This window comes from Rhinopithecus roxellana, chromosome 11 (assembly GCF_007565055.1).
Source record: "Rhinopithecus roxellana isolate Shanxi Qingling chromosome 11, ASM756505v1, whole genome shotgun sequence".
NCBI lineage: Eukaryota > Metazoa > Chordata > Mammalia > Primates > Cercopithecidae > Rhinopithecus > Rhinopithecus roxellana.
The window spans coordinates 63,466,174-63,610,352 of record NC_044559.1 but is presented as its reverse complement, the minus strand read 5'-3'; the positions used below and the strand labels follow the sequence as shown (position 1 = coordinate 63,610,352).

General features: G+C 39.2%; 2 protein-coding genes and 1 long non-coding RNA gene across 4 annotated transcripts; 1 reads left to right on the top strand and 2 right to left on the bottom strand.

Annotated features, from left to right (window-relative positions):
* The first annotated feature begins 35,709 nt into the window (after nucleotides 1-35,709).
* Nucleotides 35,710-53,226, top strand: ACTA2 (actin alpha 2, smooth muscle). Its single transcript, XM_010379608.2, has 9 exons — nucleotides 35,710-35,989; nucleotides 39,742-39,893; nucleotides 41,300-41,428; nucleotides 44,411-44,521; nucleotides 46,429-46,513; nucleotides 46,906-47,067; nucleotides 48,609-48,800; nucleotides 50,046-50,227; nucleotides 52,934-53,226. The coding sequence occupies exons 2-9, from the start codon at nucleotides 39,765-39,767 to the stop codon at nucleotides 53,075-53,077; spliced, it is 1,134 nt and encodes a 377-aa protein (XP_010377910.1). The 5' UTR covers nucleotides 35,710-35,989; nucleotides 39,742-39,764; the 3' UTR covers nucleotides 53,078-53,226.
* A 4,806-nt stretch (nucleotides 53,227-58,032) lies between these two features.
* Nucleotides 58,033-63,513, bottom strand: LOC115900432. The gene is made up of 2 exons (XR_004060102.1): nucleotides 63,457-63,513; nucleotides 58,033-61,755 (listed from the first exon to the last, which is right to left on the bottom strand). It is a non-coding gene; the product is annotated as an uncharacterized LOC115900432 (long non-coding RNA).
* A 1,485-nt stretch (nucleotides 63,514-64,998) lies between these two features.
* STAMBPL1 (STAM binding protein like 1) lies at nucleotides 64,999-109,389 on the bottom strand. Of its 2 annotated transcripts, none has more exons than XM_010379609.2 (11): nucleotides 108,946-109,389; nucleotides 87,720-87,802; nucleotides 83,432-83,649; nucleotides 80,366-80,441; nucleotides 77,799-77,894; nucleotides 75,378-75,735; nucleotides 74,176-74,300; nucleotides 71,980-72,117; nucleotides 67,397-67,509; nucleotides 66,355-66,454; nucleotides 64,999-65,318 (listed from the first exon to the last, which is right to left on the bottom strand). In XM_010379609.2, the coding sequence occupies exons 2-11, from the start codon at nucleotides 87,747-87,749 to the stop codon at nucleotides 65,262-65,264; spliced, it is 1,311 nt and encodes a 436-aa protein (XP_010377911.2). In that variant the 5' UTR covers nucleotides 87,750-87,802; nucleotides 108,946-109,389; the 3' UTR covers nucleotides 64,999-65,261. The 2 variants fall into 2 exon arrangements, with proteins under 2 accessions (XP_010377911.2, XP_010377912.2); XM_010379610.2 differs by having other exon boundaries at nucleotides 75,582-75,735.
* Nucleotides 109,390-144,179: the final 34,790 nt, after the last annotated feature.

Genomic DNA, 144,179 nt, shown 5'->3' with positions numbered 1-144,179 from the left:
AAACACAAGAAGTCAAGAAAGGCCTGGCTCAGACAGCATGGACCACGTCAGTCTTTTGAAGTTCCCTTAGTATATTAAAGCAAACAAAAATCAACACAATATTGAACCAGTTTGCAAACACTGTGGGATATCTTGTGTTTTCATAGAGCAAATAGATGCATTTAATACTTAGAACTTAAATGCAGAATCACATTTGGTGCTAGTGTCGTTTGCCACTTGACATATGACACTAGTGTGCTACTATCATTTAAGGCCCTTCATGGATGTGAGGTGTAACCCATTCCTACTCACTCTTTATAGATTCTGACCTACACAGGCAGAAAAGTAGTGTGGGAGAGACCTCTGGGACCATAAGATCAACACCTACCACTTTAGACTCTTCTCTACAACAGCCCTAGGAGACTATGCCAGCCTTAGCTTGACTCTTTCCAGCACTGGCTCCTACTATTACTCAAGGCAATTTATTACATATCAGAACACTTTGCAGTGGTTAGAAATTCTCCCGATGTTATAACTTCCTATAGTTTGACAAGTGTTTGCTCAACATCCACTATACAAAGAACACTACTTATAAACAGAACTGGAATAGCTCTGTGTAAAAGGAATGATGGTAACCCTCCTGTCACCTGACGTAGGAAGAGGAATTTTACCGTCTGAAAACTCCTCACAAACTCTACACAAACCTGCCTCTAAAGAGTTTTTTGTCCAGGCAACAAGGATATCTAGGCAGCCTGACTCTCTGATCACAGTAAACTGAGGGAGAAATTGAGGCCTTTACCAGGCTTTGCACTGAGGAAAGACACTAAGCAGGCATTCCTCTACCTGGCTTTGAAATCCTCTTAGAATTTCCAAGTCATTCAATGGGTTTATCAAAGTTCGTCCTGAAATTTCCTCAAATTTATTTTTATTTAAGTCAAATAAATCAAATAAATGTTGAGAAGAATGGTTTAAAGGGACAGTTATTTAAAAATAAACAAAAATAAGACATCAGTAATATCTAATGTTTACATGATGTCCAGAACATTTGTGTGTGTGTGTGGTTTTTGTTTGTTTGTTTTGGCATACCTGTTAACTTATCTGAACCTTACAACTCCCCATAAAGTAGATACTGTTACCATCCTATTTTATAGAAAAGAAACTGTTTTATAGAAAAGAAACTGTTACCATCCTATTTTATAGAAAAGAAACTTGGAATGACTTGCCCAAAGTCACACAGTTACTAGGCAACAGAGGTGAACTTCCAAAGCCTGTGCTGAATCCACTTCCTCTTCAATTACCTCAGTGGCCTTATCTTCAAGATGTAAACTCCCTAAGTAAGTACAAAGCCTTCTTGCTTTGTTGTTCTGTTGAACACATGGTTTCCGGTTGATTAACACCATACTCTTGTCATATTATTTTCTTAAATTCCGGGTCATATTGACCAAGATCATAATACAGTGAGCTAAGGGAACTCTTTCTTGCACTGAGTAAGTCTGTTAAGTAAGAATTTTTGCTGTTAATATTCACTCCTCTATCTAAGAATCATAGCTCACATAGCCATGCAAATTGGATTGAAATAAAGATAATCTAATTAAGATAGTGTGGCCATAACTCCACACTCTAACTCAGTGCATTTCAAACCTCAATATGGATATAAACTACCTGTCAATATTATTGAGATTAATATTCTGATTTGGTAGGTCTAAGAAGCGTGAGGTTATGAATTTCTCACCAGCTCCCGTGTAATGTTGATGCCACCTTCTGGAAAGGACACATGAGGTAGCAAGAGTCTTTGCTCAGGGAAACCACCCATCAGTTCAGTTGTTTACCTCAAACAGACAAGGACAAACCAACCCCACTTTTACCACTTCGGCCAGTTGTATTATTATTACAGCACTTCTTTAGTGGTAGTAGATGGGAAATGGAGGGAAATCAACAAATTCAGTAATCTCATTATAAACATATTTGTATCCAGTTTCAATTTAGCTTCATATTATACTACTTAGGCCGAATTTTTTCTTAGCAGAAACAAGTCTTACTTGACCACATAAATACATTTTCCTATCAAGAAAAAGAAAAAAAAAAAAAAAACTTAGTTCATTTTCAAAGACACTGAGCTTTTATTTCTGTGAACAGCAAGAAAACTGGCTAGAAGCCTGCTGAATTCCTCAGCCAATCAGGATAATGTGACCATAAATGTCCATGAATTTCCCCCCTCAGTGAATCTGTGCCTTTTTTATTTCTGTCGTGGGACATGTATCTTACAGTTCTGTATCACATATTCTGCCTTTTATGTCTTACTTTCCTCTTTTCAAAAAAAAAAAAAAAATTAAGCTCGGTAAGATCTCTCAACAAATAATCCATTGTCTTTTATGTTAAAAGCTGTTAACTTCATACACATACAACTTTTAATTGCTTCTTAATGATAATACCTCTCCATTTAGATCACTTAACATGAGCCGGGTACCATTTAGTTGGTTTTATAAATATGATTTCATTCAATGCTCATAAAAATCTTGGGAGGTAGGTCTTCATATTGTGTGCATGATATAGGTGAAACAATCATGGGCCCAAGTGCTTAAGGATCTTGCAGTAGTCACCCAACTAGTAAGCAATAGAACTGGGATTTGAACCAAAGCAATTGCTTCTCGCATATAACATACTGCCTTCTTGAACCAACACATACCAGTTAATCGAGCATTCACTATGTGTTAGACCCTTTTATATATATTAACTTATCTAATTCTCATACCCACACCTATAGGGAAAGAATAACTTTCCTGATTCACATAAAGAGGTAACTCGATCAAGTCCATGTGTCAAGTAAAGGTATCAAGATTTGCTTGACTCTAAAGCCTGGGCTCTTTGCACAGTATCATGATAATTCCTATCTTTTTAGTGAATGGGACGGTTTGCCTCATTGCTGTTTTTCATAGAAAGCCCATTTGAAACCTTTACATACCCAGCACAGACTGAAACACGTAGTTTCTGGGACTGGGACTAAATTACTTTGCCCAACTTTTTATCCACCGTTTCCCCCATCCAGCCTCTCTCTCACTACCCACAGTGTTCCCTTCCCAGGACATGATGCATCTCCCACCCTGCCCACCCCACTGCCTGTGGCACTGTTAACAAAGCAGCTGTTGGATTGAATTGGGAACTGTCCCCCTTTTGACCTTGGTTCTTCACCTGTCCTAGGATCACACCTCTTCAATTTGCCTTCCTTTCCATGGATACTAGTCTAGACCTCACCCAAAATGAAATTTACTATCAACTTTTCCTGGTGTGAATACAGTTAAAAAGTATAAATAACAACAATGGAAGATAAAGCAATGGTCAGTTCTAAAAAAAAAATAGAAAAAAAAAGAAAAAAAGGCATTTCTCTCTTAACCCGATGGTTAATACGTAGCTAATATTTATCAAGGGTTTAACTGCACTGGAAAAGTGCTTTATGCATACAATGTCTCATCTGATTCTCACATAATCTTAACATCTAATGTTATCCTCATTTTACATATTAAGAAACATAGGTTGGGTGAGTTTAAGTAATTGGCACACAGCTAGTACGTGGCAGAGCTTGGGTTAAGACACAGGTCTGGAGGCTCCAAACCGAACACCCTGTGGTCTGGCCCCGCTCTCTCTTGGATGTTGCTGGGCCTGCACTTTGCTTGTGCTGACTTCCTCGCAGCTGGCCTCCCCATGCCCTGTTCCTACTCTGTCATTCAAACATCCCCTCTGGAAGGACCCTCTTCCTCCATAGTCCAAATCCCACTTTTCGTATTAGGCAAAACCAAAGCCTCCTCTGACTCACTTTGTCCCTTTGTGACCTTTCCAAATTTAGAACTTTCTCAGCACTTTTGAGGAGGGAGTGAAACTGATTTGGCATTTGGAGTCTGGGAAAATTATCTCTCTCTTTTTAAATTTCACATCAGATAAATCCAGATGCATTTGGAATTGAGCTATCCCATTCTTTCTTATCATTGCATTGTAACTGTACTTGACTTTATATGGCTTGGGTCTCATTCCTAATCAGAATGCAACTTGCTCCAGATGGGGGACATATTGGCCACTTTCTTTGAATGGAGGCTTTGAGCTTAAGTCTAAGATCCCAACAGTTTTCCTTAACTAAACAAATACTTATGAGTACCTACTTTGTACCATGGACTGTGTTAGGCATCAGGGAAGAGCAGTAGGCAGGATAAGAACATTCCTTGCCTTCCTGGACTCTACAGATTACTGGGAATGACAAATTAGAGTAATTATAAGCATCAGCCCTGGCCTCTCTTTGCCTGTGAAATGCATCTCTCTTTTGACTCACCAGACACCACAGTTCTGCCTCTCATTTATCCCTGGCTGTTGCTTCTCTGCCACCTTCACTGTGGTTATGTTCAGTGTCCTGATGCTTCCTAAAGTGCTCTCCTCAGTCCTCAGGTCTCCTAGCTTCAAAGATGGCCTGAAGTGCCAACCATCACCTCTTCCCAGATGCTCTTCAAATCTATACCTCATGCCCTGACTTCTTAGTTTTACATTTAAAGGGCATTATGTTTAATTCCTGCTCATGTTCCACTCACCACCTTGAATTCTTATCATACCTAAAACTCAACTATTTCATTTCTATCCAGACCAGAAGGGTGAGAAAAGTAGAAGAGGTGAACAAAACTTAAAAATTAATAAATGAAATAAAATTTCAAGTGGAAAAAAGTCCACTTTATCTTTCGGCTCATCTGGCCATCTTCTGAAACTACAGACTTTGCAAATTAGCTTTGCCTTTTTCTGCATCTGTCAAGCTCCATAAATAGCTTGGAAGTGCTTTGAATGTAAGAACTATATCTTCTATTACTCCATTTTGCCAGGATCTACCCCAAAGCCTTTGTAGGCGCTTTACATGTGTGAGGAGGTGTGTGGTGAGGACACAGGCACTAGAAATGACTTTTGCTCTTGCTCTCTGAATCCTCCTGGCATTTGATTAGAGTCAGGACTAAACACATGGCTAGCAAATTATACAGTCAAGCACATGTAACCTTTTCTGATTGAATTGAGTTTGGATTTTGTCCTGATTTTTGATAGAAGGATCAAAACCATAGCATCTATGCTGTCCTCACCCCATCTCTCAGGATGTATAGACTTGTTAAGGAAAAACAATGTCATCAATAACAATTAAAGAGAGGGAGAGTGAGAGAGAACAGCCCTAGTTTGAGACTTTCACATTCTCTTTCCCCATACTTCATGAGGATTATTGCTGCCTACGCTTATTACTGTTTAAAATCATCCCAAGATGAGTAGCCTGCATTTTAAGGGTTCTCGACAATTATTTGGCCAGACTCTCATCTTTCCTGAATGCTGGCGTCTTCTCCTTGTGAACATCTCTCTTTGAAGGCAGCAAGAATCTGGTCTGTGGTAAGTCACAAGCCTTCCCTTCCTAGGAGCCAAGGCTGGCAAGGCACCGTGCTGCAGAGCCAGGAAACTCGCTGACCCCATTTTTTTTTTTTTTACTGCATTTTTATCTTAGCGCTCACTTTCTTCCCTCCCTTATCTTTTCTCCCCAGACTCCTACACTTACACACAACATCATAACCCATTAAAACTTAAAGCTTAGTAGAAGCTAAAGAATCTATGCTTTTAATTGTACTTAATTTTTATCCATTTTTTCAGTGTTTCAGGCAGTGGACAGTGTTTCTAAACATAAAAAGTTTTTCTGAGCTTTCAGTTTTCTGGTTTGTAAAACAAATGTTAACAGAATAAACTTTATATGCTTATTAGGAGGATTAAAGGAGGTAATTCATAGAAAAGATGCTATGTAGTGCCAGAAACAGTAAATTCTCAATGAATATTAATTCCTATTAGTAATAATAATAGAGAAGAGGTCAAATTCAAGGACAGAAAAAATAAGAAAGGTTGCTTCTAATAGCTTCAGGTATTATAGAAGGCTTTTTGGAGAAATTACTGTTAGACATGGAACAATTTAGCATGAATTTGTAGAAGAGAGGACTCATTTTAATAAACTCCCCCTCTCAGGGTGACCCAGACACCTAGACATCTTCGGTTCCCTGAAGTAGAATGAGTTGGAGCTCTAGTGTAAATGAACTGAGCCTGGCCCATGACTAGACCCATTTCTCAGCGTGAGCCTGGCTGGTTGTCACTTCTTCCTATTGAGATTGGCTTTCAATAGAACAGAATCTTTTCTCTCTCTTACCATTTTCTGACAGGTCAGAGCAGGGGTGATGAAAGCCTGAGCAGATTAGCAGAGTACAACAAATTTACTCACAGTTATGTTTCCTCAACTTCACCCACTTATGTGAAAAGAACAGTCAAGAGTTTATTTTAGATTTTTTAACAATTCAGTCCACACAAGCGTTAATTCATTAGATGTCAAAAGAGCAGAAAATAAGCTTCTCCTTTGGGATATGTAGGTATACATTTTACTTCTAATCTAAAGGAACCTGGGGAATGTGGGCAAAAATTACCTCCACCAGATATAAGGATCTCAAGCACAATGCAACTTCTCTATAAACATCAGCATTAGTTTGAACCTCTAAGAAGTTCTAATAATATTTAATGAAAGAATTATTTTATTCAATTTTCAAACTTCAAGTCTACCCAACACCTGGAACTTTACATTTGGTTTTATTTAGTAAAAATATTTTCAAGAAATTCTGTTCAACACTTTATTTCTATCATAGCTTCTTAATTATGAATACAATTGTGTTAATTTAAAATTATGATCAGTCTCAATACTTGTTGTATATTTTAATATAACACAATATCACTGAATTACTGCTCATAATGTTCAGAGTACGTTAGAGATATATTAGTCATTTTCAATTTAGTGGAGAGGAAGTGGGTTTTTGCTGTAAAACTACAAAATTTTAGGGTCAAAACACTTGAATTAGTTCAGTACAATGGAAGGACTATTCAAATGTAATTAATGTACTGATTTTCTCCATTCTGAGTGATCCTCATAATGAACTAATATATTTTCCTTGACCATATCAATCCTTTTGTTAGAGACTAAATAGTTTCCCCTTATTTACTCTGACATTTGTGATAATATCGATATATTAATTATATGTTATCCATTACACCAAGCTTATCCAACCCATGGCCCGTGGGCCACAGGCAGCCCAGGATGGCTTTGAATACAGCCCAACACAAATTCGCAAACTTTCTTAAAACATTATGAGATTTTTGGCGATTTTTTTTTTTTTTAAGCTCATCAGCTGTAGTTAGTGTTAGTGTATTTTATATGTGGCCCAAGACAATTCTTAGTCTTCCAATGTGGTCCAGGGAAGCTAAAAGATTGGACACCCCTGTATTACACATTATATTATCACTATAATTAATTGATAATAGAAATTATGGTTGGGTCTTAATCTGGATGGGGCATAAGATTCAGTGGCTGGGTCATTTGACCTTACCTCAAACTTGAGAGAGATATCAGATTTTGGTGACAATTAATTTGTCAGTCAAATGAAGAGGAATAAAATGAGGTTTCTATTAATCTCACTGCATAGCATTATGGTATAACACAATGAGAGTAGTACTATATACTAACAGTACATGAGAAACTCCCCAAATCTAAGTGTAGAGGGACAGATTCAATGGAGATGAGCCTCAGAAGCTCAAGTCACCAAGGCATCTCTGCTCTGTCACGTATCTCCTAGTTTGTGGCCTTTAATTCTCTAATATTTATTAAGAGGCCACTATGTGCCAGGCACTGTTTTATGACCTGGAGGTGCAGCATTGACCAACATTGAAAAAAAAAAAATCCTACTCTCTTGGAACTTATGATCCAGTGGAAAAGTAGTCAGGGCCCCATTTTCCTAAGCCTAGAGCCCACACATTTATTTGCTAATAGCTCCCTTTGCTCTCAGTGCCCCTTCCTATACCCTCTCTCCTGCTCCACCTGATTCTTTACATATTGGAGCACTCGGAAAGCAGGAATGACAGGAAAATTTTTATTATGTCTAGTCTGTAATAAGAAGACAAACACTTTCAGTACTTTCAGTTTTTAAAAAGTATGACAGTACTATTGTCCTTCTCAACTAATTTTTCTGCATGGAGCTAATACCTCATTCAAATGCACATGCTGCTCTGTACACGGTTTCTTCCACCTCTAATTTATCTCCTTCCTTTTGTACAAATTTAGCAATCTTTTCTTCACAAACCTAAAAATAGCCAAGTGTTCAAAGATTTGGAAAATGTAGAGGCAGTGTCATTGTCTGCTCTTGCTTGAGAGTTTTTATTTTTTTAATCGTTGACAGCATTCTGGTTTCACTTTCACTTCAGTTGGTAATTAATGTGATACTAAAACAATCTGTAGTAACAGTTAAATGCATGGAGCATGAACTACATGCTAGAAATTAGAGTAAACCATTTGCATCATCTAACTGAATTCCCGAAATAACCTTATTATTTTCCTCACTTTAAAGATGGCTTTTGAGAGGTGAAGTAAATGGCCCAGAGTCACAAAGTCAGCAAGTGGCTGATCTGTATAGTATCACAGTGATCTAGGATTTAGGAGTTAGAGCTCTATGTAGTACTATAATGATCTCAGTTCATCTAACTGCAGGGCCACATTCCACATATTTTTTGGGCCCACAACATCAGAGCATTAATCAGGTTCCCAAAAATGCTTCGTAATTAATGTGAAAGAGATTTATTTTACCACACAAAGTCTTAAGTGAACTATGCCAAAGTCAATGATCTGGTGGAACTCACAGAAATGTTTTCATTACTTAATAACCAGTAATTAGCCAGGCATGGTGGCTCATGCCTATAATCTCAGCACTTTGGGAAACTGAGATGGGAGGATAGCTTGAGGCCAGGAGTTCAATATCAGCCTTGGCAATATAGTCCAGGCTGTTACTATCAAAATAAATTTTAATCTTGTTTCTATTAAAATAAATAAATAAACAAATAAATAAATAGCTGATCTCACTGGCTACAAGATGAATTCATTTTTTAAAAGACCACCAACTTAGATCAATATCCCTGATGAACATCGACGTAAAAATCCTCAATAAAATACTGGCAAACTGAATCCAGCACCACATCAAAAAGCTTATCCACCATGATCAAGTGGGCTTCATCCCTGGGATGCAAGGCTGGTTCAACATATGCAAATCAATAAATGTAATCCAGCATATAAACAGAACCAAAGACAAAAACCACGTGATTATCTCAATAGATGCAGAAAAGGCCTTTGACAAAATTCAACATCCCTTCATGCTAAAAACGCTCAAGAAATTCGGTATTGATGGAACATATCTCAAAATAATAAGAGCTATTTATGACAAACCCACAGCCAATATCATACTGAATGGGCAAAAACTGGAAGCATTCCCTCTGAAAACTGGCACAAGACAGGGATGCCTTCTCTCACCACTCCTATTCAACATAGTGTTGGAAGTTCTGGCCAGGGCAATCAGGCAAGAGAAAGAAATGAAGAATATTCAGTTAGGAAAAGAAGAAGTCAAATTGTCCCTGTTTGCAGATGACATGATTGTGTATTTAGAAAACCCCATTGTCTCAGCCCAAAATCTCCTTAAGCTGATAAGCAGCTTCAGCAAAGTCTCAGGATACAAAATTAATGTGCAAAAATCACAAGCATTCTTATACACCAGTAACAGAAAAACAGAACGCCAAATCATGAATGAACTCCCATTCACAATAGCTTCAAAGAGAATAAAATACCTAGAAATCCAACTTACAAGGGATGTAAAGGACCTCCTCAAGGAGAACTACAAACCACTGCTCAGTGAAATAAAAGAGGACACAAACAAATGGAAGAACATACCATGCTCATGGATAGCAAGAATCAATATCATGAAAATGGCCATACTGCCCAAGGTAATTTATAGATTCAATGCCATCCCCATTAAGCAACCAATGACTTTCTTCACAGAATTGGGAAAAACGGCTTTAAAGTTCGTATGGAACCAAAAAGACACCGCATTGCCAAAACAATCCTAAACCAAAAGAACAAAGCTGGAGGCATCATGCTACTTGACTTCAAACTACACTACAAGGCTACAGTAACCAAAACAGCATGGTACTGGTACCAAAACAGAGATATAGACCAATGGAACAGAACAGAGCCCTCAGAAATAATACCACACATCTACAACCATCTGATCTTTGACAAACCTGACAAAAACAAGAAATGGGGAAAGGATTCCCTATTTAATAAATGGTGCTGGGAAAATTGGCTAGCCATAAGTAGAAAACTGAAACTGGATCCTTTCCTTACTCCTTATATGAAAATTAATTCAAGATGGATTAGAGACTTAAATGTTAGACATAAAACCATAAAAACCCTAGAAAAAAACCTAGGTAATACCATTCAGGACATAGGCATGGGCAAGGACTTCATATCTCAAACACCAAAAGCAACAGCAACAAAAGCCAAAATTGACAAATGGGATCTAATTAAACTAAAGAATTTCTGCACAGCAAAAGAAACTACCATCAGAGTGAACAGGCAACCTACAGAATGGGAGAAAATGTTTGCAAACTACTCATCTGACAAAGGGCTAATATCCAGAACCTATAAAGAACTCAAACAAATTTACAAGAAAAAAACAAACAACCCCATCAAAAAGTGGGCAAAGGATATGAGCAGACACTTCTCAAAAGAAGACATTCATACAGCCAACAGACACATGAAAAAATGCTCATCATCACTGGCCATCAGAGAAATGCAAATCAAAACCACAATGAGATACCATCTCATACCAATTAGAATGGCAATCATTAAAAAATCAGGAAACAATAGGTGCTGGAGAGGATGTCAAGAAACAGGAACACTTTTACACTGTTGGTGGGACTGTAAACTAGTCCAACCATTGTGGAAAACAGTGTGGCGATTCCTCAAGGATCTAGAACTAGAAATACCATTTGACCCAGCCATTCCATTACTGGGGATATATCCAAAGGAGTATAAGTCATGCTGCTATAAAGACACATGCACACGTATGTTTATTGCAGCACTATTCACAATAGCAAAGACTTGGAATCAACCCAAATGTCCATCAGTGACAGACTGGATTAAGAAAATGTGGCACATATACACCATGGAATACTATGCAGCCATAAAAAAGGATGAGTTCATGTCCTTTGTAGGGACATGGATGCAGCTGGAAACCATCATTCTCAGCAAACTATCGCAAGAACAGAAAACCAAACACCGCATGTTCTCACTCATAGGTGGAAATTGAACAATGAGATCACTTGGACACAGGAAGGGGAACATCACACACCGGGTCCTATTGGGGGGGGGAGGGTTAGCATTAGGAGATATACCTAATGTAAATGATGAGTTAATGGGTGCAGCACACCAACATGGCGCATGTATACATATGTAACAAACCTGCACGTTGTGCACATGTACCCTAGAACTTAAAGTATAATAAAAAGAAAAAGACCACCAACATTTAATAAATTGCATTCTGTGGCAATTGCTTTTTCATATTTTCCAACTAATTGGGTAGGAATTTAGTTTCAATATCACTTTTAATAAATAAAGTACCAATTTAAAGTGCAAAATCTTTCAACATCTATTTTGGGGAAAATATCAAGAACATTTTTCTGTTTGCCATTGGTTCACTAAATTGAGTCCTTGAGAACCTGATTTTTTTTTTTTTTTTTTTTTCACCAAAGAGTCAAGCCAAATGAAATTCCATCAGCTTTAGTCAGGGTATATTTCTGGGTTCTCTCCATGTCTAGCTTAGTCCTAGTTTTAAAATTTAAGAATTTAAAGCTCTGGAGATATGTATTTATGTAAATACACAGAACAGGGGCAAGGCACAGAGGCTCATGTCTGTAATCCTAGCACATTGAGAGGCCCAGGCAGGTGGATCACCAGAAGTCAGGAGTTCGAGACCAGCCTGGCCAACAGGGTAAAATCCCATCTCTACTAAAAATACAAAAATTAGCTGGGCGTGGTGGTGCATGCCTGTAGTCCCAGCTACTCAGGAGGCTGAGGCACGAGAATCACTTGAACCTGGGAGGTGAAGCTTGCAGTGAGCTGAGATTGTGCCACTGCACTCCAGCCTGGGCAACACAGTGAGACACTGTCTCAAAACAAAAACAAAAACAAAAACACACAAGACATAGAGGTAAATATTTATGTACATAAATATATATACCTGTTAATATTTGGCCTGGCAAAAACTAGTTGGCTAAATTATTTTTTGGGAAAAGGCTTTGGTTCAGTAGCAGAAATGAATATGGGTGTTATTCAAATGTCTGTAAATTAATGAGGGCCCTTTGGGGTTAGTTCAGCTTAAGCATTTTGAATCTGAAGAATGAATGGTCTATGTTAAAGACGCTTTTGGGGAATGGGGAGTGGTGGCAAGCACAACATTGCATCCCAAACAAAGCCAAGGTGACAGGGCACCTGGCCTCACATCCATGAGTACTTGAGAAATTGATAATCAAGATGAAACAATGTGTTTTTCTTTAGAAAGGAAAGGCAGAGATAATGGCTAACAAGAAAGAGTGTGTTTCATTGGGAACTCTATGAAAGGATTTCACAATTGTTCCCCTGGCAACTCTGGGATTACCTAATCACCTTCTCCATTCCACTTCTTGTCTCTCTCAGAGCTGTTCAGATGGTGATGATGACCTAGAGATCCCCAAGAGTGTGAATACATTTGGTCCATAGCCAATTTTCAGGGGCTCCATCTTCAAAGCAGTGCCAAAAATTATCCCAACAAGGAATTTCTGACTCTATGGGTCACACAGAAGAAAGGGAGGGTGGGAGGTTTGGGAGGCAAAGCCCAGGAAAAATTAAAATAGGAAAATAAAACATAGAAGTTAAAATTATTTTTTGAAAGACTAAGTACTTACAAGGTTAGCTTTTAAAATAAAATGACTACAAACTCCATATGGTTTCAATTTTGCTTTAGTATTCTGCAATGCTTCTTTTCAATAGATTGACCCAACATATAAACACATACAGATACACAAACACAATCTTTGTATTTGCCATCTAAAACACCTAGTATCCTACAGAATTACCTGTAAGAGTCTCAGTTAAGTAGACACTGGAAAAACAATCAGAATCAGATTAAAAGATAAATGGGGTCTCACTTTGATAGCACATATTGTTAACTAGAAACAACGCAGAGAATATTAAAGTAAAAATCATCCCATTGTATGAGGCTTATAATAAACATTACAATGGGATGAACAGGGATAAAATCGATTTATACATTTGTATGGTTACAGTAATTTCTGTGAAGTAGATGGTGAGTATTTAAGGATGTATATTGTAATCCCTAGAGCAACTTTGTAAAAATAATGCCAAAAGATACAGTTAAAAAGCTAATAGATAAATTACAGTGAAATTTAGAAAAAAATTTAAACAGTATAAAAGAAGGTAGGAGAGAAGAAAGAGAACAACAAAAAAGGCAACAAATAAAAACAGATCAAAGAACAGTAAATCTAAATCAAACTATATCAAATATTACATTAAATATTAACAGACTAAAAGATCATTTCTTTCCTAAACTCCCTGTTCTCAAAACTCCTGTGACATCAATTACTATTACAAATAACAGTTACCAATCCCTTAATTTCCTGCTGCCTGAAGAGCAGACAATAGCTGAATTGACACTCCTCTCTCCTTAATCGTTAGCAATGAAGGACTTTGTTTCATTTCATTTTAAATGACCAGTTAATAAGTAGTCCCTGGCTGGGCACGGTGGCTCACACCTGCAATCTCAGCACTTGGGGAGAATGAGGCCGGTGGATCACAAGGTCAAGAGATCAAGACTATCCTGGCCAACATGGTGAAACCCTGTCTCTACTAAAAATACAAAAATTAACTGGGCGTGGAGGGGCAAGCCTGTAGTCCCAGCTCCTCAGGAGGCTGCAGCAGGAGAATTGCTTGAACCCAGGAGGCAGAGGTTGCAGTGAGCTGAGATCATGCGACTGCACTCCAGCCTAGTGACAGAGCAAGACTCCATCTAGAAAAAATAAATAAATAAAAAGGAGTCCCCTTGGACAGCAGCCTTCTAGTGCTTCAGAAACTATAAATTTGGCTTACATAAACTGTTAGGCAAACTGTAGCTCTGCTCACCATCAGAGCATCACCCTCTGAACACCAATTCCTGGCTGCTTTCTAGGGGGAAAATATGCAGGAGGGACAAAAAGAGGGATATTGCACAAATTACTAAAGCCATTACATGCCATGACTCCTATTTGTACTATAGTCTTACTTTTACAAATGTCCTATTAATTACAAAAAGATAGCAATGAAAAAGAGCAGCAAAAGAACTCTTAAAGTGGTTGGCATTATGACTTTTATTATAAGAAAAAAAGGCAAAATCCAAACCATCTAAAAAATAGGAAGGAGTTAGTCAAATGACAAAATCTGGATCTAAACCTGTATCAGATGGGATTTGAGGAAATATGTCTGCCACTCATTCTTAGCTTATTCTGTTTACCCAAACACTCAGATCCTAACTTGAATTTAAATGGGCCAAAGACTGCAACAGAATCAGATGGCTCCATGCCATTGACACCCTTTACAAAACATATTGTATGAAGTTTTCTCATTTTGCGCTTGTGTTTGTCCTTAGCTGTACTTATTGTATCAGGTTAACTCTTTGAGGATGGAAAACAGATACATCACCTGTTACTTCACACACTTGGAGATGAGATAACCATTCAAGTAGCAGAAGTTGTGAACTTTAGGAAAAGTGAGGTCAAGAAAAATATCTGTCTTTTCCAGCTCAGGTGCTCGGCACAAACCTTTTCTGCCCAATTCTACAGCTGGCTAAGCATTGCTTGAAAATCAGACTCCATTATTCGGGAAAATGTCTATTATTTGTGCCCTCTACAGATCATGACAGGAGAAGACAAGGTTTGTCTTTACGTTTTAGTATTATTTTATTTATTGCCTTTGGGCAGAGGAATCCGAATGCCAAACATGAACTCTGATATTCTTTTTGTCAGTTTTTGGATGCATAAATATTAAATGGGGGATTTTAATGCTATGCAAACTGTCTAATTTATGTACTATCTAAAACGCAATTTTAGTATCCTAGTCTAATGTCCTTCTTCCTACCTCCTAACATTCACTACCCCTCTGAGTTGTGAGTAGCTAGAATCAGACCTATTCAGACAGTCTCAGCACTGCTAACTGCAGGGGCCTAAGCTCCTATGAAGCTGGATAAAAGTGAAATCGAAGTCAGAAAAGGGCACAGCAATTTGCTGCATTCAAAAGGAACTCAGTGAAGAGGACAGACAATCAGGTCAATAAGACTTGACTGGAATTTCTGGGTGTTTCTGGAAGGTGGAATACAAGGCAGAGATTGAAGAGATGTTTCTTGGGATGGAAACATCCCAAAACCTACTTAAACAGGGTAGTGACTTTGCCTATGAGTAGAAAAAAGTTGGTAGGTGCCTTGATCCAGGTACAGCAAAACCTTTCTTTAGGTATCATATCCTGAATTTTAACATTAAGTATAAGGGATTTATGGACTGCTTGAATATTAGAAACATTGTTCTATCTCTATAAACCCATCTAAATTCATTTTTCTTTCCAGTTATCAGTGTGATTACATCTGAGGTCTGCCACGAGCATATTTTTTCCAAAAAGTGTTTATTTTATGAAGAGTTAGAGGCATTCATTCATTATTCATTCATTCAACATAAAGGCCTTGGCAGAGTTTACAATTGAACAACATCCTCTCAAGAGATATTTACTGAGACCCTCCTATCCCCTAGGCACTGTGCTAGATACGGGGAAACAGTGGTGAACAATCAGAGTCCCTGCCCTAGGCTGGTGAGGAAGATGTATACGAATGAAATACTTGTATCAAATGTATTACTACAACCTACAATAAGTACTATGAAGGAAAGATAGAGTGCTATTAATGTATATGAAAAGATAGTTGGGAGGATGGTATGGTGGTCACAGAAGGCTTCTTTCCTTGAGAAACTGGTTATCCCAGAGAGCCAGAAACAATTTGAGTAGGAGTAAATCAGCCAAAAAACAGTGGTGCTTTTTTGGTTGATGCTGTGAACATAAAACTGATTTAAAAAAATAGTCTGTTTGAAAAATGATCATGACAGATGGAGCCTAAAGCTCTGAAATTCTCCTTTGCACAACAGAGACTATGCCAATGGGGGCACGCTTTCTTTGGATTTATAGGCTTTTTCAAATGGAGACATCAAAAGCAGAGCGACCATTCAGCCTTACAAGCATGAATTTGGGCACAGCTGATGCCCTAAGGCATAGCAGAATGTGAAAATACTCACTTCTTCCAAAGATTTTTTTTTTTTTATGGAAAAAATTGATACTAAAGACCTTTTTCGGGAAATGAAAGAAATGGCAAGGTAATTTGGACATTACAAAAATCTATGCTGATCCTATAGAAATAATAATGTGCTCCAATTTCCCCCATTCTAAGTGCTTAGGATTAAACTTCTTGCCTCAATATAATCAATAATAATCAAGATCCTACTTATAAAAGTATTATAAAATAATACTTGTCTTAAATATTATTTAATGAGAGAGAGAGGGGAAAAAAAAAACCCACAAAGTTGTAATACAACCCAGACAACAGCTTTCTAAACCCTTCCTTCTTATTTACGAGGATCTTCTACCTAAACACATTTTTCTTCTCTGTGTAGTATTGCGGGGCAGGGGATGGGGAGGAGACATCAAATAATGTAATGTTTTATGAATACCAAACCTACACAAAGTTCTGAAAGACAGAAACTTTTCCAAGTCTAGGAGATCCTCCACATCTACTTTCCAAGAAGAAGGCTTTAAAAGGGGTAAGTAATGTATAAGAGACCTGCATAATCTCCTTAACATGCACACATTATGTTACTAGAAAAGAGAACAGAAATGCCTATATCAACAGCTGCCCAGAACATTTTTAGCAGAGCCTCATTCCAGGCCAGCCAGCGAGAATTAAGGCGGAAAAGTCTTTCAGTGATTCAGAAGCTGCCTTCCCTTATAAAGTCAAGGTTCTCTGGAGTGGTATTTTGACTACTTTTGGAGGAGGGATTGCCTACATCCACTTCTCTAAAGAAGCCAGAATTTTCTCTTCCTCTCTACCAAAAAAGTACTCTACCGACAAATATGTGTGCAAAATGCAGGCTGTGCCTGCATTCTTTCAGGTCAGCAGAGCGCCTGTGTTACCAACATTCACAGCTGGTTTTGGGATAAAGTTATTGTTGTCATGGATTCAGGAAAACAAACATGGTTTTAATTGTTCCATTATGAGTTTTAAACCCAAGATGATCAAAAACCCTGCATATAGATTTGTCCATCTCCTGTTGCCGAAAGGAATCACCTGTATTACATATCCTGGCTACAAAATAAGAACATTCATTAAATGCGTAGCTAGGACCACTCCAAACATAATTAGGTGTCTGGTTAGTTAAATGCTCTGGATAAATGAGGATGTCTATACCTAACATTTATGAGTTACCAGTTTTTAAGTATTTAAATCCAAATTAAATATGCAAAATACAAGTTAAATACAAATAACTGCAAACACAGAAACTACTGAATTGAATAGTTTATTTCTGCAGAAATGTCAAGACCATGACAACACACCTTAAGGTCACAAGCAGAAGACTCCAATTTCTGTTATATGCTACAGAAAAAAAAAAAGGAGTTTTATCTGGTTACTATAAGCTTGATTTCTGGATAAGACATGAACGTTCAGTATGATAATCATACTAACAAACTCTTGAGATATCATTCATGTAAAATTCAAATTCATATTTATTTCAAGTAGTTTCTCCAGAGGAAGAAAGGGAACAGCTTTGCCAACCATTTTCCTGTTTTAAATTTAGTGATGATTGAAATGAGTTCAGGTGTGTGAGCCATCATTGCTTCTGAACCTACTGATGTAATTCACAGAGATTCAGCCCATCTTCCTTGTATTGGCCTTTACCAGATAGGGCTTACAGTAACAAAATCATGAAACAAAATATTCTGTTTTATATGTTCATCTTCTGTCTTTGAAAGTTCAAGAAACAAGTGCTCTGATACCTGATTTGGTTAGTGTTTGAAGGTTGCTAAGCTGTGTTTCACTTAATAATTTGGGCTTAGGTAATGTGGATTGTCATAAAATGCACGTAAGCGTGAGACAGTGCTGAGTCATAGAATATTGAAAGCCACTAGAATTCAGTATTCCACTGTATTTTCTCATCTGTCCTCATCACCACCTGATGAAGCAGGTGTTACATCCTTACCATTTTATAGTTGAAAAAACCGAGGTGAGATGATAGATGATTTGCCAAGGGACTCAAAATAAATTGTTGAAAACTGGGATCTGAATCCAACCTACCTCCAGAGTCCATACTCTCGCCCCTACCTGACGATGCCTTTTATCACAGATAATGAATCTCGTCCTATTCCAGCTATCTCAAATTCCAATCAGGTTTAAAGAAGTAGGAGCTCTTCAGTATAAAATTACCCTATAGGGTCTCAATTTTGTTGGAAAAGGAAGTGAATGCTTTGAATTCCAAGTTGCAGCTTTTAAAATTCTTGACGCGTCCAAAGATATCTCGAGGGTCTCTTCCTGTTCACTTTCTTTTCTAGGGGCTAAAGTATGTCTGATGCTAAAATAAGTGTTGTGTAAACTCCCAGGCTGATCTTGGCACACAGCCTGCCCTCTCAGCGCTGTTCAAGCCATGTTGTTCTTTATGGGATCTTCTCACTCAAGCCTCAGGATCTCCTAACGGTATCCTAAGTTTCCAGTGCTTCCCATGTCACTCTGGACAACAAGGATTTAAACACCACCTGACACCTAATATTTGCCCTAATTAATCCAAATTTGAGTGACAAATGATAATCTAATTGGCACTTTATAGTTTTCAAAATATTTGAGCAGGTTATGTCTTTGACCTGCTCAGGAGCCCTGAAAAGTGGTGGCTGGCAAGTGCCATTGTCATTCTGCAGATGAGGAAACTGATATGCAGGTGATTGGCCAAACACAGACAGTCAGTAGGTGAGGAGGCCCTGGTTCCCGGGACACAATTTTAGGCACCCTATCTAAGTCATGCTTTCCTTTTGTGAACCTATCAACCCCTTCTGCTTATTACCTCACAGACACCACAGATAAACAGAAGAGTTTATACTGCCTATTTATATTTTCAAATTCAGTATTCAATCAGAAATTATTAGAGGTAGACAGGATATTAAAATAATAGGCCCACACACTTATAGATTACAAAACGAGGGCCAAAGGGCTTAGTGAACTCTTCAAAGCTACACAGTCAGAGGCAGGGCCTAAAATAGAATGGAGACCTACAGTCCTGTCCAATCCCCTTCCCCGTCTATAAATCTGCTCTCCATTCTTTTCTCTGAGGATATAAGCCTGGGATCCTATAATCTAACAAGAAAAAGCTATGATAATATTGATGAAGATCATTCCTCACTAGCGTTCTGTACTTTCAACAGTTCAATATCACACTCCCTTGTTACCCGCTGTCCAAGGTGCTTCTGTGTGGCTCTTGTTTAAATGCAGATCTCTTTATTTCTTTCTTTTGCCTGATTGCCCTGGCCAGAACTTCCAACACTATGTTGAATAGGAGTGGTGAAAGAGGGCATTCCTGTCTTGTACCAGTTTTCAAAGGAAATGCTCCCAGCTTTTGCCCTTTCAGTATGATATTGGCTATGGGTTTGTCATAAATAGCTCTTATTATTGTGAGATACGCCCCATCAATACCTAATTTATTGAGAGTTTTTAGCATAAAGGGGTATTGAATTTTGTCAAAGGCCTTTTCTACATCCATTGAGATAACCATGTGGCTTTTGTCTTTGGCTCTGTTTATATGCTGGATTATGTTTATTGATTTGCATATGTTGAACCAGCCTTGCATCCCAGGGATGAAGCCCACTTGATCATGGTGGATAAGCTTTTTGATGTGGTGCTGGATTCAGTTTGCCAGTATTTTATTGAGGATTTTTGCATCAATGTTCATCAGGGATATTGGTCTAACATTCTCTTTTTTTTGTTGTGTCTCTGCCAGGCTTTGGTATCAGGATGATGCTGGTCTCATAAAACGAGTTAGGGAGGATTCCCTCTTGATTGGAATAGTTTAAGAAGGAATGGTACCAGCTCCTCCTTTTACCTCCGTAGAATTTGGCTGTAAATCCGTCTCGTCCTGGACTTTAGGAAAACAGGAAGTCAAATTGTCCCTGTTGGCAGATGACACGATTGTATATTTAGAAAACCCCATCGTCTCAGCCCAAAATCTCCTTAAGCTAATAAGCAACTTCAGCAAAGTCTCAGGATACAAAATCAATGTGCAAAAATCACAAGTATTCTTATACACCAATAACAGACAAACAGAGAGCCAAATTGTGAGTGAACTCCCATTCACAATTGCTTCAAAGAGAATAAAATACCGAGGAATCCAACTTTCAAGGAATGTGAAGGACCTCTTCAAGGAGAACTACAAACCACTGTTCAACGAAATAAAAGAGGACACAAACAAATGGAAGAACATTCCACACTCATGGATAGGAAGAATCAATATTGTGAAAATGGCCATACTGCCCAAGGCAATTTACAGATTCAATGCCATCCCCATCAAGCTACCAATGACTTTCTTCACAGAATTGGAAAAAACTACTTTAAAGTTCATATGGAACTGAAAAAGAGCCCATATTGCCAAGTCAATCCTAAGTCAAAAAGAACAAAGCTGGAGGCATCACACTACCTGACTTCAAACTATACTACAAGGCTACAGTAACCAAAACAGCATGGTACTGGTACCAAAACAGAGATATAGACCAATGGAACAGAACAGAGCCCTCAGAAATAATACCACACATCTACAACCATCTGATCTTTGACAAACCTGACAAAAACAAGAAATGGGGGGAAATGATTCTCTATTTAATAAATGGTGCTGGGAAAACTGGCTAGCCATATGTAGAAAGCTGAAAATTGATCCCTTCCTTTACACCTTATACAAAAATTAATTCAAGATGGATTAAATACTTAAATGTTAGACATAAAACCATAAAAACTCTAGAAGAAAACTTAGCAATACCATTCAGGACATAGGCATGGGCAAGGACTTCATGTCTAAAACACCAAAAGCAATGGCAACAAAAGCCAAAATTGACAAATGGGATCTAATTAAACTAAAGAGCTTCTGCACAGCCAAAGAAACTACCATCAGAGTGAACAGGCAACCTACAGAATGGGAGAAAATTTTTGCAATCTACTCATCTGACAAAGGGCTAATATCCAGAATCTACAAAGAACTCAAATTTACAAGAAAAAAACAAACAGCCCCATCAAAAAGTGGGCAAAGGATATGAACAGACACTTCTCAAAAGAAGACATTTATGCAGCCAACAGACACATGAAAAAATGCTCATCATCACTGACCATCAGAGAAATGCAAATCAAAACCACAGTGAGATACCATCTCACTCCAGTTAGAATGGTGATCATTAAAAAGTCAGGAAACAACAAGTGCTGCAGAGGATGTCGAGAAATAGGAACACTTTTACACTGTTGGTCGGACTATAAACTAGTTCAACCATTGTGGAAGACAGTATGGCGATTCCTCAAGGATCTGGAACTAGAAATATCATTTGACCCAGCCATCCCATTACTGGGTATATACCCAAAGGATTATAAATCATGCTGCTATAAAGATACATGCACACATATGTTTATTGCAGCACTATTCACAATAGCAAAGACTTGGAATCAACCCAAATGTCCATCAATGATAGACTGGATTAAGAAAATGTAGCACATATACACTATGGAATAGTATGCAGCCATAAAAAAGGATGAGTTCATGTCTTTTGTAGGGACATGGATGAAGTTGGAAATCATCATTCTCAGCAAACTATCACAAGGACAAAAAACCAAAGACCTCATGTTCTGTAGATGGGAACTGAACAATGAGATCACTTGGACACAGGAAGGACATCACACACCGGGGCCTGTTGTGGGGTGGGGGGAGGGGGGAGGGATAGCATTAGGAGATATACCTGATGTAAATGATGAGTTAATGGGTGCAGCACACCAACATGGCACATGTATACATATGTAACAAACTTGTACATTGTGCACATGTACCCTAGAACTTAAAGTATAATAAAAAAAATTTAAAAATTAAATAAAATTCTGGAACAGACAAAACTAGTAGTCACCTGGGGCTAGGTGAAGAAGGGGATGCAAGGGTCAAAATAACTGTAGAGTTGATAGAACAAGATTAAAAAGATAAATGTTTATTGCTTAGCTTACTACAAAAAATAACCAATAAAGGAATTATAACCTTTTGGGAGGCGGGGATAGAGAAGCCTATTATGAGAGCAGGAAGTCTAGTGGATAAGGTCCAACACTGATAAGCAGGAAATGGTGGCAAACCCATGTCAGGTGCAAAATACAGAAAGACATAACCACCAGAAGAAAAGACCAGAAGGGCTAGAAGCAGCTGTCTCTGAGGATCAGGACTGGGGAAGGGAGGGAGGAGGCAACAGGACTGCTTTGCATCCTAACCCCTCTGTTATTGTTTATTAACTATACCATTTTTATTTATTATGTGCACATATTATTTTACCAAACATTAAAAAATACATTTAAAACAACTGTGCATGGTGTATGAGTACCAATACTGTAAACCACATACAAATAAATTCATACAAAAAAACAAATGCAGATCTCTAGGCCCCATGGCAGAGAGCCTGGCTCAGGTGAGTCCCAGGAATGTATTAGGACCATTAATTTCAATGGCAAAAACCGTGATTACTTTTGCACCAACCTAATATATGTTACCAAATTGCCCAAGTGATTCTGATGACTATGGTTCTGTAAATTCAGGCCATGCTTTAGGAAACTCTGCCCTAACTCACTATTTTCAAGGACTGGAGTGGAAAAAACATTGGTGTACCTCATTTAAGGAATATTTATTTTTGGCAGGGCTCTCTCAAAAGTTAGTCATTATGGTGATCAATAATTAGTTAAAAGCAAATCAGCCTGAACCAGCAGTGGATCATAAAGTTGACTCTTCCATGGAGTCTGCTGTTTCTTTAGTAAGGGGCTCTGTGCTCAGCAATTTCTTGGAAAATCTGTGCTTTTCAAAAAAACCAGGGGGAAGCATGATGGTCACCCTTGGATCCTTTGCTTAATGACTTGACCTTGCAACTATGGTTCCACCTGCTTGCCTGAGGACCTCTGTTCTGTGCATTGGCTTTTGGTGGTCGATATGTTGATATACCTAATGTGTTTGACCTCCTAAAGCAAGTACACTAGGCAGCTGCATGCTGCTTAAGGAAAATAGGGCAAGGCTTTTCTGTTGTAATAATCCTGAAATGTGCTAAAGAAAGCCTACAGCCAGAGAACGTCCCTTATTTTATGCATCTTATCTGTTCTTTCCTTAAAATAAATTAGGGAAACTTTCTGAAAATAACAAAGTCTGAGATGGTCATTGCAGACAGTTCATTTAAGGTTTGGGGAAAATAGAAAGTTGTTTAACTAAATTCCTGAGTTTCTACTATATGTAGAAGGGCAGGGTGCACTAAGGGAAAAATGAACACACTGACTGCCTCCAAAAGTTTACAGCCTAGTGGTGAATATACTGCAAATGTGAGAGAATATAAGAGCTTACATCAAGTAAGTGTGCTGATGAAATCACTGGAGCGATTGGAGAATTCTCCCTGTGGAAAAAATGCATTTAAGAAGGTTTGCTGTGGATGAATTTTGAGTAGGCTTTTAAGATAAGGCAGAAACATGATTTGGTGGAAGAAGAAGAGGGAAGCTATCCCCGGCTCTGGAAATAGAATACACAAGGGCTGGACTATATGAATTTGTGTGCTGTGGGGAAAGAGGAAACTTAAGACACTAAAAATGTTTGTAAAGCTTGGAGTGAAAGCTGCAAAGGAGCAAAACAGGAGGGCAAAGGAAAAACAGGTGAGCAAAAGAAAGTTGTAAAGGAGCAGCAAAAAGGATGCCTCCTTTGAATGTTCATGCTTTCCTAATAGTTTAATTTGTATAGCTGCAGACAGGGAAAGAGACCGGTTGGTACAAGATATATAGATACTATATGCTGAAGGGGTAGCTGAATATGCCACCCCAAAATATGCCTTTCTGGCACAAGGATTATTTTGAGCTGAAAGCAATCGAGAAGTAGATACAAAAAATCTCTCTGCCCTACCCCTATTTGCTTAAAAGCAGGACATGCATTTACAAAGGTGTCCCTCCTTCCCTCTCTACCAAGAAGGACAAAGGTTGATCACCAGGGATGACTTTAGGCCCTTGCTTGCCTGAATATGGCAAGAGGAATCTACATAACAGACTTTACTGTATAACCTTTTGTCTACCATTAGTTTCCCATGTATTTGTTTTCCCACAATTTGCCACCCCCAGAAACTCAATATCCTTTCCCCTTGTCTTGTCTCTTCCCCACCAATCTGTTGTTCTTTGTTGACAATGCCATATAAACCAGAGTTCTAAGTCACCTCTTTGAGAATTGCTCATTCCCTGGATATTTCCCATATATATATGAAGCCTATTTGTTAATAAACTTCTGTTTGCTTTTTTCTTTTTAATCTGCCTTTTTCTGCAGGGGTTCCAGATAAGAATTCAGAAGAATACACCGATAATTATTTTTTCCTCCCATACAATGCAAAATAGATGAAACTAAACTAAAATATATTAAACTAAAGTAAATATATAAAACTAAACTAAAATAAAAAATATAACAAAATATAGAAATTATAAAATAAAGTAAAAATAATATAAAAACATATGAAACTAAACCAAAGTAAACTAAACTAAAATACATAGCACTAAACTTAGATAGGGCCTGTTAGGAAAAATAGGAATACAAAATTAGACGTCAAAGTAGGAAAGAGCCTTTTAGTTCTAGCTAAAAGATGATTAGAAACTGTGGCATTGTAATAAAGTGTAGACATGCAGAAAAAAAGAGAAGTTTAAGACAACCTGCCAGAATGTATAGCTAAATGGAGACTGTATATCCTGGTTCTTTACAAGTCAAACACGGATATCAGTTTGATTACTCCAGAACCTACTTCTTTTTTGACCCCAAATTGTAATGCCCAAGCTTGTCAACTCACCTTCTTCACCAGCCTCCAATGAGAATGGCATTTGGCTGCAGACAAAAATCAAATTCACCTTCCAGGGACAGAGATGTGCCAACACTACAGTGATCTGAAAGTATTTGCTATTGGTTTAAATAGGTCCAGAGATCCGAGCATTGGTAAGCATTGCTGAAACTGCTTAACTTCCCAGAGTGACCTCTAGGAGAGGGACAAAAATATCTTGACTAAATAAAATAAGGTGAGTGCAAAAATTTAAAATTTTCATGAGATTCTAGTCATTCCTTTCCTAGTAAGTCAGACTTACTATTTAATCCCTTACTCCTGAAGAGTAAGAAATAAACTACTTTATTCATCTTATTATCTATGTAATAAGTACTATACTTGGGGACATGGTAGGCATTAAATAAATGTAAGTTCCATTCCCCTCTGAGAATCTCTGGAAATAAATTTACAGTAAGACATTAGTAGGCATTTGCTCCAAACCTATGATCCTCAAAAGCTTCCCAGAAAATTGGCATCCTGGAAATTTCCCCAGATTTTCATATTGATATGGTTTGGCTGTGTTCCCACTCAAGTCTCATCTTGAATTGTAGCTCCCATAATGCCCATGTCATGGAAGTGACCTGGTGGGAGGTAACTGAATCATGGGGGTGGGTCTTTCCTGAGCTGTTCTCATGACAGTGAATAAGTCTCACGAGATCTGATGGTTTTATAAAGGGGCGTTCCCCTGCACACACTCTTGCCTGCTGCCATGTAAGAAGTCCCTTTGCTCTTCCTTCACCTTCCACCATGATTGTGAGGCCTCCTCAGCCATGTGGAACTGTGAGTCCATTAAACCTCTTTCCTTTATAAATTACCCAGTCTCAGGTATGTCTTTATGAGAACAGAGTAATACACTTATGAAGTTTATTCCACATAATGGTAATCACGTGCTGATAAAATGGTCATTTCTTTTTTAGACACTGAAATAGTGTGTGACACTCATGTTAATACACTTGGGATATAACACCATCTGTGGTATTTGTCACCAAAGACAATTAGCCAAGAGCTATTGTTACTACTTCCTTCCTAAGCGAAAGTTACAGAACCACATCTAAGAAGCTGATAACAAAGTAAGGCAGGAAGCTACCTGTCTGAAATATTCTGAGACTATCTCATCTCTTTTTTTAAACCACTAATCCTTGATGACATTTCGTACTTTTGTTTTCTTGTTATTTAATTACCTATTGAAATACTGTAGGTTGGGGGTCAGGGAGCACTGGAGCTGTGATTGGATTGGATGTTATTGCTGTTTGTAGATCAGAGTTTACAAACTGAAGACCCACAAAAAACATTGATTTAGCCAGTTGTCCTTTTTTTAAAAGGTTAGTTAATTGCCATCATTTTAAATGAAGGGATTTTTGCATAAAGGTTACAATTTCTACCTTCTCATAAAAAGTGGAAGATCTGGCAACTCTGAACTAGCATTACAACACCAGATGGGGCTGAATGGTGACCGATCCCTTGCAGGAGACCTAGGTCCTCTGTTTATCAGAAGTACCACTTGGCCTTTTCAGTTATCCCTGCCCCAATAGGCATCTGAATTTGTAAAACTTGTCTTAGATTTTGGAATATAGATTACTGATGCATGGCAAAAATATCATATAAAGGGTGTACACATTTAGAGAAGTTAAGAAGTAGAAAGGCAAATCAATGCAGCCATAATAATCCTGTCATTTGTATTTTCTAAGGCACCGTCAGTAAACACTAAGGTTTGTGATTTTCATTGAATAATAAAGACTAGTGCCTTTTCACTGAAACCTAGCAAACACCATTTAAGAATAAGGACAAAGGAAAGACTGCATAGAATGTCAGAACTAGAAGAAAACTGAGAGACGAATTAGCACAAAGTCTTCATTTTTGGAAAGATTATTGAGATTCAGAGATGTAAAGATCTTGTCCTCTTTCATAATAGCATCTTGATGGCAAAGTCAGGACTGTGGATCTCTACACTGAGGGTCACTCTCTTACTCTGTGGCTATTCTTGCCTAAATAATGTCTTCTTCGATGTGTATAAATCAGCCAGTTTAAGAAAAGCATCACACTCTTCTAACTGCACATTGCATATGTGTAACAGCTGACATTGATGAAGAAACAGAGATGAGCAGTGACATCCCAGACAGTTGGCATGGTGTCACTCATCCTATATCAAGAGGATGGAAAGTGAAAGAATTGAAAGGTCCTTAAAAGTCTCTTCACATTTTCTACATAGTACACAAACCTTTTCAACAATAGCCCTGAGGTCATCTTGCATCCACTTACTTAATTCAATAGACAAAACATTCACTATCCCATAAGGCAATCTGTCCTCTGTGTTGCTAGGTTGTTAGAAACTTTAACTGACGTTTCTAGGTGAAGGTGAAGGAAATCTATTTCTTTGTAGACATAACCCATGTGTGCTACTTATATTTTCACAGGGAACATGAAAGATGCTCATTTTTCTACCTCACATCGCTTCAGTGCATTAAGGCAGCCTTCGTGTCTCCTGGAAGTTGCCACTTCTGACTAAGCATTCTCAGTTACTCAGAGCTGCTCCTGTGTGTGGCCAAGCTTCTGAACCTCCCACAATTCTCAACACACACTCCTTGAGTATTAAAATTGAACAACGCACTAACTAATGTTCTGAGAAACCAAGAGGTTGAGTCTCTAACTGTAGCTTTACCAAAGCCAAGCAGGGATCCAGAGAACAGAGACTTTCTGTGGCTTATAAACAGCAATAGTAAAACACTTTCCCCTTGGTAAGATAGCTTTGTTACTGGTTCAAGGAATCCGCTAGTGACAAATGAGTTTCTGAATCACCGTTTACACCATAAACTAACTCTGCCAACGACTTAGTGAATGTTTGTCATTGTTGTCAATAATGGTATTGTAGCTCTGAAGTGTCCTGTACATGCCAATGGGTCATGGTGGTCCTCTTCACATGGCCATATACATCCCAAGATCCTTTGGGCCACCAGTTGCCTAGTTCTCTACCTGATACTACTGATATTTTTTCTTTTTTAGGGAATGCCTCTTGGTTGCTGTGATTTTCGTCCAAAGCACTATATGTATCCTTCTTGGTATGGCTTTTTTTTCTCCTCCAATATGCTGGATTCCAACTCCAAAACACTCCTTGGTGGTAATATCAACAATTTTATATTTATTCACTGTTTTGTGTTTAGATGGGCAGTGATCTGGTTTCTAGACTAAATAAGTGACTATCAGCTAGTCTTCACAGAAGTCTAGCAAATCCGCCAGTTCACCATGTCATCCACACTCAGAGAATCAGGGTCAAACTGGATGTCATGTGGTTCTGCCTCCTTCAGCTGTTTGTCTGAGTGATTCCCAAATTTTGTTAAGAATAAGAATCATTGAGGATTGTATCAAAAATAGATTTTTATTTTGGATAATTTATATAAATACTCTGTCCTCAAGGGGGTGAAGTGTAACTCCCCATTCTTTAAGTGTGTACTGTACTTGTAAATTCTATCCAAAGGGTATAGTATGGAAGATGCTGACAGAAAAATAATTTTACAGTAGAGAAACCTGGCAAACATTAGTCCAGTCATTAAGATGAACATCTATAGTGATAAGTCATTCTGGTAGCATCTTGTCTTGATATCAAGGGATGAGAATAGCAACTTACCTCTAGGGTTTTCTTCCCAAAAACATGTGATCTCAGTCCAATCATGAGAAAAACATCAGACAAATCCAAACTGAGAGACAGTTTACAAAACATCTGACCAATACTCCTCAAAACTGTCAAGGTCATTAAACATAAGAAAAGTCTGAGAAACTGTCACAGCTAAGAGAACATGGCTAAAGAGACTTGACTTAAATGCAGTGTGGTATCCTCAAACAAAAAGGAACATTAAGTAAAAGCTGAGGGAATCGGAATGAATTCTGAAGATTCCTTAATAATGTGTAAATATTGGTTCATTAATTATGGAAAATGTACCACAGTAATGTGAGATGTTAATATTAGAGGAAACTAGGTGTAGGGTAAATGAGAACTCTCTGTATTATCTTCACAACTTTTCTATTCTAAGATGAAAAGTTTATTTTGGAAAATTGACTCTAGGGTCTTCTCCAGGGATTATAATTTAGGAGTTGTGTTTAAGGGGAAAGAGAGTCAGCTTTGCATATTATTAATATACTCTTCTGTTGATTCTGATGCAGTCAATTCATAGCCCATATTTTGGGATCCCTGGTCTATTCCAAAGGTTCTTATTCTTGGATACACATTAGACATCTGTGTCCCATCTAAGATGCTCTGATTTAATTGAGCTAGAGTGTAGCCTCTGCATTGGGATTTTTTTAAGCCCCTTAGGCAATTTCAGTTGCAACCAAATTTAAAACTTATTACTCCTGTGTTGTCCACTATGGAAGTCAGTAGCCATATGTGGCTATTCAAATTAAAATCTAATTAAGATTAAATAAATTTAAAAATTCCTATAGATATTTCAATGATCAATAGTCACATGTGGCTAGCAGTTACTGTATTGGACAGTACTGATATTGAATTTTCCATCATTGCAGTAAGTTCTGTTAGACAACACTGGTTAATACCATTGGTATAAATGGCTGTGGTCCTCTTCCAAGGCTTCTGAAAGGAAGAGTCCCTATGAGTAATGTACAAGACAGGCTGCTCTAATCATTGGTAATTATTCAAATAACCAACTTGTCCTGGATTTCCTGGGACTTTTTAAGGCACTGCAAGTCCCATATCCTGCCTTCCTCGCCAGGACCAAGGAAACCCCTTGGGTACACCAGGAACCTTGGTCATCCTGTAGATTCAAGATCTTTTGTGAAGGAGAGTTTCAATCAGTAGGAAGCTGGGGCAGTTTGGTCTAGTCAGCTTGAGAGAAAAGAGCTAATATTGGGTTCACTTGAGCTAGCTGGTGCTGATATTGTCTTGTGTGCCCAGGCTTTCACGAGGCTGGGATGTTGAATAGTGAGGTCATGGGCTTTGGCTTGATGATTTAACCTCATGCTCCCTACCACCTTGGTGGAGCCTGACACACAGGCCACTACCCACATCTCTGTGCATGTGCTTGAACTCAATCTCTGGTGTCAGATGGGTCTGGGTTTGAATCCCTGCTCTACCACTTACCAGTTCTGGGGCCATGCAAGTTATTTGGCTTATTTGAGCCTCCATTTCCTCATCTGTAAATGGGAAAAATAGTATTTCTTATGGTTGCTCTGAAGATTAAATGAGTTTATGTATGTAGAGCAAATAGCTCATAGCATTGTCTGATAACTATTAGTTGATTTATTTTTATTTGCTCTCTCTTCAGAATATCCTTGACCATTTGCTAAGCATTTTCTGTGCTTAATTCAGTTCAGTTCAAGAAACATTTACTGAATGTTCCAGGCTCTGGGAATGCAAAGATGAAATCAATTTAGTCTGCCTTCAAACACATTATAGTCTAGCATGAAAGCTGGACATATTATTATAGAACAATATAGTGAGTGCTAAGAGAGAGGCAAACACAAAGTAGTATGAATACATATAGGAGGCACCCTTAACCAAAATGAGTGGGGTAGAAGTGGGTAGGGAGTCACGTCTGTAATCCCAGCACTTTGGTAGGCCGAGGCAGGCAGATCATGAGGTCAGGAGTTCGAGATCAGCCTGGCCAAGATGGTGAAACCCTGTCTCTGCTAAAAATACAAAAATTAGCCAGGCATGGTGGCAGGTGGCTGTAATTCCAGCTACTTGGGAGGCTGAGGCAGGAGAATTGCTTGAACCCAGGAGGTGGTGGTTGCAGTGAGCCGAGATTGCACCACTGCACTCCAGCTTGGGTGACAGAGCAAGATTCTAGCTTAAAAAAAAAAAGGAAGTGGGTAGAGAGGGCTTCCTAGGGGAAGGGGACACTTAAACTGAGTTTAGGAGGATATATAGAGTATGCTAAAAGAAGACATGGCATTAGGAAAGGAGTTAGAGGAGTGAATGGGGGAAATATTGTTTCAGGCAGAGGATCAGCATGAGCAAAGGTCCTCAGTTTTGAGCTTGTCTGACTCGTTAATGGGAAAGTCCATTGTTCCATATCACCGGGGCAATGTTGGCACATATTAGTTCTGAGTTGGAGTAGATAAGGTAGGAGAGGCAGGAAAAAAATGTAAGTGCAATTGACAAAGGAAAAATAGGTATTATCCTCCTTTTCCAGGAATTTAAAACATCTTTTAAAGCTCTCTGTTCTTCGTGGTTAAACTTAATTTCTCAAGTTATCTTTGGTGACAAAGAGGATGTCAAAAGTTGTTCTGTCTCCCAAATCTAACAGGTGCTATTCTGTAATCTGACATGTAATTTTGTTCTTTCATAAACAAAAATAAAATACAATAAAGCTCTTGAAGGTGCCTTGTGAATCTTATAAATGCATTACATTATCTAGACACTCTGAAAAGCATAAAGGAGGGATACAAGTTTATTCCACTTTCCTAGTTGGCCATTACAGGATCATGGGCATGTAGCTTTACAGTTTTCTGATCCCTTTCCTAAGATAAGATTTATGTACTATGTCTTAAGTGTCTGCTATGATCTTAGTATGTCTCCCAAAATTCATGTATTGGAAACTTAAACCCTAGGGCAACAGTGTTGGGAGATGAGGCCTAATGGGAGGTGCTTAATTGATAAGGGCTCCACCTCCATGAATAGATTAATGCCACTATAAATAGGACTTGTGGGAGCAGGTTCGCCCTTTCTTCCACCATGGGATGGCATATCAAGAAGGCCCTCACCAGATAGATGCTGGCTCCTTGATCTTGGACTTCCCAGCTTCCAGAAATGTGAGGAATAAATTTCGTTTTTAAATAAACTATCCAGTCTCAGCTATTTAGTTATAGCAGAATAAACAGTCTAAGGTAGTGTTTATTAAGTGTAGTAAGTACATCTGATGCCAACACCATTGGTAGAAATACTTTTTGGAAACTGAGAAACTGGTATAAATGCCTTGACATGTAATGGCAAATACATTGAGTGGTGAGATGGGAGTATGTAATAAGCAGGATAATGAATCCTCCCCACAAGATGTTCAACTACTAATCCGTTAAACCTGTGGATAAACCTTACACACAAAATGGTGACTTTGCAGATATGATTAAATCAACACTCTTAAAATGGGAAGATTATGTTGAACTATCCTGGATTATCCATCAGAGCCCAATATATTCACAAAGGTCCTTCTAAGAGGGAAACAGGAGGATTAATGTCAGAAAGAGTTTGAAGACGCTCTGCTGCAGGCTTTGAAGAAAGAGGAAGCAGCCATGACCCAAGTGGACTCTAGAGACTAGAAAATACAAAGACATAGACCCCCACAAGAGCTTCCAGAAGGAATGCCTTGATTTTAGTCCACTGAAAATTTGTTTTGGACTTCTGACCTCAAGAACTATAACAAAATACTTTTTTGTTGTTTGAAGCCAGTAAGTTTGTCATAATTTGTTAGAGCAGCAATAGGAAACCAGCACAGAGTGTCACAATCTTCTGGGTAAGAGTTTACCTCTGCACTTTTGTTGTCTGAAAAAGTGTCTGTCTCACCTCTAAAACTAACTTCCTCATTACTGAGCACCCGACGATAATAATAGCTAATAATTACATCGTGCTCACCATGGGCCAGGCAGTGTTCTAGGTGCTTCTAACCTATTAACTCCTCATATCTCATTGCCACCTTGTGATAAGGCATGAATATTAACGCTATTTTTCTTATAAGAAAGCTAAGGCACAGAGGGGATACAGTGGTAGTAAATGATAGCTTTGGAATTTCAACTCTGAATCATAACCCCCATGTACTGATCCAAAATGTTTGCCTTTACACAAAGTCAAAGTCTGAGGGCCAATTGTCACTGCATTCCTTCCTCACATCCTCATGTTGCATGGTTCTTCTCACATTTAATATACCATGTATCTTCTTTCTGATCTTCTTACATTTTGAAATAAATGAAAACATGAAAATAAATCCCTGAAATACCAGCCTTTACACCCTCATAGAAAGTGTCCAATCAAATTTCCCATAAAGAATATTAATTATGCTCAAGTGAGGGACAGAGCAGAGCCTGGTAAATCCCTGCAGATGTGGCGGGATGTCCATTGTGCCAGCGTAGACTCCATGCCTTTGTCTTTGTGGGCTGTCTTAGGAGAACTGTTTGTGACTCTCCTGGAGAATTTCAAAGGTGGGAAATGGAAAGGGTGCCTTGCTCTCATTGTGTCTTCTCAGAAAAATGAATTTTATGAGCTGAACAAAATAGTCAATGAGTATGATCAGTCTAGAAAAAAACAATTTCTACAGCCCAATTTTTCAGCACCAGCAGAAAATCATTTTTCTTACCAGACATCAATATTTTATGGATATTTGTCAGTATTTACATGGCCTAATCTAAATCTACATAGTGCTGCACCAGTGCTCAAGGAATTTACAATAAATCATAATGAAATAATCTTACTAAGATGGTGCATGATGTTTGTAGAATAACGTGCCTGGAAATTATTCTTGGATATGTGCTTTAGCTTGGAATTTATTTTATAGTGTCCCTGAACTGCAACCAAGTTACCAGACACTACTGTTTTTCTTTCTTTCCTTCTTCTTCTTCTTCTTCTTTTTTTTTTTTTTTGACACTACTGTTTTTCTAACTGTTCCATAACTCCCTGGATACATGGCTGCTGGCCCCAGGAAGTATCTGGCCGCTTGACTGGAGATATCTTTGCACACACACTCATACCCACACAGTGTTGGTTTCTCTCACTGAAGAGATTTGGATGGGATGTGAAACTATAAATCTCAAACCCAGGCAATAAGATCATTTAATCACTTACTCTGAAATTTATTTTCAATTATAAGTCTTTCCTGGTTAGCATCATAGATTATTTGAAAAAAAAAAAAACTTGCAAGAAAAACTAAACCTTGAATCCTCTTTTAGTATGTCTCTTTATTTCATCATAGTCTGATTATTATCAGTGCTTTGGATATACACTACCATAATCAAGGAAGAAATGATGTAAGAATCATAAAGGTGAATGCAAAAACTCTTCTCTTTGGTATTTAGATGAACAGTCACTTCATAAAGATCCCAAGGACTACACAGACACTGCGTGAGTCAGAAGCATGAGGAAGGGGAATCTTTCCTCTATTCAAATTGCCCTCCTACTCAAGAAAATACGGAAATTTTGCTTCACATGATTCCTGTGATGAAAACTAATGGATTAACCCCAAATGGCCAACTTTATGTTGTACTGTGTAGATTTTATATTTTAACATTCAAACGGCTGTGTTTTCTGGTTGATAAAAGTTAGACAAATCCCAAGCAGTATAGAGAAATCCTGTTATGATTTAGTCTTATGCTGTTTAAAATTTTCTAATAATCAATAGTGCAATTCTTCAAAGATATATATGTATGTATATGTGTGGGCACCATTAATCAAACACATCTGACATAGTAATATGAGTGACCAGCTGGTCATGGCTGTAAAATAAAGCCACTCATTCTGGGATTTTTCTCTCATGTCCACAGTCCAGATATACTCATAGTGCCCACAAAAATATTTCTTTATGAGTTTAGTGAGAGCCTAGTAGACAAATACAAAATCATCGAAGCTATTCATTGATGCTTGAGATGAGGGCTTATATCTTTGAGAAATGACAGGATCACCTGGTATCTTAGTCCATTTTCACACTGCTATAAAGACATACCCAAGATTGGGTAATTTATAAAGAAAAGAGGTTTAATTTACTCACAGTTCTGCATGGCTGGGGAGGCCTCAAGAAACTAAACTCATGGCAAAAGGGGAAGAGGCGTGCCTTACATGGCAGCAGGCGCGAGAGAACAAGCAAGAGCAGGGAAAACTGGCTTATAAAACCATCAGATCTCGTGAGAACTCACTCACTTTCATGAGAACAGCATGGGAGAAAACGCCCCCATGATCCAGGCACCTCCCACCTAGCCTTTCTCCGGACATGTGGGGATTATGGAGATTAGAATTCGAGATGAGATTTGGGTAGGGACATAGAACCAAACCATATCACTTGGTCTCTCTACTTCCTGTCAAGTAGGTTAGTGGGCAAAGAGGAGGGCTAGAGAGGCTTCCTTTGAACAATCTCCTTTCTTTTCCAAACTACTTCTTTGACCAGCTGCTGGATAGACTCTTTTGTCAAAGGATGGTCCCTACTTATGTTGCTAATTTGCTCAGTGACAAATTAGTAGACAAAGCTAATGAACCAAAAAACAAAAAACAATAACAACAAAACGAATGTAGTTATAATAATGCTAACATCCAAATTCCTCTTTGTAAAACATAGACCTGTCAACTTTGTCTCCATACTTCAATTCCTACTTCCACTCACATCCCTCAAGAACTTGATTTATAAACAGTGTGCCTACCATAAAATCATCACTCCCTCTATGTATTTATAGACGACTGAAGGAATATCTTTCTTCCTTGCATGCTACCATGGTGTAAGAGTTTTAAAAGTCCGTGCTAGGCAGAGGCAGCCCTTTCTGCCCCTTTCTGTTCTCAGTTTATTAGGAAATGGCCTGAAATTCCAGGATGACGGCAAGCTGGCATCCTCTGTGGAATGTGCAAACCATGCCTGCATCTGCCCATTACCCTAGCTCAGTGTCTCTGGGCATTTCTGCAGTTGTCCTGAAGGCTTGGCGTGTTTATCTCCCACAGGCAGCTGAGCCGCCTCCCGTTTCATGAGCAGAGCAGTGGAATGCAGTGGAAGAGACCCAGGCCTCCGGCCACCCAGATTAGAGAGTTTTGTGCTGAGGTCCCTATATGGTTGTGTTAGACTGAACGACAGGCTCAAGTCTGTCTTTGTTCCTTGTTTGGGAGGCAAGTGGGAGGAGAGCAGGCCAAGGGGCTATATAACCCTTCAGCATTCAGCTTCCCTGAACACCACCCAGTGTGGAGAAGCCCAGACAAGCACTGTCAGGGTAAGTGGTGCCAGCCCAGGGATATGACTTATAGATTCCAGTGGCTCTTTTAATTACCCAGAATAACAAGACATCATCTGCAGGGATTTGGCTGGGTTCATGCACTGATATTTCTGAATGAAGGTTGTTCTACTAAAATGATTGTAGCTTTCGGCTTTAATGATCTAACATTAAAGACAAGGCTAATATGTAGTTTGGTATGATGGAAGGGGTGGAGAAGAATATGAAAATTTTATTAATGCATGTCATCTATAAAACGTTCATACTAAACAAGCAGCCCAGATCTTGCAGCACAACACAGGTGTGCAGGTTAGCTGTGTGCAGTAAGTTATACATTTATTTGTATTTAGGCACTGGAAACTCTGAAATTTGTTTTTGGTTCTGATTTGGTGTAGGGATTTTTTTCACTGGGCTGTATTTTTGGTGCAGCTAAGGTGTCTGGAAGTGGATTTCAGAAGTGAACAGAGAATAGTTGCCAAGTCTTTGTGCCTGAATTTTTGTACTCACTTCTGGGTTTCCCTGGCTCTAACTGGTAGTGTCTTTTGTTGGAAATGTATATCTTTTTTTTGTTGGAAATGTGTATGTGTGACCTTACATGTTCGGATCTGCATCATTGGTCATTTGCAGCAGAGCACAGCAGGTGACCAGCTGAATTTTTCTCTGGAAAGAAAGAGGGAGGGAGCAGAGTCTGCATCTGACAGCTGTGTGTGCCTCCCGGCGGGATATCTGGTTTGCATCTCTCTCAGCTTAAAGCTCCCCTCAGCCTGGTGAGGCAAGTGTGACTGTGGAGCCAGCCCTGCCACCCCAGGCTGAGCTTCACTGCAAATCAAGGCTTGGCAGCTTCAGCCCAGACTGGAGTTTTCATGCTGAGATTTTCCTAGCATTTTGTGATTCATGACTAAATATGGTTTGCGTTTCAAGACCAATGAGCTGGGAACTGTAATCTTCTTTCCCCTCCCATCAACGACTCATTTTTGGCACAAGATGAACTCTAGTCAGTTGGAGCAAACCCCCTGACCTGGGTGCAGTTCCAAAAGCAGACACTCGAGCGTGTTTTACCTAATTAGGAAATGCTTTGCTCCAAACCGAGCTGCTCATTCAGGTTAGAGAAGAGCTCTAAACCACTGAGCGGACTCTTTCCAGGGACACAGTGACTTCTTCAATGACAGTGCTCCTTTTGGACATTATAACATTCTTCCTGGATTTTCTTTTTCTTTTCTTTTTTTTTTTTTTTTGGCCAAGTAAAAAAAATTTGCTGAATTTTGAGATTTACTTTTCTGCATTCTTGCTGATGCTGAGGGTCAGCCTACTTTTTCTGAGTATAGTCAACCCCTCCTCCCAAGCCATCACTGCCAAAAAAACAGTTATTAAAAATATCCCAGCATTCATGGTCACCATACCTTCCCATTTTCAGAGACCATCCTAATTTGAAATGTTTTGTCCTCTTTTCAGCCCTTACTTTTGGTTTGGAAAGTGCACTCAGCACATCCATAGAGTGCCTGCCTATCCCCTGGGGCTGGCTGCTTCTGACAGATGCCCCAGGCTCTTAGGCTTCTTCCCTTTTGTCTCCTTTACAGTTCTCGCCTCTTTTCTAAAGCTTCTTAATCTGCTATGCGGGAAGTCAAATCACAGGAATGTCAAACATAATTCAGCATCTGGAAAGGGAAAAGAAAGGTGGGAAAGGAAAGGGCGAGCCATTCTTAAGTCCCATTTCCATTCTTGCAAGTGGAATCCACACGTTGATTATTTTTATTCTAAGCCTGGAGCAGTGAGGAAAGAAAGCAAAGGTTAGAAACAAAGAGATCTGGATAATGAAAATAATCACACAGTGATAGTAATAATAATGATGATAAAATTAGTATTTATTGAAAACTTAGAGCATCTCTGCTGCTATAAATTATTTTGAACACTTTAAAAATCCAATCTCCATAAGAACTCCATGAGGTATGTCTCGATATCATTACTGTTTTATAGCAAGGAAATTGTGGTTTAGAGATGTTAAATAACTAAAATCACACAGCATCTAAGTGTTGGAGCCTGGACTCAAATCCAGGCAGTCTTGTCACTGTGATCTGAAATCTTCGTTGTCCTAAATATATCGGTTCAAGGCTCTTGGACAAATCACTTCAACTCCTTAAGGCTTGGTTTCCCTGTCAGTTGAATATAATATTACATGCCTTGACTTTAAAATATGTCATCTCAATTGAGTTTTATGTTCTTTGCAAAGAATTATTTTACATGAAGCACTGCTAAGGAAGTTTTAGGCCTTTGGCAAGATGCAGGTTTGATTTTGTGGGAATGTTTTGGCAGAACTCCAACTCTGTAATAGCTATTTTATTTCCCTACTTCTCAGACGTATCCTTAAATAACTGCCTTTTTTATATATGAATTTGGAGGTGCAATCAGTTCACTCATTTAAAAGAAGAAATTTTCTCAATTTGAAATCCTAATTGAGATCGCATTGCCAGGCAGAAAACTCTGGGTGTCCTTCTCTTAACGGGACATTTCAACCTAATCGTGATTAGAAAATTGGAAGAGAGCTTGAAGTGGAAACCAAGGGTGGTTAAAGGGTACCTGACGTCTGGCTGGAGTTCTGCCTCCAATGCCCTGTGTGCCCTTGAGCAATCACTTCCTGATTTCCTTATTTGTGAAAATGAGAGCATTGGATGAAAATGTCCTCTAAAATGCCTTCAATTTCTCAAATTTGTAAGTTGATATGCTGCTGCGGCCCTTCTAATTTTACGAAAGAATCCAAGTATAAAGTGGGTTATTTAAAATTTTGTTTTATTACCAAAGAAATACACATTCAATATAGAAAATTTTTAAAAATGACAGAACCAAGGGAAGATAATTAAAAACACCCACGAAACCCACCACTTCCTCATAACCCCAGTCAACATCTTGCTAAATATGATTAATCTTTTTGCAATGCATAAAAAATACATTTTTAATGAGATGTACAAGGTTACTGTTTCTAACCAATGACTCTTACATAAGAACTACCTTTTGCTTATCCTCTTACTCTACCTTTTTAATGGCAGTATTCTACCATATGATATATAATCCATCAGGCTCACCCTCACTTGTTGGACTTCTAGTTTAACAGTAACTTTTATTAACAGTGGATAATTGCAGCCCCTAAAATTTAAAGCACCTTCTCAGAAAATTTTATTTCAAAGCTTCTCTGAGGGTAAAAGTCCTTATGATTCAAAAAGCGTTCTCCATTAAACACCTGACTATTTTAACATTTCTAAATTTTTACATGCTGCCTCTCCCTCAAAAATCTAACTGTTTGAAAAAATTTCTAAAAGGTAGAGCATATCTAGAAAAATATGCATCTGGGTTGATACAGACAGGACAATCGAGACGCTTGTTTAACGTAAGGTAGGCAACTCTCTGCAAAGATCTGGTCTCAAGAGTCTGGAGTTCCCATTTGTGCTCTGCAGTTTATTTATTCATTCACTGGCTCGGTCCACCTTTAAAGTGCTCACGAGAACACATGAAATGCCGGTCACTACACTAAAGTTGTATAAACATAGAAGTCAGTTTCGGAAGTCAGAGTTTCACCTTACTGAAACCTTACAGTCTAACTAAACTACTTCCAGATATGTGCTATATTAGGTAAGGGTCACGGGAGAGCACTAGGAGAACAGAGGAGGGCCCTCAAACCCAGCCTTGGAGGTGGGAGTTGTCAGGTAAGTGCCACAAATGCCCAGTTACAGCTGAGGTTGCTTCCTCCCTGTTTTCTATAGAATCCTGTGAAGCAGCTCCAGCTATGTGTGAAGAAGAGGACAGCACTGCCTTGGTGTGTGACAATGGCTCTGGGCTCTGTAAGGCCGGCTTTGCTGGGGACGATGCTCCCAGGGCTGTTTTCCCATCCATTGTGGGACGTCCCAGACATCAGGTGAGGAAAATTATGATTGGAAAATAACAGGGCACAGAGTAGGTTCCTCTGTGTCCATGTTTATCCACAGATTGTCTATCTCTTTCTGCCCAGAAGTTATGTATCCTTGTTAAAAATATACCTCTCATGATTAAGGTCCAGGAGTAAATGCCAATTTCACATACAACATAGACAGATTATCTGATGGGTGTCTATCAGATACAAAGTCTGCCCCTTTTTCATGTGTCCTTTTTGTCTAAACATAGTCATCATCATCATCAAAATCATTTCCTCACCATCAGAAATGCTTATACATTATCCTGATGTATACCAAAGCTACTGTTTGGAAAGAAACTACAATAAAAGTCCAGGTCACTTAACCATACAGAGCTGATGTTAGATGAAGGCAAGCATTGATACCAAATGCAATTTTACATAATATTAGCTGTCAACAAAATATATTTAGACAGCCACATGGTAATTCTACATATTATGTGTAAACAAAGTATTGGTGGCATCACATGGTAAAAACTCAGTAATTTCATCTCAGAAAATCTCCTTCACATCAGAAATGTATTTTGTACATTGGGGCTATCTGATTGATGTTTATGCCTCTCTGCTTGGGATATACTCACGAGAATAAATAATAGAAACCTCTCCCAATTAATGCAGTCTGTCTGAATTCGTTGATCTTTATGCAGTGGAGATATTCTGTACAAGTCGCTATTTTACGGGTCCGTAGTAGCCATGGCTGTTTTGTAGTTCTGAAATAGTCACTCCAGTGCAATTTAAAATCTAGTAACAGTAATTTTTTAAGAGCTTCCCTATAATGATTTTTTAAAAAATGCAGCTGACTAATTTAGGCAAATGTCTTCACAGTTGATTGGTATGAACTTATCCATTAGAAATCAAGCCTCAAGTGGTTATTTGTAGATGCAGTGCTTTTGCTTATAATAGTTAGAAAATAATACTCATATTCTTTTGGGTAGGTGATGACTTTAAAAGTACAGTTTAAAGGATTTATAAGACACAAAATGCCATTTAACAAATATGTAAAATTGTAATCCTTCTCTCAACAAATAATTATTGAGTGTCACAAATGTGCCATGCAATTTGCTATAGTGATGGACAAGACAGACATGGTCTCTGCCCTAAAAAAGCTCATCAAGGAACATAGGAGATAAAAATACAAGGTAAAGTTGACTTTCCCCCAACATCTCCTTTTATTTGGAGGCAATTCTGGTCTTTTTCCAATCAACTACAGAATGTTGCTTAAGAGCATAGTGGCAATGAGACTCAATATGTTTATTGTTGCTGATAATCAGAAGAGGAACTTTCCATCTCAATGATTTAACCTTTGGGGCTTGACTGTAATTAATTCACAAGTTTTGGGAGATGCTGACTCATAATGTGTTGAACCTTTTTAGGGGGTGATGGTGGGAATGGGACAAAAAGACAGCTACGTGGGTGACGAAGCACAGAGCAAAAGAGGAATCCTGACCCTGAAGTACCCGATAGAACACGGCATCATTACCAACTGGGACGACATGGAAAAGGTATGAGAGGTTTGCTGCAGCTTGGGCCCTCAGATACATAATCCCTGTGTTCCCTGATACAGAACACCACGCTACTGCTGGGGAAATAACTGGCTTACATTGTTCAACTTTACTTTTACTTGTTAGTGTTCATTCTGGGTTATTATCCATTGAAAAAAAAAAATCTTGAAATGTTTCTTTAAAAAAATTCCCTTGCCAGGCACAGTTGCTCACACCTGTAATCCCAATACTTTGGGAAGCCAAGGTGGGAGGATCGTTTGGCCCAGGAGTTTGAGACCAGGCTGGGTAACATAGTGAGATTCTATCTCTACAAAAAATAAATGAAATTAGCCAGGCATGGTGGCACACACCTCAGTCCCAGCTGCTTGAGAGATTGAAGTGGGAGGATCACTTGAGCCTGGGAGATGGAGGCTGCAGTGGGCCAAGATCCTACTCCAGCCTAGATGAGGGAGTGAGACCCTATCTCAAAAAAAAAGAAGAAAAAAATCCTGCAGGGCACAATGACTCACACCTGTAATCCCAACACTTTGGATCGCTTGAGGCCAGGAGTTCGAGACCAGCCTGGATAACATAGCAAAAGCCTGTCTCTACTAAGAAAAAAAAATGTTTAATTAACAGTGTGTGGTGGCATGCAACTGTAGTCCCAGCTACTCAGGAGGCTGAGGTAGTAGGATCATTCAGGCCCAGGAGATAGAAGCTGCAGTGAGTTGATCATACCACTGCACTCCAGCCTGGGCAACAGAGCAAGACTCTGTCTCTAAAGAAAAGAGATGTCCTTGCCTATTACGGTTTATTAACTAATTCGTGGATGACAGTTCTGTAGATGAGAAGAGTAGCTCTTTGCCACTGCAGGGAATTAATCATCTGTTGCTCATGTCAACTTGGTTGCCCTCCTAGGACAAGCAGTGCATGAGCAACAGCTCAGAGAATAACCCTCCTTTCATTCTCATCACGGGCTGTATGGCTATCCCTCTCAGTGCAATACAGGTAAAGAAGGCTTGAAATGCTTGAAATGCTGGACCTTAAACAGCCCATTCTTGAAAGGTGTTCATTAACTCACTCTAAATATCTAAATTAAAAATGTTTTTGTTTTCACTATAGTAAACAGGACTGTAACATTGCAGATTTGTTACATTTCTGAATGTCTCTCTACACACTGAAGCACAATAGCCACTGAAAAAAGCTATATGACAAATATTTTAAAAATTATTTCTCTGTGTTGCATTACATGAGGCCTTATCTCCCAGACATTTATAGAAGAGCTAATGAGAAGAAGAACTAAATTCTAAGATTTTGATGTTTGGTCATTAAACACTACAGACACCAGTGATCAGAGGAAAAACAGAAGAAATAATGAGAAAGTGACATAAAAATTTTAAATGCAGCAAGATATATCAGAATCACAACATCTGGACTTTTATTTATCTATTAGCTCACCACTACTACTATTACTACTACTACTACACACACACAATTTGTCACTTAAAAAAAATACATAATCTTGTCAGAATTTATCAGCAGTAATGCTCCAAGCTCTATCTTTCTACAAAAATTTCCTATCAATAGGTTTGCTTAATTGAGGATTCTAGATTTGGTAAGATTGCAGTTTGCACAGAGAAAAAGGTATCAATATCAATAGGAAAATATTATTTTAGAATTTCTCCATGGAGTGGACAACATCTTAGAATGTATCCTCCTAGAGAGAGACTATTAGAACAAAAAACTTTCCTTAGTTCTAAAATTTAAATTCAAAGTATCTTCTGGTGGGCGTGAAGAGAAAGTGAGAGAGAAGAAGGGTTGCTTGTTGAGACTGGCAGGATTTTTTGAGCAGTCTGCTGCTTTCAATCCACTAAAGAAACAAAACTTTGAGAAGTTTCATTTCCTTTCCATAAACCACAAATCCAAAACAAAAGAAAGTGGAATAAGATAGTCTTTAAAGCTAATTTTGCTTTTGCTAATTTATAAGCTTTCATCAGCAGTTCTTGTTTTGCTCTGTTTTGATTTTGGGTGAATCTCATATTCCTAGCTCTGGTAGAGAATTTTCATGCTTTTAAAGATTAATTAATTTAGTCCTTTTTGCAATGGTTTGTTCTTTTTGGCATCTAGGAATTAAAGAAAGTGCTCAACCATAAAGCAAATGTAGTTATGTCCAAAGTGCCTTCACATAGACGCACTATACATAGGTATGGGCCTTTTGGAAACAGCTGAAGGCCAAAAGTCTCACTGTGAGTGGAAGATCCAGAGTGTGCTGATAGAGGAAGCTTTTCTCATCCCTCGAGAGCAAAAAGGGTGATGGAGGCAAGAGTCAGGGAGCCCTGTTCTCTTCTTCATGTGCATTGCAAAGGGCAACTTCTCTAGAAGCATTAAAAGTGTCAATTAAATTTCCAAGTAAGCGTCATTTATTCATATACACATTCATTTGTCTTTTTATTTACAAAATTAAGTCATTTTCCCATGAACATTAAAATGGAAAGAGAGAACAAAGAAAATAGAGTTGAATGATAATAACATTGATTCTGGGCCAGACACTGGGCTGAACAATAACTTGAGAGTTACCTTATTTATTTGCACAAAGACCCAATGAAGTACACACTAATTATTTTCATCTCCCTATTACCAATCATGAGACTGAAGCTGAGAAGGGTTAAAAACTTGCCTAAACTCACACAGCCAAGAAGTGTCCGAGCTGGGCTTTGAACCCAAGGTTTGATCAAGGGTTGTGCCCTTAACCAGTATACCATCCTGCCTCACAGATCTGGGTTAGGGATTCTGCTCAGTCACTTACTAGACGTGAATCCTTTGGGAAGGTACTCACACACTTTGACCTTCAGTCACTGCATCTATAAAACCATGGACACATGATGTGCATTTGTAGCATTTCCTTTGGTCTTGGTGTCAGGTAGCTTCTGGTCCTTTTTTGGGAAATGTAGGGCCTCATGACAGCACATCATTATGTTTCTTCTCTGTCCCCCAATTCACTAGATCTGGCACCACTCTTTCTACAACGAGCTTCGTGTTGCCCCTGAAGAGCATCCCACCCTGCTCACGGAGGCGCCCCTAAACCCCAAGGCCAATCGGGAAAAAATGACCCAGGTAAGTATGCTACCCCAGCACACAACACTTTGGGGTCTGGGGAAAGTTCTGTTAGAAGGAGGCTATGCAGGACAGCAGAGAGAAGGCCGGAGCTGGGAGTCCACCAACAGACTGACAACCTTCAATGAACTCAGGGATCCCAAAAGACAGGAACAGCTTGATGGTACTTGCATCCTTCCTGCAGGGACCAGCCCTTTGCCTCCAAAAGCAATAGGAAATTTAAAAGATTTCATTGAGAAGGGGCCACGTTTAAGTTAAAATGTCTAAGGAGAAGTCACTTCAAAATGCAGCATCACATACATTAGGAATTTGGATTCTAGAGTCAGACATATCTAGGTTTGAAAACTGGATCTGCCACTTATCAGTTATGTAACCTTAAAGAATCCCATTAATTTCTCAGAGCCTTAGTTTCCTTGTCTATAAGTTGGGAGTAATATTAATACTATTATTTTTCAAAAGGATTGATGTGAACATTAACAAGGTGAAATGACAGATGTGTATCATGGTTCCTAATAAACATCCAACAAATAATAGTTATTATTGTCATTATTATTACTTGTTTGAAGCTAAAGACCTTATGATAGAATCCCATCCAGTCCACCAGACAGAGGAGTTTTCTAGTTTGGATGAGCTATTAAATAACAACATTATGGTCAAGTACTAGGCTCAGCATTTTATATTCATTGTCTCTTTAAGTTCTAGCAATGTGAAGCAGGAACTATGATTATATTGTTTATATAAATGAAGAAATTGAGGCTCAGATACATTAAATGATTCTCCCAGGGTCACATAGCCAGAACTGGCAGAGCCTGGGATTGATCCATGATCTTCCAGCATTGGAGAGTCATAAATGTAAATAACTGCAAGGCCTTTTCCTCAGAAGAGCTCCTGGTGCTTGCACCAACCCACTAGCACTTATTCTCCACAGGGAAACATCTGTAGGCCTGAGAATCACTACATGTTGCAAGAGATGTTGCTTCTGATGAATTATTGTTCCTGTCAATGGTGTGAAGGCCAAAAAAAAAAAAAATGGTTGGAAATTATGGCTTACTAGGGAAAGATGTCAGACAGTCTGGTTAAAAGAGTAGGAAGGGTCTTATAGATGGAGAAATGAAGACCCACGGACATCTCCTGATGCACAAACTTCTTACAAGTGACCTGGAGGGGCTTGGTTCTAATCTTGTCCCTGGACTGCACCAACTGGGGCACTGACATTCTATGTGGTCCTCTCTATTACCCGTGGGCAGGTCCTGTCTTCCAGGAATCAGGGCTTCTCCCACTGCAGCCAGAATGGCCTCAGATTCTAGGGTTAGCATTGACCCAGCAACTACATAAAAAAGTGGAATCGATTAAATGGAACCTCAGGCAAATCACAGAAATGGGGCTAATCCTAGCCAGCCTGAGTTTCAGATTTAAAAGTTTTCTTTCTTTATACCAGAGAAATCAAAACCTAAATGTTGTCTTCTCTTTTTCTTCTGGCTTTGACATAGTTAAGCCCTTGACTGTCTGCACTGGAAAAACTGGAGATCTCATTTAGTCCAAACTCCTCCTCTGTTTATAGTTAAGAGACCTGGAATGAAGCCACTAGTAGTCAACTATTAGTTTGGTGACTATTAGTCAAAGCCAGGACCAGAGACAGAAGCTAGACTTTCCTTTCCCCTGGCCAAGCCTTGTGTGCACACTGCTTCTTCCCCTCCCCACCCTGTCAGGCCACTGATGTCATGGCTCCCCATTCACACTTTCATTTCTCCTCTTTATGTGATCAGGGCTGTTCTGATCCTCCTTACTTTGGCCTCCTCTGCCCAGAACAGGTCAGGCCCCTCTACATCCATCAACCAGGTGTGCTCTCCTGACCATTCTTTGTCAGATGGGCACCTTTACTAACAGCTCTTTGGATTGCTTTGCAGATTATGTTTGAGACTTTCAATGTCCCAGCAATGTATGTGGCTATCCAGGCGGTGCTGTCCCTCTACGCCTCTGGACGCACAACTGGTAGGTGACTGGGAAGGGCAGGAAGCTGGTCGGAGCGCACCACCAGAGATGGGGCTGAATGGTCATTAACACATGGGGGTGATGGACTGGGGCTGAGTTAGAATGAACACAGCTGAACCCAGCCCTAAAACATCTTCTCGTGTTCAAAATAAGCCCTCGACCTCATATTTCTAGCAGAACTTTTTTCTACTATTTTCCTCTTCCTGTTCTTCCCTTTTTTTCATCTTCCCCAAGCCCTGTCCCACCTCACCTCTCCTATCACATGCCCTCTTTTCTCTTCTTAAATAAGAAGCTCGGAAATTCCCTCTCCCCAAGGCTTCCCTCTACTTGGCCAGCAAGTAACCACATGCCAGCTGCCATGGTGACTTCTATCATGCCCAACTGTCTCCCAGGCATCGTGCTGGACTCTGGAGATGGTGTCACCCACAATGTCCCCATCTATGAAGGCTATGCCTTGCCCCATGCCATCATGCGTCTGGATCTGGCTGGCCGAGATCTCACTGACTACCTCATGAAGATCCTGACTGAGCGTGGCTATTCCTTCGTTACTACCGGTGAGGCCTGTGGGAGATAAGGGGCAGAGGGGATTAGTGTGTTGCTCAGCAACTTCCAGGACAATCCTCACTATCCAAGGAGATGATAGGATGAAGATTTGCAAATGGCAAGGCCTGGCTCTAATGCATAGAGCAAAGCACATCTTTCTTCACTATGTGAAGTTGCAAAATGATTACACTATTTCCTTGAGGAGAACAGTTATAGATACCCAGTGTTATGCATTAGTCAGTGTTGCATACTTGATCTTTTTTTAATCCCCTCCATTAGCAAACAGATGAAGATTGTGCAGAGACTGAAGATGGCATGGTGTGGTGATTGGCAGGAGACACTGTAATAGGACTTGAGTCCCAACTCTGCTACTCAGTAGCTCTGTGAGCTTGAACAAGTTAACCAACCACAGTCTCTTTATTTGTAAAATGCAGATAATAATAGATCCTATATCACATGATTGTTATGAGTATTAAATGGAATTATGCATGTGGAATACTTGATATAGAGTAAGTATTCAATAATTGTTAGCTATTAACATGTATCACTGTTAATAGCTAACACAGTGACACATATGTATTCAGATTCTAAGCTGGTGCACCCAGTCCTCCCTCACAAGAGGAAAGTGTCAGCATTGCCAGAAACATGGTATGTCCTCAGTGCTGGTGGCTCCAGCTACCTGCCCTCCCCTTAGCAATTTGGTATTGTCCAAACATTTAGGTTTCTGAATGTGCCTGGGGCTTGCTTTGTGCTCCAAATTTGAGGCTTGAAACTTGAACTCTGCCACTGTTAAAGTCTCCACTTGCAATATGAAGTTGAATAATTGCATTCCTTCTCTGCTCCCTACAAAGAATCTCAAGATGCCTCAAAAAGGTTCCTAGAGCCTCAGATATAATTAATAGCCTATAACTTGAGAGAGCAGAAGTCTGAAAGGTCTCTGCCTGCCCACTTCTTCCATATCTCGTACAGTATGCACTGCTGAAAACTTCTGGACTAGGCCTGGTCCTGAGACAGCACCACCTCTTTCCTGGAGGGTGAGAAATGTGCCAAAGGGTTGAGGTGCTATTTACTGGCCCAAGCAACATGATCTCAGACTTTTAGAAAATTCTGGGGCCCCTGAGGAGCTGATTCAGCCTAAGACTTCCTGGTTAACTGAAAATACAATATAACAAACTTTCTGTTATAAAATAATTATAACAGAGAATAGTCATCCTGCAAAAAAAAAAAAAAAAAAAAAAAAAAAAAAGTTATGGTACAAAAGGATCCCCTACTGTGTGCCTTTCTCTAGCTAGCTCATTTTATTCTTGTTATGCATTTCCCAGACAATGCATACTGAGGGCCTACTATGCATGAGACACTGTGCTAGGAACAGAGGTGATTCCCTGGTGGCCCTACTACGTCATTATCATCATGGATTTTGGATTGCAGAATACTGAACTGACACATTTTTTGAAGGCATATGTCTTGAGGGAGAGACTGAAGTAGGGCAGGTAGATCTTTACCACCTGTGCAGACCCTAATGTTTGCCACAATGTTTGTATCTGGTTGACAGCTGAGCGTGAGATTGTCCGGGACATCAAGGAGAAACTGTGTTACGTGGCTCTGGACTTTGAAAATGAGATGGCCACTGCCGCATCCTCCTCCTCCCTTGAGAAGAGTTATGAGCTGCCTGATGGGCAAGTGATCACCATCGGAAATGAACGCTTCCGCTGCCCAGAGACCCTGTTCCAGCCATCCTTCATCGGTAGGCAACAAACGCCCTTTTCCTGGGAAGGGGAGTCATTGTCTTCTCCCTGTATCAAGCCAGCCTCCAGAACATGGAGACAAGTGACGGTTGCCCCAAGACCAAAAGCATTTCTAAACCAGAAAAAGGGAAAGTGCCACATTTTCAAGGTGAGAAGACATAATGAGGCCAGGAAAGAAGTTTTCTTTCTAAGAAAACAATACCTATGTTACAGTTAAGCCCAAAGCATTCTTGGTGTATGATGAAAGAATTCAATAATGCCTATGCTTTGGAGACAGTGGAAAGGGTAGGGAGGGTGTGCTGAATGCTGAGAATTTGGGAATGCTGGGGGAGAGAAAAATAGAAGAGTACTCAAAGTGAGTCTGTTCCTACATCCACATTGTCTTGGAGAGACAGGTTTGCATAGTTGTTTACACAGGCAGGCTCTGAGAGGGGTGGGCCTGGGTTTCAGTCTTGATCTTGGGAAAGTCACTTAACCTTCCCAACTTGTCTCCTCATATATAAAGTGTAGACTGTAATATTACTTATGTCCTAGAATGGCTGTGAGAATTACATGAGATAGATAAAGAACATTTAGCCCACTGCCTGGCAAAAGCAAGCATTCAATAATTAACAGATATCACTAGTAATTAATAATCAGGTAGTGCTATTGTTAACGTTATCATTACATCACAGCACTGCAGAAAATGAAGGGGCACCTAGAGGTTTTTTCGAAACACCTACATCAGAAATTAACAAAAGTCCAGACCCGCCCCCAAAAAACATTTTAGCAAGATTGGAAAAAATGATCCTTTGTCTGAACAGGATAGAAAATCTTCCTGATAATCCAGCCCCATTAGCTTTGGGGGCTGGGGCAGATGCAAGGTAGCTGTCAAATGGAGACCTGGGAGAGCTCTGAACAGTGGTTGCGACATTGGCTCAGCATGGAAGCTTTACAGGGAATCAGAAGGCTTTACCCCTTATTTAAACCACATGGAGTGAGTAGTGAGTCTGTTGAAAAATCAGTGATACCTATTGTAACCTGCACCTCAGGATGCTGCAGCAGGCCTTCCTCATCAGAAGGGAGTCAGGAAGACATAGAGCATAACAAGACCCTTTGGTCTCTCAGACAGGTGGTTCCTAGATTATTATGTTATCCCAGCCTCAGTCCACTGCAAGATCATCCAGATGCTCAAGTCTGGTCTTCCACGTCTAGCCTGGGTTTTACCCTCCACCTAAGGACCATGGCCTGTGTCTCTTTTCCAGGGATGGAGTCTGCAGGCATCCATGAAACCACTTACAACAGCATCATGAAATGTGATATTGACATCAGGAAGGACCTCTACGCTAACAATGTCCTATCAGGAGGCACCACTATGTACCCTGGCATTGCCGACCGAATGCAGAAGGAGATCACGGCCCTAGCGCCCAGCACCATGAAGATCAAGGTACTGTTCAGTGACAGACCCAGTGGCAATGCCGCCAGCAGGGTCAGCCCTATAACCACAGACGAGAACTCTTCAGACTGTATTTTGGTGACACACAATTGTGGGTTTTAGGGGTAGGTAGTGGACACAAATCCCATATTTTACAGGATGTAAGTCAATCCAGTTCATAAGAAAAATTGAGTGACTTTATATAAAATTTGATCTCTATCCTTGTTTATCAGCTACTTTCAGCAGCTGCAATCAAGATCAGCAGAGCTCCCCACATGTTCATATCTCTTTAAAATATGCATTTTGTTTACTCGACATAAAAAATAGTGCATCGTGCATGTAACACATTTTTTAAAAATACAGATGACCTAGACTTATTTCTGAAGAACTTGAAACACTGTAGATTCAGGAGCGTTATACTCTTCTTCCATTACTAACCTCAATCCTGTGGCCAGGAATTCGAATTTTATCTTCATTCCTCTGTCTAGCACATCTTTTGATACAGGCGCTCAGAAGCACTGAATGACTCCAGGATGACCAAGCTCAGTCCCTGAGCCACCCAGGACCCCTGTTTGTGGTGTGAATGTTGAGCCCTAGTGAAGGGAACTCAGGGATTAAATGGAGATAATTCTTTGGAGGCAAACTTAACCTGTGGCTGGTCACTTCTCAAAGGCTATTATCACTCTCTGAAGTAAGAAGGCCACACTTGGGACCTTTTGACTCATGATGTCACAGGAAGCAGAGGGGCAATTCTAGTGCAGTTCACACACGTGGGTATTTAAACAAATTCTCTCCTCTTTGCACTCCCTTCTGTTTTTTAGAAGGAGTATGCAGTTAACATACTCCTTCTAAGTATGCTAGACTGAAACACGCACACTTTCTCTCTCCATGACAGGCTCTGACTAGTCCTGCCCTAAAACACTTCAGCGTGAGAGAAGAGAGACTGTTTTCCAACAGGGTTTGTGTTTCTTGGATGCCGTTCTGATCAGCTCTTACCTCTCTCTTGTTTTCACAGCAGAGGGAGGAGAATGAAGCCAGCAGCTGGGCTCACTACAGAGTTAATCTGGTTGAGGGTCAATAACAGAAAGAGGCTATTGCTAGAGTTGGGCAGTTCCTAGTTCTCTAAACTTAGTTTCTTGAATAGAAATGAATGTGAAACTCTGGGCCCCAATGTAGTGAGATAGTACAGAGCACCAGGAAAAACCTGGGACAATAAGATGATAACATCTGGTGAAAATGGAACTGGATGAGGGACCTATGGGAACTCCCATAGAATTTGTCATAGGCTGTTCTTGCATTCCTATAAAGAAATACCTGAGACTTGGGTAATTTGTAAAGAAAAGAGGTTTAATTGGCTCAAAGTTCAGCAGGCTGTACAGGAAACATAGCTCTAGCATCAGCTTCTGGGGAGGCCTCAGTCTCAGAAAGCTTCGAATCATGGTGGAAGGCAAAGCAGGGGCAGACACCTCACACGGCAAAAGCAGGGGCAACAGAGAGGGCAGGGGTTGGGGGAGGGTACCACACACTTTGAAATGACCAGATCTCTCATGTGAACTCAGAAGAAGAGCTCACTTATCACTAAGGAGATGGCCTAAGCCATTCATGAGAGATCCACCCCTGTGATCCAAACACCTCCCACCAGACCTCACCTCCAACACTGGGGATTACATCTCAACATGAGATTTGAAGGAGACATCCAAACTATATTAAATTCTTTACAACTTTTCTGAAAATCTAAAATTATTTCAAAATAAAAAGGTTATTTTAAAAACCAAAACAAAACAAAAAACCACCTGGGAGAACCCAGGTTTGAATATTAGATCTGACACTGATATAACCAGTGTTATTTGGGTCAGTTACTTAAACTGTCTCAGCCTCTGTTTCCTCATATGTAATATGGGAGTAATTAAAGACTTATTCTTCAAGAAGTTTATGAGAATCAAATGAGATAATACATGTAAAATGCTTAGCATAGTGTCTGGCATATAATTACGTGCTCAGTAAATATCAGTACCTTGTATTAAGAGGTACATGCTCAAGCAGAGCTCAGAAGATAAAGATTAAACTGGCTAACCAGTTTTCACTGTTCTCTGTGCCTAAACCATTCATTGATTTAAGAAACATGAGCATGCCTTGCATGTTAGGCCTGTGCACTGGGAAAGGCCAACCAGTGCAGCTTAAGAGGCACCTATTGCAAGGGAATGTCCCCAGCAGGGGACCCTGAATCCCCCACCGTTAAACAGAGCATCTGGGTGAAAAGTGGTAGTTCGCTTCATCACGCGAAAAACATTTGTATAGTAAGTCCTAGCACAATTACAACTTCTCCTTTAAATAGCCTAGAGTTTGTTTCTACATAAAGTGTTTCGTGTTGAATTCTGAGGCAGAGTTCATGGAAATCAGAGGCATTGCCAGGGTTCTTAAGTGGGGGCCATGGCTGGATTTGGAGCCAACTCTCAGTTTGCTCAATAATGTGGTCGAGGAGTTACACATGAGAAAAACCAATGTGCTTACTGAAGAATTTCTAAATCCGTGGCTCCCTCTGGCGGTCCTGCCAAGAACATGACACAATTAGGACACAATTGGCATCTAACAGACAAGCCTGTGTCCCTGCTGAACAGGAAACTACGCCATGGTAGAACACCCAGGCTCTGTCCTACCGCACTAACGACTGCACTTATGATGACATTAATGACCCTTCTTTTTCATCTTGACTGACAGATCATTGCCCCTCCAGAGCGCAAATACTCTGTCTGGATCGGTGGCTCCATCCTGGCCTCTCTGTCCACCTTCCAGCAGATGTGGATCAGCAAACAGGAATACGATGAAGCCGGGCCTTCCATTGTCCACCGCAAATGCTTCTAAAACACTTTCCTGTTCCTCTCTGTCTCTAGCACACAACTGTGAATGTTCTGTGGAAATATGCCTTCAGTTCTTTTCCAAATCATTCCTAGCCAAAGCTCTGACTTGTTACCTATGTGTTTTTTAATAAATCTGAAATAGGCTACTGGTAACTTCTAGCGTTGGCCTCGGATCAATACCCGACTGAGATCATGTTAGGTTGACCTCACCCGTTACAGGATGGCTCCCTCTAGTGGTCCAGCTGAGCACATGACAATTAGGATGGATATGTTTCTCAAGCAAAGGGTAGAATCACATTACCTAAAGCGGGGAGATGCATTTCGATTCTGTAAAAAGGAATAATTTGAGAATACATTGGATATTTTAAAAAACAACATGGATTAAAGTGTATCAATGGGATAATCTACAGTACCTCATTACTTGCAAAGTGATTATATTACTTTACACTCATAACCCCAGTACTGGTAACCTGATGGGTGAAAACAATTACACACACGCACATGTATATATATACATAAACACACACATATATGTGTGTGTGTGTGCGTGTATAAATACTATATATATTAGAGATAAGGTCTCACTCTGTCACTGGAGTGCAATGGTGTAATCATAGCTCATTGCAGCCTTGAACTTCTGGGCTCAAGCAATTCTCTCCTCTTGGCCTCCCAAAATGCTGGAATTATAGGCATGAGCCGCTGTGCCTATATATCTTAAAAGTCATATCTTGTATATTAAAAATCACACACACATATACATTTCCCATATGTATACACATGTATGTGTGTGACTTTTAATATACAAGATATGACTTTTAATGCATACACTATGTATTAAACTTATATATACACACACACATATATATGTACATATAGAAAAAGGTCTGACTTCTATGTTCATTGAGGGAAACATGGATTTTTTTAAAAAAACTTTGAGAAACACTGCCTTAAAATCTCACTACACATCTGGACCATCTGTTTCCCTTCTCCTGATCTGTCTTTGAAAAGGATACTATGGATATATTCATGCCAGAAGGAATGAGAGAGAACAATACTTTCCAAGGACTATTAGCATCAATCACCAGGTGAAGGGTTTTACACATAGCATCTCTCAGCTGTTCTTCACAACTATCTGGGGAAGTATTACTATCAGCTCACTTTATAGATGAGGAGACAGGACTGCTCTAGAAACGCAACGGGATAGGAGAGCTACCAACTTCAGCTGTTCCTTTGCCCATTTGGCCTGAGGTACAAGGATATAAAAAAATACTGACCCTGCCATTCAGGGTCTTAGCCTCAGAGCACTCCTTGCCCAGGATGTTCACCACCCTCAGTTGCTCCCAAGCTGGGAGCTGCTTGCCCTCCAGTGCATATAGTGTGTGTCAGCAGCCACTGGTTGTCCTGTAAAGGTGGCTCTGTCCGTGGCAGCACCTCACTGCAGAGACCTCCAGGCCCAGGATTGAGTGTCTGTTTGGTCCAGAAAACCCGAACTTCCCTAGTCTTCTCTGGCCCTGTAACTTGCAGATAATTAGGATTACTACTACAAATAATAAGAGCTAGGATGTACTGGTGCCCGCCATGACCACAGCTTGTATCAAGCTCTTTATATTAGGATCTTATTTTCTCCTACAACAGCCCTATGATTTTGGTCTGTCTTTAAAAAAAAAAGTAGAGATGGGGTCTTGCCATGTTGCCCAGGCTGGTCTTGAACTCCTAGGCTCAAACGATCCTCCTGCTTTGGCCTCCTAAAGTGCTGGGATTACATGCGTGAGGCACGGCACCTGAACATTACTGCCTTTTTACAGAAGAGTAACTAAGGCTAGCAGCAGCCTAATGTCATGCTGCTGGCAAAGATATCAGCTTGCTCCTTCTTGTGCTTGATTTCCAACTCATATTTTTAGCCATGAGGCCAGCATTTCCCAAAGAATAGGCTATACGGACCAACCTCATTGGAAGCTCATTTTAAATGGGGAGAGTCCTGGGTCACATCTAACACCCGCTGAGCTAGAATCTCTGGAGCTGAGGCTGGAAACTGGAACTTCAATCAGATATCCCTGGTGATTCTTATGCACATCAAAATTTAAGAACTACTGGAATATGATAGAGGGAAATCTTTCAGCTGCAAATTCATGCTTACCAGGCAAGGACACCTCATAGCCACTAGAGTTAAACTTAAGGATTAGTGTGCAGATACTTGCCACCAGATCACTTTCGTAATTGAAGCAGAAATCGCCAACCATTGCTGTCATCTCTACAGGGTTTCCTTGGAGTAAAACTGGTTGGTTGCACTGCTGTACTTCATATTTACCACCAGGCAGCATGAGCGCTCTAGTAAAGAAACGTTCTTGGAACAGCCTCTCAGGCTGAAACAGCCATGCCCAGAGGCAAAAATCAGGCAAACCAGAACCACCCACTGAATATGCATTAGTGAAATGTTCTCTCCTTGTGAGCCACTCAACTGCAGTACCTAAGCACCCTCCTCCCAGTCATCCGTCAGTAATTCATCCCCTGATTCCACTAGATGCCCAGCGACTTAAGAGGCTGGGCTTTGCACAGGTGGCTGAGTCCCCTTCATGATTGTCACACCAATCTCCAGAGGAGATAAAACCAGCAACATATAGGTTTGACAGCCTTCGGAATCCTCTTCTCTCCTCTAACAATAGCAAACCACACTCTCAAAGGAGAGGAACATCCTTCTATGACTACAAAGTTTTCCCATGACAGGCTTCTGCAACTCTGGAGGACAGCATGGGTTTCTAACGACATTAATTCACATCATGCAGCCATTACTGTGAGCAGATGTGTGGGAAGAGGCATTATTTACTTAAACATAATCCTCTGTTGTCTCAGGAGGCCGAGGCGGGCAGATCACCTGAGGTCAGGAGTTCAAGACCAGCCTGGCCAACACGGTGAAACCCCATCTCTACTAAAAATACATAATTAGCCGGGCGTGGTGGCATGCACCTGTAATCCTAGCTACTCAGGAGTCTGAGGCAGGAGAATTGCTTGAAACCCAGAGGCAGGGGTTGCAGTGAGCCAAGAGCGTGCCATTGCACTCCAGTCTGGGCAAAAAGGAGTGGTACTCTGCTTCAAAATAATAATAATAATCCTCTGTTGTCAATGTGGTATCATTTGTGCAGCTAGGAAATTCTCTTTAGAAGAATTTCTAACACAGAACATCTGACTGTAGTTAGGGAGGAAGCTGTCTGGACCAACACACACTTGCAGTCCAACCAGAAGCCATTGCTATAGTTCAGCTTATTCAGAAAGAGATAGCACCCCCCACACCCCCCCCCCCCCAAAAAAAAAAAAAAAGAGAGAGAGAGAAAAAATGGGGCAGCCTGAGATAGGGTTCTTCCTTATCAGAGTATGAAGTAATGTTTATTCCTGGGAGAGCAGAGTCAACTTAAGTAATGTCTGAAGAATACTATGAGCTAGGACAGACAGCAGTGTCAAGGAAATAGAACTAGGCAAGGTTCTGCCTGGATGGAACCCTCAGCCGAGTGAGGAAGATGGGCATTAAATAAGTAGTTGGGCACATTGTAAGGGGCTCAAAAGAAGAATTATATGGGGTACCGGTCGAGTGACAAAGATGGGCATTAAATAAGCACTTGGGCACATTGTAAGGGGTTCAAAAGAAGAATTTTATGGGGTACTGGCTTTTGTAGCCATGGGCTCTAACTTGAGCCAGGGGCTCAGGAGAGGCTGCCTCTCTGAGAAGTGCTTAAGCAGAGACTTAAAGGGTAAGAATTGAGTAGACCATAAAAAGGGCTGGGGGCTAGAGGGGGTTGATGTTTGGGAAGGGGAAGTAGGACCTGCATGGGACATGTTCCAAGCAGAGTCCCAGAGATGTAAGAGTGCTGCACAGCTGGGAAAAAGGGAACCCCAAAGAACTGGACCACACACACAAGTGTGACCATGACTTCACTATGATTTTCCTAAGTAATATTTATAACATTTTTTCTATGAAAAAATCAGATACCAATTTCAAGCAATGGAGGCAATGTTGAATGAGAAGTATGGCATCTCTGGACCATCTGCTTCTCCTGAGCATTTCACCTTTCAGGTTAAATTAATCATCTTATATCCGGGAAATGAACATGCAAATTTCACCACCTCTCAGTCTAATTTATTCATGGAGGCTGTAGTTCTTCCAGAATGTCCTCCTTAGAGCAATTTCTAGCCCCTTCTGGGCTAAAGGGAATAAAAATGATTACTACTTGTCTGGGTTTGAAACAATGCTGTCCTCAAGGAAAACTGATGATGAAACAGTCTTCCGTATCATGAGGTTAATGACAGTTTTCCAGAGGCCTAAAACTCAGGGGTCCTTAAGCAGATTTCCTTATCCTTGGAGAAAAGTATGTGGTACTGCAGACATACCACATCAAAAGAACTACACTTCTTAGTTCTTGCCTTCTGTTTCTTCCCCTCCACATTTAGTTTTGAGATTTAGTCCCCTATCCTTTCATTGAATCAATTATTTTTCCTCCTTTAAGACCTCTCTGCATATGCTACAACCTGAAATTCCCTACAAAATGACCTAAAATCATGTAATTTCAGGCCTTCCTTTAAAAAAAATGACATCACCTACTCAGGCAAAAATATATTAAACAGATAAATTATATTTTTCAAATTTAGAATGAGCCCTTGCTCTTAAAATTTAAAAAAGTCTGTGATTTCAGAGAGATGCCTCAACATAGTATTCTTCCTTATGAATGCTTAAACCACTGACTTTGATGGAAAGCAAGAGTAGTATTCTAAAGTGCTATGACTAGTGCCTTTTGTTGGTCTCTCTCTCTGTATTTCTAATCCTACCCAGCTGAAACAGCTGACCTAACTATCCTTGATAAAAATAAATTCTCCCTCTAAACATGGTGGTAGTGACCTTGATAAGGACTCAGGACAGGTGTCCCACAACACTAAGAGAGTGATGGGAGTGAGTGAATTCTGGAGGCCTCAGACATCTTCATCATCAACTTTATTTTACTATTAAAATTTGACTTTAGAGGAATTAAGCTGATCACATATTGCTCTGTCAAAAGGAGAATGAGATGCTACTTTACATTTACTAGGATGGCTATAATAGGATGTAGATTAATCAGACACTTTATGTGTTGCTGTTGGGAATATAACATGGTACAGCTGTTGTGAAAAACAGTTTGGAGGTCTCTCAAAAACCTAAGCCTAGAGTTACCAGATAACCCTGCAATTCCACTTCTAGGTATAGATCCAAAATAATTGAAACGGGTACACAAACAAATGCATGTACAAGCATGTTTAGAGCACTACTACTCACAATAACCAAAAGGAAATGTCTTTTTGGTTATTGTGTCCATTGATGGATGAATAAACAAAATGTCATCAATATCCATCAACTGATGTTCATCAATGTCCATAAATGGATGAATAAACAAAATGTGGTATATACCTAAATGGAATGTTATTACATAAAGATGAATAAAGGACTGATACATACTACAACATGGATAAGCCTTCAAAATGTACACTAAGTGAAAGAAGCCAGACACAACAGCTAACATATTGTACAATTCTACTTGTATGAAATATCCAAAATAAATGGATCCATATAGAATGCAGATTGGTAGTTGCTAGGAGCTGCGGGGAGAGGGAGGGAAGGGGAGCAACCGCTTAGTGGGTGATATGGTTTGGCTGTGTCTCCACCCAAATCTCATCTTGAATTGTAGCTCCCATAATTCCCATGTGTTGTGGGAGGGACCCAGTGGGAGATAACTGAATCATGGGGATGGTTCCCCCATATTGTTCTCATGGTAGTGAATAAGTCTCATGAGATTTGATGGCTTTATAAGAGGAAATCCCTTTCACTTGTCTCTCATTCTCTCTTCTCTGCCGCCGTGTAAGACATGCCTTTTGTCTTCCATCATGATTATGAAGCCTCCCCAGCCAAGTGGAACTGTGAGTCCATTAAACCTCTTTTTCTTTATAAATTACTCAGTCTCGGGGTCTTTATCAGCAGCATGAAAACAGACTAATACAGTGGACAAGGGGTTTTACTTTGGAGTGACAGAAATGTTTTGGAACTAGATAGGGATGGTGACTGCACAACACCGAATGTGCTAAATGCCACTAAATTGTTCACATTAAAATGGTTACTTTTAAGTTATGTGAATTGAGCTTCAATAAGTTATTTTTAAAAAATAAAAAACATACTGCCTTGGGAAGAACCTTGATAAGTACAAAATTTTATTGCTGAAGAGAGCCAGATGAATCAGTTGATTTACATGCCTTATTTCTGTAGGTAAGGAAATTAAATTCCCTAAAAATGATATAATTTGCCCATGGCCTTTCCCAAAGTCAAGAGCACAGCAAATGTCTTCTAGTTGTTTGCTTTGCTTTCCTTGTCTGTGAGCCTTTATATTAGGAGGAAACATAATTGAGCTTTTTTTCTTTTTAAATCAATCTGTAAATGCCTTTTTCTCTTGGAGAAAATACAGAGGATAATTTTTAAACATCCTCTTCAGACTCAAGAATATGAATTAACCATGCATTCCACTGGTACATCTGGGACCCAGTGAGACAATGACTAATTCATGTAAACAATTGTAATTTTTCACTGCCAACTCTTGTTTACCTGATAGAGATGCATGGGTAATCCTCCTTGATAGAGAAAAAAAATCTAATTATCTCCATTTGGTTTTAGAATGTCTTGTGGTCCAGATAATGTCAAGGCATTTACTTCAAGCAAACAAATTAAATAAAGCCAGTTTGCAATGCTCTTAATCTACCTTCCCTCCCACAGGGTCCTTCTCTGTTTTTTCCTCTCTCATCTTCTGCATCTCCTATCCCCATCCTGAAATCTAGCAAGCTGTAGTGACAGACCTTAAGAGTATCACAGGCTTCCTTTCTAAATAATGTTCCCTTCCCTGGATTTTCTTTTCCTTTTCCATTTCTGTATCTCCAGTTGTTCAAACATATACAGGAATATGGATTTTACTAAGTCCTTTAATTATAAAAACATTATAAAATTAAAACATTATAATTACACAGCAACATTATTAATATGAAAAGATATGGCTTTAATTAAGAAATTTTTTTTTGTCAAAGGAGTTTGTTTTTCCATGAGGCAAAATTTAATACCTAGTATGATTTAATCAACTGGCAATTCCTTTTGCAAAATATCCTTTTAATGAGTAATTTCTTAAATCTATTTGAAGGCATCTTCACACCAGATCAGAGGTAATATAATAAAAGCTATTCACATTCTCACTGGAATGTTACTTTTTAATATGGTAACTATGGGATCTCAGAAGATGTACAGCAGAGCCTCCATATAGCACAGAAAAAAGACAAGAAACTAACTAGTTGGCACTCGCCTAGTTATGGACTATGCGAGTTCATATGGAGTATGAATGTTGGTGTCCCTGCCATTAATATGCAGAAACCTCATCCTTGTTATGTTGATATTTGGAGGTGGGGTCATTGGGAGATAATAGGTCATGAAGGTAGAGTCATACCCTCATGATAGGATTTGTGTCCTTACAAGCAGAGACATGAGACAGATGATTTCTCTCTCCCCCATTTGAGGGTAGGGCAAGAAGGCAGTCATCTGCAAATAAGGAAGGGAGTTCTCATCAAGAACTGGACGATGCTGGCACCCAGATATCAAATTTCCAGTCACCAGAACTGGGAGACAGAAATACAGTGTTGTTTAAGTCACCCAGTTTATGGCATTTTTGTATAGCAGTCCAAATGAAGACCTGTCTTTTGATACTTTAAAAACAACGTCTTCTTGGACATCAGTATGCTAAATCTCTAAGAGCCACTATATCGTGTTTTCATCAGTTGTCCCCGAGAAAGTATATTCTGGCCTTACGAAGAATCAAAAGACTAGAAAAGAAAACAAATTTCTTAAAGGAGCAGAAAAGCTCTTTGCATCTTAGTTGTCTTCCCACTAAATAACAAGCCAAATTCTTTTAAGAACAAAGAGTTGAAGGTTTACCTTTCTTTCTTAATCATTGCCAAATGCATGACATTTCTCAAGCATTCTCTTCACAGAAGATATTCTCTTGCCAGAAAATTCTGCAAGACATGCCAGAAGAGAAACATCTGCTTTCCACATTTAGGACCTCTTCAGCTGGTTTTGCAACAGAAACCTCAATCTAAGGTCAAATCATTGTAATAACACAGTCTCCAGCACAGGTGATGTGGTTGCAATGTGAAATGAATTGGTAGAAAACAGAAGTGAACCAGTGTGGCCTCAAATAAAATGTCAAATTTCCACAAGCAAAATCCTACTAATAAAAAAACTAGGAACAATTTGAGTAGCTGAAAATAATCTGCAAACATTTTGCTTTGCTCTTCTACAACTGACAAGGTCTGTGGAAAGAATGATTTCTGCCCTGCGTGGCAACAAAGAAAGCCATTTCCAATTCAGTCTGTAAGGAAAAAGGAAATAAACAACTTCAGCAAATATTTATCGGGCACCACATTAGTTTGTGAGGGCTGCCAAACAGAATACAAAATACCACAGACCGGATGGCTTAAACAACAGAAATTTATTTTCTCACAGTCCCGGAGGCTGGAAGTCTGAGATCTAGGTTTTGGCAGGGTTGGTTTCTGAGATCGCTCTCTTTGGCTTGTAGATGGCAGTTTTCTTTCTATGTTTTCCCATGGTCTTCCTTCTGTGTATGTCTGTCTTAATCTCTAATTATAAGGACACAATTCATACTGGATTAGTGCCCACTCTACTAGCCTCATTTTAACTTAATTATTTATGTAAAGGCCCTATCTCCAAACTTGGTCATATTCTGAGGTACTGGGGGGTTAAGGATCTCAACACATGAATTTGGGGGACACAATTCAGCCTATAACAAATACATATGCAGTGTCAGGCACTGTGTGCAAACCAATTAGCATAGAAAAATCAAAGGAAGTTCTTAACTGTTTCATTTTTTTCTACAGAAACACAAATCTGAAAAGAAATGAAGAACCATCTTTGCCTTAGGATGTGGCAAATGGAGCTTTGGGACTGATGCATATTCAAAAGAAGGATCTCCTGCCCTAGCAACACAGCAAGACCCCATTTCTACAAAATAGAAAAAAAAGAGCCAGGTGTGGTGGTGAATGCCTATAGTCCCAGCTACTCGGGAGGCTGAGATGGGAGGACAGCTTGAGCCTAGGAGATCAAGGCTGCGGTGACCCATGATTGTGCCACTACACCCCAGCCTGGGCGACAGTGTGAGATCTTGTCTCAAAAAAAGAGAAGGTGCTCTTTGCCTGTTGTGAAAGAGACCTTCCATAGATAGCTTATCCAATGAACACTGGTGCTCATGCACATGTGTGTGTACTGGCATTTCCAGTTTGGTTAACATGGTATCTGCCTCGTGACCAGTCCATTACTTAGTGATGTGATCACATTTCTGTTGGTTCTTCTTTCAGACACAGCCCCAGGGCCTCATTCTGGCAGCCAAAGTCAGGTCCCTGGTTTGTCGTCTCCAACAGTCCCACTCTGTGAGATCCTGGTTAATTTGGTTTGTACTTGGCAAAAAAAAAAAAAAAAAAAAAAAAAAAAAAAAACCTACCAAAAAACTACAAAAAATGTGCCAAGAATGTCTCCCTTATTTATGAAATGCAATATACTTTCTTAGTGAAAAATGGGTTCTCTTCTAACTTGCTATTCAGAAGGGACATAATGGTTTTGCATACTCATAACTTCTCTTTCTAATCTTTCTGGAAATCTAAGATGCTAAATGTTCTTGGCTCTCAACTGAGTCCTTTCTATCTTTAGGCACCATTCAATGTCCATAGCTTTTTCATCGGACAACTCTCATTTTACATCCTCTTAGTGTGTTACCATAATTTTTAATTCTATAAGGAGGATCTCACTCATTTCTCAACTATCCATTGTCCCAACAATTATTTTTACTTGAATAAAGTATATAATATTTTCCTTTGATTAAGTATATCAGAATATCATTGTGTGTTTAAGTGTTAAGACACTGAGGACAGCACCACTCAGGAAAAAGTGAGGTGTCTATGGAGCTAGCCTTGCAGAGTTAATCTGCTCTTAACTAGTGGTGGCCATAGACTAAAGTGTCCATGCACAAGGCAAGCCAAGCTCTACTTCTGAAGTCTGAGACTTCAGCTCTCCATAGCTAGAAGATGCCATGAAACAGAAACAAGCCATTGATCTGCCCATAGTAGGTGATTCTGTATAAATGAGAACAGGAACAGAATTCAGGTGACACGATACCAGAATTGAGGACTAGACAAGCAGGGAGGGATGCTGCATTAGTCCATTTTCACGCTACTATAAAGAACTGACCAAGGCTGAGTAATTTCTAAAGGAAAGAGGTCTAATTGACTCACAATTCTGCATTGCTGGGGAGGCCCCAAGAAACTTACCATCATTGCAGAAAGGGAAGCAAAACACGTCTTTCTTCACATAATGGCAGGAAGAAGTGCTGAGCAAAAGGGAAAAAGTCCCTTATGAAACCATCAGATATCCTGAGAACTCACTCACTATCATGAGAACAGCATGGAGGTAACCACCCCAATGATTCAATTACCTCCCACCAGGTCCCTCCTACTATGATTTAAGATGAAATTTGAGTTGGGACACAGCCAAACCATATCAGATGTTAACCCATCCAAGCACAGTGCACAGGAAATACCACTCTTTGGAATGTGGAAATCATTGAACTAAGCAGTGGAAGCTAGTACATGGAAACATGAGTTGTTTAGGCAACTCAGATACAATGTCATGAGGAAAGCAAAGGAAGGGAGAGCTGAGGCTGGCACAGAAGACAGTGGGAAGACAGAAGGTTACATAGGATTAGTTTGGCCCTGTTGAAAAGTCATGGAGATCCAGGAAGAGATGGCTGGAGAAGGAAACTTAAGCGCTGAAAAGAAAAAAGAAGAAAGCTGGACTACAGTAAGGCAAGGCCCTAAAGGATGAGAAGGGAGATTAAGAAGTGATCACAAGTTTCTTGATCAAGGAAAGGGTTGTCAGCCCAGGATTTCCCAACGTGCCTGGGAGCAATGTCTTCCAAGATAAAGATGTCACCTGCAGAACTAGTCTTCAGTGTCCTGAAGGACCTATTCTCGAAGAACTCAACAATATCACTTCCATTCTGCCCTCTGTGTATCTGCAGCTAACATTTCTCCACATTGCGTCCATCCTCAGGTTTTTCCCACCAACTCGGCTTGCTAACAGAGTACCCAAGTTTCTCATTCCTTCTATTTAATCTGTCTCTTTTTATCCAGGTAAATGCTTGTACTATCTAGGTAATAGCCACAAATGCCATTTCACACCTTACTAAAACATTACATTTATGTCACCCTATTCAGTTTCCAACTTATTTGATTCTCTTTCTCTGGGGACTAATTTATATAGAGATACCTTTAATGACAAAACTTTCCAAACTATTTTCTGATTCATTCTTTTCGACTAAGAATTACCAGTTATCTCTTATGTCTCATTTCTTCTTCCTATCACCTCTGTTCATGTTCACAGTAACAGGCTTCGTACTTTTATCTGAGCCCTTTTTAAAAAATTCCTCTCTCAAGCTTCTCTACTTTTAGTCTTCTAAATCAAGTTAATGAATTGTCTGCTATCTCAGGCCCTCTGACACCTGATCCCCTGAGTAGAAGCCTTTTGTTCTTGTATCTTACACAGTGATTCACTGCAGAGATACCTCTCTGAGCCTGGGATTTCATGACACTGAAAACATAGAACAAGCTTTATAAATGGCAGCCATATTTCATCTACACATGGAAGCTGCTCACCTACCTCAGGGGAAGGTTTCAGAAACAGATGGTCTGCTTTGGAGACTACATACACTCAGAATTTCTTATTTGGAATTACATTTTACATGAATAAAAAATACAGCAAATCATCTAAAGCTCTAAAAATGTATGCAGAGACCTCTATAAATATCAGACATGTTGTTTGCAGCACAATTTATTATCTGGTCATAGTATTTGGGCACATTATTAGGTACCGATTTAACACCATGTAACCTCTCTTGACACAGAGCAACCCAAAAAGAAAACTTCAAAATGTGCAACAGCAATAAATATCAAGCTTTCTGATCTAAAATGTATAAATATAAAATATCAGTCATTTCTGGAAACATCTTAAGAAAATCCGGCAACCACATGTCCGTGAGTAGGTGTCTGATGTTGACGGTGCTTACATTCACAACATATCACCTCAGATCCAACACAATTATTTTTATGTCTTTTACCAACACATGTTTGCATATCTAGGAAAGAAAAAATTGGTTTTACTATATGTTTGATTTTATCATAATGTTTACCATATGATTTTCTTTAGGGAGGGAGTATAGATTTCTTAATTTTAAATTGTTCCTGATTTTTAAAATATTTCCAATCAGAACAAATACAATCACATTTATTAATTTCTTTTTTTTTTTTTGAGACGGAGTCTCGCTCTATGGCCCAGGCTGGAGTGCAGTGGCCGGATCTCAGCTCACTGCAAGCTCCGCCTCCTGGGTTTACGCCATTCTCCTGCCTCAGCCTCCCGAGTAGCTGGGACTACAGGCGCCCGCCACCTCGCCCGGCTAGTTTTTTGTAATTTGTTTTTTAGTAGAGACGGGGTTTCACCGTGTTAGCCAGGATGGTCTCGATCTCCTGACCTTGTGATCCACCCGTCCCAAAGTGCTGGGATTACAGGCTTGAGCCACCGCGCCCGGCCACATTTATTAATTTCAACAAAAACAAAAATATTTACAGGGGTTGCCAAATAATTTTCATTTTAAGTAAATTCTAATTTCAATATAATGTTCTCTGATGTTGCAGCCACACAACTGCCAAAAAATTAGGAAAAAAAAGACGTAGTCAAATGTTTCTTTTGGACTATGCAAAAGTAATCAAGAAATATGATCGTAGTTTTCATACAATTGCTATGAAAAAACTAATTTGGCCATATCAAGCAGAAAGAATTCATGCAACATTTTTAAATGCCGTTTTCTATGATAATTGTTTACTTATTTGGACTCTGAAGAAAACTTTTAAATATCATACATATATATAAGTGCAAAAGTAACTTTGTGCACCATTAATTCTGCTATAGAAATATTGATGTTTCCTTGTAAATACAATTATTTTGAGAATAAACCAGAAATTAAGTATACAGATGGATTAATTTTCTCAGATAAAACTCCAAACTAAGCAGTACAGTATTTTATCTTATATTAGACTGCTACTATTTATTTAAAAACAGGTTGGGGGGCAGTGAATAAGAAATACCTGGAAAAATAACTAATATGATGTACTCACACTGAACAGCCTGGGCTCCTTGGTGTGTGGATGAAAGCCCTTTTTTTTACAAGCAGAAACCTCAAGCATGCCAGCATTGGTGAGCCTGAAGATGCCAGTGCTAAATTTCAGAGTGAAAACAGGTAGAAAAATTAAGGATCATTTGGGCATTCCAGATGCTTTATTTGAACAGCACACACACACATATTTCTCAAATGGGATTGAGAACTCACAAACTAGGAATTCCATAGTGATTTTTTTTTTTTTTAACCAGTGACTGGCCCAGAGGAGAGAAACCCAGGAGGAGACAATGCTGTTGCTAGGAGCCTGCAGGACCGTTAAGGGGACAAGGCAAATAAGCTATTGTGTGTGACCCCACAGGAAAAGCCAAGGCCCCACCAGAGAGTTCCATGAGAGGAAATTACAAGTGGCAGATATTTCGAATTCTTCTAACAACGTTAATACAGATTATAGCAATAGCAAATATGTATTGAGTGCCTGCTGTGGTACCAGGCACTATGCTAAGCACTATATATAGACTATTATCTAATTTCATCTTTACATCCATCCCTGATGGGCAGGTATCAGGGATGAAGAGGCAAAAGCCCACAGTGGTCAAGTATCCTGCCTTATACAACACTTGAGGGGTGGAGCCATGATTTCCATATGTTTGTTTGATTCCCATGCTCATTAACTACTCTACAATAATCAGTGTCCCCAAAGCTAGAAAGGTTTTTTCTCAGCTAAGGCTAGAACATTTCTTATGGTAGAACATAATACAGTAGAAATAAGTCCTAAAAAGGCTAACTGGGATAGCATCCTTCTTAAATGTTATTCACTTCAAGGTCATGCTAACTGAAGAAAGAAAATCAGTAATTCTGCCACAGAATGGACCTTAAACTGCAGAGCTGCAGGTCGATGGCAGCTGACTGCCACCCATCCCTTTTTCCCGAGGGTGTTGTGTGTTGCCAATCCAAGTACCACAACCTGGTGTCTGGACATACAGGAACCCAGCAGCCCTAGACAAAGCCTTCTTTGGGCTCCCCTGAAGAGTCACACTTACTCTTGATGCTTTGGTGAGCAAACAATGGCAATGGCCTCTGGTAACATGAGTTGATAGGAACAGTGAGTGTGAAGATCAACGCTGGATAAGAATGCAGTTTGAGTGGGATGTGTCTATAAATAGAAAAGAAGACAATCTTACTAGGATAGCTGTCTTAGGCAAGGCCACAGCTTATTTTAATAGAAAATTCTATTTATCTGTTTTTTTAAAATTATGTTTAACCATCAATCAAATAAGGGATTTTTAAAAAGGTTTTGCTGACATAATCCTTCCCTTTATGCATTCCTATTATTTGCTATTTTGGAATAACTATGACTTTGAGAAGAGGCTCCTAGAAGTGTTGGTGTACTTTCTTCTTTTGGGGAAAGAAAGAGCTGGAAATTAATTTGCTAGGGGCTTTAAATAAATTCTCATATAATTATCACAACTCATTTACGAGATACTTATTTTATTATCTGAATTTTACATACAAGGATCCCAAAACTAAGGGAGGTTACATAATGTGCCTGTGGTCACACAGCTGGTAAGGAGCAGAACTGTGATTGGAAACCCTGGGCACAAGATATGTATATACAACATTAGGAACATTAAAAGGAAGTTTTCACTAAATAGACCACATGTTGCTGTGTATCGTTTTGTGGATTGCCATTTCCTATAAATGGGAGAATGGGAGACTCCAAGTTGTTAAAGGTATTTGGGACTAATCTTGCATAGCAACTAAATATATTCGGAGGAAAAAAGGGGGATTACAAATTAAAAGAAATCTGCCAAGTTTCTGGCTACATACAAATGTGTTTATGCATGGTCAATCAGAGGTTCATATTTGAATATAAAAAATAAATGCACATCTAGTTATTTTAAAAATTCATATTAAACCCTAATTACTCTTGAAAAAAAGAATGTGACTATTTTAATCATGAAACAAAGATTCTTGGCACCACTGTCTAGGTCCTGACTCCATTACTCACTAGCTATATGACACTGTGAAGATTACTCAGCCTTCTCTTGCCCATTTCATCATCTGTAAAATTGGGATAATATTTTCTGCATGGGATTGTTATGAAGATGAAATATGACAGTCCATTAAAACTCTTGGAACAGTGCTTAGCACACAGAAATAAAAGTTATTAGCTGTTGTTATTGCTGTTGTTATTTTAATGTCTTTATTAACTAAAAGGCATAGATCCATAGTAGTAGCTAAATGTCTTTACACAAAACTATATTCTATTAAAGAAATGTAAGATTTTAAAACGATTTTTAGGCCAGGCATAGTGGCTCATGCCTGTAATCCCCACTTTGAGTGGCCAAGGTGAGAGGATCAGTTGAGCCCAAGAGTTCAAGACCAGCCTGGACAATATAGGTAGACTCCATCTCTACCAAAAAAAAAAAAAAAAATTGTTTTAATTAGCTAGACATGGTAGCACGTGCCTGTAGTCTCAACTACTTGAGGGGGCTGAGGTGAGAGGAGCACTTGAGCCAGGGAGGTTGAGGCTACAGTGAGCTGTGATCACTCTACTGCACTCCAACCTGGACAACAGAGCAAGACTCTGTCTTGGAAAAAAAAAAAAATCAAGAAAATGTTTTTTTCTGCTTTAATAGAATGAAGGCAAAATCAGATGATTATTTACAGAAAGGTACATGTTCTGCAAGGAAAAAAATAACACTTGGCCTATAAAAACTTAGATCAACAAAGGAATGGAAATTATCCTAACTTTTAAAATGCAAATCTTCAGTAGGGGGTACGAGTGGGAGTATCTGACAGCCTGTTATCTTACAAGGAATACCTTCTCTTTGTAAAATAGAGGCTTCTATGTCTTTGTGAGAAATTAAAAATTGTTCAAAGAAACTATAGTGCTGTGGAGGCAGCAAGCAGGTTATCATACAGACAAATCACTCTGTTTGTCAATTTATTTCCACACGGAATGCACACCACATGACCTGAGTCCTTCATTTCTGCCAAAGGGAATTATGTCTATTCCAATGAGAACAGTTTTCCCATGGGAGAATGAGGCTCCCATTCCCTCACTCTACGGAAATGAAAATGATGATGACAATGATAACAATGGCAGCAGATGCCATTTATTGCAACTGTATAATGTGAACTAATCACTTTCCATGAGTCATATCATTGAATTCTCACAGCAACAAGATAAGTGCTATTATTATCTCCATTTTGCAAGTGAGGAAACTGAGGTAAACAGGAAAGTGAGTAACTTGTGGATGCTCATAAAGCTAGTTAAACCAGAAAGTCCAAATTCAAATACATGTCTGTCTGATTATGTTTCAGACCTTTTTTCCCTATGACTAATTTGTATTTGAAAAAAGCCAGCTCTAGAATTTGTTGCTATTATTATACTTAATAAAAAACATCATAAAAAGTCATTACAATCACTGAGGTTTAGAAATGTAACATTTTTGTATTTTCATCCAACCACAATAATTTGATACAGTGAAATGAGTTTAACAAAAAGTCCTAGAATTCAAGAATTACGCTAAACTTATTAAACAACTTACCTTCATAATTGCATGCAGTATGTTCACAGTAGGTCATAAGGGGAAAATTTTTGTTTCTAATTTGGAAAATGTTTTGTTAGATAAACTAACATTGACTTGTCAATGTAAATGCATAATTTAATGGACTGTCATTCTTGCTAGAATTTGTTTTGCTTTAAAATGCACTCTTGTTACAGAAATCATGTTAAGCTAAATAAGGCATTCTTTTTACAGAAATCATGTTAAGCTAAATAATACAGCAATTTCCAGGCAAACTGTAATGCATATTACTTACTGTTAAGTAAAGCAAATACACATATGTAGAGTTTTACAAACTCTTCATTATAAATAATTTTCTTGCATTTGAGAGGCAGTTTATACTTTCCAAAGAGTTTTTTGCAAAGAGTTTTTGCATATCACACCTGGTATCTTGTTTCCTGTTTACAGAAATCCAGTGAGGAGAGAAGGCATTCATTAGCCTCACTCAGCCAATGAGGGAATCTGGAAACTAGGCTAGAAGTCCTGACTGATAGAACATAATAATTTACAGATGGAGTTGAGACTAAAGTCTCCTGTACCCTTCAGAACTGCATAATACCAAATGCTTAGGAAGTGTGTGTGTGTGCGTGCGCGCGTGTGTGTATGCTGCCCCTCCCCAGTGCTTCTCTATAAAGCAAGTAAAAATGATCATGTATCATTCCTCAAGGGCACTTGGAGGTCCCCAGAATGTGTCCCGGAAATTTTCTTGGCCAGTATCCCATCTCAGAGGGATGGCTTATCCCAGCCTGCTATGGTTTGAATGGTGGGGTCTCCACCAATATTCATGATGAAACTTAATCCTCAATGCAACAGTATTAAGAAGTGTGGTCTTTGGGAGGTGATTAATCACAAGGACTCGACTCTAATGAATGGTATTAAGACCCTTGTGAAAGGGCTTAAGGTTGAAGGGAGTGCTCTCTTGCCCTTCTGCCTTCCACCCTGTGAGGACACAGCAACAAGGTGCCATTGGTGTCTAGTGAAGGCTGCTTGTGGAAGCTGAGAGCAGCCCTCACTAGACACCAATGCTGGTGCCTTGATCTTGGACTTCCCAGCCTCTAGGACCAGACAACACAAACTTCTGTTCTTTTTAAATTACTCTATATCAGGCATTTTGTTATAGCAGCAAAAACACACCAAGACATTATCCTAGATCCAGCTTATGTGAGACTGAATGGAAAAAATTTCCCTCAGCTGGATTACACTATGGCTAGAAAGGATAGATTATTATCACCAATTACAACAGGTACAATTTTCTGAGTCCCTCAAAAAATGTGCTGTGAAATTCACCAATAGTATCTCATTTAATATGAAACATCCTGTGAAGTCAAGTATTATGATCTCCATTTTATGGATGATAAAACTAATGCTCAGATTGCTTAATAACTTACCGATGCTTCTACAATAAATTCTTAGCACAGCCAAGATTTAACCTCACGTCTATTTGACTGGCTCCTATGATGGCCTGGTGGATGTTAGAATTCAATGTTTTGGGCCCGATCCTCTTGCCTTACTCTGTGGCTGTTTATACAGTGATGCATACATCGTTTGCCTATCTGAGGGGTGTCAGGGAGTGTAGCTGATATATACAAACATGTTTAAAAGAAACATTTTCAGATATTTTCTTAAAATAATCTAATTTAGACCCACATTAAGAGTTGTGTAGCCAAATCAGTTAACAAGTTGGCTAAGCCTTCATTAGGCTATGTAAAATCATCTAAAACAAGTCACCTGATTTCCAAGTGTTACTCTCTTTCTTCCTACATCTTTTAACTTTAGATGATACAAAACAGCAAAACACACACGTTCTCCAAATCCAGATGTGACAGATTTAGACACAGTCTAACACTGAAAAACATGCCATAATATGATGAACTTTATTTTTTTAATATCTGTTATTCTTTTCTCTTTGCTTGAGAACCACTACTTAAATGATGACCTTTATTACATTTGAAAAATTTAAAAAGAAGCTATTTAAATGAAGCCAAACTTTTTCAAGGAGGAAAATAGCATGCCACACAAAAATAAACTGAAACCCAAAAGGTCAAACGTACATGGATCCATCCCAGAGTGAGGAGATCATGTTGATCCTGCACATTGAATAATTCCTCTACATTCTCCACGTCACAATAGTCTGGTCCCGCAGACTGCTTTGGCACAATTACATGAGTAATAGTAAATTCATTATGTGTCTAAAAAACAAGTAGCAGAAAGAATGACATGCATCTGACAGAAAAACAAACAAACAAACAAACAAAAAAAAACAACTGAACAGGAAGTGCAATGTTTAAGACTAAAGAGTCCCCCAATAGGGGTGTGTGTCCAGGTACAGGGACCACTTACATTTATCACTCCCTGTACCTGGACACACAACCGTTCTCAATTCAAAAACAAAGTCCCAACAGTAAAAATGGATTCTTTGCCAAAAGTTTGAGACTCAGTTGTTTGTAGCTTGAAACCCACTTTCACAATAGAAAACATAACATAAATAGGAATTTGCATGCCAGGCTTCTGTGGAAGTTTAGTTAATAAATGATGTCTTGATATATCTGTAATGGAAAAACTGAACAAAACAAGGACAGATTTGTTTGGAGGGGGAGATACTAGTTAAATAATTTTGTGGTGTTACCAAAAGGCATTTCTTAGGGTTGTGAAGGTTGATGGTTTTGTTTTTATATTATTAATTATATTTAATGTCACTTCAAGATTTAAGACATTCTTCGAATGTTGCGAGGACTCACTAGGATCTTCTGTAATTAAGATAATGTTTTGGATTTGCAATCAGATGAAGAGAAAGGAAAAAACAAATTACCCCCCTTTGGCAAAAGATAAGAGTTGAGAGGAAGAGGGTTGTGAAGTGCCATGGGATCCTGAAGGAAGAGATGTTTGTGCAGTGAGAGGCTGTCTTCCCCCAGGCAGGCTGGCCTTTCTCCTTCCAGAGGATCATCCTCTCTCTAGCCTTAGGGCTTTCCTGCACACTATGCACTGCTCCTTTGCCCTGATTTCAACTCTTCCCTCCATCCAACCTCCTCCTTTATGTATTCTTCAGGCCTAGCTCAAACATCACTTCTCAGGGAAACCCTTCTCGACCCTTCAGACAAGGTTAGATTTACCAGTTACACACTCCCATGATTCCCTGCACTTGCACAGACAACACTCAGTCCCACTTATCATTAGTCATCTGTCTGGGTCTTCACAGCATCATAAGTATCGTGAGGCAGGCTGTTGCAGGACACCAACTGCTAATACCCAGCACATTGCCTGGCACATTTAGATATTCGGTAAATGTTTGTCTGACAACGGAGTGAATGAATCACTAATGAATCAATAAATCAATCTGAATACAACACATGATGTGGGGGTGGATGCTTCAATAGCACACTGTCTCCCTAAGTGCAACAGAGGTGACTGTAGATGCCCATTCTCCTGTGCTTATGGCTTCCTCTCTCTTGGAGGGAAAGCGATGACAGAATACTGGAATGCAGGAGGAGATTGTGTACTGAATACAATGTAGTATTATTCAATAAAGCAGAGGTTCCTAAGCTAAATTTTGAGGACTGAAAATATACCTGGACCCAGATATATAAACTGGCACTCAAAACAGACTATGAAAGGACACGCCCAAAGAAACATTATTTATCTTTGTTATAGATAGGAAATTGAATGCATCTCCTTTCTTTCATCTCCTTCTATTATGACATTGTCTTTCATCACATACTTATGATGACATCTTCCATAATTAAATATGTCCTCGCCTATACGCTTTTGTTGAAACTACTGCCTTAAACTAAGGAAACAATAAAATCCTAGTTTTATTCCATGTATATCTCAAAAAGGACAGCAAGATAATACATGCCACAGATAAAGTTAATTATACGAATGTATGTGAAGCTAACAATTGTAATGAAAATTTGATTTGGCAACCAGATAGATCTGGAAATCTGAAGACCTATATTTCATACCATTTTTCTAATCAAAGATTTAATTTATAGGTTGATCCTTAGGACAAGTTTTTATAGAGTCTCTGAAATTTTACAATCTATTTTCTTGAAGGATCATTCCATTAATAATGACAGTAGTTTTATAAAGTTAATCTGTGTAATGTTAATTTCATAATACTGCTAACTCTTAGCATGCTTTTATTCTGTTCCACTTATCAGAAGAAATCTAGTACTATTAAAAGTATCCTATGCAGATATATATACACACACACACACATATATATATATATATAAATATAAAGATCATACCAGTTTTCCACAGAGTATTCCACAGGTTTCTATTCCTCTCACTGTATTAGATTCTGCCAGCTGCAGAAATTTGTGGCAAAGATCTTTTGGCAAAACTACACATCGCAGTCCTTCAACCACTAAATCTAAGAAACAAAAAATGGAGAAAAGGCTAAAAAACAAATTGTATGTCCCATCTTTCAAAATTGTTATTGGCAAGCAGCTGCAGTTGGACATAAATTTCAAAAATAAAAGTATCAGGTGTTCCACTTTCCATATTTTATTTTAAAACTCTTAGAAGTAAACATTAACTAGAAGTAAAATTAAATTATGTATATAAATTATTTTATAAGCAAAGTGAGGAGGTACCAGCACTTTTACATGTTTGTACCTTGGGTCAACTACTTACATGTTATTTTATCTTTTGGCATGAAGCAAATATAGGGTTAAATGCATAGGCTGCGTAGAATGCATCTCATACCCCGTAAGACATATGATAAATATTGTGTTTTACCACGTTACTTATATCTTTATGAAAGTTGGTGATCAGCAAGTAAAAGCACAACGTTTTGGTAAACAATGAGCAGTAAAGTAACTTTAAAAATGGTTGCCTATTATCACTCATTTCAAATAAATGGGAACACAAACTCCATCTGACAGTGTCTGTGAAGAAGAATTCTGTATTTTGGAAACCTGCCAGCACTGATCTGGCAGTACGGAGCAGCACTAATTCTTGCAGAAACACACAGGCCATTTGGAGGTTAATTATCTATGTGTATGAGATTCTCTCAGTCTAAGGATGATGCTAAACATACTGAGTATAAACATTTACTGCTGAGCAAAGGTCTGGATAAACAATTTTCTCAACACCTTTTCTCTTCAGAAAGATGGATGTATTTAAGATGTATGTATTTCTTAGACAAAATACATAGAAGACAAAAGTACTTGAAATTCTTCTCATTTAAAATCTCTTCAATGACAAAATACTTCCCATTAATGACAGAGTCTCTGCTCTATCGGGGGCATCATATTTCCTGAATTTTAAGGTTATATACAGTAAAAGCCAGAGAGTATTGAAAGGTGAGTTCTGTCATGCATACCATATTATGCAGGGGTCCTACTACAATTAGTAATGAAATGAGGAGGACCCTCCCAGATGCTATAGAAATATGGTTCCATCCGATGAGCCTCAGTGTCTCACGGGGGTGCATTTCATCACTTACTCTGAACAGCACTTAGAGTAGCAGCTGGCGTTAAGGCCCTGTTTACAGGAGGAGAGTGGCTAGCATAATTGGTTGCATCACTTTTATTAGGTTGATCTGCAAATACATTCAGCAAGGAATTGTTCTGGTGTGTGGAAAAGCAGGACAAAGCGCTCCCATCAATCTGCTCCGACAGCCCCGAGGTTTGCTGACTTCGCATCTGACCTCGGGCTAACTCTTGTTTCTTGAGTTGATCTTCGAAAAACAGAAACTGCTCCGATTCTAGCTGCTGCTGGCGCATCTGAGCAATCCGCTTCCTTTCTGCCTCTATCAATCTCTGATGCTCCAGTTTTTTGAGAATTTCAGCTTTATATTTGTTCTATAAAGTGTGGCAGCCAGAAGAGAAGGTTAGTTTCCAAGGAAAAACATTGAACTGGAATTAGACATTTTCAGTCTCCAAGCAGACAAGAGAAAAGGCTAGATACTTTGATATACCCACAGGGACACTCAGGGAACAGTGAGAGAAATACATAACATCAGGGCAAAAGCCCCTTGATCTGATTAAGATAGCAGTTCTAAATCCACTGATATTTTACCAGAGACAGGCCATGACAATCAGGATCCCTCCATTCCCTTATGCTTTTAAATACTGGAGAATCAACGTTAAGGTTGTTTGCTCAGTCCGACTGACAAGACCATATGAAACAAAATACCTCACCCTACTGCACTTTCAATATAGTGACCACTAGCCACATGTGGTTATTTGAACTTGATTAAAATTAAACAAAATTAGAAATTCAGCATCTCAGGCACACTAGTCACATTTAAGTACCCAGTAGCCACATGTGGCTAGTGGGTACCATATTGCAAAGTGTCAAACAGAACATTTCCATCATCACAGGGAGTTCTATTGAACAGTGCTGCCCTAGAACCTTTTGCATTTGACTCTAGAACTCATACTCTGCTGGAAATTTATGGATAAGAAGGAATCACTAAAAAAAAAAAATGGTTATTAAAATGTGTTCCAACTTTCTCTGTCACCACTAACCAAGAGTTTTGCTAAAAATGAGGAGTCCCAAGCTCTCCAGTCCTAACAAAATATTCAGGCTTATTAGGTCAGATAATATGAAGTATTAATGAGCCTTTCAAGTGATTTTGATAGAAGCTAGATTTGGGAGCTACCATAAGATGGCGGTAGCATAGGGGATACAGCTTATAGCTGCACATTCAGGTGCATACAAATCACCCTGGGGCTAATTGCAGTTGCAAATCCTGATTCAGAAGGTCTGGGATGGGGCCTGAGATTCTGCATGTCTAACAGTCTTCCAAATGATGCTAACGCTGGCTGAAGCAAGGGCTCACAGGCATCGCTGTTCATCTCTCTTAGGCTCAGTCCTGCTATTCTAACCCCACAGAGATTTCTACATGGGACACTACCGTAGGCTATGAAGTGACTGGTATCAAAGGCAGAACATGCAACAGCTGCAGAGCCTGTTCCTCCCAGGAAGATCATGAAGAGGAAGACACACATTGCCGACTGTGGAAGGGAGACTTGAACTGGGCTTTCGTCTGCCTTGCTGTTGCTTTGTCTTACCCTCCAAGATCATTTCTATCTTTCATATACACACTTCAGGGACAATTCCAATTTCAACATTCCCTCTACCACTTCGCTAAAACTTACCACTCAAATCAGCCTTCCACCTTTGCCCATAGAAAGTCAAAAAGCTCAATGAGCATTCTCAGAGCTGATGAGATTGAACTGAAGTGGGAGTCAGTGAAGGTGGTAACTTCCAAAGCAAATAAAACACAAACAAAAAAGCAAAATAGCTTTATAATAATGCTATGTTGAATGTGAGTATCCGATACACTGACTGGCCAATTTCTTCTTCCAATGCCTTTCTGCCTCTCAGACATTATCATAATGTTCACTGTTTATTCATAACAATCCAGAAGCCACCACTTTTGGGTGATACAATTACATTTCAACCACATGGTTAGCTGTTATTCCATCTCAAAGCAATCCTGACTGTAACATTCTAAGAATCAAATTCACATTTCTGAGGCCTACATCATTAGGCATACCAAAAACTATATACTGCTCTCCCTACCTCCTACTGGCTGTTCATCTGGCAAAAGAGCAGCCATCTGGCTCAAGGTTACATTGGCAAGAGTCGATCAAAAAGTTCTACTTAAATCGCTGTAGGAAATCTCTTTTCTAACACATTGCTTTGTTAGATGTTGTAGGGAAATAGAAATACCACATTGTTGGTGCAACTGCTTAACCTGGATATCAGCATAAATTTTGTATTGCTTTCACATCACTGCATCTTTAATTTTTAATTTAAATGCACAGAACATTTCAAAAACTCATCACATAAAAATGAAATTCAAAAACACTTGTACATAAAATAGTCATGAAATAAATGTACCAAATGAACTTACTTTGCTTTGCAAATATTCTTGGTATTCTACGTTATATTTCTTTAAAAGGTCGTTTTTCAATTCATCTGTCCTTGGGAATGCAATCTCCTTCAGTTTCTTTTAAAAATATATATACATATTGATTAGTGGGATTTTCAATACACTCTTTCAGATCATCAGGTGAGAAAGAAAAACAGCTGGTAGGTGTGTTGCAAATAAAGTCATGAGTAACCAAAGATGATGGCAGAAAAATAAATCTTTTTTATGGGTCCAAAATATAACTTTCCAGTAGAAAAGAAACACTATTATTCCTTTTGTAAGAACTTTATTGGCCCCACTGATTAGATAAGCATTTTGTTATAGCCCAGTGCTATACAAAGTAAATAGCTAGAACTTCGTGGCTACCTTTGTGGTACCCCATTTTTAGACAGTGAGTTTGAGATCAATCATTCGTTCTACAGTACATAAATCATGCAGCATCAGAATTAGAAGGGATGTGAGAGAATATATGGTGGATAGGGATTTCTACACATGCTAGACTGTAAAAAGAACAGCTGGGGCACTTTTTGTAAAAATACAGATTCCCAAGCCTAATCCAGATCTACTCAATTAACACCTAGAGAAGCGGTCTGGGAATCTGGATCTTAAACAGCTTCCTCAGAGATTCTTAATGGCAGGAATATCTGGTAATTCTTATAAAGTCCAACTACCTCTTCCTTTTTAGAGGTGAAGAAGCAAAGGCCTGGAGAGATTGAAAGTCCTGTTCGGTATCATGCAACCAGCTAGTGGCCCATTTAGGACTGGAACTCAAGTCTCCTGACTCTCTAGCTCTTTCACCAAATTTCAATTCTCTTAATCCTTTGTCATTCATTTATGTATTTATTCATATATCTATTCAATAAGCATAAACAAGGGAGATGTATATGGTTTTGGAGAATTTTTCTCCTACAAAAAAAAATAAGCATAACCCTAAATTATAGTACATGAGTCACCTTGACAGCCTGGCACCTTTGGTTTCCAAACAGAACTCTCTGAGGTTGAATGAACAAGAGAATTGAGGGGAAGTGTTACACAAAGACATGATAATAAATGATACTTCAGGTAAGTGACTGTAGACATTAAAAAAGTTGACTGGGCGTGGTGGCTCATGCCTGTAATCCTAACACTTCAGGAGGCAGAGGCAGGCAGATCACCTGAGGTGAGGAGTTCGAGACCAGCCTAGCCAACATGGTGAAACTCCATCTCTATTAAAAATACAAAAATTAGGCTGGGCGCGGTGGCTCACGCCTGTAATCCCAGGACTTTGGGAGGCCGAGGCAGGTGGATCACTAGGTCAGAAGTTCGAGACTATCCTGGCTAACATGGTGAAACCCCGTCTCTACTAAAAATACCAAAAAATTAGCCAGGCATGGTGGTGTACACCTGTAGTCCCAGCTGCTGGGGAGGCTGAGGCAGGAGAACGGCGTGAACCTGGGAGGCGGAGCTTGCAGTGAGCCTAGATCGTGCCACTGCACTCCAGCCTGGGTGACAGAGTGAGACTCTGTTTCAAAAACAAAAACAAAAACAAAAAAAACCCCACAAAAATTAGCTGGGCATGGTGGCAGGTGCCTGTAATCCCAACTACTCAGTAGGCTGAGGCAGGAGAATTGCTTGAACCCGGGAGGCGGACATTGCAGTGAGCCGAGATTGCGCCACTTCACTCCAGCCTAGGTGACAGAGCAAGACTCTGACTCAAAACAAACAAATAAATAAATAAACAATGTAGATGACCATTTGACAAAATGTGCATTTTGCTTATGCATCCTCAGGTCTGAAAAGACTCATAGGAAAGCCTTTATTTCATTATTTGGTGAAGTGTTTTTCAAAAATTATTTAAAATTTCATGCTACAATTAGCTTTCTGTACATGATTTTATCTTCCTTCATAGAAGACCAACACAAGCTATTAAAGACAAATAAATGGGAAACATTGTAAATGCTTATCTAAAAGAATATATTCACGGCCAGACATAACCAAAATTATAGATATAGCAATTATTGGTGATAAACAAATCATTTAAAAATTGATGATAAATTGCAACACTCTTTTTCCTTGATAGTATTTTAGCCTTCCACCTCCTGCTTCCCCCACAACACTTTATAATCTATAGTTACAGTTCTATAAGATATAAATAGCTAGAACTTCGTGGTTGCCTTAATAACTAACACTAATTTTCAAACAGTTATTGAGTTCAGGGCTGTATAAAATAATCAAAAGCAGCCAAAATGACTGTCTGAAAAAAGTTCGGAGAAATATACAACATTCTCTTAATCTCTGGGAGAGATTATTGTAAAATAATTCCTTCTTCACACCATTAGGTAACATTTTTCTTTCTTTCTTTTCCCCCAGCATCAATTAGACAAACCACAGTGGCTCAGTGATGATCATTAAACGTCTAAGAAAAAAATCGAAACATCATGGTTAATGGAATGAATTTCTCGTGCTCAAACTCTCAAGAGAAAGAGAAAGGGGAGGAAGGGGAAGGATGAATCAATAATGGATACTTATAGAGCATTTGATTCCACAGTGGATAAGCAAACCCATAATACCTTCATAATATCCTGCTTTTCAGGTACTGCACATTGCTGGTAATCTCGATGGTTAGGAAGCTTTTCTACAAACAAGCTAAGAAAGAGAAAACATGTTCTTAGCATTATGTAACAGCAAAAGCTCAATAATGCTATCTAATAAGGGAATGAGCATCCTTTTTCAAAAATGACATGTTTAATAACTTATTTACCTACAGTCTTTCCGTCTGCCTTTTCACTAAAGTCTGGCATGAGTATTATTTTGGTATTAACGGTTAAGCTCAACAAATTAAGCACCAGAGCTAACAAGGTTAAGGTCAGGGTACTCTCTAAACAGATCAAGTTGTTTGATCTTTCTCAGGTACTGCATGCTTAACCCCAAAAGAGCACCACCTTACTTTTGTGTACTGCTGGCAACACAGAGAATCACATAAAAATATCAGAGCATGGAAAGAGTGGTGTAAATGCCTTCTCACTCTTGAAAAGAACTCAAATGACCACTGATGAACCAGCAGCGCCATCATGTGTGTATCAAAAAACTCTTAACTGAAAACTCGTAACTAAAAAAAGTAACAACCAGAATCCCTAGTGAATTAGGAGGTGCTAATTAGGAATTCATTATTTTTCATCACCATTTGAGGAACAAGAGACAGCAGCAGTGAAAGGAAATTCCTACAGGAAACCAGGTGCATCGCTTCCAGGTAAAGTGAAGAAACTGCTACCACAAGGGCAGGGAATTCTCTTTTTTATGCACCGATGTATCCTCAGCCTGAAGAATAGAATCCAGCTCATAATAAGTGCTCAATAAATATTTGCAAAATGAATGAATAACCCTTCCTTGAAAAATCATAATGAGCTGTAAATGCTGTTTCTGATCAAATAATATGCCTTATACTTACTGATTCTGTAAACCAAATAATACACACGTATACTCATCATTTAATTTCCTCTGACGACAGGCTATAGGTTAGACAGAAATGTTACAGTAATTCCCATTTTAAATGAGAAAATTAAGGCTTAAAGAAGCTTTAAAAGTTGTTAGCTATCTAAGCCTTTATAAATAGAATAAATTCAAAGACATTTAGAGTAGAGGGGACCTCAGAGATTTTCTCCCCTAAATCTTTCATTTGTAGATGATGAACTAAGGCCCAGGAAGAATGAGTGAATTACAAATTATCACACAAGAGAATTCAAATATTTTGATTACACAATAATTCTGAGATATAGGGGCCTTTTCCCTTTCACCAGGCTCACAATTACATAGGAGCATATGCAAGATCAGAGCAGAAGGTGAAAAAGAAATACTATTAATTGGTAACTTATTCAGAAACAAAATTTATTGGAAAAGCTTGGCTATCAATGGTGGAGAATAAAGTGGTTTTCCCAGGTAGGGTAAATACTGCCAACCATTCTCTAAATTTTCAAGTTCAGTAACTTGGATAAAATTCAGATCTCAATTTGTATACGATGTAAACCACCTCTAATTTTGCCCTTGGTAAAATCATGGAAGGCAATTTTTAAAATATTGTATCTTTCAACTTCTTAAATGTTCTCAGGCTAAGCCCCTGACTAAGCTAGTGAAATTATATGTGAAATAAGCCAGGCACAGAAACACAAACACTGCATGATCTCACTTACAATGTAGAAGGAATCTAAAATAGTTGAATTTATAGCAGGGCAGAGAGTAGTAAGGCAGCTATTAGAGTTCCAGTGGGTGAGGATAAGGTAAGGGGTGAGATGTTGGTCAAAGGATACAAAATTTCAGTTAGACAGGAGGAATAAGTTCAAGAGGTCCAGTGTATACGATGATTATAGTTAATAACAATGTATTGCATAATTATGCAGCTTGGGTCTGGCACAGTAGCTCATGCCTATACTCCCAGGACTTTGGGAGGCCAAAGCAGGAGGATCACTTGCATCCAGGAGCTGGAGATCAGCCTGGGCAACATAGTAAGATCCCATCTCTACAAAAATAAAAAATTAGATGAGCATGGTGACACATGCCTGTACTCCCAGCTACTTGGGAGGCTGAGGTGGGAGGATCACTTGAGCCTGGGAGGTCGAGGCTGCAGTGAGCTATGATTGTGCTGCTGCACTCAGCCTGTGCAACAGGGAGGCCCTGTCTCAATAAAAGGTCTGTGAGGTAATAAATATGTTAATTGGCTTGACTTGGTCATTCTACAATATAAGCATATATGTATCAAAACATGTTGCACACCCACAATATATATATAATTTTTGTCAATTTAAATCAAATTAATAATAAGCTAGCAAAAGTAATCGACATGTGACTTTCAATTAAAATAAAAAAAAAGAAGGTTCCGCTTAGAAGATATAATTATTGATAACAGGACATCCTTTCAACTAGTAAGTTACCAGATTTATAGTAAGGCAAGTCCAAGTCCCACTTCCGTTAACTCTTCAACTAGGATATGGCACTAACAAATATCTGTCTAATAGGAAATTTGATAGTTTGATATCGCTGTTTTGATGTAGCCACTTTTACTCAACATTTTGACAGCTCTTTTGTACATAGTGCTCTTCACAGCCAAATAAAATGTTTTTAAAAAAGAAATAATAAATGCTATATGAAACTTGAATGAGTTTCCTGAACCTATCCCTGAACCTGAATCAGATCTTTCCTGTGTCTCCCAACTTGTTCCCCAGACTGAAACCACCAAATCAATTTTTTTAAATGTTGATGACATGCTCTAGGTGTTTTAAGTAGAGCTGCACTGTAGTTCCTGCTTTCATAAAGCTTCAGTTTCTGAAAATCGCATGAAAAAATGCGATGGAAAATCGCATGAAAAAATAAATTATATTTATGAAGAGTGAAGCATGTATTAAATAGATTATTGTGCTGGCCTTGGAGCCTCCTGCCTTCCCTGACCCTAAGCGTCAGACATGGTGTTGGGATGCCTGTGAGTACATTAGTCGGTAATTTAAAAACCTGAACATTTAAAGCTCTTAGAGACTGTGCAATTGGTCTGAATATGAAAACATTACTGATACTCAAACTGCCACATCAAAATAACTATGTAAATATTTTTCCAATTTTCTCACTTCAGAGGCCTTTAAAAAACTTACGTTATAAATTTATTATAAAGAACAAAGGCATTTTCCAAATTTCCTTCTTCCAAATACACAGACGCCATCCTCTCCATCTCTACTCCAGACCTAAAGTAACGTCGTGGAGTGATGTCTTCACTGATGGTGATATTGCAACCAAGTTTGCTTAGGGCACGGACTCGTTCTTCTGGGCTTAGGGAAACATCTGTATGGTCAGGCATAGCAGCTAACTTTTTCTGCAAAGCAAGATTTAAATCTCTGATTAATTGCTGATTATAGTAAGAAAAGGATATGACTAATATTACAGATGTATTTTCTTTATGAGGAACCTAACACCATCATCTAAGGAAATCTTTTCATAAGTTAATGATATGATCAAAGTAAAGCACTTTTGGGTAAACACATGGTTTATACAACAAAAAGACAAACCTCCAGGGTAAACATACAGTTTTATTGGAGTGGGATCTCACTTTAGGTTTCAGGGTACAATTATCTGGAAGTTCCAGGGTATGCAAATGTTTCAGGTCATTTTAGGTAAAATATCATTGCTCCTCATATCCCTGTGCATGCTTCTATCTGGGATCATGTGAAGCAGGTCATAAGATGAATTCCTGCCATTGTAGGGTTCATGTCAGTCTACTCTGAACGGTCTCCAAGGAGGTAACTCGGTTTCAAGTTACTGTAAAGATTCAGTTCTATTCCAGAATAAGTGTTGTTTAGTAAGAAGTTTTCAGGGCCTCTCTGCATCTTCGTTGAGTTAAAAAAAAAAAAAAAAAAAAAAAAAAAAAAACCGAAAAACACAAGTAAGTACTGGAGAAACCTTTTCAAGCATAAGGATGCCCCTCCCATTTTTTTAAAACATAAAAAGAACCTCAGACGTCCGTATAATAGTGATTACACTGTTAAATTAGTCCTTAACCAAGAAAATAATGATATGTTACTAAGAAATGTCAGTGATAGTAATTTGAATTTTGTTAATAAAAACAGCGTCTATACACTTTTGGTAAAGCACAGAACATACGCAATTCAGAATGATTATTCAATAAAAAGTCAGTGCTTCAGAAAGGAAATTTTCTCTGTTAAGTGCCAGATAGCAAGTATCTTAGGCTCTGCTAGCCATATGGTTTCCATTGCAACTTGAATTCAGCTCTCAGCATGAAAGTCACCATAAACAATATGGAAAAAAATGACCCTGGCTGTGTTCCCCCAATTTTTATTTATAAAAACAAGCAGGTGGTTTGGCTCTTAGACCATAGTTTGCTGACCCCTGCTTTAGATCAGCATGTTTCAAAGCATGGTCCATGTACTGGCATCAGCATCAACTGGGAGTTTCTTATAAATGCAAATTCCTAACAGGTCTCACCTCAGACCTACAGTAAGGATCTCAGGATCTCTGGAGTTAGGCTGGAGAACTAATGCTTTAATCCATCTTTCCAGAGGTACTTATGCACGTACAGTTTGAGAAGCAAGGCTTTAGACCAACCACTTCTACCATTGCTGGATGCTCCCAGAACAGAGTGAGCCTAGAGCAAATTTAGCTTCTCAAGGCCTCCTTGGTCAGTTAAGGGTAGGTTGCAAGTCTGACTACTGTGTGGGTGGAGCACTTAATTCAGGTCTGTAGAAAGCTATGAAAGAAGTCAAGGTAAGCATACTTTTAGTCTAGCCATGAATTACTGAGCCAACCTTCAGGGGCAGGGCATAGTGAATTAGATATCTGGAGTTCTTCCAATGCCATCTGGGCTACTTTGGTGGTAAATGTATAGCCAATAGAACCCTAGAGATCTGAAATGATTCTTGGTCCTAAAGGTTTAACATGTAACCGGAGACCCATAAACTTGTTTCTCAAGGCTTCATTAAGTAAGAACCATACCATGTCCCTTGTACATTTTATTATATGGCTTCACCACATCAAAGACAGAAATTGGAGTTCTGAACTATGAGCCTCAGGCTTCAGTATATGGTCTTTTCCAGTTGAGATGTCTCAAATCCTACAGCAATCCATCCACTTTTCCCTAACCATACTCACCTATAGAACTCAACAGCACCAAAAGAAAATATTGTCATTTGACCACAGATAATTGCTTCAATGACATCAGAAAATGACTAGAAAAAAAAAATCTATGAAAATCAGAATGTCTTCTAAAGGGGGTTCCAGCCTCTCATATGTATAAAAGTAATGTGTTCATATTTTACTACTATATAGTCCACACTGAGTTACAATTATTTCTGTACAAATGTGTCCGATCCCTTATGAACTCCTTGGGTTTTTAAAAGGGATCACTTTCCATTTATCTCTGTTCCCCGTAGCATCTTCCCTGCCACATATGTGATAATAAGTATATCAAATAAAAGAGAGAAAGAAGTGAGGGAAGGAAGCAACAAGAGATTATAATTAGTTTTTTCCCTGAAAATGAAAATTAGATTGATTTTTCCTCTTCTAAATGGTCCTATCCTTCCCAAATTTAAAATTGATTTCAAAGATAAGCTAGAAAATAACCTAAAGTCTTCATCAATCTATAGTTTTTTTTTTTTTTTTTTTTTTTTTTTTTTTTTGAGACAGAGTCTCATTCTGTCGCCCAGGCTGGAAGTGCAGTGGTGCAATCTCAGCTCCTGCAACCTCCACTTCCCGGGTTCACACCATTCTCCTGCCTTAGCCTCCCAAGGAGCTGGGACTACAGGCGCCTGCCACCGCACCCGGCTAATTTTTTGTATTTTTAGTAGAGACAGGGTTTCACGGTGTTACCAGGATGGTCTCAATCTCCTGACCTCGTGATCTGCCCACCGTGGCCTCCCAAAGTGCTGGGATTACAGGTGTGAGCCACCGCGCTCGGCCAATCTATAATATTTCATTTGCATGCAAGCTTCTTAGATGAAAACACAAATTTTCCAGATACAAAGTCTTTGTGTTCATTTTCACAGTGACATATACAATAAAAATTGTAATTATTGTTATATAATGTTCTAGAAAAACACAGAAGACATCTCATAAGGATGACTCCTTCCTCTGAAGAGGTGGACATGGGTCAGTCTTTATTAACCATAGTGGAACAACAACATGGGGACAGAAAATGAAAACATTTCTGCAACTGTCTACTTTCCAAACATACTCTGAAGACAACTAAGCTCTGTGAAGCACTTTCTTGGTCAAGAAAAAACATCAGGCCGGGCGCGGTGGCTCAAGCCTGTAATCCCAGCACTTTGGGAGGCCGAGACGGGCGGATCACGAGGTCAGGAGATCGAGACCATCCTGGCTAACACGGTGAAACCCCGTCTCTACTAAAAATACAAAAACTAGCCGGGCGAGGTGGCGGGCGCCTGTAGTCCCAGCTACTCGGGAGGCTGAGGCAGGAGAATGGCGTAAACCCGGGAGGCAGAGCTTGCAGTGAGCTGAGATCTGGCCACTGCACTCCAGTCTGGGCGACAGAGCAAGACTCCGCCTCAAAAAAAAAAAAAAAAAAAAAAAAAGAAAAAACATCAGGTCAGAACCTATTTCAGTACAAGAACCAGGCCCTCTCTTTCTTTATGTCCTGGTGCTAGTCTCTGTGGGTACAGGGTATTTAGTATACTGCAGCCCATGGGGCTACTGGTACAAGGTCGCTGTGAGTGGTTGGGAAGGGTCATTGGGAGGAGGAAAATGGGAATGACAGTTTCCATTTATTGTACCATCCTGGTAGGCTAGGAGCATCAAAAAATATTGTTTCCAATTGTCATTGGGCAAAAAGTACAAAATTAGGGCCATGGAGATTACATAATGTGTCTATATTCACACTCAGAGACTGATCTAGGACACAGAATAAGCCCATGTGATGTAGCTAGAGAAAGTGTGCACAGTGCTGGGCAGTGAGGGGAAAAGTGAGAAGAACAAGAGCTTCAAGTACAAAGACATTTACACAAGGATCCAAAGCAATACCTAGGTGTTATGTATGTTTTTCTCAGCTAACGCCACACAAGGTGAGCCTCCAATTTTTATCTATATAAAGAAGCTGAAACACAAAGAGTTTTAAGTAGCTCCTCAGACATCAACTCTGAAATTCTTCTCTCTGGTGTTTTGCCAAAGGACTACACTCCTGGAATCTAGCTAGATAAACTAAAATTTTAGACTTTTGTGGAAAATAAAAAGTATTTTTAAGTCTTACAAAGATAGCTTTATTAGTCACTTCCTCAAAGGAGACAACCACACAGATGGATGAAAAACTACAAGTGCTAAACTTCTTAAAGTAATTGTGACTCATTTCACATTTGTATGTTTCTGTTCTTCTTTTTGGGCTTTCCAACCAAATGTTAGATATCAGCTGGTGCGACCTACCAGAGAATTCACAGTAAAAGGCTGATCCATGCTGTCTTATCTGTGAAATGAGGATGTTCACTGTTTCTTCTCAATCACTTCATCTGTTTCAAAAACAAGAAGCAGAACTAAAGTTATTTTTTGAGACCCAAGTTTGAAATCCCAAATCCCAGGGCTATCTCTGCCTCAGACAAACAGGAACAAATGGAAATAACTTATATAACCTTAAGTTATAAGTTCAGAGTGTTCAGAGAGACTGTGGGAAATCTCTTCCTGAAAATATAAAACTGCAAGTGGTTATGGTTTCTCGAAGCTGACCTCTGAAAGTGAAAGTGTGAAAATAACTAACATTTGACTGGCACCCAGTATGAATCTTCTGGGGGATACCTTACTTAGAACTCTATGCAAGGTTATAAAGTAGGTTCACTTTCTTCAAAGGAATAAAGAAGATCATATTGATTATGAGCATGGACTGTTAAACCTAGAGCCGGTCTGGATTTAAACTCAACCTTAGAACTATGACAGGCAAAATTCTAAGATAGCTCTGTGATTCCTGCCTCTTGGTATCTGTCGGTTTGTATAATCCTCTCTGCTTGAGTGTGGTTAAGACCCATAATTGGCTTCTAACCAACAGAAGATAGCAAAGGTCATGTAATATTATTCCCATGATTATGTTGAATCATATGGCAAAGATGAAGAGATATTGTAAATATATGAGTCCCCCCTAATAATGTTAAGTTAATTAAAAGAAAAATTATCCTGAGTGGTCTGGATCTAATCAGGTAAGACCTCTAAAAGAAGTAGATTCTCTCCTGTTGGCCTTAAACACTCAGCCACCACAAGTTCCAAAGCTGCAAGGAAATTAATTCTGCCAATGACCACACAAGCTTGGAACATGACTCCAAGCCTCTGATGAGACTCTAGCCCATCTCAACAAGTCAGCTGCTGCCTTGTGAGACCATGAGCAGGGGAACTAGATAAGCTGTGCCTAGACTCGTGACCCAAAAAGCAGCAAGATAATACATGTATATTTAAGCCATTAATTTCATAAAAATTTGTAAAGCAGCAATAGAAAACAAATACGTTTAGCTGTGTGACTGTAGGGAAGTTATGTAGACTGTCTGCGCATCTACAAAATTGGTGAAACAGTGGTTCCTACATCACATGGTTGTGCTAGGATCAAATGAGTTAGCACATAAAGTCCTTAGAGTATCAATAGCTCCCAGCATACAGTCAATATTTTATCAATGTTAGCTATTATTAGAATCTCTATTTTATAGTTGAGACAATTGAGGCTCAGAGAAGTCAAGTGAATGTACCTAAGTTCAAATATTAATTCAATAAATATTAGTAATTCCCATCCTTTTTATGCTCGTTTAGGTCAAGCTCTGCCTCACCACTTTCCACTTCTAAATTTATTTTGTCCTTTATACCCCACTCATCACTTAGATGACTTTGAACATGGATCATCTCCTGACTTCCTCATTTAGGAAACAAGGGGTTAAGACGGATTATTTTCAGTTATAATATTCAGTGATTCTAGAAATCTCAGAAGTTGATCAATCAACACCTCCAGTGCTATTTTCTGGCCTAAATCCATGGTGGAGGAACCCTTCAAGAAAAATTATTTTTGTATTCCAGTCTTTCTCCTCCATTGTCTCCAGTAATCCCTGGGGTAAACACTGAACTCTAAGCCTGCAGGCTACAAAAATGCCCAAGAAAGAGAAAACATGGTTCATCACAGTGCAGTTTAGAAGTCGAGTTAACAATTTTGGCACCACTGAATGTAGGCAATACCAACTGAGGAATTAAAACTTCTCAGTGAGAAGAAGTAAATCAGGAAAAGACGTTAAAAGAATTAAAAAGACAGAGCAAAGGTTTATGGGGAATGTGAAGCCGGGGAGGGAGGGGAACAAGGAAACACTAGTAAGTCATTTATTAGGACCTTATAAAAGAGTAGAATTGGCCAGACACAGTGATTCACACCTGTAATCCCAGCACTTTGCGAGGTCGAGGCAGGCGGTTCACCTGAGGTCAGGAGTTCAAGACCAGCCTGGGCAACATGGTGTAACTCCGTCTGTACTGAAAATACAAAAATTAGCCAGGTGTGGTAGTGCACACCTGTAATCCCAGCTACTAGGGAGGCTGAGGCAGGAGAATTGCTTGAATCCATGGGGCAGAGGATGCAGTGAGCCGAGATCACGCCACTGCACTCCAGCCTGGGTGACAGAGCAAGACTCCAGCTCAAAAATAAAATAAAATATAAATAAAAAAGAGTAGAATTGTTCTTTTGATGATTGCTCAGATTCATAAAGAGAGAGCATAGACTTTAAAAAGTTGAAAATACTAGGATAGGGGTTTTTAAACTTTACTGCATCTAAAATCACATAACCCTGAGATCTGTTTAAAATACAGTTTCCTAAGACCTACTCTACGGATTCTGAATCCATCGGTTTTAAGCCCACAAGTAGGTATTGTCAGATATGGCCCAGTGATTCCAACACATGAGGTTTCCAAACAATACTTTGACAGACACTGCATTTCAGAATGAATTAAGCAGGATTCTTAGTTGCAGGCAAAGGTCTGACTCTTGAATTCACAGAAGGATAACGAAGAAACACAAACTTCTAGGAGGGCCAGAGAAATCAGGTTTGGAAGCTACATATCCAAGAACACTGCCCCAGACTACACAGCAGCATTGGTCTGGTGAAAACACCTCTGCTATCTCTATCACTTGATGAACAGAGGATTCTACAGCTTCTACTACCAACCAGCAACTCCAGCAACTAGCTGCTACCCTGGGAATAATGTGCAGCTGCCATGTACTTCTCTATGTCTCTAGTTTCTATTTCAAAGCATGAGATGCAGGTGTCTGACTGGCAGAGTCTGGGTCCCATGCCTGCAGCCTGGCTGAAAAGATGGCCGAAGATGTAAATATCTAGCACTTTATCCTCCTGTAGGAGGCAGTGGGATATGCCAAGAGAGTAGAGTTGGATTCAGGGCTGGTTGACCAAAAAACAATGGTAAGTGTGAGCAGAAACAATGAAATAAACATCTCTGTAATGAGCTTCCATATGTATGAAATGTTTAAACATATTTTAAACATCAGAGTTTATTAAATTACTATAGATAAAAATTATTCACTCCCACATATGAATATATTCAAAATTCAGAAATAGAAGCCAACTCCCCTCAAATCTAAGATGAAAGAAGTTTACAGACTGGTCAGTAACTATTTTTTAAGCCATTTATTACCTGATGGTCTTGCCTTAATTCCTTTAGTTTTTGTCCCCAGTCCTGGCACTCACAGTTGCATTATAAACAATTGCCAATATCAACATACACAGGTGTGTTTTCTAGTTCAGTGGCTCTCAAAATATGGTCGAGGTTCCCCACAATCCTGTCAGGGAGTCTGTGAGGTCAATATTACTTTCATAATATTACTAAAACATTATTTGACTTTTAAAATATCAATCTTTCACAGTTGTATAGTGGAGATTTCCAGAGGGTACAAGAGTTAATGGAATGCTTACTTGCATACTCTTATAAATGTCTGTTTTGATTTTTAATACAGTAAATATAAATAGATATAACTCACACAAACAAAGCCTTTTAGTGTCCTTAGTACTTAAGAGTGTAAAGGGGTTCCAAGACCAATAAAGTTTGAAAACCATGGCTCTAGATCAACAATGCAAAGAAATAAACAAAATAAAAACTCACCATGCTACCTCAATCTAATCAGAAATAAAGTGGGCCAGGAGAATCTAAAACAGGAAACATTAATGGCAAGTACCACTTTCCATTTGTGCTACTGTGGTCTTACTAAAACAATTAGAAAATTTGAACTGAGGGTACAGTAAGAGGTACTTCACCTCATAGTACTTGAGATCCACAGATGCTAACTAATGGGAAGTATTCAGTATCATGCAAGAATAAAACAAATTCCCCCTCCAAAGTGGCGGTCCAAAGTGCTAGAAAGCACATGGTGCAAACAGCCTTTGAAGTGAGATAAGCCTGGGTGTGAGTCTAGGCTCTATCATTCGCCTGCTAAATATCCTTTACCGAGCCCCCTCCAAGGTTTACTTTCCTCATTCGCCAGGGGGCTTGTCGCGGCCCCACTTTACCGCTTTCAGCGTGGTTTAGAACTAATGGAAAACATTAATCAGAAATGCCTGTTTTAATCTCAGCCTACTCCCTAACCTCTACTTCACATTCTTGTGGCTTGATAACAACTGAAGATCTGAACTGCAGCCTTGTGATCTATTTAACCTGTAAGATACCTCTTGACAGTTCTTGCTTCAGAGCTCTTGCCTTCTTGCTTTTATTGCTAGCCCCTTTTCCTGACCATAATCTCCAAAGACATCATCTTTTTTCTTTAATCTGTCCTTTTATAGAAGAATAGGGGAGTGTCTGATTTCTGTTAATCCTGACTCACAAGAATGAGGGGAATCACGATGTCAGAATCCTACATATTCACAGTGAGCACATGGAGGCCAACTCCTGTCCCAAAGATTCAGCTAACAAGTAGCTCCCAGAACCAACTGAGCAGTCGACTGTGCCCAGAGGGGATGTGGCAAAAACGTTCTCATTCATGAGTGGCCTGGGAGGGGGCAGGTATCCTCTCCAAATTGATATTTCACAGCTCTAAGCTTGTAACAGTTTACTCTCTATATAACCATAGCAAAATCCTCTTGGCTTTTGTGTCCCTGCAATGTCTCCAAGTCTGAAGTCCCCCATGGAAACATGGAAGAGTCTCAACAATTCTGCCCTTTAAAACTAGCAGGAAACAATGCAAGAATGAACAGAGGAAAATATCTGACCTAGCATGGTGCTTATTTTGTGATTTTTTTCAGCCTTAATTTCCTTAACTTCTTCCTTCCTTCCTTCCTTCCTTTTTCTTTTTTCTTAAAATAGGGTGTGTGTGTGTGTGTGTGTGTGTGTGTGTGTGTGTGTGTGGCAAAGTTCAGAATCCTGACCCATTTTCTTTTTTTTTTTTTTTTTTTTTTTTTTTTTTTTTTTTGAGGCGGAGTCTCGCTCTGTCGCCCGGACTGGAGTGCAGTGGCCAGATCTCAGCTCACTGCAAGCTCCGCCTCCCGGGTTTACGCCATTCTCCTGCCTCAGCTTCCCGAGTAGCTGGGACTACAGGCGCCCGCCACCTCGCCCGGCTAGTTTTTGTATTTTTAGTAGAGACGGGGTTTCACCGTGTTAGCCAGGATGGCCTCGATCTCCTGACCTCGTGATCCGCCCGTCTCGGCCTCCCAAAGTGCTGGGATTACAGGCTTGAGCCACCGCGCCCGGCCATCCTGACCCATTTTCATCCACAGAGAAATATTTTCCAGATTTCAGAAAGGAGGTGACTATCAGGCAGCGAACGGTCTCCTAAGAGACTCAGCATACAGTAAAGAGCCAGCGAGACCATTACCCAAATGTGCCATTTTCCCCCAGGCACTTCTTTTGACTTGAGTGCCCTAGTGACCTGGATAAGGAGATGTGGCCCACTGGCAGTTAAGAGAGGACAGAGTACCTTATACTTCCTCCTGGAGTCTCATTTCTAATTGGCCAAACCAACAGCCACTGGGTTAGTGGTCATGTTTTCCAGGAAGAATATGGTGCAATTTACTCAGTTGGAGATAGATAAAGAAAATTATTGTAACTGAGCCTATAGGCTTCAATGACCTAATCTAATTTAGATAAAGGGAGGTAAAGCATCATTCCCAGGTCTAAATGACAGAGACACAAAGAAGGATCTCCTGAGTCACAGTCTTACAGATTGAGCCCTACTTCAGGAAAAATAAATAAATCTAGGCCCACCCTTCATTTCCCTTTTGAAGGATTTTAAAAATTCAGACGTCAAAAGCAAAGATTACATTGATTTGTTTTTACACTTATCTTCTGTAATATCTGCAATCAGCAATATGCTGTGACCTAGATGATACATTATCTGTACTAAAATATTGATAAGATAAAAATGAAATGATCATAATATTAGAAATAGCTTTTATTGGATTTTTTCCCATAATTGTAAGTACTATATATGATCATTTACAAGATGCCAGGTACTTGTCTGTTACTTTTAGAGGTATATTCCACATTAAATATACCAGTCACAACAGAATGGTTTCTATCAGATCAATGAGCAAGAATGCAGTTGTTACAGGAAAGATGATTAAATAAACCACTCCTGATGTATGTGTTAAATTACTTGGAGGTAGATCTAGGCTACTCTGAGTGCAAGCAAGTCACACACTGGGCCATAAAATAATTATTTTGCATAGCATAATACAAACTTTTTATCCAGCCACCAAGATGAAGTGGTTCGGTGCCCTTAGCATGAAGAGCTCAGGTTTGGGGACCATATACTACTTTAGGAGGATCCAGTTTCTATCACTAGTCGGGAGTGTTAGAGCAGCTTATTTAACCTTTTTGTGCACCTTAGCTTCATCTATTAAATAGGGCTAACAACAGCTTTCCAGAAGAATTTAACTAAAGCTTAAATGAGGTAATATATAAAAGTTCCATTATAGTTCCCAGCTTGCAGGAAGAAACTCAAAGAAAATCAGTTCTTTCTCGCAGAAAATGTTGGAAAGGTGAGGTTAATGACCTCTGCTAAAAGTTGACTTCTATTACAGATATCAGATGGTTGGCTGATGTGTAACTACTTGTTTCTTTGCAATGAGCTTTTGACAACAGTTATCTATCCCCTAGCCACCACTACTTCTTCCTCGCCAGCAGGGCCCAGTCCCACTAGAGATAGTCACTTTCTCAGTCTCCCTTGTAGTCAGGACTTGGCTGGTTGGCAGGTGACCAAATATCGGACAATGAGACCTGAGGGGAAATCTGTTGGGAGGATTCTGTGAGAAATTTCCATTTCTAATGCAAAGAGACATCCTAGGGAATATATGCCTTTTCATCAGCTGAACATGTGACTTTACATAAGTCTTAAAAGGCAGCAGCCATTTTGCAACCTAGAAGGGTCAAGCCCAAGGACAGCCAGTGTCTGGAGGATGGCAGAGTCCAAGGGTGGAATGAGCCTGGCTCCTTGCTCACATGGCTGGGCTGCTGATCTCACCCTGCAACCGTTCTCTTCTAAAGTGTTATTATATAAGATTTAAAATGCCATTACATAAGACACTTAGGATTCTGTAATATGCTCCCTAATTAGTATAGGATTCCTCTAGAAATACAAGAAAATCTTTAGCTATATGAATCCCATGACAAAAGAGGTGATTCTGAATAGTAAAATAGTAAACAATAATAATAAAATATTGTGAGATTTAAATATTTTTGAAGGGAAACAGTTCTAAGATATATTATTTACTCCTTAACTTAATATAGAAACATTAACCTTTTCTTGATAATTCAACATTTTATTTCAATGTACCTGCCAATAACAATGCTTCCCTCCATTTCTAATTTGCTCCGTTTAATCTGTCATTCATTTAGAAAACAATCAATTAAAAGGCCACTTATTTACTAAACTTCTTGACTTCGGTCTTTTTCCTCCTTTAATCTATTTGCTCTCACTGATAAAATTATTTGAGACTATTTATGAATTAAAGTGTAGACTGGGTGTGCATCAGGAGAGATCTTCTGTGTGAACCACCTGCTGGTTACAGTGAATGTGCTACATGATTTCTAATTTTGCTGCTCAAAAAGCCTTTTATCTTACTTGTTTTTTTCCTAGACTGTCTTCTAGGTAAGAGTGAGCTGAATTCTGAGCAGGTGAGGTACTATGTCGCCTTCAATAGAAAAAGATAGCAAAAACAAACAAACAAACAAAAAACGAGGCTATATAATAACAACAGGTACCATTAACAGAATGCTTTCCTTCCCTGGCTAATGGATGCATGAACACACACGATCTCAGTTAGCCTTTTCCAATAGAAGGCAGTTGAGCCTTGGGATTAGACATGTAGTCTCCAGGGTTAGAACATCTGAATTCAAATTCTGGCTCCAGGAACCACTGATTGCAGAATTGCAGCTTCCCAAACTGCAAAGGAGGTTGACAATTGTATCTAATGAATAGAGGTACTGAGAAGGTGAAGTGAGATAATGCTTGCAAAACATATAGCACAATGCTTGGTGACAGTAAACACTCAACAAATGATTACGACCATGATTTCCATTTTACAGATAAGAAAACTAAAGCCTAGAAGTGACAAGTAACTCAAGTAAATGACAGAGCAGGGACTCCAGATGCACAGGAGTCCAGAGCTCATACTCACAGTCATACAGCAACACTAACGACTGGCCTCTCATAGTAATTGGGAAAATCCAAGAGAAGGTCACATCCTTGGGCCTTGGACAAGAATGACAAAATTTACTGTGGAAATGAAGATTTCAGTTCAGCATTACAAATATCTGATTCATAATCTCCTCCCTGCCAAAGAAATAAAAGGAAATTCATTCCCTTCACCGTTTTTTTCCTGGAGAGGGAGTTTCACTCTTGTTGCCCAGGCTGGAGAGCAGTGGTACAATCTCAGTTCACTGTAACCTCCACTTCCTAAGTTCAAGCGATTCCCCTCTTTCAGCTTCCTGAGTAGCTGGGATTACAGGCATGGGCTACCATGCCTGGCTAATTTTGTATTTTTAGTAGAGACGGGGGTTTCACTATGTTAGCCAGGCTGGTCTCGAACTCCTGATCTCAGGTGATCGACCCGCCTCAGCCTCCCAAATTGCTGGGATTACAGGTGTGAGCCACCGTGCCCAGCCCCCTTCACTTTTTTTTTTAATCGGCACAATGATTTAGTGTCTGTGAACTACATGGTATATAGAGTTAAGAAATTCAAATCCATCATTATTCTATCTAGACACAGTTCAATTCAAAATATTTGCTGGTTTTTAATATAAATTCTACATTTTTGTGGTATATGAAAGGCATTTCATATGCTCATCAATGTACTCATTTTAGATTCTTTTCTAAATGTGATGATTCAATTAATATGCATTACAAAACACTTGGCAAATGAATTTGAGGTGCTGGAGAGAGATTCACATTTGTACACAGATATTTTTTCACCATAAATTCATATGAACTTGCTAACTGTGCTCTCCTCCTGTTAAAATACTTAAAATTCCTGGAAATTTCTAAAGATAAGCTACCCATAAGGCACTAAACTTTAATGTACATTTTAATATACTTCCTTTTTTACTGCAATTTGCTTTTAAGAAAATACTATCCAAAAAATACTTAGTTCAATGAAGTATAATGAGTCACAAATAAATGTTTTAAATAGCATCATTTTCCTGCCTGCCAGTTGCCTGAAAGCTCAGAAATGGAGTTAGTCCTTGGGCATTATTAATCAATTCATTTAATTTTCATAACTTTCTTAAGGACAGTAGTTCAACAAAATGAAGTGAGTCCAGCACTATTATTCAAAAACAAAAGAGGGCTATCCTGAAGTACTTCTCATTCACTGCTTCTCCAGTGTTCTCCAACCATAAGAATCTTAACTGTCCCAATGGAGGCTGTATTCCAGTGTTCTCCAACCATAAAAATCTTAACATGTCCCAACGGAGGCTGTATTCATATGTTTGGTTGTGCACTGGACAATCTCTTCAATGCAGTAGGCAGAAGCAGAAAAGACAGTTCCCTTCTTAACTTTTGCTGGCAATCCATTTTAAAGAGTTTTCTTGAAGAGCTCCTTATTCTGGCAAAGTTGTTAGCAAGTGGTCATCTGCTGTTCCTATTTGCTCACCACTCATTCGCTTCCTACCTTCTGACCCTAGAGCTGACATCCCCCTGATTTTGATGCCATGTTCCCTCTGAGAGTGGTTCCTGGATAACCTGCTTGCATTATAATGACTTGGTGGAGGAGAGGTGTGCTGGCCACACACACAGACACACACACACACAGACACACACACAAACCCCACAGATTTCTAGGCCCCACTGAATCAAAATTTCTGGGAAGGGTGCTCCAGGGATCTCTAGTTTTTGTCAAGCAGCCCAGGATGTTTTTATGCACACTAAAACTTGAGACTCACTGCATTAAACAGTTACAAACCCCCACAAAGTACCTGGCCCTGAGCTGCTGAACATTCCCTATTTAAAATCAACTCCTGCCTTGGCCTCTCTGAAGTGGAGGTGTTTCCTTTCTCCTCCCTCACCCTGCATCTCAAATATTAATATTCCATCTTTTTCTCTTGATACATCTTTATTCTACAAGACACTTTTTTTTTTTTTTTTTTAAATTGTGGCTTCGGCTTAATTTGAGCTTTAGCATTGTACCTTCAAATGTCCTCCATCCATTTCCACCAGGATACCCAACTGTGATTTTTCATTCGATACAGTCCAAGGCTAGATGGATCTTTCCTATAAATATTGATAGCTCCAAATAAATTTATTCATTCATTCATTTATTCAATGTTACTTATAAAGCCCCTACTTTGTGCTTTTATGGATCTTACATTCTGCTAGGGGCCAGGAATGGGGCAGAAAGGTGTAAAAATAACAAACAATTATGTACACAATTATCTAATAAAGATTGTGGTAACTGTGACAAAGATGAAATACAGAAAACAATGAGAGTTATGCGTTTTTTTTGGCAAAAATACCTTATAAGTGATAGTGTATCCTTCATAATGTATCAGGAGACATACGTTATTGATTTGTTCAACTATTAATGATGTTAATCTTGATCTTTGTTTAAGTTATATCGGTCAGGTTCTCCCCGATACTATTTTTCTCTTTACAATTGAAAAGTATCTTGTAGGGAGACTATGCAAATATACCATTGCCCACTAATTTTAGCATCCAAAGATGTTTTTCCCCGAGACAATTATTGTGGTGTTTGAAAGTGGCCATTTTTCTATTTCCATTATTCCTTCTATAATTATTAGTTCAGTTGACATTCTTGTTGAAAGTTGTTTAATTTTTACATAGAATTAATGTTTAAGCTTTCAAGCGGACCTATTTTCTTTATGGTATCTAGGTTTCTCAACATTCTTTAAAAAGTCTTCAAATAAATATGTCTACCAATCTTTTCTTCTGGTACTTCTGTGGTTAGCCATTTTTGGATAAATATATTTGATCTGTGTGCAATTTATTTTTATGTAAGGAGTGAAAGAAGAATATGGACCTTTCTTGACCGCTAGGCAGAATGGCCTTTTCCTTCTGCCTCAATTATAACTGGGAATTGACTCCAGTTATCTAAAATATACTTAACTTACTTAACTCCCAACTCTTCCCAACAAGGTGATCTGCCCTAACGAGGCACTTAGTACATAATTATTAAATGCAAATACTCTGGAAGCGATGGATAAAGTTACAGAGAAGAAAGGAATTGGAAGCCCAGAGAGGAAGCAAGTATGCAACGCTGGAATGAGGAAACCCTTGTCCAAACTGAAGAGCAATGAAAGAAATGGAGAAGGACAAACAGTTATTGGGGAAGATTCTGAGGAAAAACCATAGAACTTGGAAGCTAGGTGGCTGTAACAAGATACAGGAGCATAAATAAGCAAAGATATTGTAAATGTTGACATCTAAAAGAATTGGAGATAGTGATGCTTCCGACTTCACTATCAGAAGGTGAAGAATTGTCTCTTTCATCTCCATGGATGGTACCAACATCAAGTCACTTACACAAAATCTGGCAAACTCTGATATTAGCAATCCTGCACCTACCCTTTCCCTTAACCCCACATCCAATCTACCATCTGCATGTGCAGATTCAGATTTGCCCTCCAAAGCATCTCTCAAAACTGCAGGTTTTCACCATCTTTGCGGGGAGGCTCTTTAATGTACACACCACCCTTTTCTCTGCCTGCATTGCTAGAATTGCCTTCTAATTGTTGTATTTGTTTCTGTCTTGCTCCCCATCGATTAATTCTACCTGGTGAAGAATCTACCTGTGGTGATCTTTAAAAAACTGATTCAGATATTGCCATTCCTTTGCTTAAAGCACTTGAATGATGTTCTATTGCTGTTAATATCCTATATCCTTAATGAGTCCCACAAAGCTGGGTCTGACCAGACTGCCTCCTTAGAGCCTCCTTTCACACTACCTCCTCCACTGGCTTCTTTCAGTTGCTGAGATGCACTATGCAAAGTCAATGCAAAGGCACTCCATCCTCAGTTCACACTTCCACTTTCTACCCATCTTTCCAGTGTTACCTTAAACATCTCCTTTTCAGGCAAGTTATTTTTGACCATCATCAGACTAGGTCACTCTCTTGATTACATACTCATGAAGAAACATCAAATAAACCCAAATCAAGGTATTTTCTATGAAACAATCAGTCAGCGCTCTTAAAAAGTGTCAAGATCATGAAAGACAGAAAGACTTAGGAACTGTTGCAGATTAAAAGAGACTAAGGAGGCATAACAAATGAAATGTATGATCCCCGATAGGATCCTTGCCCAGAAGGACTTCAGTGAAATTTGAATAAGATCTGCAGATTAGACAATAGTACTGTATCAGTGTTAATTTACTGGTTTTGACAACTACTGTGGTTTTGCAAGGTGTTAATATTTGAGGAATATGGGTAAAGGTTGTATAAAAGCTTTGTGTACTATTTCCAAAATCTTTTGAAAGTCTAAAATTATTTTAAAGTAAAATATTTTGTAAATGCTTGAATAGTACTTTTAAAAATCTTTTCAACAAGTAAAAGAATAAAAAAGTTTGCACCACTGACAGCTATAATATCTATTATCTCTAAACTATAGGAATCATTTGCATAACAGTAAGAAAGAGTTGAGTAAAAGTGGGCAAGTGACATGAGCAAGTAATAAGAGAAATATAAACAGTTAAGTCACAAGAAATAAACATCTAAATTCACTAGTAATTAAGAAACTGAATTTAAGCCAGGTATTTAATGTATTTGATTGATAAAATTTACGTGATTGGGCCAACTCAATATGGATGAGGATTGAAAAAACTGTCAAGTTTTAAAATAATATGCACTCATGTTGACTAAGCAATTCCAATTCTAAGATCTCCCCACAGATTTCCCTGACCGTTTAATATATACACACACACACTGCGGCATGATTTTAACATATTAAAATTTTGGAAATAAAAATAAATAGCCATCAAAAGAGGAATATTTAAAATAAATAATCTCTAGCATATGAAGCTGCTAGAAATGACTTACATCTATTTGTACTGAACCAGGATGTCATCCAAGTTAGAGCATTAAGTGAAAACAGCTAGCTATGGAATAACATATAAAATATAGCTCCATCCTTGTAATATGAATACACATGTATTTATTACGTATACTGGAATTTTTCAAGAAACAAGTCTGGAACAACATTTACTGAATTTTTCTCAGCTGTTGTCTCAAGGGTGGGATCATGAGGGACTTTCACTTTTTATTTGTTCGTTGCTATACAATTTGTTATAAGTATGTATCACTTTGTAATAAAATTACACTTTTTTTAAAAACCTACAAGTTTTGGATAGGTTGCCCTGAATTTGAATCCTAGCCCTGCCAATTTCTACATGTGTAAATTCTGGTAAATTACTTAACTCTCTGAATCTATTTCTCTGGTCCAAAGTTAAGAATAATTGAGGTTTCCTTGCCTCACAATATTAAGGTACTGGTAGTTGTAGAAATTATTCAAGGACTTCCCAAATCCTGGCCTGAGGCTGAGCTGGGTGGCCTTCATGTACACACCATAACATCAATAGCAGAAAAAAGCAATTTACCAAAAAGCTATAGACCTTTAGGAATACAGAGTTGGAGAACCCTACAGCATAAACCCTTGAAAGTCAGTCCTATCAAATTCTGGGCCCCAAGTCCTCACCCTTGTTTCTTTCTGCCTTTATGGTGACAAACCAGCCTGCTTCACCCACCTGTTCCTTGATCCTCTGTTTCTGGACCAGGTACTGTGTGTCTCTAGCTCAGGTGCGCACTTGTTTGCATCCAGTTAGTCCCCAACTCAAAAATCGCACTGCAGCAACCCAGTGCCTGCCAGAAGAGATCTAAACCCTCGTCAGCCCTTCAGTGGCCTCTGTTATCTGAGCCTTTCCCCTTCTCTGTGTCTTCCACTACTCACTAATATGTCTTCTCTACATTCCTTTGATCAAAACCATCTCTGCCCTATCCAAATATCTGCCACTCAGAAGAATGTACATTATCTCTAAAAATTCCCACCAACCCTGTGGTTTCCTCATTCCACCCATCAAAAGATAGATCATATTAAGACTAGGAAAGGCAATATATCGTACCTTCATAAGAACTCCAAGGCAGCACTGACATATATGTTATTACATGAAGATGTCTATCGAAATCAGGAGGAACAAATGCTCAAAACATAAAAGTAGAAGAAAGAATTTGAATGTAAGATTAGATTTAGCTCTTAAGTAGATTCTTCTCAAAAGGGTGGTTTACTGAGCACCTGCATCAGAATCTCCTGAGAAGACTGCCAAAAGGAAGGCTACTGGGCATGGTGGTTCATGTCTGTGATCCCAGTACTCTGAATGGTTGAGGTGGAAAGATCACTTGAGCCCAGAAATTCAAGATCAGCCTCGGCAACACAGTGAAACCTCATCTCTACAAAACAAATATTTTAAAAAAATAGCTAGGTGTGGCAGCACACACCTGTAGTCCCAGCTACTTAGAAGGCTGAGGTGGGAGGATCACTTGAACCCATGAGGTCAAGGCTGCAGTGAGCTATGATCACACCATTGCATTCCTGCCTGGGTGACAGAGTAAGACCCTTGTTTTAAAAAGATAAAAAGGAAGGCTGCCAGGCTCTACCCAAATCTTTTGAATAATCATCTCTAGGGGTGGAATGGAGGACAGTTTCTTATTTTGAGCCTAGTTTGAGAATCACAGCCCTAGTTACCTAAGTTATTCAATAATATTGTATTTGACAAAAGAAAAATAACTAAGTGTGCCATAAGAATACGATATATTGCTTTCAAGATTCATATTTTAATTTATTGAATTTTTCATGAATTGAAAAAAAAGTTCTAAACCCACCAATGATTTTGAGTGATTTTCATCTTATTTATTAATTTATTTATTTAGCTTAAATACTTTATAGATTAAGTAAGCAGTTTCTTTGCCCAGGTTAACAGGAACATTAGCCTAGGAAGGGCATATTTCAGGCCTCTCTTTCCCAATCTCGTTCCATCCACCACGTCCATTTGTTCCTATAGTTAAAGAAAACTTATCTTGTGGAACAATTTATAAACCAACCTTTCAAGGACAGAACAGATTGGGAAAAAAGCCAGAGTCAACCCACCAGAAGACCGAATCATGGGCCCAAAGGCAGAACGACTTCTCTGTATTTCTAGTGTTAAATGATAGCTGTAGTGACAGGATAAATAGACTCACAGGGTCCTTAGATGAGCCAAATTTAGCCATAATCATCATTCCTGGCTATAGTTTTTCCTACACTTTTAATTAAAAGTGCATAGCTGATGAGTGCACTAGCCAGGCAAGTTTGAAATGTAACACTCTCAAAGTGAACCCGCACCTGAGCCTGTCTCTGAACGCAGGCAAATGCAAAACAGGCAGGCAGGGTTCACAGGGAGCTAGAAAGGGTTAAAAATGAGTCATCACTGGCTTCCTGTTTCTAAATTAACCCAGAGAAGCATCAGATCACACAATTAAAATGAATAATTCCTGATGGACCTCTTAACAGTTATCTCTTGCATGAGCTTTTGCTGAATCTGGTTTAGTTACTGTGATGCCACTGAAACCTAAGTATCGCAACAGTTTAAAAAACAAAGAGCCAAATTCACCAAATCTCAAATTCTTTCATCTTTAATCAGATTTAGACTCATGAAATTTAAAATGTTTCTTTAAAAAGAATTGAACTTTTGCCAAATAATATAATGTGTAATTTACACAAAAAGGTAAATTAAAGGATGTAGAGTATATTTTTAACAGTGAGATTTCAAAATTTCCATCAGCAAAATTATTAGTGTTTTATACTTGCATGCTGGGTACTGAGGATAGCGACTGGAGCAAGAAAAGTGGGGGCTTGCCCTCCTGGCACTTCAGGGTTCCAACCATCCCCAAAGTAAATCTATCATCTTCAATGTAAAATCAGTACCCAGATGATTGCTAGTTTTCCTTGACGTTTTGGTATTTTGTAAGCAATGCTTTTATTAAGTTCTTTATTAAAAAGTGTTCCAATTTGCATTTTCACATATGCTTTAAAAAATTGATTATTTTGTTTTTGTTTTGCCTAACACTGTTGGCATACACAACACATATATCTCTCCTTATACTCAATGATTCTTTGCTGGAGGCAAATTCAACTTTACACAAGACCAAGAAAAAGTTTCATCTACTTAGAAGAAAACAATACTAGCTATAGATTTCCGAGAGTTATAAGAACAAACATTTATAAGAATTAATGCAATAAAGTCAAAATACAGGAATCAGTGATGGCAGATTCCATCCTAAAGCTTTGAAGGAGTTAAGAATTGCTTAGTCTTCACTGCCACAGGAGTCTTCCCACCTATAAATAAAATCTGGCTTCTTATAATTAGACATGATTACTTCAACAAGTCAAAGAACAACTAAAACTTGCTTTGCCATTACTCTATAAAATATACTGAATACGTTGAATTAAAGGATGGTTAGAAATGTCATTCTCACTCCACCACAGCTTACAATGCGAGATATCTGAGACTCTGGGAATGTGGAAGTAAGTGGATGGCATATAAGTTTTTCAGAGTACTAAAACTCGCCCCAGAATCTGATACATTATATGAGGCAGGCATAAGAAGCCTTGAGTATAAGGAGAGACATGAGTATTGTATATGCCAACTGTGTTAGGGTAAAGATCCAGAAAATAATCCATTTTTAAAGCATATATGAAAACACAAATTAGAGCACTTCTTAATAAAGAACTTAATAAAAACATTACCTACAAAATACCAAAACATCAAGGAAAAACAGTTATAATCCGGCTACTAATTCTACATTGGAGATGACAGATCTACATTGCAGAGGAATGGAACACTGAAGCTCCATGAGGACAAGCCCCTACTTTTCTTGCTCCAATCAGTATCCCCAGCACCCGGTATGCAGTATAGGAGACAGGGATCCATACAAGTCAGGACAAGAGGTGTTGGAGTCATATTGCCTGGGTTTGATGGCCAGTTCTATCATTTACCAGCCTATGATGCTAAGCAATTCACATAGCTCCTCTGTACATCCATTTTTTAAATCTGCAAAATGGTACTTAGGCATAAGGTTGTTTAAAGAATAGTAACAAGAATAACAACGAACACATATAGCACTTAATTTTGTGCCAGACATTGTTCTAAACACTTTGTATTTACAGCTATTTATTTAACCCTCACTAAAACCTTCTGAGATAGAAACTAATGTTTCAATTGAAAAGCAAGGAAACTGAGACTCACAGAAGTCAGTAACTTGTCCAAGGACACACAACTAGAAAGCGGGGGGAAAAAATCCTGTTTCCAACCACTCCATCACCATTGAGATAAACTTGTGTTAAAGCAGAACAGTGCCTGGCATATAACACATCTTCAATAATGAAGAGCTATTAATAAATATTTGTCAAATGTTTGCAAGATTCTGAGGTTACACCAGGGCTCCACAGGAAAGAATGCTGTAATCCACTGGTGATGTCCCTGTGGGTGTGGAAGGTATTAGTGATCACACTTGTGCCACAGGTTTTCAATCTCTTTCACATAAAACAAAGAATCCTGATATCTGCCTGAGGTTTTCTTTTCTCCATCGCAATGGGATCTGAGATCAGGCTGTCACCATCAGACACTGGATTGTCGCCTCCACTCGCTAACACTAATCCACTCTCCACCAAACTGCCAAAGTGTTCTTCTGACCAGATGCTTTTGGCAACTACTCCCTTTCAAGGAACCTACAATCGGCTACCACCTCATATCAAAATTCCTCCCCCAGCTTTCAAGGGCCTTAATACGACATGGAGGAAACCTGCTTTTAACTCCTGTTCAAGTGCTCAAGAGCCTACTTATCAAATAAATACTTGATAGGAATGGCCACGTTTCATTATGCAGACAATAGCAGTGTTTGTGCTACTTCAGAACAGTGATAAGCAGTTTTTCATTTTACATAATATTTTAGTTTTATGTATTTATCTTTGGACATAGCCCAATTTTTAAAAATAAATTGAGAATCTTATTTTACTTTTGTTCAGGATGAAAAAAGCTTGATCAGAGAAGGACATAAAAGGAAGAATTTCAAGAATAAAATTTGATTATTATTACCCACTAGAAAGTTAATATCCAGGTAAATTTCAGATAGCTTTCTAATCCGTCATCCTGAAACTGGAACCTGAATAACCGGGAGACTTTCTAATGATGGGAGATGGAAAGTCAGAATTAAAACAAACAAAAAAAAAGGAGTCATAACATCCTTAATATTCAAGACAATGGACCCATTTCCAAAAGAGTACCTTGAAAGGTTAACTAGAGCAAATCAAGACATAAGAATTACTGGTGTTTATATCAATGGGCTTCTTTTAATAAACACAAGTTACTAAGTAACCACCAGTCTAATTTAATGTCTCTAAGCCAATCACATCAATGGAAAAAATAACATGGATTTAATTTAAAAGTTAGAGAATCAAACATGTGTTTTGAAGACTCAGCAATATGCCAAATGTTAAACTGGCCTGTCCACTTGACATGCAGAGATGCAAGACTGTACTAGAAGTTAATCTGATTTGCTTAGAAATGCAAATAATTTCTGACAAAAGCCACATCCAGATGTAGCTACATCCAGATTATTCCTGAGTTGAACATTCTGATGTCAACTCAGGATTTCTGAATGTACATTCACACGTTCAACTGGACAGTTCACATGTTCAGATAGCTGGAATAAGCAAGTCAACAGGTACCAACAGTATTTTTTGTTTGTTTTTGTTTTGCTTTCGAGAGTTTTGTTTGTTTTTGTTTTGTTTTGATTTTATTATTGTTTCTTCAATCGAGGATGTTGGCCTTCTTAGTTGATTATATGAACTGGGATTCAATTTGATGAAATGTTTGGTGACCCATATAAAGTTATGATTTAAAAAATCAATAGCAAAAGAGGTGATGTAGTTTGGTTAGGAAGACAGCCTAACATTTTTCATTTATTTAAATATTTATCAAAGAGCTGCTATGCATCAGCCCTAAGGAATGGAAAGCTGGCTCTAATATCTTCAGGGATAACCATGAGTCATTTCCTGTAATTTCAGTTGAAGCCATCTATAAATCTTTCATAAGGTCAAGAAAAAGATGTTAGTAGTAGACAGAATCGCAAACCCAGTAGATTAATTAAAATGTCTCTAATTGGTAAATGTACCCACCAGGAAAGCACCTAGCACTTCCTGGACGGAATCTACATTATTTTCTCTCACATTCCTTCTACTTCTCATGTTTTGGGCAAGAATTATTAGCCTTCTTTTCTTGTAAAATGCAATCTCATTTCTTGGATTGTAGCAGTACATTCTTACAGCTGAGAAGGGTCCTAAAGGAAGGAAATGATCAAACGGTGTTAAGTCCTATGTGCTGAAAGTAAGAAGAGGGAACTATTATTAACAATTCTTTATAACTATTTTTATCAGTCCTTCTTAGGAACCAACCCCAAAGACACTCTCTCCTCCAGAAGCAAATCTCTCTACTGAGGACAACCTTAGGAAACAGGTCCCTAATTACTCCGTTCAAGTCTCCCACAAACCTTAAGACTCCTATGAAACAGGGAAAGAGTACCAAGAAACAGGCCTTGAAGGTTGAGATAGAGGTAAAGGACTTAGGTTATCTGTCTTATAATTTAAATTTTGGTGCTTACTTTACAGGTGGGGATAAGAAAACAAGTTTCTTCTTGAAATTCCCAAGAACCAGTTGCTACAGAAATTACAGCCAAAGTATATGCAAAAGCAGATTCTCACTGGCAATTTGCTGCATGCGTTTCTGAACAGAAAACAATCAGCCAATTCATTTTCCAGGTAGATTCCAGTAACATTTTACGCCTTTGAATGGAGAAGCTCTCACGGTGCAAATGGTAAACAAAAAGAGTCTACTGCTCAGCGACATTAACTTGTATTAAAAATAAAGATATGTATAGTGTAGTTACACAATGCCCACTATAATCCAGTGGTACAGTATATTTTTTGAGGTACAATGTAGCATCCATCCTGAAAACACAAAATTTCCAATGGAAACAAGGTCGGGATAAAAACAAAACACGGTGGCTTAATTTCCGTGTAAAACAACCGTCAACCCACCCTCAAAAATATTGACACGGACAATCAAACATTCAGGTATAATTCATCAGCTGGAACAAATCTACGTTAATGACCTTGACAGGGCCTTAAATCATGAGACCATAAACCAGCATCCTAGTGATATCTATTATGTCTTCGGAAATAGCTTAAAATCCAGGACTTCATGTTATTCTCAGTAATGAGCAGGATGTTTGGAAAGCAGTGTGCTCACTGGGGCTTACTTTGAAAGCTGTCTTTTTTACTTACTACCGAACACAGATTTCCAGGAAGCAAGCCACCCCACCCCACTTCCCAGGCACTTGATTTTTTTTTTTTTTTTCAAACCTCAAGATTGGGTTCTGTTTCCTGAATTACTTATTCCTTGTATAAATTTTCTTTTAAACTTCAGCAATTATGGCACCTTCGGCTCTGGGGGGTATCAGCAGCGTGAGCTGTTTTAGAGAAAGTTCTAAAAAAAATATGTTTTGGAGACATTCCATTTCTTTGTGCATCTCACTGGGGGCTTTAGGTGAAGGCTTTAAGTTATTCAGGTGAAGGGCAATGTCTTAGTCGCTCATAAACGGCACAAAAGTAACATCATCTGGAAAGGCATGGCACCTGTTCCGCCAGATTAAAGGTCCGTTTTTCTAACCCTCGCCCTTCCCTCCTCCACACCGCGCCGCTAGAGACAGTGCAGTGGTCCTCTCCCAAGGTCGACATCATGTCCAGGGCTGCAACCCAGGGCTGAACCAGAAAAACAGGCGCACCCACGTATAGGTCAGGCCAGAGTTCCGCCCCGCCACCAGCAGCCAGGGCTTCCTGCCTCCCTATCAAGGTGAAACTAACCCCAAGAGCCCCGCGGAGGGGCGCATGCAGGCGGCGCCGTTGGAGGCGGCCGATCGCAGGACTGGCAGGAAGGAAGCGATCAGCCGCCAAAGTGCCTTTTTCCTTCCCCAGAGCCAGCCCGGGACCGGACGCTGCCAGCGGAAGGGCCGGCGCGCGCCAGGCCACGAGGCACACGCACCAGCCGTGCGTACTTCCCCGTCCGGTGCGCGCTCTCACTCAAGCGCGCGCGCCGCTACTCACCAGCAACCCTTGGTGTCCGCAGCCCGCGTGGGACGGCGACTGCGACGGCTGCCCCCGCGCCTGTCGTGTGGCCTTGGCATCCGTCCGGCCGCTGCAACCCGGGCCGCGGTGGCTTTTTCTGGAAGGCGTTGCAGCGGGGTGATACCGGCACCCGGCGACTAGGCGTTCGCTGGTTTGCCTCGGCCGTGCCTCCTCCCCCTTCTCCTGTGCCGACCGATGGAGCTTTGCTGGTTCCACTCGCGCGGGCTCCGTGCGTCGCTCTCCTCCTCACTGTCTGACACCCCAGCGCAGGGGACGAACAGCTTCCTCGCAAACCCACGCGCAGGCCGGCCGACCCCGAACCTTCAGCAGCCGTCCCTGCTGCCGCTGCTGCAGGAAAATAAATTGTCACTGCGATGGTCCCGGCCTCCCCTGCCCCGGCCCCTGGGTGCCGCCTCCGCCTCTGCCTCCGCCCCCTCCTCCCTGGCGGCTGCGGCTTCCCGCATTCTGCAGAAAAAGCTCGCAGGTGGAAGGAAGCAGGGCCCCTGCGGATGGCCTAGAGCGAGAGTGAAGCGGTTGGGTGCCACTTTCGCATCTGAAACCCTGCATGTCTTCTCCCCACCCGGAACCACCTAAAGTCCCTTTTGCTCCACCATCAATTTCACCGAGATAGACAGGAGTGGTGCCTTTGAAGACTGCACAGTACACAAACCTTGATGCAGCTGACCGTTAAACTGTCACTGGAGTCTGGGGAAGGATAGGGTTTTGGTTGAAAATCCCACTCATACCTCATATCAGGAATTCCTTTTGATATTTATCCACAACTGGCTACGCCCACCATGAAGCACCTTAGTTCTTCCCCCTACCCCCAATTTGTGTGTACTTGGAAAATACGAATTATTAGAATATCTCTTAGATGTTATGTTACTATCACATGCAGTGTTCTTACTACAGTTCTGGCACTGTGTTAGGCAGTCGGTACACAAAATCTTATTCCATCTGCTACAACCTATATATAAAAGGGACTCATTTTTTGTTTTTGTTTTTTCCATGAACGAGAGACAGAGAAGTAAAATAATTTATCCCAGGTTAATCACCTAGAAAGTAGTAGAAGCTTAAATTTAAACTCTGATCCAATACTGAAAGCTGTTTCTATTGGCTTGACATTAATTGATAATGTCATTAATTGATAAACATTTTATGAAGGTTGCTGCTGCTGGATGAAATAGAGTCGCTTTTCTTGAGCTTGGTTGGGAGCTTACCTCCAAGTGAGAGAAATGGCTGCAAAGTGGGGTGGGAAAACACTGGCTTTTTTCTTAGCCTTTCCTCTGGAAACCAAAATTCTAGCCCTGACTCAGCTACCAACTGAGTTGCTTGGTCTCAGGCATTTCACCTTCTTAAGCCTCATCTTCCTGAATTCTTTTCTTTTAAATGAGGAGGTCTGATTGTTGGAGGCAGCCTGCAGCCTTGATTTTTAAGAAGTAACAGTGTTGTTTTTCTTAGTTTGAAGTTGGTTCCAAATGTTGAAGTTAGGAGATTTCACAGAAATTCAGACTTTTCACATTTTCTGTAAAATTGTAACATCAGATATTCGGTCCAAGGCGAGTTCTAGCAGCCATCAGCTGGAGCTGAATAGCGGGTGTCCCCTTTAGACTGTGAAGACACTCTTCAGTTTTCCACAGTCCCCACCACTCCCATACACCCCCACCTCACTGACATTTGAGAATATGGTAGGCATTTGAGTTTGCAGTATTGGACCGGATAATCTCATGATCTCCTGGACAATTTAAAATTCAGTGATAATTAAGAAGGTTAGCCAGATTCCTAAAAAGCATTATGAAACAAAAAATTCCACATACATATTTAGAGCGGTCATTGATCCTGGTCTTGCTATCTGGCATCCAAATTCATATAAAAGCCAAAACGGCCCAATATCCACCGTCTCCCGCTTCCTGGCAGCTAGAGTACCATCTTGTGACCCAACACCAGCCTCAGAGACTCCTGTACCTTTATTTGAGTCTGGATTATGTGTTTCAAGAAAAAACATTTTAGAAATGTCTTCATTATCTGTGAAGTGGGTTTTGTGTTCAGAGACAGTAGTGCCAGAGGTGACACTGTGGCAATGCCAGTGGTGTCCTAAGTGAGCTGTTTGAATGGTGTGATGACCCACCAGTTCTAATTTCAGCCGCTAAGCTTCCCTTCCTGTGGAAGGAACCTAATTTGCCAAACTTCCTGTCTCTTTGGTGTGCTACTTAATGACTTTCCAATATATTTATCTTCTGATTCAGTCAGCCAGAAATGATTTCAGTGTTGCGACCAAGAACTCTGATATAGCAACTTTAGGTATGATTTAAGCTATTTCCCTTTTATTAATTGAGTTAATGAAGAGCAAGCACCAGTGTATTTATACAACTTTTATCTTAGAGAATTTTTAAGTGACCTATAGTTTTACTTGCATTTTTAAAGATTCAATCTCAGTAGTAATTTAAAATCCAGATTTTTGTTTTTGCTCCAGAACCTTCATTTCTCTTATTTTTGAGAAAATTTTACCCTACTAAACCTTGAATGAAGATTTCAAATCTATATGCAAATACACATAAGCACTCTTATTTTGCAGATGAGAAAATGAGGGTGCAAGTTACAGAATACATGAAGGCAGAGCAGTGAGGAAATCCTGGGCTATTTTCTGATATGGTAGAATAGGGTTTCGGAACTCCTGAATTCAGCAAGGGTATAATTTGCAAGTAATTACTCCCTTGTAAATCAGAGTTGACCACACTTGTAGTGAAATTCTTTCCTGATGGTGCCTACGGGGCTCCACTCCAGTACTGGAAGCTGGACTGGAAACAGTGACCATGTTCCTTTAAGGATCCTCAGTAGTGTGCACAGGGGAAGCCTGCTTTCTGCTGGTATCTAGATCTTCACTGTGACACGACATAACTTCTCAGAGAGCAGCATGCCACCATTCAGTGATCTTAGGGAGGAAATCAAGTGTCACTGTAGTGTCTGCTGAAGTGTGATGCCTGTTTCTTAGGGAAGCCAATAACTCACTAGAAGCAGGCCCTTCATACCCACGGGTGGACTGAAACTAGGATTTACTCAGCCAGCAGGGACTGGCAGAGAGGGTGGAAGGTCTAACTGGTGACCATCCTGTTGTTTTGCGGCAACATGTGGGATTTCCCGTCCCTTGCATTTTTAAAGGGATGTCGCAGGGCAGAGGATCCAAAGTCTAAGTGGTGACCTGGACAACGACATGCAGTTTTCCATACATCTCATGATATCTGACCATAAAGACAAGCACATCTTTCCCTTTTTTCCTCACTTTGGCCAGCAGTTCCTCTGAGAACTCACGTCCTTCAAATCTTGATACATTTCCTTCTGCAACACCCTTTGTTATCTCTATCACAGTTGCTAACATATTTGACTGGATATGGATTATCATATCTAAATTAGTAAACTTTATGCTTTCTGGATTCATGATGTGAGAAAAAATGGGCATAGCTTTTGCCACCTGGTTCTAATGCCACAGGAAACAGGATGCTCTCCTGGAGAGAACTCTTTTGATTGAGGCCTCATTTCTTAATGTAGTACAGACTTTGAAAGATTCAGAGCTATTCAGTTTGTAGCCAATTGCAAAAGCAAGAACATAGGTATACTGGTGAACTTCACATCTGGGTTTTTCATCTCTGTCAATATTTCCAAAGCACTTATATATTTGCTTTTGGTAAATAATATATCCATCAAAATAGTAAATTGTGTGGAGTCTGAGAACCCTTGTAAATGCTCATCTTTCATGAGCTCCATTGCAGATTCCTCAAGATTCGAGTCATAACACAGTCTTATGAAAAGTGGTCCAAACTTATATTCCACCAAAGTGACATTTCTGTTTTCTGTATGCTACTTGCAAGTGACATTTTTAGCCAGTTCGATGTGGTCCCAGGACTCACACAAATGAAGTAGGGTTCTTAACTTCCCCTTCAAGATGGGCTTGTTCTAGGTCAGTTTCTCTTCCAAGTTTCTAAAACAGATTTATTTGGTGCCAGGAAGATTATATGCAACAACCATCTTCTTATGCTGAAATTTTTATAATTTCACAATATTATCTGTAAGTAGATATCTTTTAGCTCCAAGAGGACAGTGGCAGCAGGTGGAGGCGGAGTCTCTCATCCCAGGATACACTGAAATCTGTAGTGCTGGCGGAAGGACTTAATCTGAAAGACCAAAATGCCGCAGCCATACTGTCTCAGACTAAACCAACTCCAGACTTTTTTAAAAGATAAGGCTTTTTTTCCCCTTCCAGTAATATTAACAAATGTTGCTTATCGATAAACATTTCTTCATTACTGGTGAGGGTCCAATGAAATCAGCCCTCTTATCTGGTGGTGTGATTTTGCTACACTGCTGGAAAGGAATGTGTCAGTGTGTCAAGGAACGTTCTGAAATGTACTCTTCCCATTGCCCGCAGTAATTCCACTTCTAAGAAGCAATTTATCCTAAGGAAATCTGAAATAAAGAATAAGATTCCTGCACTGAGATATTTATCACCAACTTTGGGTATTAAAATTATGTTTATGACGGACTTTTAATGACGTTGAAAGTGCTTATGATACAATGTTAAGCAAACAAGGATACAAAATTGCGTGCATATATATCTCAAGTATGTAAATCTCAAATGGATAAGAATATAGGAGCAAATCCAGGATAAATTATTTAAATGGCCTCCTAGAGATTGGTTATGGGTGATTATGATTGACTTCTTTCTACTTTACTCTATCTTTAATTTTTCTATAAAGGACATACTTTCCTTTTATTTTGGAAGAAAAAACATTTAGTAATTAAAAATAAACAGGCCTGGCGTGATGACTCACGCCTGTAATCCTAGCACTTTGGGTGGCTGAGGAGGGTGGATCACGTGAGCCCAGGAATTCAAGACCAGCCTCTAGTAAAAATACAAAAAATTAGCCAGGTATGGTGGTGCACGCCTGTAGTTCCAGCTACTCAGGAGGCAGACATGGGGGAATCACCTGAGCCCGAGAGGTTGAGGCTGCCGTGTGCTGTGATAGTGCCACTGCGCTCCAGCCTGCGCAAAAGAGTGAGACCCTGTCTCCAAAAATAAAAAATGGAAAAAAAGAGAAACGAGATTTGGCAGCCAGATAAATATGAGGTGGAATCTGCCACAGTACCTCATTCATGATGGGTACAATTTAAGTATTTGAGAAAAGGACAAAGGTAAGAATAAAGAAGAGAGGGAGGAAGGAAAGGAACATTATTTCATGAAGAAGAGTGATAAATTGAGTGATGGTGACTGCCTTGTCGTTTGCTTAGTTTATGCCATACCTAGAAATAGGCCATTACATTCTAAATTGGTTCATTAACTAATGCTGTATTTGAGTATTTCCCAACTGATGACAAGTGACAAGACATTAAAACCTTTCTCACTGAATGGGGAATATGGAGCCAGCTCTCAGATTTTTTTCTGTTTCACAATGTCAGAGCTAGATCTGTTCTGAGAAGCTGGCATAGCCTCAAAGTGTTGGTATTCCAGACAAAGAGGACCTTTCCTGCCTCTGACTGGTCTTAATATGGAGGTCTGTCACTCTATCTTTAAGGCACCCCGAAGTCCACGAGCTTGGAGTAATCTCTCATCTCCCCATCTGGCAACGCCCTACTAGGATCTTATTTCTTAGAACTGATGGTACAAAAAGAGAACATTTAGTGTTGAATTTACCTTAATCAGGAGATTAAAACTATTTTCATATACTGTACTGGAGTTGTTTGGTGTATGCACACAAAGTGGTGTTCTCATTGACTGTTCTTCCTGACACTAGATAGGCTGGAGTCCTTGTTCTTTGTTTTAAATTTAGAATTTCCTGGCTCTGGATTATCTCTAAAGACAAAGCATCCAGGGAAAGAAAAGAACTAGGACTCAAATGATTATATTGGAAAAAAATATCCTTCTCAGAGATCATTATGCACTTAAAAGTATGTATGTCAGAAATTGTTATATTATTGAAAACACATGTTCTTAAAATTCTGGCTTTGTTATTGTTTATACCAGTAGTTCTCAAAATATGGCTCAGGGATCCCTGACAGCCTGTAAGATCCAAACTATTAAAAAAAAAACACAAACATATTATTTGGCTTTTTCACTCTCATTCTCATGGATTTGCAGTGGAATGTCTCAGCTACATGTATGATATCACCACAGCTAGAATGCAAATGCAGATAGGAGAATCCAGTCATCTCTTAAGCCAGACTCAAAAGACATTTGTAAAAATAGAAAGCAATGACAGTTTTCTCACTAATTTTTGTTTTGGGAAATAAATTGTAATAAAAATGTGAATATTTAGTTTAACACATCATTAATTTACTATTTTTTAATAAATTAATAAAATATTTTTAAAGTTTCTGCTTTATTTTTCAATGCAGTAAACATGGGTAGATATAACCCATGAAAACAAAAGCTCTCTGGAATCCTCAATCATTTTTAAAGATAGTTTTTAAAAACATAAAGAAACCTTTAGGCCAAAATGTTTGAGAAACACTCGTCTATGCTATTAAAGAGTAGTAAGTTCCAAATAACCTATTCTTTTTAGTTGAGGAATTATAACTATGGTAATTTAGCCCATGTCATTAAATGCAGGAAGCAACTGCTTCAAAACTGGAAACGGCAGGCACAGTTGATTTTTTCCACTCATGTGATTTATTTTGGTGCTTTCTTCCTGTTACTTTAAACTAAGACAATTTTGTATCCATTGTGTCCCCATATCCAGATACTGAATGAGGTTTGGGAAATACATGGAATCTTTTCCTCTGCTGCCATTTACAAATTATCCTGGACCTAATCTACCTGAGTTTATTTTTTCCCATTGGAAAACGGGGAATAATGGCCCTAGATTGCTCTTAAGGTAGTTATGAAGGAAGTGAAAAAGCATTCTGAAAAATTATAATGTGCTTTGCAGGTATTAATATAAGGCTTAGTACTAGTAAACATTTCAATATACAGACATTTGATGAAAAATGTAAATTCTCTCTTCTGCTGATATTATTTAACCCCTTCGATTTAGGTACATAAGGCATTGTTGAATGTGGAGCAAATACTAATAGTGTTTGGGGTGTTAGATTTTTTTTAAATACTTTTTTTTTTTGCAGGCTGTTTTACAAATGTAAAATATATGTTTACAAAGGCAGAAAGGTGGAAGGAGACCTGGCGGGAGGTCACAGAACAGCATCTAATCCCCACAATCAAAATATATAAATATACTCTGTAAAAATTGCATCTCCCCTGGGGCTGCTCCAGTGCAATAGAAACCCTTCCATCATAGACTTTTGCTGTTATGTAACACCTATATAGTAGGTTTGAGCAGCTTCCTTTTACAGAAAAGTGGTAGATATACAAGATGGTACTGTATTGGTATTTAAATTTTCTTTGGTCAGGAAAAAAAATTCTGTTTAAAGAAAAATGTGACCACTGGATATTTCACTGGAGTAAATAATACTATCTTAAAATATAACTCTTAAATTTATCTACGGCTATATCAGCAAAGACACGACCTTTTCAAGGACAAATATTAAAAATTGCAAATCCCTAAGTACATATTTGGGCATGTGCTTCTGGGCTTAACACTTAGGCTCATAATGCTGTAACACTATGTCTTAGTCTGTTCAGGCTGCCATAACAAAATGTCACAGACTGGTTGGTTTAAACAACAGAAATCTATTTCTCACAGTTCTGGAGACAGAGAAGTCCAAGGTCAAGATACCTGCTGATTCAGTCCTGGTGAGGGTCCTCTTCCTGGCTTGCAGATTGCTGCCTTCTAGCTATGCCCTCATAAGGCTGAGAGCGAGATCTCTGTAAGGTCAGCAGTCCTATCAGATTGGTACCTACCCGTATGACTTCATTTAACTTTAATTACCTCCTAAAAACCCTTTCTCCAAATATAGTCATACTGGGGACTAGAACTTTAATGTATGAATTTTGGGAGGTTACATGTCATTTGCCATTTGAAAGTAAGTACAAAATAGACTTTGGATGAAGCCACATAGTTTCATACCAGTGTCTGAGGAACTACAGCATTACAAAGGAGTGTAATCATGGATTGGTCATTTTATACATGAATTTATTCCATTTTTCTGATTAAATGCCAAACTTTGTCATCATAATTCACTCTGTCATAATATATTATTTATATTTTCAGAGGCTTGAGTGAATACAAAGAAATGCATGCCCCTCTCCAAAAAGAGAAAGAGAACTTCTAATAAGTTGTTGATATTGTCTTTCTTTGACTTAATAATTTTATTAAGAGAAACTACTATCGTTCTTTGAGGTAGAAAACAGGGTGCCCTCTGAGCAAGAAAAGCCTTCTAGTTTTTAGTATCAGAAGGTACCAGAAATATCATTTAGTCTAATTTTCTTACTTTATAAAAGAGGAAACAGATCTTGAAAGTGCCAATAACTTATCCAAGTCATTGAAGACTGTACTACAGCTAGTTATCTGTTCCATTCTGATCAGGAAACTTGATTAGCTTGCTATTACCTAGGTTTCTTAGATTCTACTTTTACTAATTGCACATTATTTTCCCAGACATGATATGAGTTGGTTCCCTTAACATTCCTGGGAGATAGGGAGACACATATTAGGCCAAAGGATGAAAAGGATTTTGTTTCTAGAAGTGGTACACAGAAAGGAATTTATGAGAAGTAACTGCAAATCTGTAAAATGTGTGACAATAAGTGTTAAAATTAAAGTGGAACTGAAATGCCATGTGAAAGCAAATGGGCATTATTTACATATTATAAAGGAATACGTGATTATGAAAGTAAGATATCAAGTGGCAGAGTAAGCACAAAAAATGGGCACTTTTGGTTGAAAGGATTGTAGTTTAAGGGTAGGTTAATTAGTTTCTCTAAGTTTCATTTTTTTGATGAGTAAATACAATGGAACTCTCATGAAGATTAAATGAAATCACATTTATAATGCATCTAGTACTATGTCCAAGTGGAGTGAAGTGAAGGAATCCAAGGTTTTTGAGCCCAGACTACAAAAGGAATGGTATTATCTTTATTAGAAATGAAAAAAAAAAAAAAAAAAAGCCGGGTGTGGTGGCTCATGCCTGTAATCCCAACATTTTGAGTGGCTGAGGCAGGCAGACTGCTCAAGTCCAGGAGTTTGAGACCAGCCTGGAAAACATTGTGAAACCCTGTCTCTATACAAAATACAAAAATTAGCTGGGTGTGGCAGCATGCACCTGTAATCCCAGTTACTCAGGAGGCTGAGGCGGGAGGATCACTTGAGCGCGGGAGGCAGAGATTGCAATGAGTTGAGATTGCACCACTGCACTGCAGCCTGGGTAACAGAGTGAGACCCTGTCTCAAAAACAAACAAACAAGCAAACAAAAAAGAAATCAAGCAATAGTATGGGCTATAGTGAGATCGTGATGTATTTGAGATGAATGCAGAGGAATCAAATGGAAATGCCTAGTAGTCCTGAGAAATTAATCTCATGGTATAAATTTAGGGTCATCTGCCCAGCGGTGATAGTTAAAACCAAGGTAATGGATCAAAGCCTCAAGGACAGTAATTGGGGAAGGCCTGAGCACCAAGGATTGAACCTTAACAAATGCCTATCTGTACCAGGCAATGGGAGGAAGAGGGCCCAGGAAAGTATGATCTCAGTAGTGAGCCAGAAATAACTGAGGATGGTAATAGTAATTACGGTTGCTAACCCTTACTGACCCTTCTTTTTGCCCAGCACGATGTGGAGGGATTTGTTTGCATCATCTCACTTAGTCCACACAATCCTATGAGATAGATCATGTTATCCCATTCCTCATTTGTTCATGAGATAATGGAGTGATGCAGCCATAATGACAGCTGGTGCTCTGAACCACCAGAGGGGAGAATCTCAGGGAGAGGGAACGATGAACAGGGCCATGTGCTGCAGAGATCACAAGAAGAACAAAGTCTGAAAGAAGGTAATTAGATTTGCAATTTACTGGTCATGGAGCGTGAATTTTCAGAAAAGGAGTGGGCTCATAAGCCAGTTACAGGGAATTGAGAAATGAATTTTGAGAAGGAAATATGGGTGACAACTGTAGGCCAGTAATCCCAGAGGAAGGTGAGGACTAGATTAGTCATCCGGGGGCCATGAGGGCAGAGTAGCTTCTTCCTCTAGGTGGAGAAGCAGAGGAAAGGGGATGGTAGAAAGCGGGAAACAGAAGTCTATGGCAGATGGATAGAGCTATTGAAGAGAGTACGAACCTCAAGGAGGCAGGACAGGATGGGATCATGGGTGCAGGAAGGAGGATAGGTTTTTGGGAGGAAGAGGAACAAACTAGAGTCAGTTCTGCTACCTTGTAACTGTTTCTTGGCACACTTTTGCATTCAAGAAATATTTATTCAGCATCCAAACTTTAGAGAGCAATGCAAATTTTACTGTGTGTCATAAAGATGCCGAGGAACGTGTTTGTGTAGTGCTAAAATTTTTTAGTATCTTATCAATGGCAGCTGCTCCAAGGTTTTTCTTGTATTCCTCCCCTACTCCAAACTTTACCAATATCTCTCAAACACAGCCTGTGCAGGGTTGTGTGTGTCTGTGTTTTCGTCTCCCCTTTCTGGTCTGGCTCTTTATTATGTAAATCAGTGTAGCCTCCTAGACTTATTTTCCATTATCTGCTATCCTTATCCAGGTTTTAAACAAGAAAGGACCAGAAATTAGGTCGGCAAACAAGAAACCTCTCATTGCCTCCTGCTACTCTCCGAGTCCAAGAAGAGAGTGGACAATTGCAAAAATGTATAGACAGCTAAGTGCAATGGCATGCGTCTTAGTCCCAGCTACTCAAGAGGCTGAGGAAGGAGGACCATTTAAGCCAGGGAGTTTGAGGTTACAGTGAGCCATGATCCCACCACAGCACTCCAGTCTGGGCTATGGAGAAAGACCCTGTTTCTTTTTTCTTTTTTAATGTATAAACATGTATCCTTGCCACACATATACCCAAAGCAGAAGAAAAGAATGAAAAGTGCAGAGCCAAAAGTATGTGTTGGTATCCATTCCAATATGAAGTTCTTATATCTGAAATCCCATCAGTAAAGTCTGAGGGGAGACAGAAGTTATCTTACCAAATTGCTCGTATAAAAACTACAAGACTACAGTAACCAAAACAGCATGGTATTGGTACCAAAACATATATAGACCAATGGAACAGAACAGAGACCTCAGAAATAACACCACACGTCTACAACCATCTGATCTTTGACAAACCTGACAAAAACAAGCAATGGGGAAATGATTCCCTGTTTAATAAGTGGTGTTGGGAAAACTGGCTAGCCATATGCAGAAAGCTGAAACTGGACCCTTTCCTTACACCTTATACAAAAATTAACTCAAGATGGATTACAGTTTTAAACGTGAGACCTAAAACCATAAAAACCCTAAAAGAAAACCTAGGCAAGTACCATTCAGAACATAGGCATGGACAAAGCCTTCATGACTAAAACACCAGAGGAAATGTCAACAAAAGCCCAAATTGACAAATGGGATCTAATTAAACTAAAGAGCTTCTGCACAGCAAAAGAAACTATCATCAGTGAACAGACAACCTACAGAAAGGGAGAAAATTTTTGCAATCTATCCATCTGACAAAGGGCTAATATCCACAATCTACAAAGATCTTAAACAAATTTACAAGAAAAAAACAACCCCATCAAAAAGTGGGCACAGGATATGAACAGACACTTTCAAAAGAAGACAGTTATGCGGCCAAAAAACATGTGAAAAAAACCTCATCAACACTGGTTGGTTGAGAAATTCAAATCAAAACCACAGTGAGATACCATCTCACACCAGTTAGAATGGCAATTATTAAAAAGTCAGGAAACAATAGATGCTGCAGAGGATATGGAGAAATAGGAATGCTTTTACACTGTTGGTGGTAGTGTAAATTAATTCAACCATTGTGGAAGACAGTGTGGCAATTCTTCAAGGATCTAGAACCAGAAATACCGTTTGACCCAGCAATCTCATTACTGGGTGTATACCCAAAGGATTATAAACCATTCTACTATAAAGACACATGTACACGTATGCTTATTGTTGCACTATTCACGATAGCAAAGGCATGGAACCAACCCAAATGCCCATCAATGATAGACTGGACAAAGTGTAGCACATATACAGCATGGAATACTATGCAGCCATGAAAGAGAATGAGTTCCTGTCCTTTGCAGGGACATGGATGATGCTGGAAACCATCATTCTTAGCAAACTAACACAGGAACAGAAAACCAAATACCGCATGTTCTCACTCATAAGTGGGAGTTGAACCATGAGAACATATGGGCACAGGGAGGGGAACATCATACACAGGGGCCTTTCAGGGGGAAGGGAGCAAGGTGAGGGATAACATTAGGATAAGTACCTAATGTAGATGACAGGTTGATGGGTTCAGCAAACCACCATGGCACGTGTATATCTATGTAAAAACTTGCACGTTCTGCACATGTATCCCAGAACTTAAAGTATATAAAAAAATTCAATAGGCACCTGTATTGAACCAAACAGCCATTATTGACCCCAAGAAAGCTTGAATTTTAGGTCATCAGGTGTGATCTTTAGAAAATTAAGTTTGAGCCAATGATGATGACCCTTTACACTCTCTTGATCCAAAATGTTCTTCTGTACTTGGATTATTGGAACCATGAGCACAAGCCACTTTGGCAGAAAATGAAGCTATCTATTCCGACAGTTAAGAGAAAAAGCTCTGGAGCCAGATAGACCTGGGAAGCTTAGTTTGCCACTTTGCAGTCGTGTGGCCTTTGAGCCAGTAAATTAATTTCTGTTTCCTCATCTATACAACAGGGAGAATAATCCTACTTTAAAGAGAGTTTGTAAATATTAGTGAGCTAGTCCACTAAAGTGCTTAGCCTGTGTGGATACCCAACAAATTATCATCATCATGGTTAGTAGTAAAAGACAATTCTCAATTAGGAAGTAGTAGTTAAGGCTGAAACACATGAAGAGACATCTCTGAGCTATCCCGTAAGTTCATAAATTCACATATACAGCAATAAGAAGTTGTGTGTGGTGGGGGAAGCAAAATCTGTCTTTGTATTTACAGGGCATTTAGTATGCAAATTTCCAAGCTTACTTTTCTGGACAATGATGCACTTTACTTAAGTATTTCGTTTCTCTTTCAGCCCTGATGGCAGGGCCGAAAAGAGACATTTTCAATGCAGCCTAGGAGATGAAACAAAATGCATCTATCAGCACACGTTTCATTAAGATTTGATAATAGCTTGATTAAAATCTGTATTGACTTAGCTTAAGGAAGCTTTTGCAATATAGATAACTTCCTCTGGCATGATCTCAGTGCCTGGAGAATGATTTGACTTCTGTAAGCTCTTGGATGATGGGGGATGGAATTATATGAGATCTTCAGTTTCTCTTTTTTTTCTTTATTTTTTGAATGGTATTATTTCTCTACTTTTCCAATATTTCTGAAAAAAATCTATTATTTGTATAATGATAAAAATTTTAAAAGTTGTAAAAGAAATACATCTTCTCTCTTACTAATACACCTCTGTAAAAGGCCATTTTGAAAAGGGCTTCAGGCCACTGTGTTCAAGATGATTTGGAGAGGAGACAGACTCGAAGCAATCATCTGGGCTTAAGATGGTAAAACCTTAGGTCTTTCCCCAATATAGTTCTTATTTTGGTCTTCCTGCTTACTGTAAAAAAAAAAAGAAAAAATATATCATTGAAGAATAAAGATATTTAATGCTTCAGGAGACAAATCTACATCAGTAAAGACACATAAAATCTAACTTTACATTTGATCATAGCCATACACACTGTATGCCTACCACTCCATTCAAATCTAAGGAAGCCCAATTCAAAATTGCTTTTGGGAAAAAATTAACGACAGACTATTCATATGAAAGTAAAAAATAAATTTGAAAACAATTTAATATCATACAATTATTTCATAAAACTTAACTTTTTTGTGGTGTTTAATACTGAGTGTCAACTTGATTGGATTGAAGGGTGCAGTGTTGATCCTGAGTGTGTCTGTGAGGGTGTTGCCAAAGGAGATTAACATTTGAGTCAGTGGGCTGGGGGAGGCAGACCCAGCCTTAATTGGGTGGGCACCATCTAATCAGCTGCCAGCAAACATAAAGCAGGCAGAAAAATGTGAAGAGACCAGGTGGGCCTAGCCTCCTTGCCTACATCTTTCTGCCGTGCTGGATGCTTTCTGTCCTCGAACATTGGACTCCAAGTTCTTCAGTTTTGGGACTTTCTCCTCTGCTTGCAGACATCCTATTGTGGGATATATATATATATCTCCTATTAGTTCTGTCCCTCTAAGAGAACCCTGACTAATACACTTTTCTCACCACTTAAGGGAAAGAGGGAGAACATCTTCACATCTTTAGAAGCATTGGCACTTAAATAACAAAAAATGACATGCAGCTTAGTGGTAAAACAATCAAGATGTAAATGAAATATGCATTTTAAATCAAAGCATGTGAAAATATACAAAGAGAGTAATAAAATGATTGGGAAAAATGCACACAGTTATTGATAGTGAATTTTCCCTGAATGAGTTTTTAGAATCATGTTTATTTTCCAATTAAAAAAATAAGCAAGTGTTACTTTTTCGCTTTGATTAAAATATAGCAAATGTTATGTTTAAAAAAAAATAGTAGTACAAATAAGAATTTGTAGCATGTGGAATTCCCTCCTCCTTCTTCAGCTGAGCAGTAAACCAGAAGATGATCCATAAGGCCCCTTCTGACTCTAGCAGTCTATAATTCTTTAAGAGAGAGTGCAATGTGACATTTAACTAATGTAAACCATAGAAATGGGAACATAATCAAAGCAGCTTATCTTCGAAGGAAGATGATATAATATGTACAATTCACTTTGGAAGATTTCTAGAAAAATATTATTTTGTTTTACTATAAGGATGAGGCAGAACACTTTTCGATCAGAAAGTCTATATTATGAACTTTTTGAGAAGCAATTCTTCAGATATAGCACTTTATTTTATAATCTCAGCATTGAAGTGTACATTAAACAAGAAATGTTAAAACTTAGATCATTACCCAACTAGTATAAATGTACTTGTATAAATCAAGGAGCAAAAGTTGTATCTCACAAGAACTGAGAAACACTATTCTAGAAAGCCTTGTTGCAGAGTAAGCAATCAACCAACAGTCACTGTCGTCAGTGGTCCTCATGAAGAAGTGTTTTTTCATGTAGATTCAGATAAAATCTCTAAGATTCTAGAAACTTGCAGGTGAGGGATTTAACACTTTCAGAAATTATATTATTTGAAGATTTTACCCCAGGTCCAGGCCTTCTGGATGATATAAATACCCAGTTCCTTTTTCTTTAAGACTGAACCCAGGACAGATCTTATACCTGGCTTTAGTAAATGGGAAGGCAGATGATTTACCCAATGTCTAAGAAGCTAAATGAATCAACCAAAATAAAGGACAAGAAATGGGTGTGTATAGGCATTTTCTAAGGAGAAGCAACCACTTCTTTAGTGTTTTAGACATGATTAATAGTTGTGAATGAAAGAAACCAAGCAGAAAATATTGGCTAGAGCTCCCAAACTCCAGATGAGTCCAAGAATCAGGTTTGAAGACAATGCAGCCAGGGCCAATGATGAAAATTATGCAGCAGAAATGGTCTGGTGGATACACCACTGGCACCATTGTCAGGGTGAGTCACTAATCATTGAGCCAACACTGGCTATTGAAACCTGTCTTAGGAGACAATTCTTCATTGGTGTCTTGCATTTCTTCACATCTTGCAAGCAGAAGCAGAAGCAGAAGCAGAAGCAGAAGCAGAAGCACTGGTTTGCCTTTGTTCCAGATTAACTTTTCAAGTATGTTCATGTAGCAAAAGTCTTGGAAGATACAGTATTTTCCTTCAGAACAAAGGGCAGACATGCTTACTGCCCGTTATAAAGGATTCAGGTTCCTCTTTTATAACACAGCCATTGTGTGTTCAGGCATCTATGTGAGCCCATCCACATCACCTCTAAAAGAATGCAGGTCAAGGGCAACAGGGTACATGCTGATGTTCATGTAGTTTGATGTGCCTTGAGTAGTAGAGACTTTTTTCTATGACCCATGGGTCTCATGTCTTCTACCAGCATTCCTTAAAATGGCAGATTAACCTGGTAGCCAGTGAGTAGTGTAAAATCTCAAAACCTTCACAGTTTTTGCACCTTTCTGCTAGAATTGTTGCCATTACTGCTTTTAGAGATTAGAGGCAGACACTGGAATGGAAATGGCAGAATATCAACTTCTTCTCTTCTGAGTTTCTAATGCCATGCTCAGACGGCAGGTACTTCTAATTGTTTTACAATCTTGGACACTAGGTCATATGTCTAAGGTGAAAAGGAGTCTGAGAAGTCTAATTTTTTTTTTTTTTTTTTTTAGAATTTCCATGATAGGAAATTCTCCAAACATAGCTTGCTTGGGACCACAGCCAAAATCATAGACAAATGTCTACTGTTAGTAGTCTTTCTGTATTTTTTAGGTTGATACATAATAGGAACTTGACTCTGTCAAAGGCTCGTTCCGACAACAATAACAAAAATAGGTCTATAACATCCCTCAGGGAAAGGCCTTAAAGTCCATGGCTCTTAGCAGAGTTGTTTGTGTCACTTGGCAAAAATACACCAGATGGCACTCTAAGTTGTAATTCTACTTCTGTTTTCTTCTAACTAAGCTGAATGAAGTGTTTTCATCCCCCACAGCCTATTGATAGGAGGGCAAGTCAGTGCACATCAGAGTCCAGGAAAAGTAGGAAAAGTAGAGGAATACAACCCAGTTTTTCCTACCATGCTTCTTAAATAAGATTGTTTCCAGTGGTGCCGTAGGTGATTCAGAGCTTGGATGAGGCATGTGCTAAGGTTGTCCAAGCCCTTACATAACCATAGGTGGGACTGAGCCACTACTACCTGGGACAGCAAGAAGATAGAAAGACTGAGAATGGGAATTCTCTTAGAGGATGGTGAGTTAGTGGGAGTGGGAAAGCAGCATGCAGGGGAGAGGGTCCTAGAAAATCACAGTTCTTGGGAACTAATTTTAAGCCCATTTCTCCTGCTCGACCTGTGTGTGTGTGTGTGTGTGTGTGTGTGTGTGTGTGTGTGTGTGTGTGATTTTAAATTTAAGAGTAACATACATATAGAAACATATACAGATCATAAGGTCAATTGATTATCCTACAGTGAATATACCTATAAAATCAACCCAAATCAAGAAGTAGAAAATTGCCAACACCCCAGAAACTCCCTAAAAGCTGTTTTCCAACTACCATCCCTTTTCATTCCTCAAAAGTAACCACTACTCTGATTTTAACATCATGCATTAGTTTGCCTCTTCTAAAATTTATCAAAATGGAATTATATCTTCTTTTGTGTCTGGCTTATTTGGTCAATATTACATTCGTGCAATTTATCTATGCTTATGCAGGTAATAATTTTTAAAATTTTATTGCTATGTAGTATTTCTTATGTTAGTGTATCAAATTTTATTTATCTGTTCCACAATTGATGGAATTGGGGTTGAGCTAACATTTGTCTATTGCAAATAATGCTACTTGAACATTTTTGTATGTCTTGATGCAGGCATGTTTATATTTTGATTGGGTAAATTCTACCCAATCAATTGAGAGGGAAAAAATTAATATATGAAAGTAAGTAATTTGTTCTACAACAAATGGACTCAACTCTGAGTTCAGACCATGTGCTTTTAATTTCTACACTGTACTATTGAAGAGAAGTGTTCAGTTTTTACACTAATTGATGAAGCTCTACCAAGATTAAGATACATAAAGAGCTATTGAGACAAGAGATGAATGGAGATTGGAAGGAGAGGAGATCCATTAAAAGGAGAATCCAAATGTTTTTCTGGGCTCTCTGAATCGCCGATGTATTGATGTAAATAAATTAGTGGCAGTTATTTCAACCAAGCATGTTGGACCTATCATTTAATATCCTGACTCCACCATATGGATGATCCAGCTGTGGGTCCAAGAAATTGAATTAACAGCAAAAGAAACATTCAAGGTCAGTGAGTTACCCCATCTAAGGCTGGTCCTTTGTTCATCCCAGATTTAACCTCTTCTTGAGTGCAGAGAACTGATATTAAGTGCACTTAATCAGGTTGGCTTCTCCCTCTGTTTCCAGGGTATGTTGTATCTGTTGAGAAATTTTGAATACACATACTACAGTCATATCCCTACTTTCTCCTATTCTGATTATATGGGAAAAATTTGGAGGACAGGGAAAGATAATGGCCGCTCATCATTTAGTAGCCTATTCTGGGTTTCTTTCTGTGGTGGCCGGATTTCAAAAGAAAGTAGAAAAGAAACTGGCAGACCTCTTAAGACTTAGGTGCAGAACTCGCATACCATCCCTTCTGGCACATCCTAGTGGTCAAAGCAAGTCCTTCTGCTAACCCATATTGATGGCAAGGGCAGCCTGCAGGCACAGATATGGGAGAAATTGTTGGTGGCCATCTTTGAAGACAATTTCCCACACTCTTCATATTCTTGGCACTTCAAATCATTAGTTCATCTAATTTTGATGACTATTCTTTCACTGTTCTGCAAATTTGATGGTTTTTTTTTAAAAAAAAAACAAAGTCTTGCTATGTTGCCTAGGCTGATCTTGAACTCCACAGTTCAAGCAATCCTCATCAGACTCCCAAGTAGCTTGGATTATAAGCATAAGCCACTGTGCCCAGCTTATTCTTCCACTTTTCAGATGAAGAAACTTATGTTCAGAAATCTGTAGGTCAAATAAATGCCCAAAGTCATCAATCTTGTAATGATAAAGCCAGGGAAGGTATCTCCTTCTCTCTCTCTCTCTCTCTTTTTTTCTTTTTTCGAAGAAGATGGTGTTCTTTTTAGTTTCCTATAGCATTTCTCATTTTTGCAGTATTGCTGAGGATACAATTTGGGTGTAAATTTAAACAACTTTGAGTTCAAGGGCCAGATGAGAAAAGTGAAGCCTAAATAGGTTTAAATTCTTACAGGGATCAGAGCAGGAACTTGAACCAAGGTCCTATATTGGTCTTAGATATCCAAAGCCCCAGAGAAGCACCTGCCACTCCGGCTCACTGAAGTAACTCAGCATCTGTGGCCATGCCTGCAGGGCTCCCCATTATCTCATCTGAGTGTTACGACCTGCTGAGTGTTGAGCCCCTTGGGTGTGCTTGGCCATCCAGGAGACAGAGGTGAACTAATTATTGTTTCCACTTGTTCTATGTGATCAGGAGCCATGGGGGAGAGGAGCTCTAAGGTGAAGGACTGGGAAAATGTATAGAAAATCTCACATCAGCTACTAGCTAATTCAGCCTTCTTGTTGGAAAACCTATAATGGATTCTGCCTCATGCTGTTTGCCTCTGGGCTAGTGTCAGAGGGTTTTTGCTCTGAGAGGGAAAGATTAAGAATTGTGAATTTGCCCACCATCACATTTATATAGTGTTAATAACACCAGTGTTGTAATGCAACAGGACAATAGCTGGTTAAGTTGTATTTTATAGTAGAAAGGTCAGGGAGTGCAAGATCACAATTAGCAATATGGAGTGTCAATGGTTCAATGGTTCTTAGAGGCCAAAGTGTGTCAAGGTCTGGAAACCAAGAAACCATTATGATAGCAGAAAGTCTACTTGCCTTTAAGGAATAAAGCACATTCAAATGAAATAAACTACAGTTCCTAGAGGGAGCAGGAGTGTATAATAGTATGGTGGAGGACTTCAGAGGCAAACATCGGAGTTTGGGTCTAGGCTTTGCCACCTCATGTCTGTTCATCTTGAGCATATAATTTTACCTCTCAATCTTAATTTTCTTATCAGTAAAAAGGGAATAATAATAGTGTCAATCTTATAGGGCTACTGTAAAACAGCATTAAAGGCTGCCATGTGGATAAGGTTCGTGAGCTATGTCCAGTGAACAGGAATCACTCAATGAATACTAGCCATTATTACTATTTTTTACATACATTATTCTAAAAAGCCATTATTTTTCATTATTATCTAAAGACACTATTATGATAACTGAACTAGACAATATGTGTTAAGCACATGGCAGAGGGCTCAGCATATGCTGCGTGCTAAATAAATGAGGACTGTTTTATCAGTATCAAGTAAATGCTAGGTAGTCACTAAAAATGATATTGAAGCCTATTTTACAACATAGAAGGATGTCATTATATACTTTTAAAAGGCAAGTGTAGGTTGTAAAACATGCACAAAGTCTCATTTTTTGCAAATACATAAATTGCGTACATATCCATAGGAAGGAGATTAGGTTATATACCCAAAGAGATGCCATATACTTTAATGGTTAGAGTAATAGATACTGAAGCGAAATCTCCTGGCTTTGAATCCTTGTATTATCATTTACTAGCTGTGTGACCCTAGACAAATTACTTGATGTCTCTGTGTCTTAGCTTTCTCATCTGTTAAAAGGGGGTGATAATAGTACCTACCTCACAGGATTGTTGACCCTGTTGAAGGTGTTAATACATGTAAAGGGGTTAGACTATTTTCTGGTACAACAAATACTATCTACATGTTTGAAGATGCTGTGTGTGTGTGTATTATATGTATGTGGCAGAATTCTTGGTATTTTCTTTCTTTTCTATTTTCCAAATTTCGAAGTTTTTATTTTAAAGACTAGAAAATCAATTGGGATCAGTCGAAGCAGTGTTTCTCAATCTTTTTTCATTGTTCCTCCCCAAGAAATCTTTGTAAACTTTTTCTTTTAAATTGTCCTTCCTCCATAAATTTTATTACCATATATATACTGTGTATCCATTTATGTACTTGAAGGGAACCAGAATATGCCGTTCCAAAGTATGCTACATCGGTAAAAAGATTATTTTAAGTTGAAGACATTTGAGATCAAACAAATTTAGAAAAGGGGAAAAAGAAAAAAGCAATTTTGAAGCTTCCCTTTTCTGACTAAAGGAGCAACTTCTGGGAAACAAGATTGCCACAAATCCTTTTCAGGGCAGATCTACTCCCAGAAGGGAGAAAACAAATAAAACCTACCCCAAATCTCTCCTCCAGGAGGTTTTATGACCCTTAAGGAGATGAAATACCATTTTGTCCTGTGTAGACATTTTCACAAACTTTCTTATTGCCTGTTTGTTCTCCTGCAAATGCATTTATCTTTCCAAAAAGTCATTTGTTTCCCATAAGTGCCTTTATCCCTTTACCTATTAAAATGGTATATAAGCCCCAGATTCTAAACACCCCTTTGAGTTACTCATCGCCAAGCTCTCCCACATGTACGCATGTTGCATGAATGAATAAACTTTGTAATTTTCTCCTGTTAATCTGTCTTTTGTTAGTCTGATTCACAGGCCCTGGCGACTAAACATGAAGAAGGTAGAAAAAAGTTTTTTTCCCCCTCCCCTGCATATATGTCTACCTGTGCTATGTTTATAAGGATAATAGACTTTTTTCCCCTCAAGAACAAATTTCATTTCCTGGGAAAACAAATATTACTCTCATTGAGAATGTATGAGTTAAAATACAAAACACAACCCCATATTAATGGTCAAGGAAGAAAGCTATATTGTCTAGGAAGTTTAGTAGGTCAAAATCCTGGTAGTAGCAATTCAGATACACAAACAAACCTGTTGATATTTCATGGGTTATTTACCGCAAGGGATGTTTTGAGTTTCATGCCTGGAATAGAAATGAGCAGGCAGCTCTGGCCCTAAAAATGCCCATCAAAAGATGAGTGCAGCTGTTGAAAGAGTAAGATTAGAAACATTATTCATTACACACCTTCATTAATTTTATGTAAAGAATTATCAGAATCTCAAACCCAAACACATTTAAATATAAGTGCAAAACTGCATCTGAAGCCAGATAAAATGTGAAATTTCCCATTGTGCTATTTCCTGTCTAGGCTTTTGTGTTGGAAAGATCAAAAATTGCCTTTTTCTAAGTGGCCCTGTACCCCTAACTTTTGAATCACTTATTGGAATGCTTATTCAAATTCAGGTTCTCACGTCCTCACCTAGAGATTCTGATTCATTATTTCTCATGTTGGGGGGGGGGGTAATTTACATTTTAGTAAGTCCCCAAGTTATTCTTTTCTTTTTTTTTCTGAGACGAGTCTTGATCTGCCACCTAGGCTGCAGTGCAGTGGCTCGATCTCAGCTCACTGAAACCTCCACCTCCTGGGTTCAAGCGTTTCTCCTGCCTCAGCCTCATGAGTAGCTGGGATTATAGACATGTGCCACGACACCTGGCTAATTTTTGTATTTTTAGTAGAGATGGGGTTTCACCATGTTGACCAGGCTGGTCTTGAACTCCTGACCTCGTGATCAGCCCACCCCAGCCTCCCAAATTGCTGGGATTACAGGCATGAGCCACCATATGTGGCCCACAAGTTATTCTTAGGCACATTACACAATGATAATGAGGATGATACTAATGACAATGATAGAGAAAACACATAGAGAGATTACTGTGTGCCAGACACCAAGAATTCTTGGTTATCTCAAGGAAAAGGAAATCCTAGGAAAATGGTTCAATATTGGATTTCTTCAAAGCTTCGGAAAGACTCAAGACACTTATAATTTGATTTAAAAAATAAAGATGTGGGGGGGGGGGCGGAGCAAGATGGCCGAATAGGAACAGATCCAGTCTCCAACTCCCAGCGCGAGCGACACAGAAGACCGGTGATTTCTGCATTTTCAACTGAGGTACTGGGGTCATCTCACTAGGGAGTGCCGGACAATCGGTGCTGGTCAGCTGCTGCAGCCTGACCAGCGAGAGCTGAAGCAGGGCGAGGCATCGCCTCACCTGGAAGCGCAAGGGGGAAGGGGATCCGTTTTCCTAGCCAGGGGAACTGAGACACACAACACCTGGAAAATCGGGTAACTCCCACCCCAATACTGCGCTGTAAGCATACAGGCATTCCAGGAGAATATATCCCACACCTGGCCGGGAGGGTCCCACGCCCACGAAGCCTCCCTCACTGCTAACACAGCAGTCTGCCGCGATCTATCCGCAAGGCAGCAGCGAGGCTGGGGGAGGGGCGCCCGCCATTGCTGAGGCTTAAGTAGGTAAACAAAGCCGCTGGGAAGCTCGAACTGGGTGGAGCTCACAGCAGCTCAAGGAAGCCTGCCTGTCTCTGTAGTCTCCACCTCTGGGGACAGCGCACAGCTGAAGACCAACAGGGGAAGTAGCGGGAGCCGGTGCAGACGCGAACGACTCTGTCTGACAGCTTTGGGGAGAGCCGTGGATCTCCCAACGCGGAGGTTGAGATCTGAGAACGGACAGACTGCCTGCTCAGGTGTGTCTCTGACCCCTGAGTAGCCTAGCTGGGAGAAATCCCCCACTAGGGGCAGTCTGACACCCCACACCTCACAGGGTGGAGTACACCCCTGAGAGGAAACTTCCAAAGGAAGAATCAGACAGGTACACTCGCTGTTCAGCAATATTCTATCTTCGGCAACCTCTGCTGCTGATACCCAGGCAAACAGGGTCTGAAGTGGACCTCAAGCAATCTCCAACAGACCAACAGACAGTCCTTCTGACTGTCAGAAGGAAAACTATCAAACAGGAAGGACACCTATACCAAAACCCCATCAGTACGTCACCACCATCAAAGACCAGAGACAGATAAAACCACAAAGATGGGGAAGAAGCAGGGCAGAAAAGCTGGAAATTCAAAAAATAAGAGCGCATCTCCCCCTGCGAAGGAGCGCAGCCCATCGCCAGCAACGGATCAAAGCTGGTCAGAGAATGACTTGGACGAGAGGAGAGAAGAAGGCTTCAGTCCATCAAACTTATCAGAGCTAAAGGAGGAATTACGTACCCAGCGCAAAGAAACTAAAAATCTTGAAAAAAGAGTGGAAGAATTGACAGCTAGACTAATTAATGCAGAGAAGATCATAAACGAAATGACAGAGATGAAAACCATGACACGAGAAATACGTGACAAATGCACAAGCTTCAGTAACCGACTCGATCAACTGGAAGAAAGAGTATCAGCGATTGAAGATCAAATGAATGAAATGAAGCGAGAAGAGAAACCAAAAGAAAAAAGAAGAAAAAGAAATGAGCAAAGCCTGCAAGAAGTATGGGATTACGTAAAAAGACCAAATCTACGTCTGATTGGGGTGCCTGAAAGTGAGGGGGAAAATGGAACCAAGTTGGAAAACACTCTTCAGGATATCATCCAGGAGAACTTCCCCAACCTAGTAGGGCAGGCCAACATTCAAATTCAGGAAATACAGAGAACGCCACAAAGATACTCCTCCAGAAGAGCAACTCCAAGACACATCATTGCCAGATTCACCAAAGTTGAAATGAAGGAAAAAATCTTAAGGGCAGCCAGAGAGAAAGGTCGGGTTACCCACAAAGGGAAGCCCATCAGACTAACAGCAGATCTCTCGGCAGAAACTCTACAAGCCAGAAGAGAGTGGGGGCCAATATTCAACGTTCTTAAAGAAAAGAATTTTAAACCCAGAATTTCATATCCAGCCAAACTAAGTTTCATAAGTGAAGGAGAAATAAAATCCTTTACAGATAAGCAAATGCTTAGAGATTTTGTCACCACCAGGCCGGCCTTACAAGAGACCCTGAAGGAAGCCCTAAACATGGAAAGGAACAACCGGTACCAGCCATCACAAAAACATGCCAAAATGTAAAGACCATCGAGGCTAGGAAGAAACTGCATCGACTAACGAGCAAAATAACCAGTTAATATCATAATGGCAGGATCAAGTTCACACATAACAATATTAACCTTAAATGTTAATGGACTAAATACTCCAATTAAAAGACACAGACTGGCAAACTGGATAAAGAGTCAAGACCCATCAGTCTGCTGTATTCAGGAGACCCATCTCACATGCAGAGACATACATAGGCTCAAAATAAAGGGATGGAGGAAGATCTACCAAGCAAATGGAGAACAAAAAAAAGCAGGGGTTGCAATCCTTGTCTCTGATAAAACAGACTTTAAACCATCAAAGATCAAAAGAGACAAAGAAGGCCATTACATAATGGTAAAGGGATCAATTCAACAGGAAGAGCTAACTCTCCTAAATATATATGCACCCAATACAGGAGCACCCAGATTCATAAAGCAAGTCCTTAGAGACTTACAAAGAGACTTAGACTCCCATACAATAATAATGGGAGACTTCAACACTCCACTGTCAACATTAGACAGATCAACGAGACAGAAAGTTAACAAGGATATCCAGGAATTGAACTCATCTCTGCACCAAGCAGACCTAATAGACATCTATAGAACTCTCCACCCCAAATCAACAGAATATACATTCTTCTCAGCACCACATCGCACTTATTCCAAAATTGACCACATAATTGGAAGTAAAGCACTCCTCAGCAAATGTAAAAGAACAGAAATTATAACAAACTGTCTCTCAGACCACAGTGCAATCAAACTAGAACTCAGGACTAAGAAACTCAATCAAAACCGCTCAACTACATGGAAACTGAACAACCTGCTCCTGAATGACTACTGGGTACATAACGAAATGAAAGCAGAAATAAAGATGTTCTTTGAAACCAATGAGAACAAAGATACAACATACCAGAATCTCTGGGACACATTTAAAGCAGTGTGTAGAGGGAAATTTATAGCACTAAATGCCCACAAGAGAAAGCAGGAAAGATCTAAAATTGACTAACATCACAATTAAAAGAACTAGAGAGGCAAGAGCAAACACATTCAAAAGCTAGCAGAAGGCAAGAAATAACTAAGATCAGAGCCGAACTGAAGGAGATAGAGACAGAAAAAACCCTCCAAAAAATCAATGAATCCAGGAGTTGGTTTTTTGAAAAGATCAACAAAATTGACAGACCGCTAGCAAGGCTAATAAAGAAGAAAAGAGAGAGGAATCAAATAGATGCAATAAAAAATGATAAAGGGGATATCACCACTGACCCCACAGAAATACAAACTACCATCAGAGAATACTATAAACGCCTCTACGCAAATCAACTAGAAAATCTAGAAGAAATGGATAAATTCCTGGACACTTACACTCTCCCAAGGCTAAACCAGGAAGAAGTTGAATCCCTGAATAGACCAATAGTAGGCTCTGAAATTGAGGCAACAATTAATAGCCTACCCACCAAAAAAAGTCCAGGACCAGATGGATTCACAGCTGAATTCTACCAGAGGTACAAGGAGGAGCTGGTACCATTCCTTCTGAAACTATTCCAATCAATAGAAAAAGAGGGAATCCTCCCTAACTCATTTTATGAGGCCAACATCATCCTGATACCAAAGCCTGGCAGAGACACATCAAAAAAAGAGAATTTTAGACCAATATCCCTGATGAACATTGATGCAAAAATTCTCAATAAAATACTGGCAAACCGGATTCAGCAGCACATCAAAAAGCTTATCCACCATGATCAAGTGGGCTTCATCCCTGGGATGCAAGGCTGGTTCAACATTCGCAAATCAATAAACGTAATCCAGCATATAAACAGAACCAAAGACAAGAACCACATGATTGTCTCAATAGATGCAGAAAAGGCTTTTGACAAAATTCAACAGCCCTTCATGCTAAAAACGCTCAATAAATTTGGTATTGATGGAACGTACCTCAAAATAATAAGAGCTATTTATGACAAACCCACAGCTAATATCATACTGAATGGGCAAAAACTGGAAAAATTCCCTTTGAAAACTGGCACAAGACAGGGATGCCCTCTCTCACCACTCCTATTCAACATAGTCTTGGAAGTTCTGGCTAGGGCAATCAGGCAAGAGAAAGAAATCAAGGGTATCCATTTAGGAAAAGAAGAAGTCAAATTGTCCCTGTTTGCAGATGACATGATTGTATATTTAGAAAACCCCATCGTCTCAGCCCAAAATCTCCTTAAGCTGATAAGCAACTTCAGCAAAGTCTCAGGATACAAAATTAATGTGCAAAAATCACAAGCATTCTTATACACCAGTAACAGACAAGCAGAGAGCCAAATCAGGAATGAACTTCCATTCACAATTGCTTCAAAGAGAATAAAATACCTAGGAATCCAGCTTACAAGGGATGTAAAGGACCTCTTCAAGGAGAACTACAAACCACTGCTCAGCGAAATAAAAGAGGACACAAACAAATGGAAGAACATACCATGCTCATGGATAGGAAGAATCAATATCGTGAAAATGGCCATACTCCCCAAGGTTATTTATAGATTCAATGCCATCCCCATCAAGCTACCAATGAGTTTCTTCACAGAATTGGAAAAAACTGCTTTAAAGTTCATATGGAACCAAAAAAGGGCCCGCATTGCCAAGACAATCCTAAGTCAAAAGGACAAAGCTGGAGGCGTCACGCTACCTGACTTCAAACTATACTACAAGGCTACAGTAACCAAAACAGCATGGTACTGGTACCAAAACAGAGATATAGATCAATGGAACAGAACAGAGTCCTCAGAAATAATACCACACATCTACAGCCATCTGATCTTTGACAAACCTGAGAGAAACAAGAAATGGGGAAAGGATTCCCTATTTAATAAATGGTGCTGGGAAAATTGGCTAGCCATAAGTAGAAAGCTGAAACTGGATCCTTTCCTTACCCCTTATACGAAGATTAATTCAAGATGGATTAGAGACTTAAATGTTAGACCTAATACCATAAAAACCCTAGAAGAAAATCTAGGTAGTACCATTCAGGACATAGGCATGGGCAAGGACTTCATGTCTAAAACACCAAAAGCAATGGCAGCAAAAGCCAAAATTGACAAATGGGATCTAATTAAACTAAAGAGCTTTTGCACAGCAAAAGAAACTACCATCAGAGTGAACAGGCAACCTACAGAATGGGAGAAAATTTTTGCAACCTACTCATCTGACAAAGGGCTAATATCCAGAATCTACAAAGAACTCAAACAAATATACGAGAAAAAAACAAACAACCCCATCAAAAAGTGGGGAAAGGATATGAACAGACATTTCTCAAAAGAAGATATTCATACAGCCAACAGACACATGAAAAAATGCTCATCATCACTCGCCATCAGAGAAATGCAAATCAAAACCACAATGAGATACCATCTCACACCAGTTAGAATGGCAATCATTAAGAAGTCAGGAAACAACAGGTGTTGGAGAGGATGTGGAGAAACAGGAACACTTTTACACTGTTGGTGGGATTGTAAACTAGTTCAACCATTATGGAAAACAGTATGGCAATTCCTCAAGGATCTAGAACTAGATGTACCATATGACCCAGCCATCCCACTACTGGGTATATACCCAAAGGATTATAAATTATTCTACTACAAAGACACATGTACACGTATGTTTATTGCAGCACTATTCACAATAGCAAAGACTTGGAATCAACCCAAATGTCCATCTGTGACAGACTGGATTAAGAAAATGTGGCACATATACACCATGGAATACTATGCAGCCATAAAAAAGGATGAGTTTGCGTCCTTTGTAGGGACATGGATGCAGCTGGAAACCATCATTCTTAGCAAACTATCACAAGAACAGAAAACCAAACACCGCATGTTCTCACTCATAGGTGGGAACTGAACAATGAGATCACTTGGACTCGGGAAGGGGAACATCACGCACTGGGGCCTATCATGGGGAGGGGGGAGGGGGGAGGAGGGAGGGCTTGCATTGGGGAGTTATACAAGATATAAATGATGAATTGATGGGTGCTGACGAGTTGATGGGTGCAGCACACCAACATGGCATAAGTATACATATGTAACAAACCTGCACGTTATGCACATGTACCCTAGAACTTAAAGTATAATAAAAAAAAAAAAAAAAACATATAAAATGTACTCTTTATAAAAATAAAAATACTTTCAAAAATTAAGTCACCAAGCAAGTTATTTATCTAAAGTAAGTCTTCTGTTTCTGAAAACAGTTTGCTTTAAATATCAGGAAGTGTTAAGAATATCAATATAACTATTTTAAGAATAAACAAAAATGATAATTAAAAATCAAAAAAAAAAAATAAAGATGTATGATGTCTCTTATACACTAAATGTCAGCCAAATTTCCCTCTATCACAGTTTTATTAGTCTTTTTAAACACTGCTTCATACACCTGGCTCAAAACATAATTGTGGGGGTAAGAAATGTAAAGTAGGGGAGGAGAAAAGAGGCTAAGAACATGGAAAAAAATATTCGATACAGTAGTATGCTAAGTGCCTTATAAAATGGTTGGCCATGAATGAAGTTTTAATCTTATAGTTTTTAAGTATTTTAGATGCTCAATTCTCAGTCCTTTCAAAGCAATTTTAAAGTCGACAGAATAGAATGTTTTAATTCAGGTTGGTAAATGAGTTCTGTTCACTTGTTTTGGTGGATTTGTGAGTGATAGAGGAAGTGAAATAATGTTTTGATTTGATAATGAGGTACGTGATAGTATTTCTTTAGATAGCTGCCTTATTTCATGATAAATGGTTGGTTGTAAAAGGTCTGAGTATTACCAAGAAGTAGTAGGGAAGTAGGTCGGATTTTAGAGAGGAAGGATAGGCATCTGGCCAACCTAAAGGCTGATTGCCATGACCTTAAGAACAACTTAATTTAAAAAGACAAGCAAACCTTCTCCCTCCAACATAGTCCAAATAACCCTTTATTACATATAAAAAAAGGACAAAGCAAATAAACAGACAAAACCCTGTGAAAATGTGAGACTACATTTCATAGACTCAGACTGGAATGTGATGTGTGAACATTAAGGCCCTGCCAGGGAGTTGAGATACAACATCTCTTTTTCAACCTGAAAAGGCACGTGGAGAAAAAAAAAAAAAAAAAAAAAAAAAAAAAAAGTGGTGCAAAGTTCCAAGTAGGCAGCACCATTCATCTTAGGTCAGAGTAGTAGACTTATACCCTAAAGAGTATAGCTTGTCTCATATTGTGAAACCGGTTTTACTACACAAGTCCTGAGTCACTGGAGAAGTAATAGACAGTTTGCAGATGCAGGTGACTCTTTCTGGAAACAGTCATCTAGCACAACAGGATTTCTCAGTAAGGATTTATCAGTAATAGAGTTGTTTCTTATTCTATTTTTACCAAGAAATAAAACTTCCTTGTCTTCGATTTATTAAGATATCTCAAAAATTAAGAAACACAAATCACAACATTTCAATGATTATGGGACCTTGATCATGACATGTGCTCTGTGTGTTTTCATTAAAGCAAATGATAATAACTAAAGCTGCAAGTACATGGTAGAGGATGACAAAGAAATAGAACAGCATGAAATTAAGTGTTGCATAAGTGGTAAACAATTAAGTGACTTATTTTAAATTTAAGCTTACAATGCCAGTATTTTTATTTTAAGGACTGTCTGACACCATTTCCTCCTCCATTATAATAAGTTTTTTAGTTACTAAAAAATTCAAAATTGATTTCAAATTTTACAAGATTTTTTGGGTCTTGGGAGAGTTAAAGTACGTTAAATTAGAGACCAGGCCTGAAGAATCCCTGAGCACACAAAGTCAGTTAGGCCCCGTAAGTAACCTTAACCTTGCTTGATTTGCAAACATAAGCAAAACTAATTTGGGCTATTTCTTTTAAATCTCTATATTAAAGAAAAAGGAAACTTAAAGTTAGCTAATCAGAAGTCACCAGCTAATTAACATATGGCTAGGGACTTTCCAGCAGAATAAACCAAATAAGGCAACTGTGTAACTATAATCAATCAAATATTTTCTTTGCTTTACTTCCATGTTCATCTTTGTTCCCCTTGCATTTCCTCCAAAGAGCCCCCAATCCACTTTTAGTTTGGTGCTGCCTAAGTCATGAATTGTTGTTTGTTCAAATCAACTCTTTAGACTTTTATTGTGCCTCAGTTTACCTTTTAAAAGGAATAAAGACCCTATGTTAGTGTAAAGCAATTATTACTATTACAATTTGGCCTCTGACTCCTGTATTTAACTTAAAGTTAACATTCAAAATCAAAAAACGTCCACAAGTAAGAGAAAAATAGAAAAAGGTAGCAGGGGTCCAATGCATAAAACTCAGAAGCACAAACATCCTGATTAGCAAATGTACTTATTTGATTAAATAGTAACTGTCAACATTAAAAGGCATACAATAAAAAATGTCCTTGAGTGAGTTAAAGAAGAAATAACTCTGTACCACCAAGGACTTTACAAAGTTGTAGAGGAAAAAAATAACTTGAATAAGGTTTCTCAACTCTTCCATTTCTTACTTTGAGGATTATTAATGTAATGCTACTGACCCTCAAAAATCTTAATCTCTAGTGTAACCCTTACTCTAAAACTCGAGAGTCATATAACAAGCTTTCTATTGGCATCTCCACTTAGTGTGCTACAAATATGTTCCTTAAATAAAATTTGTGCATACCTAAGCTAATCATCTCTTCCCAGTTTTTCCCTAATCTTGCTCTTCCAGAGTTTTCTGTGAAAGATAAAAATCTACCAAATTTCCTAAGCCAGATACATGCATATTATCCTTGTTCTGCCATTTCCCATGTGTCTTATATCAGATGGATAATTCCTGCTATTTCTAGCTTCTAAACATCCCCATAGTACTATGTCAGTCCAACTTAAGTAAAGAAAACCACCTAGTTATTTAAACAGAAAGAATTTAATGTCTGGAATTTGTTAAGTAGGTATCGGAAGACTAGAAAGTAAAGAGAGAATATTAAGGTAACACAGAGATAGGATTGCAGGAGCAGCTACCACCTCTTGGACTGAGGGAACAGAGTGCGGTTGTGGTTGTTAGTACTTAGGAGAGAAAAGGGCCTTGAAATTCTGGGCCCCAGGCCTCGAGGAGGGGCCTTTTCTTGGTAGCTGCTCATACCTCAGAATCTCAAGGAAGGAATTGCATGAATTTGGGTTCGGGGAGAGAAACAATGAGTGCTGGGAACCTCTGAAAGGTGTAAGCAGGCTGGTTCTGGGAATGTGGAAAATATACTTGATCAATTGCCTTTTCTAGGATAAAGAGCTATTGGTGGGATGAGGCCAATAGGATCGCAAGCATGTAGAAATGGGTAGGTCTCTTTCTCCCTCTTTAGCTTTGTAATCTCACATGGAGTGCTCCTTAGAAAATAGACCAGGTTTCATGAAAGGGTCATGTATGCAAAGCAATCTCCAAACAAGGAAGGAGCCAAGAAACCGAAGAATAAGACAGACAAAATCAGTTTTTTGATAAAGGGTAATTTGTTGGGAGAACTTATAGACGGAAGTGTGGCCTGCGGTAACAAGACAGGTAGATCTCCATACCATTACTCCCCAGACCCAGGGCTTACATGGAAAGGGGATACATGCACTATAGAGACAATTAAAGACAACCTTCCAGAACAGGCAGGAGTGCTATGTGCATCATAACCTATCATTTGTGTGATAACATCAAGTTTGCTTTGGTCTAAAGGCAGGATTTACAGTAAATATGTGTTCTTACACTAAGGACAGCAAATAAAGTAGGAATCCGAAGGCATTTATGGGACTGGGGTTAATGAGAAGTCAACATGGTGAATTAGCATTCAAGATGAAGTTACTTTTGTCTCCATAGACCAGTAGAAAAAAAAAAGTGGCCTGCAGAATGCCAGGGTAGGCATTGAAGTACCAAACATAGAAAAGCGTGTTCGATGCTAGCAGCTAGCCTAATAACTCGTAGTTGGCAAAGTCTGTTATTTCTACCTCCTAAACTCTAGAGTTTATCTTATTCTTTCTATCCACACCGCTGCTCTTCTGCCCCAGATAACTATTATGCAGCTGACCTAATGCAATAATCTCCTAACTACTTGTTGTTTCTTCTTTCCTGCCTCAGATCCACTCTCTATACAACAGCCAGAGTGAGCTTTACTATATAAATAAAATTCTGATCGCAACACTCCTCTACTTAAATCTCTCCAATGGGAGCCAATTTTACGGTAAGTAGCTAGTCAGACATGAGCAGAGTGGGAGAGGGCTCCCCCCACCCACCAGGAATGTCAGGCGAACATTCGGTGATAGTAAGGAGTTTGTTAACTGTCTGTCTAAATAATAGTTGAGGGTCAGGGATAGTGGCTCATGCCTGCAATCCCAGCAATTTAGGAGGTCAAGGTGGGCAGATCACCTGAGGTCAGGAGTTCGAGACCAGCCTGGCCAACATGGTGAAACCCCATCTCTACTAAAAATACAAAAATACAGGTGCCAGGCGCCTGTAATCCCAGTGACTTTGGAAGCTGAGGCAGGAGAATTGCTTGAACCCAGGAGGCGGAGGTTGTAATGAGCTGCGATTGCACCACTGCACTCCATCCTGGGCAACAGAGCAAGACTCCATCTCAAAAATAAATAAATAAATAAATAAATAATAAAACAATAATTGGTCACAGCCAGTGCCAGGGAAAGGCTGTCCAACAGATAGAAAAACTTGAAACTGGTGATCAGCAGCTTCCTGATAAGATCTCAGGAGTTGGGCAAGTGGACTCAAGCATGCACATTAAGATGCAAAATGGCAGAGTTTAACTGGTATATTACCTCCTAGGGACATTCAACTGGTAAGGGAAGAGTGAGTGCTTCAAGTGAGCATGAGTACAACTCCAGTAAACACACTGTGCATGCTCCCCTCTCAAATTCTGGTGGGCCACTCTGCACATGTGGACAGCCACCGAAGGGAAGAATCAGGTGAGAAGGAATGCAGGACCCTGGAAGTATGCCAACGCATGAAAACCAAGAGTCAAAAGTCACACTGCACACTTGTCTTTCAAGTTGCCTGCTTGGTCCTCTTCCAAATGTACTTTACTTTGTTTATTCCTGCTCTAAAGCTTTTTAATAAACTGTCGCTCCTGCTCTAAAACTTGCCCTGGTCTCTTCTTCCATCTTATGGCCCAGTCAAATTCTTTCTTCTGAGAAGGTAAGAATTGAGTTTGCTGCAGACCCATACAGATTCACTGCTGGCCGGTAACATATTTTGGTGCCATGTGACTCAGATAGCTTCCACTGCTAATGTCAATGTTGGACAATGTTAGATAATGTTGAAGGATCAAGATATCAGTGTAAAACTGAGCTTCTGTGGACCACACTTCTTTGTTATGCTCTACTGAACCCCTCTTGGGGGAAAGTCTTTGGGATACACCTTACCAGAGACTCACCCCTCATAGACAGTTGGCTGCTGGTTAGTGGAGGTTGGCTGCATTTACAGCCAGGATCAAAGGATGTCACTAATTTTAAGGCCCTAGTGTTTAATTCAAATGTTATTTCTTGACAGAGGACATTTACTTGTGAAAGTTGTTTTCTGGAACTTGTTTCCTTTATCTGTCTTTGTAATTATAGGCTCAAATTGCCAGAGGAAGAAGCCTAAACCCTTAAAAATATATCTGTTTATCCAACTTCATTCTGATAGTACACTGCCATATTCCAATTTGACAGTATAGTTTTTTAAGTCCTCTTCCTTCATCTTTAATTCTCCTTTTGGCTTAGACAAGAGTTTCTCTACCTTAGCACTCTTCTGAGTTGGGTGATTCTTTGCTCTGGGAGGCTGTCCTGTGCACTGTAGGATGATTAGCAGCATCCCTGGCCTCTGCCCTCCACATTAGAGTACCATGCTCCCACTCCTAGTTGTGACCATCAAAAATGTCTCCAGACATTGCCAAATGTCTTTAGTTTCCAATAAAACAATGTTCTCCGTTAAGCAACATAATTTTTTAGTGTATGTATGTCCCATATGACATTTCAGAAATTTATCTGAAATTCAAATTTAACTGAACATCTTATCTTTTTTGTTACAAAATCTGCAGTCTATGTAGGGGCAAGATCACCCCTGCTTGAGACCCAATGGCCTAGAGTTAAATCCAAGTGTTTTACCAATTGCAATGAGTCAACTGCTTTTTTCATTGGTTTGTTTATTGAGCCAACCCTACATCATTTGCAATTATAATGATATTGTTCCTTTAGAACCAGATGTTGTCAAGAGATGCAGAATCTAATAAAATGAGTTTTGGTCCTGATCGAAAATTAAAGAAACATTTAGAGCTCAGTCAGGGAGGAAAGAGCTTGAAGAAGAAAGCTAGCAGCAACCTTAGCAGGGAAGCAGTGACAGTGAAGAGTTCTGTCCACATAATTAGTTGAAAGAGCTTACAAAAGAGGCTACCAGAGGTTACAAAATATTGCATAACAGAGTGAAGTACCCAATGGATATACCATTAATGTTTTTCTAAGTCAATGGGAAGACACTTAAATGTCTTAAGAGACTACAGAAATACAAAATCAAACCAAGCCAAAGAG

Bases quoted from the DNA above. Each gene is read 5' to 3' on its own strand.
- ACTA2 (XM_010379608.2), top strand. From the start codon at position 39,765: ATGTGTGAAGAAGAGGACAGCACTGCCTTGGTGTGTGACAATGGCTCT. The intron at 39,894-41,299 runs GTGAGGAAAATT...GAACCTTTTTAG, and splicing joins TGGGACGTCCCAGACATCAG to GGGGTGATGGTGGGAATGGG. The intron at 48,801-50,045 runs GTAGGCAACAAA...TCTCTTTTCCAG, and splicing joins GTTCCAGCCATCCTTCATCG to GGATGGAGTCTGCAGGCATC.
- STAMBPL1 (XM_010379609.2), bottom strand. From the start codon at position 87,749: ATGGATCAGCCTTTTACTGTGAATTCTCTG. The intron at 83,650-87,719 runs GTAGGTCGCACC...CTTGCTTTGCAG, and splicing joins CTTTTACTGTGAATTCTCTG to AAAAAGTTAGCTGCTATGCC. The intron at 65,319-66,354 runs GTGAGTACATCA...TTTCTTTCCTAG, and splicing joins AGGAGCCCAGGCTGTTCAGT to ATATGCAAACATGTGTTGGT.